The sequence below is a fragment of the Microcebus murinus genome, chromosome 5 (assembly GCF_040939455.1).
Source record: "Microcebus murinus isolate Inina chromosome 5, M.murinus_Inina_mat1.0, whole genome shotgun sequence".
NCBI lineage: Eukaryota > Metazoa > Chordata > Mammalia > Primates > Cheirogaleidae > Microcebus > Microcebus murinus.
The window spans coordinates 34,186,907-34,331,085 of NC_134108.1; the positions used below are offsets into that span (position 1 = coordinate 34,186,907).

A 144,179-nucleotide genomic window follows, 5' to 3' on the forward strand; every position below is an offset into this window, starting at 1 on the left:
ACTGACATGGAAATTTTATTATTTACTGAGCAAATCAATAGAATTCAACATTCTCATTATTAATTTTAAAGGATGAACAGATTATGATATATTCTCTCTCTTAAAAAGTTTCCCAATTGATATAAGCATCTTTAAACTTGTATGGACATTGACTTTTTCATTTTTCTCTCCTGAGGTACAATATATAAATATAAAAAGATTCTGGGCTTAGTTTAAGGAGAGATGTCAGGTTTTTTTTTTGGGGGGGTGACACTTCTGACAGAGAGGGACAATTTCTCTTGAGAGGGACAATTCTGTGAGTGAACTGAGAGGCTTGTGCAATTTATGACAGAACATCTCCAAGTTTACCATTTTCTCTTCCATTCAAGAGAGCACATTGCCTCAGGTAAAGTTTCTCAGAATCATATCAACACTGAAACAAGGATTTGTGTACAAGTGATTTTTAAAGGAAGTACTCATAGGAGATACCAGGAAGAGAATAGGGCCAGCAGGGCAGGATTGCAGAAGAAGTCAAATAAGAGCCCCTGCCTTTTGGGGAATGTTGAATAATATGGAATGTAAAATTTACCACAGTATTTTCCTGATTGGAGGGGAAAATAACTGGACTTTCATATTTTTGCATCAGTAAGTAATTGACCAAGAGCTGGGAAATGGGAAGTACATACACTCTCAGGAACTTTCAGCTCCTTTGTTCTAAGTCTGTGGGCAAAATAGCTTTATCTGGCCTCAGGCAGTTTTCATAAGTTTTAGGTACAGGCTAGAAACTGGCATGCTCAGGAATGATAAAGATAGTCTAACGGGATCTAGGCAGAACACTGAGGGTGTCCTGGCCCTACATATATCAAAATGCAAGGAATGAGAGTAACAATATTTTAAGAACAACATTTGAATCTGTTCAACTTTACTTTTTAAAAACAAGTCACTCACAAGTGCTGGTGCTTTAACGCATAGCAGGTGGCATTCTCCATAACTGGTGGCTCTACCTTCTGTGTCACAACATGGTTATATCCAGATAGCTTAGATACTAGTTCAATTTCTTTTTCTTTTTTTAATAATAATAACATAGCATATATGTGCCTTAATTCAAACTCATTTTTCTTATATTATGATTGCATTTGCAAGTTGGCACAAGTAATAATGATGTAAGAAAGAGAATAGGACTCATTCCAAGGTTAATTGCTATCACAGTTTCATTAACCTTTTCAGGTCAGTAAGACCTTCAAATGGGATGGCAATAGCTACTTCTTCTGACTCTGTTAGGCTATTTGAAGTGACTCAGACCACTGTGAAAAAATCAAGAGAGACATCATTGTTTACTGATTCTCTGATTTCAGAGCTGCCACATGGACCCTCATGCCCAGTCCTAGGTCCTGCAAAGCCTTTTAATGACTGGTTCCTAGAGCACAGAAAAGGCCACTGAGGCCAATGCATGAAGCAGTGAAATACTGAAGTTTGTATTTGGCAGCCACAGTTTCTTTTTGCTGAGTCTCTTTTTACTCCCTCTGGGACTCCTGTGAATCTATTACCTCTGTGCTTCTCTTCTACCAAAAGAGAAGGAAATGAATCCTGAGTTTTAGTCATGTCTACTAGAACTGCTATGGTTCTGTGTGTAAAATGACTATATACACCCCCAACTGCTGTAGTCAGTGTTGACATGAGACATGTCATAGATCACATTCATGTCTTAGTCAATGTAAAAGTTATTACTCCACCTGGAAATAACTTTTGCTAAACTTGTAGAATATAATACCAATGCTCTCTTAAGAACTTTCTTCTCTCCCTCCCTCCTTCCTCTATTCCTCCCTTCCTCCTATCTATCTCCCTTCCTTTTTTCATCCATGAATCCATCCTTCCGCTCATCCATCCACGCATCTGAGAAAGAAACAAAGAAACAGACAAATGGGGTTGGGCGGGGGGCGGGGGAGTGAGAGCACACATGAGCATGTCAAGGTTAAGAAAGAAAGCAGGCTGAGAGGATTTTCTGGAACAAATTAGAGGAGTCAACTCTCTATAGAAATCAACTGATAGTGGAATTTGAGCATTTGTAGATACAAAAATGAAGACTACTCTGAAAATAGTAATGAGGACTTTTAAATAAGAAAGACACAAATCCCAGTGTAGGTGGCCTAATAAAAACTATCCAGGTGCTAGAAGAGAATATAAGAGGATTCCAGATTGGAGCAGTACAGATACTATGTGTCCTCATCCAAACAGGTTAAGAGGCCTTATAAGATCCTTCGTAAAATGTAAGTAATAGTCAATTTTGGAAACCGACTATATTAGTATACCAAAACCCATGTATCCATATTTATTTAGTTATGATATAATATACATGTGTATTTAGTTATGATACATGTACAAATATGTGTATTTAGTTATAATAAAAGATATGAATATGTATGTATATGTGAACTGCAAGAGATTTTTATGAAAAGAGATATGGCTACTCAGGAAATAGCATTTCAAGCACCTTAATTCTATTCTCAACAGGTACTCATACCTACAAATCCAGAAAAATATATGCACAAAAAATAAAATCAAATCTTTATTACTGTCTGGGGTTGGCTCCAAACTCCCACGGAGCTGTGGTGCGCTGGGCTAGTTTTGATAATTCACTGATTTTTTTTGGCTTGGTTAATTGGGCCTAAGAAGTCTAGGACCAAAGTTGAATGGAGGGCCTACTTGCTTTCTTTGCTTCTACTCCAAAGTTTGAATCTAAATTCTGGAAGTCAGCACTGCCTGATTCAAGGAAAGCACACCTCTAACAACAAGCAGTGGAAGAAAGCACAGAAAACCAAGATAGCATTTGGCCCATGGAGTAGGGCAGAGTTGGTTGGATTCCCATCCTCTGTGTTTTTTGGGTGGCTGGGAGGGGAACTCAAGGGAGCTTCCTTGGCTCTTCTTGTGCAGCTGGTGGAATAACTAGTCAGGGTTATATAACACACACTGGATAAAAGCTTAGCTCAGTTACATAAGGTGAGAAATATAAAGTGTCTGAAAATTATTATCTTTCTATAAAACTAGACAAAATAAACCCCTTCTCCTAATCAAGAACATCCTTTGTACCCACAGAGAAATGAAAAATCCCTTAAATAGAATTTATCCTCAAATTATCTCTAAAGAAATATTAAATTCTAAAATAGTACAGCTATCTATTTTCATTTTTCCTCTCCTGCTGTTGGAACTGGTATTCAGGACTTTCAAAGCTTTAATATGTCCACTCCAGATTTAGCAGATCTCTGTTGAACGTATTTGCTCAGTACCTTTCCCCTTTCGTACTGTGTAGCTCTCATTCATTTCTGTTTTCATCCACCTAGTTCAGTTGAGGGTTAAGAATGGTTAATTAGTCCATGGATGAAAATATTCCCCAAACTGGGCAAACCGGAGTCCCTTTCTAGGAATTAAATCTCATTCTATCTCTTCTCTGATCAGGAACTACAGAATGTGACCTTTGATCAGATACTTAAGAGCCATGTCACATAGTCATCATATTGGGAAATTCAAGAGAATAAAGCTGACATTGTCTGGCTCCCCAGAGAAATAGAGATGATAGGATTTAGGGAGAATGTCTTAAGAATATTACTATATTTAGAAGATTCCTTCAGTATCAGGTTTATCCCTGAGGCTAGTTCAATATCTGTTCTCTCAAAGTCTTGCTTATTGAGGAATTTTCTAAGTTCTGAATATTAAGAAAATATCTTTATAGTAACACCTCCCATTTTGCTTAAGCTCATTCAAGGTAGGATTCTGTCGCATATATCTGATAGAGGCCTATTATACCAAGACTTTAATTTTATCCACAGAAACATTGCTACAACAGTTCTAATTGGAGACTCATCTTCAAACCCTATATTGGGAACTCTAGTGGAGGCTGGGCCTCAACTCCTTTTGGGGGACTCCTTTTGTCCAGTGGGTTAGAATGAGTGATGCAGAACAAAACTGTCCAAAAGTTGTGGACTTGGCCAACTCCACTCAAATCCATCTCATGACTTTTACCACATGGCAGAGACTGCTAGTGGTTGACTCTAATTTCCATTCTTCTTTTCTTCCTTGTAATGAAAATGCTGGGACATATGGCCACCTACCAAAAAAAACCCACTCCATTTTCTAATCTTTCTTGCAGCTAGGCATGGCCTCATGACTAAGTTCTGGTTAATGAGATATAAGCATAAGTTTTTAGACTTTTTTTAAAAATAGCCTTGCAAACCCTCCTTAAAGGTCACCTGGCATATGGCTTTTGCTCCCTTTCTTCTTCAAGCCTCTCTCTTTTCAGGTGGTTGTAATGTAGTTCAGCTGGAACTGGACAGTTCTCTTGGATCATGGGGTGGGAATCATGAGCTGAGGTTGATGGAGGAGCTGGGTCTATGACATCATGGAGCCCCATACCAGCCCTGGAATGCATATTTTCAGACTTTTCTTTTTTTAAAAAACATGAGATAGAAATAAACTTCTATCTAGTGTATGTCCTTATAATTTTGTTATATGAAGCCAACTAATCCTAAGTGATGAACCATCCCAGTTGGAGAAAATTCTAGTTTGAGATCACATCCAATGGCAAGAAGGCCCAGGGAATAACGAGAAGTGTTTTCAGTACTAGACTGGTGTAAACACATCTTAATTCCACCTACTAGGATCATGGCCTAATAGTGCTCTGAGTCTTGAAAAAGTCAGATGAGTATTTTTCTTCCTCATTGTGAGTAGAATTTAAGGTAGGATTATAGAAGAGGTTTGAGTTTTTCCTGGAGGACAAGTATGTCCTTATGTTTCTGTGTAGTAAAAACATATGGGATTCTTATTTCATGAGTGGGTTCAGATATTCTCAACAAACATTAATATCTTAATAATGTTCAGTCAATTCTCTACACAAAGTCAGAGTCATCTTCTAAAAATACCATCTGAATAATGTTAACTAACCTAAAAGCTAAAGCCCTTTTAGCTAAAGCTAAAAGCCCTACAATGATAGAAGCTCTGAACATAATTAACAAACATTGTACCTATTTTCTTAGTTGTTTGGAGTTTTTGTTTAGCTTTTTTATTCTTTGTATTAACTCTAAGCTCTGCAAAAGCTGAGACCATAGTCATGCATGACTTAGTTTTGTCATCAGTGACTAGCACTGTGCCTAGCACACAATAGATAGTCAATGCACATTTATTAAATATTAGATGAATGACAAAAAGAACAAATGCAGGAAAAATTCATGAATTTGAGAAATCCTTGAGGGAATATTGTTTTATAATGGTACCTAGACTGAATTGATTATTATAGTTAAGATTTTGGCATGTGGAAAAGATTATACCAAGTGGCACTTCTTATAAAATCTTGTTTCAATTGTTCTCTTTATAGGGCACGGGTGTCATATATGTTTCATACAACAGGCAGAATTCTAAGATGACCCCCAATAACCCCTGACCTTGTATAACTCCCACCGCTTGAGTGTGGGTGAGACTGAATATGATGAGACATCACTCCCATGATTAGGTTACTAATAAATTGACTGATTAATCTCAAAATGAAAGTTGTCCTCAATGAACTTTACCTAATGAGGTAAGCTCTTAAAATAAATAAAAAGCATCAGCAGAAATATTTCTGCTGGCCTGGAAGACAGCCAACAAAATGCTATGAACTGCCTATGGGAGCCACATGGGAAGGAGCTGCAGGTGGTCTTTAGAAACAGAGTGGTCAGGAGCCAGCAGTCAGAAAGGAAATGAAGACTTCAGTCCTACAACTGCAAAGAGCTAACTTCTTCCAACAACCCAAATAAGCTTGGAAGAGAATCCTAAGTTCCAAATGAGAACAGCAGTGTAGCCACCATCTTGGTTTTAGGTTTGTGAGGCCCTGAGCAGAGAATCCAGCCAAGCCGGGCGGGCTGGAACTGCTGAACCATGAGCTATTTTAAGCCTCTAAGTGTGTGCTCGTATTGTAAGGTAGCATACAGAAAATGCATACAAAAACTTTCATGTACATTATGTTATTTATTCTCATAGCAATATATAGATTTATGTTTTGAGCTCAGAGGGGTTAAATATCTTTCCAAAGTTTATGTACCTAGTAAGTACACGGAAGAATAGAGAGACTCTGAGAAAGACCATGTGATGGGTGGAAATACTATACCATGTGTTCAAGGGGTAGAAAAGACCAAGAGCCGAAGCTACAAACAGCTCTACAATGTATTGGGATTGCTTCCATCCAGCTGACAGTGTTGATTGGATCCCTTAATTCTAACTGACAAAATATGATAATTTAGGCTGAAATTTTCAACTTTTAATTGCTTAGAGATCACGTAAATATTTTAAAGCTATTTACTTATAATCTTGGCTTTCTACACCTATTTTTCATTTCTCATTATTTTCTTGGACATATTCTCATTGAAGTCTTTCTCAAATCCTATATGAAGTGAGGTATATTAGGAAGGAAGGAATAAAAGAAGGAAGGAAAAAAGAGGAAATGAGGGGTGGAGGAAGAGAGCAAAGGAGGGAAAGAAAGTAAAGATGAAAGTAAGTAAGGAAAAATAAGATAAACATGAAGAAAAGCAAAGCAAAAACTATGCAGTGATGCCTTACAATGGAGGAAGCTATGACTCAGAGAGGTTAAGTGACTTACCCCAAATCACTCAGTTAGCAAAGTATAAAGCACAGTTACCAAGTCTTCTGACTTCAAAATTTATACAGTTTTTTTAAGCTGACATAAATATTTGATTCTCCTCATCCTAGGACTTTCTATTTTTAAAGCAGTGTATGTATTCTGTTCAGGCAAATCATGAGGCAAGCACCTCCTCCCCCTACTCATAATGAGAGATGCACGCGTGCCCCTCTGTTACCAATTAGGCTTTGTAGTAGATTTGGATGTTTTTGCATTGCTAATAGGAAGAGGATGCTTGAAATAAAACATGATGGATTTGGATGAGCTCTAATCTGCACATGCTCCAGAAATCACACTTTAATTTCAGGATAAAGCTGATGCCTTAAAAATTTAATGGGCCACAGAGCAACCAAGAAAAAATGCAATTTTAGAAAGGAGAAAATAAGAACAAAGCAGAAGGTAATAGAAGAAGGAGGGGCAGGGAGGAAGAGGGAAGGAAGTAGGATCATAAAACAAAACTAAAGAAAAATAGATTTTTCAAATATAAATCTTTAAATCCACTCTGGTATTTATATTGTGTTTTTGCAAGTCTTAAACAGTCCCTGTTTGTGACTCATTTATTATGGATGCAGTTTGGATTGTACTATTCTTTAGACCATATGGAATATCAAAGTATCTAGAACACACTGATCCCATCCAACTTGTCATTACTGTATTTCATTGTACAATTTGAGATGGGATTGCTTTGTTCAGATTATTTTTTTTCTCCAGGGATCAAGATATTTTTCAAAGCTTTTATGTACACTATCAATTTCTGTTCATTGGGGAGAAAGTTTAAGCTTAGAGAGAAAGAATAAACTCTAAGGCCTCATTCAAAGCTTTTCTCTTTTTTCATCATATTAGGAGGGTACAAATGTTTTGGTTACATATATTGCCTTTGCCCTGCCCAAGTCAGAGCTACAAAGCATGTCCATCCCCCAGATGGTGTGCACTGCACCCATTAGGTGTGAATGTATCCATCCTCTCCTCCCCCCTCCCTCCTGCCTGATGAATGTTACCACTATATATGCACTTAAGTGTTGATCAGTTAATACCAGTTTGATGGTGAGTACATGCAGTGCTTGGTTTTCCATTCTTGCGATACTTCACTTAGTAGAATGGGCTCCAGCTCTATCCAGGATAATACAAGAGGGGCTAGATCACCGTCATTTTTTGTGTTGAAGCCTTCTTAGTTACAGTTAATGGACACCCCATTCTTCTAGTTGTTCAGACCAAAAACTATTGGAGCCATTCCTAATTTCTCTGTTTCTTTCACATCCCATTTATAACTTATGAGCAAATCTGGTATCTCTATTTTTGAAATAGTTTCAGAATCTGATCTTCTATCCCAATTCTACTGCTGTTACCGTACTGATGACACCATTTTTTCTCAGCTGCCTCCTTTGTTCTTTGTCCCCTAAAGTCGTAACCTGGAAGCTACAGTGATTCTGTTGAAGTATTAGCCAGATCATGGAACTTCTCAAATCCTCCAATGACTTCTCATTTATCTCAAAGTAAAATCCCAAACTCACTCAAGTGTCACCTCCCTGAAGTCTTCTCTGTCTACTCTATTTAAAATTGCCATGGCATGTTGGGGTCTTGTGACTACAGGCTCTATCTTATTAATGGTCAGCAGTTGTAGGGTGAGGTTTCACAGGGCATGCAAAACAGGCAGTCTTCAAATGGCTTAAAATATGGTTGTGTGGACTATTTAAAAATAATCACATGTATGAAAATTTGAGTTTGGTGCTGGTGGGATTTTGATCTAATGGGTTTCAGCTTGCAGTGATGAAATAAACAACCTAGACACCAAGACACAGAGGCTATCTTTGGCTCAGTTTTATAACAGTCATTATGAGCATTACTTTTTCCAGTTAGAAAGTCTCTTGGTTGGATTCTGGCTTTGCTCCTTCTATTCATTGTTTAATCTTGGTTATCTTAATTATTCTCTTCCCATTTTATTACTATTTCAAGAATTATTTTTAGGATTTACTTAAATGATATATGAAAAGTTACTGATGCATGGTAAGTACTTAATAAATTACAGTTGTTACTAATTTTGTTTAAAGTTTAAAGTAATGGGAAACATTGGAGAAAACTTTTGGTTGGGTGGATACCTGGCAGCAGTGTGGATGATGAGTATGGCTCCAACAAATTTTGGCAGCTATAATAAGGAAACTTTTGTAGAAAACTACACAGAAAGCCAAGCATGCATCAGTAATCATAGAATAATAATAACAACAAAAGAATCGATTTGAGGACTATTAAGAGAAAAAAATAGACAGGACTCAATCAATGGACTGAGTGCAGTCTCTGGCTTTAGAAAACAAATGGCAGGTGGTATAGTTTCCCAAGATAGGAAAGGCAGAAGATGAGCAAATTTAAAGGTAGGCGGGAGATAGTGAGTTCAATTTGGGATGCAATGAGTTTGAAATGTGATAAGACATTCAAGTTAGGAAGTTTTGTTTATTTGTTTTCTTGAATTATCCATTAGTTACAGGATTTGGAGAGGACCACAGTTGGAAATTTAGATGTTGGATAATTCATGTTAAATGATAGCTAAAATCTTGTAAATGAATGAGATTTTTCTATATGAGAGATGAAGGAAATCAAGAGTAAGTGATGCCATAGAGATCATATGAGAAAAGAATTCCAAGAAGACGATAAGCAACATCATGAGTAGTAGCGAGGTCATGTGAGGCAAGGGATGGAAACACGTTTGTTGTTTTTAGCAACTAGGGAGACATTTGCAAGATTAAATTTACTGTGATAGAGGTAGAGACACCCAGAGAGAGTGGTTGAGACAGTCCTAGGAAATGGGGACACGGAGGAAAGTATGTATTGCTCTTTGGAGAAACATGGCTCTAAGTTGAAAGGAAAACTAAGGTGATCATCAGAAGGAGACAGAGAGACAAAGTAGGAGGTGCCAAAAGAAAAAGAGAAGTTGAAATAACAAAAGAGAGGAAATCCACTCAAATTAAGTAAATTTCTCAAAGAAATGGAAAGATGTGATTCAAAGAACAGATGGAAGGATTAACATTTGAAATGTAGGATCATTTAGCTAAAATAGAAAGGGAAGAGGTGAGGCTGGATTTACACTTGTTTTTGTTGTGGGGAGAGACAGGAAGTGGAGAACGTCTTTGCAAGATGATCTGTATTTTCTCTCTAAAGTAGTGTTCATTTGCTGAGAGTGATGGCAAAAATCAGAGTGGTGAAAGTTTGGAAATATTATTGTGGGTAATGAGAAAGGAAGTGGACTAGAAGTTTTACTGTGTAGTGGTAATACCTCAACTGATGTGGGAGACCATGAATTTGTAGTGGCATGGATCCATGCGGTTGTGGCATTTGTTTTCAGCAGTGCTTGGCAGACAGATATGTGACTGGAAAGGGAGTGACCGGTTGATCCAGGGGTCGAGTTTTGCTAATTGAGTTCAGAAGAAGGACAAAGGAAGTAATGGTATTGGCAGGAGAGGGAAGTAACATATCATGAGGTTTACGTGGATGGCTCACACCTGTAATCGTAGCACTCTGGGATGCCGAGGCGGGAGGATCACTTGAGGTCAGGAGTTTCAGACCAACCTGAGCAATAGCGAGACCCTGTCCCTACTAAAAATAGAAAGAAATTAGATGGACAACTAAAAACAGAAAAAAATTTAGCTGGGCATGGTGGTGCATGCCTGTAGACCTAGTTACTCAGCAGGAGAGGCAGGAGAATTACTTGAGCCCAGGAAGTTAGAGGTTGCTGGGAGCTAGGCTGATACCATGGCATTCTAGCCCAGGAAACAGAGTGAGATTCTGCCTCAAAAATAAAAAGCATTGATAATGATCACTTACTGTCTACTATAGCAAAGAGCAGTGCTATGTTTTACATAATTTATCTCTAATACTCACCTGAAATATGTGAGGTGGGTATTACTACTCTTATTTATAAACAAGGGAAATAAAGCTCAGCTGAATAATTTAATAAAGCCAGGCAGAGGATGAGAGATTAAAATAAATTGAAGGACCAATGAGATTAATGAGATTGAAAAAATATTGTTAGTGCATCAAAAATTTGAAGAAGCAGAAAACTGATGATATTGTGAACAGAGAATGTCATAATGCAGAAATTATAAACCGGAAGCTGGATCAATTCCAGATATGATATGGTCTAGGGTGTCCATATAGAGGTATATAGACAGTAAGGTTGGAGTGATGAATATATTGCCTACACAAAAGAGGCAGATGTCCAAGATGAATAAAAAATTGGACTAAAAGGTGACCACGTGATTGATCTGCTCAAGTCTTTGGTGAGTGTGTGGGGAGTGGAGAGAAAGTGAGAAAAATGGCAATGGTGCACAGTGTAAAGAATGATTTTGCTAGATGTCCTGGCCTTCAAGAAGAAGTTCAAGTTTAAAAACAGTAACATGAAATCCATTCTTCTGGCTCTTTTTCCTTCATGTACATCCCTCTCATCCTTCATCACTCCTTAAAAATCTATCCTTTTCTTATTTATTCTGTGCTATTCCAAGTCTGATTCATCCACTTCTCATTTCCATCTCTCTCCCAACCCCATATCTAGAATCCAACATATAACTATTCTAAATTGAGCTATTTCCTTAATTTAGCTGAAATTTGAATAATTCTCCTAAAACAGGGATGAGACTGTGAAAGTCCCACCTCATGTGCTGGAATTCCCTGGCCTCACATTTCCTGATAGAGCTCAGGGGGGAACTTGAGCAGGCTGTGGTAGAGGACATGAATAAATGGTCACTTTTCAAGATTCCAAACTGACTGGTATGAAGATTTTGTTATGGTGCCTCTGAAGAAATTCTAGTCCAGATATGCAGGCAGTCAGCTTAGCTAGTTCCCAGGACCTGACCTTGAAGTAGAAATAGCAGCAGAGCTGGGCATGGCAAGCTGTCCACAGAACCACTGCTTCATTGGCAACTGTGGGCTCCATATCAGCTTCTTTGTGTCTAGTGGTCAAATAAAAGCTGTGGTCAAATAAATCCTCTCAGGGTTGACTTTTTCCATGCCAGCTGCTATTAATTCCCTTGTTCCTGTGTAGTTTGTTATATTAATACTTTAATGTGGGCCTATGCATTCTTTTCTTATTGATTTTATTATTTTGGCCCAAGCCTATCATTTCAGCCTGTTTGCTATTTTACAGTTTTGATTTTCTCCTCCAAAGCATAGGTCATTTCTCTCAGCATTGTCCTGGTTGGGTTTTTTTCTTTTTTTTTTTTTTTTTTTTGTCAAATTTAGGAAAGCATGCTTTCTTTAGCTTCATCTAAGCTATTGAGATGAAGCTAACAAGACAGGATACAGGATAAAGACTTTGGTGTACCATTATAGAAATTGCAGGTTGACACTGATAATTTTATCAGTACTCCTTCCATAGGGTTATTCAATCAGATATGGAGCCATCTAATTGTAGTTGCTTCTGTAAATCTTATTCATAAATATTTCCAGAAAAGCTCTGTCAAATCCTTTGTTAAAGTCAATACACATTCTATGAAATTTCCCTAATTTGTTACTTTAAAAACTCTAGAAAACAACAACAAAACAAACAAACAAACAACAACAACAAAAACAAAACAAAAGGAAGAAAGAAAGAAAAAAACCCCACAACAGGAAAATGAGATTAGTAAGGCAGAGCCTAATATTTGGGAGCTGTGGTGATTCCACATGTCCTGTACAGTTTATCCCAATGGTAAAGTCTGGCCTTCTAACCTCTTATCAATAGTTTAATATTATTTTTAAAAATTTTGCCAGTTACCAACACACAACTTTAGTGTAGTCTTCAAAATCTCTATTTGTTCCTCCAGGAAAGCCCTATTATTTAGGCAAAAGAAAATATGTTTTGAAAATAGTTTTAAAAAATGAACAGCTTTTGAAGGGTGCTTAAACACAATTGATATTATTTTTTCAAAAAATGTACAATAGATGTAAGAAAATTGCTTGATTTTCTGTTTAACTGACTTTCTGATTTAGAATCTAACTTAGAAGCAGGCATTTCTCTTTTATTGACTTAAGAGGAGCTATGAAGATGTGTGGTTTTTACTAGTCTGAGTTTCCACAGGTCAGAACACTGTTATAGAATGCTATGTTTATCATTGGATTCTTACTATAAATATTACATTAGGCTTCTATTTTTAAAGATTAAATAACAAGTTAATGGAGACAGTTTAGCCCTCTTTTTGCTGAATATGCTAGCACAAGATGCTTTATATCAGCAAGTGAATAGATCAATAAAACATCTCATTTTTAATTGAATAGCTGAAACTATATCAGTATGTGAAAGACAGAGTTATAAACTGTTACAGAATGTAACAGGATTGCACATAGTAGACTGCTGCTGTATGTAGTTGAAAAAATGAAAGCAAATATGGAGCAAAAATTTGTATACTTTAATTATATAAAATATAATTAATCTTTTTTTTATTTTTGTTGCTGCTGTGATTGCCTTTGGGGACTTCTTCATAAACTCTTTGCCTAGGCCAATGTCTAGGAGAGTGTTTCCAACATTTTCTTCTAGAATTCTAATAGTTTCATACCTTAGGTTTAAGTCTGTTATCCAGCATGAGTTGATTTTTGTGAGAGGTGAAAGGTGTGGGTCCTGCTTTAGCCTTCTGCAAGTGGCTATCCAGTTTTCCCAGCACCATTTATTGAAAAGGGATTCTTTTCCCTAGTGTATGTTTTTGTCTGCTTTGTCAAAGATTAGATGGCTATATGAGGATGGTTTTATATGATCAAACTAAAAAGCTTCTGCACAGCCAAAGAAATAGTCATGAAAGTAAACAGACAACCTACAGAATGGGAGAAAATTTTTGCATCCTATGCATCTGATAAGGGGCTGATAACTAGAATGTACTTAGAACTCATGAAAATCAGCAAGAAAAAAATCAAATAACCCTATTAAAAAGTGGGCAAAGGTCTTGAACAGAAACTTTTCTAAAGAAGACAGAAGAATGGCCAACAAACATATGAAAAAATGCTCAACATCTCTAATCATCAGGGAAATGCAAATCAAAACCACAATGAAATATAACTTAACTCTAATGAGAATGGCCTTTATCAAAAATTCTCCAAACAATAAATGCTGGCATGGATGCAGAGAGAGAGAAACACTCCTACACTGCTGGTGGGACGGCAAACTAGTTCAACCTCTGTGGAAAGCAATATAGAGATACCTTAAAGTGATACAAGTGAATCTACCATTTGATCCAGCAATCCTATTACTGGGCATCTACCCAAAAGATCCAATGACACTCTACAAAAAAGACACCTGCACTCGAATGTTTATAGCAGCACAATTTATAATTGCAAGGCTGTGGAAACAGCCCAAGTGCCCATCAATCCAAGAATGCATTAATAAAATGTGGTATATGTATACCATGGAGTACTATTCAGCTCTAAGAAACAACAGTGATATAGCACATCTTGTATTTTCCTGGTTAGAGCTGGAACTCATACTACTAAGTGAAGTATCCCAAGAATGGAAAAACAAGCACCACATATACTCACCAGCAAACTGGTATTAACTGAGCAGCACCTAAGTGGACACATAGGTACTACAGTAATAGGGTATTGGGCAGGTGGAAGGGGGAGGGGGGCGGGTATATACATACATAATGAGTGAGATGTGCACCATCTGGGGGATGGTCATGCTGAAAACTCAGACTTGTGGGGGGAAGGGGGAAAGGACATTTATTGAAACCTTAAAATCTGTACCCCCATAATATGCCGAAACAAACAAATATATATATATATATATATATATATATATATATATATATATGTATATATATATATATAATGAACAGGTTTAAATTTTTATTCATAAATTTTTTTCTACCAAGTAGGGATGTCAACTTGAACAGTTTTCTTTTTCTTGTCAATGATGTGTATCCATGATTCCAATACTGGCTTACAAATTGATTTAGGAGGAGATATAGCACCCTTAAATTAATGTCAATAATATAATCATACTTCATATTTTATATCATTTTATATTTTAAAAATATGATTACCCTGATTTTTATTTCATTTGTAATTCATTTACAAAGTAACTATAAAAGTAGAAATTAATGTCATATATACAAGTTTTGGACAAAGAGTATAGTGGGCAACATTGCCTAAAATTGAGAAACTTGACCTAGGTATTAATGAGGCCAGTAACATGGATTTGCTTTAGATAAAAAAAAACAGTTAAGATGAAGTAGCATTACCAAATACATTTATACAGAAAAGAAGACAGACAAATAAAGGAGAAGGGAAAATTGTCTTGCTGAGAATAAGAAGTGATGTGGGCAATCTAGAGAGAAAGCTGGAAAGATGTGTTGAAGGAAACAGGTCAGAATGGAAATACTGTTAAAATTGACATTTGTCCATCATGCTTACTATTTATAGTTGTATTTGTAGTTTTATTACAGGTTAGTATAATTCTGCTGTTTGTTAAGCTATGAAATTTATTCCTTTTTCTTCTTTACTTTAGCAGGTTAACATGCTCTTGTCTAGTTTCTTTCTTCATAAAGTAGACCCAAGTAAATCATACCTTGACTGTATACAGGCCATACCTGAGGTTACTTTCTCATCTACTAATAGAAGAGCTTCTTTATTTAGTTGCCTACATTGCACATCTGCAATTTCCTACCTCCCGTTCTCTCCTCAACACACTGAGACCTGGATTCTGTCCACAACTTTGTGGAAGCAAGTTCCAAAAGATCACCATATTGGCAAATCCAGGGGACACCTGTCAGTCTTTAGATTGATTGATTTGTGATGTTTGATATAATCACACGCCCAATGTTTCTGTATCCTTGCTTTCTTAATTTTTGACCTGTTTACCTTTTGGTCCATCTTTCTCAATTTTTTTTCTTAACTTCCTTTTCCTGTATGCACTATTTAAATATTGCTAATTACGTTCAAACTTTTTTTCTTTTCTTTCACTGTATTCTCCTTAGGCTCACTCACCCAGGCCTTCTGATTTATTTATTAGATGATTACTTCTAAATCAACATCTCCACCTTTTATACAGTTTAATCAATGACAGACCTGTATTTCAGACTCCCTTGAATTCATCTTCATTGAATGTCTCTCACATGTCTCAATATCAACAAAATAAATAAGCAATCTCACTCTTGGCTGTGGTTGATTCTCCAGTTAATGACACTGTTCTCTGGAGACATACCCAGGGAAGACACAGGATCCACTCCTCACCTGCTTCCTTCTATTGGTGGCCATGTTTCATGGCTAGTACCTTCAAATGATCTCTGGTACGTATCCCCTCCCCCCTTCATCTTTCCCTGCATTAATTCAGACTCTATTCATTTTGGGGTTGACTAATATAATTTTATACTCCTATACTTAAAACTGCTACTACTCACCTGAGTCTTCCTTCTTAAAAATCCATCCTTTTATTGCCACCAAAGTCAACTTTGTATGGCAAATAGGATCATTTCATTGTTCTTCATAAAACCCTTAACAGACTCATCACTGTTTTCAGGATAAAGTCCAGATTCTTTCCCATAACATATAAGGCCATTTGTCATCTGTTCCCTACCCACATACCTCCTAATCTCTTTCCAGAAGACACAAAAACTACTTGCAGTTCTCCAGCCTGCATATGCTCTTTTATCAGGCTTTTCTCATGGCCTGTGATGCCCAACCTAGCTTTCTTCTCCTAATCTGTTTCACTGGCAAAGAACTACTCCTACTTGAGGAATTAGCTCAGGTTACTGGGCATCAACTTCTGCCCTTGCATCCAAGGCTGAGTTAGGGGTTCATTCCTCTTGATCTCCAATCACTAGGCATATACTTAGGTAAAAATACATTCATAGCATTTGGGTATCTTATGTGTTTCTTCTACTAAGAATATTCAAAGGTAAGCATTTTGTTTTATAGAGTTGCATCAGCAGTATCAAACATATTGCCTGGCAAATAGTAGGTATACCATAAGTACTCACTGATTAAATTGAATATCTTAGGAAGATTAATTATTGAAGGAAATATATTTGTATATATGTGTATGTGTGGGTATAGATATATATTGTGTGTATATATGTGTATATATATATATATATACCTATATTTAAGAGTGACTTGGAAATTCCATTCTAAACAAAGCACATATAAAATCTAACAAGCAATAATTTACTGAGCAGCTACCACGTGCTTGGCATGCCACACATTTTGTTTCCATTAATCTTCACAACTTTGTAATAATATATTCATTTTATTAATATATATTAATGTTATATTTTATATATTAATATACATTAAGTTACTGAGAATCAAAGAAATTAAGTTATTTTTCCAAGACTGCACAGCCAGCAGTAGAGAGTTTTAAATGCAAGTGTTCCTATTTCCAAAGCTTAAAATAGAGAGATTTTTATTTATTTTTATTTGTTGAATTTTCGTTTTTTTTTTTTTTTTTGAGACAGAGTCTCACTTTGTTGCCTAGGCTAGAGTGAGTGCCGTGGCGTCAGCCTAGCTCACAGCAACCTCAAACTCCTGGGCTCAAGCAATCCTCCTGCCTCAGCCTCCCAAGTAGCTGGGACTACAGGCATGCACCACCATGCCCGGCTAATTTTTTGTATATATATTAGTTGGCCAATTAATTTCCTTCTATTTTATAGTAGAGATGGGGTCTCGCTCTTGCTCAGGCTGGTTTCGAACTCCTGACCTCGAGCAATCCGCCCGCCTCGGCCTCCCAGAGAGCTAGGATTACAGGCGTGAGCCACCGCGCCCGGCTGAATTTTCTTTTGTTGAGAGAGAAGGAATGATTAATCATGGAAACTGAGTATGGTTCTTTTAAATTTATTACAATTTGTAGCTGGAATAAATTGGGCCTTCCAACTTTTGGAAAATCTGATGAAAGAGAGATTGAAATTTAGAATATCCTTTATGCAGCCTGCCTACAACTGGTACTTTAGTTAATCAAAACAAGGAAAAAAAAGTATATTTAGTAAAATGCCTGTTATTTTCATAAGAGAATTTATTTAAAGGAAAATTGGAATCCCTCATTTTGCTGATATAGTGTGAACCGTGTGAGAGACGCAGTAAATGTGTGTCATCAGGAACAGACTACGAGCAGATGAAACTACCTCAGACATAGCTCAGCAGTTTTCTTCTGCCAAACTCTACTCCCTATGAAGAGAGAGATAAGTACACTTTTTGAAAACACTTTTATGAGACTATGTATCCTTATATATTTATTTGACTAAATGGGAAATGTTTACTATTCCACTGATAGTTAACAAGTTTGTTTCATTTTTTTAAAAAACCAAGATTTGTGCACTGGGAACAGAAACAAGAAATAATTATTTGGAATAAATTATTATAAATTAGGCATAATGATTTCTTAAAAGATATTACAATTTACTCACAAGTTACATAAATTTCTAATGCTTTTGTTTCTTTGGCATTGGACTTCAATCCTTACTATGTCGCCTAGAAAAATCCTATCGAAGCATTACTTAAAGCAAATGAAGTGATTCCTAGGGCAAGTATCTACATAATTTTTAAGTTTATTAGGAATGACTCAAGCATTCCAGGTAATTATTTTTCACAGGAAGAGAGCCCAACCAAGTTGCTGTAGACCCACTATAAATGTTAATGGAATGAGATAACTACACACTAGTTGGACTCACGTAGGAAACACATGAAGCATGGTCTTTCTGCTTATCATTGTAATAAGAAATGATGGTTAAACATCATACCCATTATCACATTCTCTTACAATGACAGTGTTGTCTTTTCTTGGTACATTACATTGGAGATTTTGATTTCCCAAGGCAAAAAGAAAAGTTTTCTTGTCTACCGATACAACAATAATTAGACTTAAATATAAACCATTTTCATAGCTAAATGAACTGCTTAGTAACTGAGTGCCAGTTTCAAATAGTAGAATTAGGGTATTAAAATATTACTGAGAAGATTACCCCAACTTCGGAAAACACATTATGTACAGATAGATAGTATTCCATTCTTTGGAATTTTAAGATAAATTAATAAGTCTTTGGTTTGTGTTTGGCTAATAATGGAAACCATTCCCCAAACTAAAAAAGTGAAATTCATACTTCATTAACAGTACTAAGAAAAGTTAGCTCTCACTCTCACCCCATTCCATGCAAAACTTTGCCTCCAGATGCTATTTTGTATTTATTTTGCAATGTTTATTATGGTAGTCCAGGACGTTTATGTCTTAAAGATACATTAGTCAGTTTATTTACAGAGGCAGCTTCTTGAAGTGAAGACAGTTTACTTTGGGTGTAGGTTAAACTACACAGCACTAGGAAGAATGGGTGTGGCTGGTTTCCTCCAGTGTGTTCTCTATTATTCCATTCATTTCCTTTCATTATGAGAACTCCATTTTTTTTTTGTTTTTTTTTTTAATTTTCTTTTTTTAATCCTGTAAGGTTTTACATGGTTTACACTGTGAGAAATAGTTGAGCTTTTGGAGCAGTTACCCTGCACAGGAAATGAAAGAAACACAAAGCAGAATAAGTGATAGGGCCTTGGCACCTTTGCTTACAAATCTGGCTCCTGTCAAAGGTGAAACAGGAATGAATACCTGGAAAATTTCTCAGGGTATCCAGGGTAGAGAACAGTTTGTTGTAATTTGATAGAATCATTGGTGCTTCTTAAACAAGGTTTGGGACTGACTGGCTAGCAGGAGAGAAAAGAGGCAGTAGGTGGTTGTGTTTTTGCAGTAGGGCTGGACCAAGGTTGTTAAAAGATTGTTATCTCTTTATGTGTTGCAAAATAAAACCATATTAAACTATGAAACCAGTATAAGAAAGTTCAGCCAAGTTGTCATTTCCCCCATTATGACTATTTTAATGCCATTTTGGTAATATTGAATAGCATATGTTTCAAAAATTGTTTTGAAAGCAGAAGTTTTCTCCCCCTAAATGTTGTTTTTCCTTATCTCTGCTTTGTTGAGTTCATCAGAGTGTGCTTAGCTTTTCTATTGGGAAATCCAGTGTGTGGGAGTGCAGGGGCAGGACAAAATAGAAGCTGACAGTGTGATATCTAGTAAAGGCTAGGGAAGCACTGAGGACAGTTTTCAGTTAGAATTAGTGTGGCATCTTTAGAACCATGATATAGTATTTTGCAGTAAGATGGAAGCTTCATCTTGCAAATTAGAACAAATAGGGAATTCCACCTTTAATTTTTTTCCTCCGCTTTAGCATTATTTTTTTTCCCATACTTTAAGAGGTGATTTGGGGATGAATTTGTTTTCTGAAGTATTCTTCTCAATTCACTTTTAGCTTAATATTTGAGTCTTGTGTAATATTGCCAGTGACACAAGGAAAAGCAGGACCATCTGCTGCTTTTTCTTTGAGGTTCTGAAATAATCTTATACCTCTTGAAGAGACGCCTTGTAAACACGTTGCATGTGGCTAGCTATTGTAACTGGCTACTTCTCTAGTTGAAATGCTACTCAACGGTTTCACTTATTTAATTTTAGTCATTTGAAGCACTGCTTGAGTAGCAGAGTTAGACCCTAATTTTGCTAGTCAGTTCAGTAGTTCAGTCATGATTGCAGTTGCATATAAAGAAGTTCTCTTTCAAATTGATAATTAATTCACTCTTGATCTCCGGAAAGTTATACTTAGATAACCATCTGTATTTTCACATTTTCTGGGGTTTTCTTGGTATCAAAAACGTGTAAAGTTATACAACCATAAAAGCAATAACATGTTTCATATCATTTTCACAGAAAGGGAAACATCAATACTGATTGTGGATGCTGGGATTAGTATATCAATTATTACAAAATAACACTTTAACCTTCACCTAGAAACCTGACATTTTGGGAGAATGTTACATAGCCTATACATATGAAAATACTCAACTCTAATCTGATAGCTGTATTGGTGCCTCAAAGCACTGTTCCTCATTAGCTGTGTACATTAAGCATGGAAGAATCTACAGATAGATAATTTGTTTATTCAAATGACACCTCATTATTGGATGGGAAGGGCAGTCAACTGACTTGCTTTTATTTCCTGTTCCAAAATGACTACGTTAAACCTGAAACCAGTGATTTATTATATAATAAGTTCTCTTTAAGCTTATTACATTTATATTATTCTTTTTTTGTAAATATAGTCTTAATTTACCTATAATCTAATTGATAGGTTTCTTTGGGGGGTGAAAATGGTGAGGGCCAAGAAACTGACACAGGCCTTCAATTTCAATTGCTTAGGCCTACAGGGCCATCTATGATCAATTTATTTAGATGATTGCGGAAAAGATAATTTTCACAATAAATTTGGAAAATCTAGAGATCCTAGAATAGCATGTTTTAATGATCTCTTCTTTTCTATAAATAAAACCATTTTGGATTTGATTGGATCATCTGGATATTCAAATTGAGCTATATTCTTTTGACCCTTTCACATGTGTATATTAAACAAGCCTTTAAATAGTCCATTGTCAACAAGTGTAAATATTGGTTTACCACAATAATTCATTCTCTCCCCCAACCCAAAAACTTCAACATTTAAAAGGGAGACTGCCAATCAAGAAAGCTAGAAATTATTTGCATGAAACTGACTCACTTTCCTAAATTGACTCTGCATGTCTATGTCTTTTTTGGAATCGTAAATTATTCTCACTGCTGGTTTGGATAAAACTAAAATCTATTTTCCTGTAGCATTTGGTGTGTTCCTAAAGTGAGTCATAACCATTTTTTACTATGGGAGAAAGATCAGTAGAGGCGAATTTAGTGATAAATAGGACCTTCTAAATAGTTACCAAATGAGGAAAATCCGTTGGATGTTAATACCAAGTGTTTTTATTTTTGTTTTTCTGGTTTTTTGTTTTATTAAACTACTGCTTTAAGAAGTGCAAATAATATTCTTTCCTTAGTTCTATATTAGGAATAAAGAAATTCACTAAACCATTTCTTCCCCAGTTTATTCCTAATTAATTTTTAAATCATTAGGTAGAGTTTTTTTCCCTTTTCAAACTAGTCAATCAAACACCATAAGTAAGCAAAGTATAGAACCAAAATAGGAAAAGAGATCACAGGCCAAAATGGATTGACTGCTGCCAGGAACAGCCTGGTGCCCTGGGCATGGCATTCTGGGGACAGGTAGTACATGGTTGCCACTGAGTACCTATAAGGATGAAAGTAAGGATCGCATTCCTTCTTCTGGGATCAGAATGTTTTTCTTTTTTTCCAAACCTTGAGATCATCATGGCCAGATAGTTGACTGAGTTGTTGCAGAATTTCCTGCCTCTGGGGAGATTGGGACCAGCCTGGAGTGTGCTTGGTCTTGGGAGACCACATATGGTACCATTAACTGACTCAGAAATATCTCCAGTTCAAGATTCAACATTCAGTGATAGCTTATTTTATTGTGTTTAAATTTACAAGGTGAAGTAAGTTGTGAGTCTAATACTACCTTGTTATAGCTCCATTGTAAGCAGCTACAGAAAAAAATGCACTAGAAGAAAAGGCTGCATTGCCGCATTCTCAAATATGTGGTTGCCTTAGGTATTGGTACCTCCATTGACTCCTTTTGGGAAGAATATGGATAATTTATTCTAATTCTAAAATCTCCAGTGAGGGCTGCAGTATGAGAAATGGGGAAAGGAAAGTCAATCTGTTGCTGAAGCTAGCAACTTCCTAGCAATAATAATAGTTTATATTTTTATTGTGCTTTATAATTTCAAAGCACTTACAATGCATTGGATTATTTTAGATTTTATTATAAAGGTAGTTGCTTCTTTAAATTTTGTAAGGAGTTGTTAAATTGGTTGAAATAATCTAGCTCTTGCTTGAAATCCATTTTGTGATGGTAATTAGGGAATAGATAAAATAGTAACTGAGTTAATAGTGCAAGAGCTAATACATGAAATTAAACCTCTATCCAGAAAACTTTGGTAAGTAAAGTTATTCAACTTTGTTGAAAAACTTTTCTAATATGTATTTTCAAGTTCTCTGTTTCTAAACATAAAACTTAATCTTTAGCAGGTGATTCAGTATCTTGGATAGTCTCAACATCATTCTGAGCAACGATTTTCATTGCACGCAACTATAGATATCGAAGTGTAAGCTATTTTCCAAACTGCTTTTATGTTTCATTATTTTGCAGTCATGTAATTCTGTCTACTAAAATTATGATGTTGCCAGTTTTCCAGTTAATAAAATATTTCTACTAATTGAAGTTGTGTTACCACTGTATTTTAATGACTATGAATAAAAGTGATTACTGTTTTCTGGTTCTCTCCTTCTCTCTCCCGCCTTTCATAGTTCTCTTCCTCCCTCTGTTTCTCCTCCCTTTCCTTCTTCCTTCCTTTCTTCCCCCTTTATTTATTTATTTATTTTTTTTGTACCTGTTTATGTGATGGACATGCTAGCCTCAGAATTACTTGAGAGACAGGATGGGCGAAAAATAGTGTGTGACAATTAAAATCCTGATAATTAAATATCTGAAAGTAGCTGGGGAGAAAGTGAGACGTCATCTGAAGGAAGTTGTTTGGCAGTTCCAACAATGAAGAAGATCTGTTGATGTTTCTTCCTGGATCATTGCAGCTCTGAGCAAGGATTCCAGGGAGAGATAATAGTGCTGGTAAATACCCTGCTAATTCTAGAAAAGGACTGGATTGACAGCTACTCCACGGTCATAAAGGGCTATAGCAATCCAGGACTTCCCAAGGAGTCAGACCTGCTATCCCCTTTCTGTATGAACTGTGTCTCTTTCTCCCACGGCATGTAATTCTCCTTTCTCCTTTTTATTCTTCTTGCCTCCCAATACACTTGCCTCCCCACATCCACTGCCTCACCAGCCAACCGATAGGCTTCCTACAGCACTCTCTCTCTCTCTGTCTTTCTCTCTCTCTCTGTCTTTCTCTCTCTCTCTCTCACATACACACAGAGTCACATTTTGAGTTCAGATTCTCACTCAAGTCTTATCCTGGGTTGAGGCCTCTATGATTTGACTTCTCCAGCTTCTTCATAAAGTACTATTTCAGATCATGTGAAACACTTCAATATTGCATGACATGAGTAACCTTGGAACTATGATAAATATGTTTTTAAGAGATATGATCAAGAAGGAGAAGGAACATGGACTTTGGAATCAACCAGAGCTGGGTGCGACTTCCAGGCTCACTGGTTGCTGGTTGTGTGACTTTGGGCACTTGTCTGTGCCTCGGTTTCCCCTTTGATAAAAGAAGGATATCAATAACTCCCTCAGACGGCTCTTGGGATAATTATATATCATAGTCAAAGGGTTAAGTGACTAAGTGACTACTATCAAGGAGGTACAGCCATTTGTTTTGCTTTGTTTTTCTTTAAGAAATTTTGAAATAAAACAATAATAATCTCCTAAATTAGTGAGAGAGTCATTGCTTGAATTGGGAAAAGTCTCAATAGATCCAACCACCAGCTTTGTTTAATCTTATTCTTTCAGTGGAGGATGGATTCCAGACAAATTCTCTTTGTGTTACATGAAGTTACACTCTGTTTGTGTAATAGATCAGCCATAAAAAGGAGGCTTTTCTCCATGATTTGCCTAGAAATAGTAGCAGTTGTATTGAGAAAGATTCAGTTAGTTCCTCTGCTATTAAAATACATCCATGGAAATGATGGAGTGTCTTTATTTATGCCTATTTATAAAAGATGTATACTTTTAAGAATAAGTAACTTCTTAATTTTAAGAGGACCCCAGACAAAATTGGTATTTACATTTTAGGTACTAAGTCATGATGATTCATTTCCTTTTCATGATTCTCACATCTAATTTGTTCCGTGATATTATTATGCATGTACACTTATATGGATTCTATCACATTATCATTAATCAAGAAATAAAATTGGTTTATGTGTGTGACTTGTGGAATTAGTCATAATTTTTATTAATATTTATTTATAAACAGAATATACTTATTGTCATGTTGAATTATGAACGGTTTCATCCTAATAACAACCTTGCAAGAGAGGTAATGTTACTTCTATTTTCCAGAGGAAGGATGTAGGCTCTGAGAGATCACACAATTTGCCCAAGGTCACACAAGTTACAACCAGTTAGCAGCAGAATTGGAACATTAACATAAGCTGTCTAACTAGCTCAGTGCACTTCACACTTTCCTTACTTTCTCCTTTTGTGCATGCACATCAGCCTCTATTCTTGGCATTAGCTATATTTATATATTCTTTTTCTTCCCAATGTTATTCATCTCAATATTTTTACTAATGTGAACAACTTTTAATTCAATAACATCAGAGCAGCAGAATTAAATCTTTCTCCTCTGAAAGCCTGTATATTTCCACTTTTGGGAAAAAGGGTTGGGATAATTTTCAAAGGACATTGTCACTAATGAGGACTTGTTAGGAACATAACCCTAAAGTAAAAGAAGTATCAGATATTCCTTTGCTGGGACTACCATGATCATCTCCAGTCTCTCTTCTTCTTGTTGCACATGAGATATGGGGACTCAGATCAGTTAAGTGACTTACCAATGGTTACACACCTGGGATTAGAACTTTAATCTTCTGAGGATAGAAAAGAGACCTCCTCTCAGTTATAAAGCAGAATTTGGAGACCAGGGAAGAAGTGTAGATCAGATTTATGTTGCTGCACTGTCTGGATTCTGCCTTTGTATACAGAATTTACCCTCCATCCACTACCATCAACAATTTACCAGATCTCAGAGATAGAATCAGAGCAAAAAGTTGCAGGAACTTTACCAGAAGTTGACGAAGAGTTTTTGCTCAAAGCTGAGAGGACTGTTTGTTTGAATACTGTATGATTCCATGTACTTAAGGATCTATAGGTGGATAGAGAATTGCAGTTAAAACTGATATTATCTTTGTCTTCATTTATATTTTGGCTGAATGTTAATTTTAATTTCTTTTTCCTTTGTGATAACTATACTTTTATTTAGGTCTTGCATCAAGGATTTAGATACTCTGCCATTGTCTGGAGGACCACAGGGACCTGAAGCCAAAACACATGGGAAGACATGATAGTCATTTATCACCTTGTGTTCTGGTTTATTTAATCTTTTTCTCCCAGCATTACACACGCACATATAGACCTTCTCAGTAAGTGCTTATTGAGAAAATGAAGACAATGATAAAGGTAGAAATATATGCAAAAATAATTTGGCTACTTACACTTGACTGGGTAACACTGAGGACAAAGGTTTTGGTGTTTGGTGTTTGAAATCATCCAAAAGTTCTAAAACATGGGAACATACTTCCACCTACCATAATTCTGTAGGATAAGGTTTGTTTCTCCTTTGTAATGTATTTTTTAGCTGAAAATAGAATTATTTTATACAGTGGGAATAGATCTAGGTAGTTGAAACACTTATCACATGGGGATAAAGAAAGAAACACCAGAGTAAGAAACAGGAATACATCATTTAAAAATCTTTATATCTTGGAAGAGGAAAAGAGACGTGGAAAGTCAATTAAGTCAGGCAGTCCACATGAGCATGACAGTTGGTGGGGAAAAGGTGCCCAGAGACAGGCAGCCAGAAGCCAGACTCATTGCAAATTCTTCAGCAAACAATGATCTTGAGGGGGCTAGGAAGCATGGTGGGCCGTGCAGCCATTGCAACAGGAAGGTTACGTTGTGTCATGAGATTCTGTGCTGCACACTCAGGGATCCTCCTGTACTGGGCTGGCTGTGTCCTCTGTGAAACACTGGTGAGGCCTTCAGCTAGGGTGACTTCAATCCCCCAAAGAGATCCACAGACTGAGAAAATATGGAGAAGAAAAGGCTAAATGTTGAAGATGCAGAAGGAACTGACATACAAGAAAAGATGCTCATTTCTAAGCAATGAAAGAGATGCAGTGAAATCATTCAGGGAAGCCCATGTCTAGAACTTTGTTGTCTAAAATATGAAAGTTGAATAAATATCTCCTAATAGAAGTAAGTCACCATCAGCTCAGATAAAGGAGGATCCAAAAAGCAAACACTGAGAGATGTAATATATTCTAAATTACATAGGCCACAGGTTCTCTGATTTAGCAGAATTCTCTTTCCTAATTCATGAGTCTCTACGAGTGGCAATTTCCCAAGAAAGCACACAACAAAACAAAGTGAACAAAACTTTAAAAACTATTAACAAATATATTTATTGTGGTGGCTTTCTCCCCTACTAGATACACCTTGTTAGAAAGTAGTATCCCTTTTAGTTCCGGGTGGACCATTAAGCAGGTAATAAAATTGTTTTTCCCTCATTGAGAGAGAAAGAAAATGCATGACTTTGCAAACATGTTATATTCTCCTTCCTCTATGTTTTTTTTTCTATGAAATCAGAATTTTCTTCTAATAAGTATGTTTGTTTTTTTTTGGAAGTAAGTTACAGGCACATGTTTACAGACTGGTATAATCCAAGGGGCAGCAGAGGCTGAACCACACAGTGCTGACATAGATTGGAGACCTGTTCCAGGTGATCACAACCCTTCACAGTTTTGTAAAGCACAAAAGTAATCTCCAACTCTATGATTTCTTCCACATTTTGCCTTTCTCCAATCCCATACATATTAGTTAACTCTGGTATGCACTCTCATGTTTCTTGCAAACGTATGGGATGAGGGCAGTGGAACTAATTTTAAAACAGTTGTCTCTGTGATGATAAATCCTACAATTCCAAATGCCAGGCCCTAATTCTGAGCACTCTCTAGATCTCCTGAACAAAACAACACTGTCCTTTGAACGATGTTTCTCTCCTCTGATCTTTAGTGTTTCGAAGGGATATTGCATCTTTGAATTTGCAGAATTATCTTTTGCTTCTCAAAACAACAGCTTGAAAACATATTTGTATAAGGAAAAGATGTTTCTTCTCCAGATGCCATCGTTACGTTGTTACAGCTTTTAGCCTAGTGATAATTATATACAAAATTTCTTGTCTTTTAAAAATGCACAGAAGCACATAGGATAACCATTTGAAAGTATCCCTTCTTTGAACTTTTGGCTCTTTGTTGTTAACTATGCTTGTATGAAGAATATAGCAACTATTTGGAATGTTGTTTAGACAGAGCAGTAATAGATATGTTGTCCATTTGTGGTCCTAATGGCTAGAGCACCTGTCCTGGGCATCTGGTTGAGATAGCAGCATCATGAGTCTACAAAAATCTCATGGGACCCTCTAGTGTACAGTGCTGACTGATACCGATTTCTGTTGTTTGTCTTGGACTTTTCTCTTCTTCTGCTGCTGTTTGTCTTTGTTTTCTTGTTGTTCTGGAGTTTCTCTGCTGGATTCCAGACCTTTGCTGTCAGGTATTGCTTCTTTACTTTCTTCTTTATTAAGTTTTTTTCTTTTCCTCTCCCTTCCTTTTTTTCCTGAAATGAAAGGATACACCTTTAAAATTATATTCAATTATGTTCTATTTGGTTATTCTAAGTTTTAAAAAATGATTTAAATTTTTCTAAGGTTGCATACCATAATAATAGACAACAAATATCTACTATTTAAATCATTCATTCAACTACTCTTTATTAAGTCTGTGATACTGTGTTATATTCTAAACAATGTAAAGATGAAACATATACAATATAATGAAGCAACTAATAAATGATATCTTGAACTCTAGAGAGTTATATTCTTATAAGTTTGGAATTTATTTTATATGATGGTTATACATATTAGCAAATTTTAAATTAGATTTCTTGCCATTTAAAAACTTTATTAATATGTACATTTTATCTGGCTCCTACTTAAGGCACCATTTTAGTATTCAAATATTTCCAAGTAACAAATACATATTTATAATCTATCAAGTTATTTGCATGCCATCTAATAGAAGAAAATTGATTTATATAACAAACATGGAAATAATAGTTCATGAGGAATACTAGGATAACTGTATTTTAACATAAATCTTTCTGTGTTGAAATTAATTTACATCGCAATTTCTCTATATGCATGGCGGTGGTGACTATAACTTATCAATGACCCTATGGTACAAGCTATGAGGGCAGGAATTTTGTGTCTCTGTAAATTAAATAAGTAGATACTTTTTAGATGTATACTGGATTCCATGGAGACCTCTGACCTTGAGCTGGGTTTGAAGCATAGATTTAATTCAGATTCATGCTATGAGCAATTTTTAAAAGTGGAATCAATATGACTTTAAGGGTTTTGATATGGGAAGGCATATTGTAGCCAACATGGAGCCAGGATGGAGAACTGAATTTTACTCTGCTGGCATTGAAAAACTGCTGAGAGTTTTAGAGGAAAAGAGTAATTTGATCAAAGTGGATAGCCTAGAACCAAATTCAATGGGTTATTTTAATTTATTTCTAAACAGTGAATTAATTAGATGTTTTATTATCATGGAAACATTATAAACATACAATCTATAGTTCAAACAATTTCTGAATGCATGGTTTTAGTAACATTCATTAGCACATATATCCCAATGAGAAATTACTTAGATTCAAATCGATATCATAGTAAATGAAAACTAGGAGCCAACTACTCCCTGCCATGGGACAAATTTTGAATGCATATCTTTGCATAGTGAGCCATGTAAAATTTGAAATTAGTATGATTACAATAAGTCACTTTGGGCCAGGCACGGTAGCTCACACCTGAAATCTAACACTCTGGGAGGCTGAAGTGGGAGGATTGCTTGAGGTCCGGAGTTAGAGACTAGCCTGAGCAAGAGTGAGACCCTGGTTCTACTAAAAAATAGAAAAAATTAGCTAGACATTGTGGCGCATGCCTATAGTCCCAGCTACTTGGGAGACTGAGGTAGGAGGATCGCTTGAGCCCAGGAGTTTGAGGTTGTTGTGAGCTAGGCTGATGCCACAGCACTCTAGCCCAGGTAAGAGAGCGAGACTCTGTCTCCAAAGAAAAGAAAAGAAAAGAAAAAAAAAATAAGTCACTTTGGACAAGAGTATTTGGAGAAATTATTTGCATGAGAGAACCAAAATATTTTCATGTCCTGAAACAGGCTGCAAATATTGAATTCCGTGGTTTGGCTTTCATTTTTTTGAGCTCTGGTTACGGAATCCTAGGGAGTGGTATTATTAATACTGCATAGGTATACTAGGCCAATACAGTCTCCTTGGATTAATGATTTTATACCACAACTAGCTTTGTCATGAGACTATATTTACAAAATCTTCCAGTTACTTTATGAAAACTTGCCTTGTTGGGCTCAACGTAACACACCTCCAAATTTTGGACTCTAAACGACAGTTAACAAAAGTGAGAATTCAGTCCGGGGTGAAGCAAGTATCAGTCAAATTGTTTGGAGTATATACAGATGAACAAAAAATATTAGTCAACTATTATGCCTAAGCTGAACACTGATTTGCCAATTCCATTATTCTTTTCACCTAAAAGAATATTGCTGGGTTGATAACATTTTTACAGTAGGAATCCAGGGCCTTCTTTTCATGCTGGATTTAATGACTACACATTTGAAGTGCTGCCTTGAATGCAGTAACTAAACAAGAAAAAGCTGAAGAGTAAATTTACCTTCCATAACATAAATTTTGTAAAACTGCACAAACTGAAAGAGAGAAATACTGGTTTTCCTGGTATGTGCCTGGTTTTCAGAAGGAGATGGCTACAAAGGTTGGATTACATAATATTTCCATATTGAGAAGCATTTTGGAGGTGTTCAAGTTCAACTCCAAAAAAAAAATGTCAGCAAAAATCATTCCAAAGTTCCATAAAAACTACTGACCCCAAACAAAATGTTATTTTTATGGAAATCATCCAGAAGTCCAGTGTTTGACATTGTTCTCTTGATGATGGTCCAACATCTTACAGCTGTGATCCCAACCATAATGTTCTGGACACATAAGAAATATATTGTTTCTTTCTTAGTCATAGATTGATTTATATGTTTTTTAGCCACTTGTGACAACTATTCAACTTGTAGTGCACTTCTGCTTATTAGCAAACTGATATGATTATTTCCTAAGACAGGCAGAAACATTTTTGGAAGTAGCTTGAAACTCAGTACTGTAGCTTCATTATCCAAGGAATAACTAGCCTGGGTGGTGAGTGAAAGGGAAGGCTCTAGCAAAGTAACAGGAACCTAGCACATTGTACATTGTTGCTGCCCAACAGAGGGTTATTGCACAATAGAAAAATGGGAACATTATTTTTTACAGGCCATGTGTTAGTGGTTGGAAACGCTAACTACCCTTTTGCATAAATATATTTTGCTCTTGTCCAAGAAATAAAATAGAAATGCAGAAGAGTGGCTGTAGTCGATTAAAATCATGTGCAATTTGAAATGATTTTGTAAGGTTTTCTTTAAAGGAGACCTCTTTTTTTTCATTCTAGTGACTTTTCATTGATGTGGTTAATACTTATTTTTCAACTTTTTGTTTTTTTGCAATTTGGCAAACTAAGCATTCCAGTTATAACAGTCTAACATATATATGTGTGCTTTGTCATTCACTGAAGGGGTGTGCGTATGTGTGCACGTGCACATGTAAACATGCCTCTGAACTGGGTTGTGGAGCTTTCTAATGATTAAAAGAATGTTCATCTTCCCTCAGTGTCCCACCTATGAGGGTGTTTGGGTAGAAACCATCAAAGAAAAATTGCTATTAGCAGTCAAGTACAATCTGAGACCTTGCAGGAAAGCACAGTGGTGTGACATTTAAGAACACTATTGTTAGGGGCAGAAAAACACTGTGTTCCAATCCTACGTCTGTCACCAACTAGTTGTGTGACCTTTGGCAAGTTGTTGATATTTTTCAGGATTAATTGTCTGATATTTAAAATATGAATAATCACTACTGCTTGCTAAACTTTGTAAGGATTAGATGAGATGCTTGTAGAGCAGTTGGTGCAGTGCCTGTCATATGTCAATCATGAGACGAAGCTAATATTATTAACTCATCACATGAATTAAGCCCCTACTCTGTGCCCAAAGTGTGATAAAACCTGAGATACAAGTGAGATACGGAGATTGGCAATAATTATAGTTAGAGGCTAATGCTAAAATAGAGGTATGCACGAGGTACTGTTGGGAGCACAGTGGGAGAAAGCATTGAAGTCTACAAATAGAGATTGAAAAAGATTCCCCAGATGGGGTGATGCTTGAGCTAAGCCTAAAAGAATGACTGAGAGTTTGCCAGGCTGATGAGGGAAGAAGGGCATGTCAGGCAGTGAACAATATGCTAACGGCATGAAGGCATGCAAGGACGTGGTGAATCTGGGCCACTGAAAGTCGACTTCCTCGGTTTGTTCAGAGTCTATATATAGGATATTACCCAGAGAAGCTGGAAAGATATACAGGACTCAATTACCACGTTGGGAATTTGTCCTGAGGACCAGAAAACTGGAGAAGGGCAAGTATCAGAACCTGAGAGGAGGACAGAGGTTGAGAGTATTTCTGTGACTAGAAAAAAAGCAATAGAATATTCTGAAACATGACCTTATTTCCTATTTCAGAAAATTGCTAAGATATAAAAACCTTAGAGGGAGTGTTGTCAAATAGCTGTTAATTTATTTTTGAGCCCTAATTTTTGAAAAGAGTAAATTTCTGTGTAGTCTAGAAAGCCACATATTATTTATGACTTGGTTGCAAACTAGTATCTTATAATTGAGTAGGTAATTGACATTTTTGAGATTCTGAAATTATTTTCTATTAATACAAACTCATATAGTTTTATATATAAGCACTTCCAAGGGGCTTCTGCAGACCAGGTTCCCAAACATAGATGATTTAAAAATGTACAGATTCCTAGGTCCTATCCCTGGAAATTATGATTCAGTAAATCCCATGAGGGGTCAAAGAATCTGTAGTTAATAACAAGTTCACTCATCCCCAGTTTATTCTGATGTGCAGCCACATTTAAGAACCATAGCTGGCTGGGCGTGGTGGTTCACGCCTATAATCCTAGCACTCTGGGAGGCCAAGGCGGGCGGATTGCTCGAGGTCAGGAGTTTGAAACCAGCCTGAGCAAAACCAGCCTGAGACCCTATCTTACTATAAATAGAAAGAAATTAATTGGCCAACTAATATATATAGAAAAAATCAGCTAGGCATGGTGGCACATGCCTGTAGTCCCAGCTACTCGGAGGCTGAAGCAGTAGGATTGCTTGAGCCTAGGAGTTTGAGGTTGCTGTGAGCTAGGATGCCATGGTACTCACTCTAGCCTGGGCAACAAAGTGAGACTCTGTCTCAAAAAAAAAAAAAAAAAAAAAAGAATCACAGCTGTAGAAGCAATAGAAGACCCAATTTCCTTAAATATATACTCTGAAAATTTATTCAAATCACATAGTTACTAATTTGTTTCTTTAATTTTTCCTAATGGATATCAAATATGTTTTTGTGTTACTATAGCTACTTATTTTTAAGGTAAGTTTTCTAATAAAGCACTTTTGGAATAGATACCAGATATAAAATAAAAATTAGTTTAGGATTGTCTTTCTAAAACTTGTTCAAATACAAATATGAACAAAAAAAAGAATATACATGTAAAAATAACAAAAAGAGAAGAAAATTATCCTGAATTATTTTTCCTAAGTTATATATTGCATATTTATCTTCCAATGAAAATACAAACCATAGAACATGTTCAATATCTTTTAAAAGCAATGATGCCAGGCGCGGTGGCTCACGCCTGTAATCCTAGCTCTCTGGGAGGCTGAGGCGGGCGGATTGCTCAAGGTCAGGAGTTCAAAACCAGCCTGAGCAAGAGTGAGACCCCATCTTACTATAAATAGAAAGAAATTAATTGGCCAACTAATATATGTAGAAAAAAAATTAGCCGGGCATGGTGGTGCATGCCTGTAGTCCCAGCTACTGGGGAGGCTGAGGCAGCAGGATTGCTTGGGCCCAGGAGATTGAGGTTGCAGTGAGCTACGCTGATGCCACGGCACTCACTCTAGCCTGGGCAACAAAGTGAGACTCTGTCTCAAAAAAACAAAAATAAATAAAAAAAAAATAATAAAAAATAATAAAAAAAGCAATAAGGTTATGAACAAAAAGGTTGTTATTCTTAGAATCAAAAATCTAATTTACTTATTGAGAATTACTTAAATTGTATATATCAGCTATTTTCTTGATGTTTAGATAAAATCTGTCCATAGGTTTTCATAAAAACCTACTTCTTTGTGAATTTCTTACAAGGTGCCACTAAGGGGAGCCATTGAGCTTTAAGTAGCTCCACATCCCAAGGCAAACTAGGTTATAATTTTTCCTAAAGAGCTAAAAGTGTATCCCTTATTGTAGACCAAAACTAAATATTACTGATGCTATCACTTAAAGCAGTTGAATAAGTATTCCATTAAACAGATAAAATTTATTGCTAAGTCTTTTTATTTGGTGTGGAATGAAATTCAGTTGGAAGCCTATGGCTTTATATCTTCTAAAAAACATAAATGTGTGAAAAAGGTAAATCTGATGATTTTTGAATATATGGTTGGATCTGATTTTTATGCAGAGACAGTGGAAATTCCAGCTTTTTGTTATTTTTAATTAGGATATTACTGAGGAAAATGTGTAAGGCAGGGGAATTGCTGTAGTACAACTTATTCCCCCCGCCCCTTTAAAATCAATTGTAATGGATTGCATAGATTCTCATTCTCATTCTCATGTCTTTAAACTGTGGGCTACTTCAGCACAGGACAGCTTGACCCAGTGTTGGTGATGAACACAGCTGAAAACCACCAAGACCAAATTTCCTTCTTAGCCATACGATTACCAAGTAGAACTGACATGAGAAATGTATCTAAACCTTTAGTCTTTTGTACTTTAATAAAACATAAAAACTTATTCCACTTGCTAAATTTTAACCTAGGAATTTATAATAAGTAAACCAAAATATCAAAGAATGGATGTCTTTTCCTTTTTGATAAGTAGGCAGACAATTTCTTCAAATTGAAATTTGAAGCTACCTGACTTACCTATTCTGTGGGTTTACACATGAATAAATTCAATTTCTTTTTTATAAACTTCCAAGATATTCTCATTAATTATTCAAAGAAAAATAATTTGACATCTTATTATATACTCTACTAAATGCTGTAATTTGGGATTTAACTTGGAGTCATTTATCTTGCTCTGATCATTATAACATTGAGATTGAAACAGCATTTTACTATCATTTGAAAAGGGCCAATTTAAGAGATGCTATCCATTTGTATCATGTTCTGTGGGGCATTCTGTGCACTGGTGGTAAGGCACTGAATGTAAATTTTATGAGGTGAAAGCAGATACTCTCAAGTTCTTGATATGGCACTAAAGGTTCTTGCCCACTGTGACATGGCCACTGCTTGCCCACCCTCTTTACTGGCTTCATACTTGTCTTTGTAGTCACCTCTGCACTTGTCTCATCATAATATATACTGATCCCATATATTTGATACTTTTACCTAGAATGCAGTTTCTAGCATCCCTTGCCCTAACTCAAGAGTTAACTATTTAATTCTCTGGCCACATTACTCCCTTCTGGGAAACCTTCCTCCATCTTCCAACCTCCTCCTAGGCTAGGTTATTCACATTTCCTCTCTCTGTGTCCTCAGCTCTCAGTAAGGATCCTGCTGCAATAATCAAGGTGAAGATGACCTGGGCAGTCTGTTTTTTAAGATAGTAAGAGTAATGATAACCAAAATTCAACAACACTTCTGTGTAACAGGCAGACTAGGTAAGAGTACCATGTCCTGTAAGCTCTGTTGTAACTCCCATTTTACAGATGAGGACAATGGTGGCTCCTAACTACAGAACACTACTACTTCCAGATTATTTCTCTACAGAGCACAATGTGACCTGCCATCCTTGTTTTATTTCACATTTAAACCACTGAATACGAAAGCTGAGAAAGGAAAGTGCTCAGGTGTGGATTAACTTTTTAAAACAGAGGATTTTTATAAAAATAAAGAGTTGAGATGTGCTTACTTAACCTCTTGAAATTTGAATTTCTTTGGCAGCATCTTGCTTATCAGAAACTAACTCAGAACCTAACAGCATTTGGAAAAGAGGTTTTGTGTTAGCACAATTCAGTTACCTCATTCTCTATTCTCTTCTTTTTTACTGTTACGAGTCTATTTTTTAGTATTTCCACTCTCCTCAACATATAGAGGTATGATATATATGGAATTTGAAAATTATTTATATCTCATTTATATATAACTTAGAAACTTTATTTAACTCTCAAACTATCACCATTACTTTTTTTGAAACCATAGCTAAATTATCAAGTGTTTTTATATTTTATATACTTAACTACTGAGAAAGAGAAAGACAAATGATAACGGATTTAAATTTTAAAAATCCTGCTGAGGCTTTAAAACAGTCCTATTACAAATCATTTCATTATATGGCATCCATCATAAATATCAATCATCACAATATTTTATTTTATTTTTTTTTTTTTTTTGAGACAGAGTCTGGCTTTGTTGTCCAGGCTAGAGTGAGTGCCATGGCGTCAGCCTAGCTCATAGCAACCTCAAACTCCTGGGCTCAAGCGATCCTTCTGCCTCAGCCTCCCGAGTAGCTGGGACTACAGGCATGCACCACCATGCCCGGCTAATTTTTTATATATATATCAGTTGGCCAATTAATTTCTTTCTATTTATAGTAGAGGCGGGGTCTCGCTCTTTCTCAGGCTGGTTTTGAACTCCTGACCTTGAGCAATCCGCCCGCCTCGGCCTCCCAGAGAGCTAGGATTACAGGCGTGAGCCACCACGCCCGGCCAGTCATCACAATATTTTAGAATCTATGTTTTCATAATCTGATTTAAGCATAATGAACTTCCTTTTGTCAAACAAATGCTTTCCTCATAAATTGACTATTGTCAGTAGGTTTTTACATATTTTTTTCTCTGTTGTTTAAATAATTTTGTTATCCACTGAAGATTCAAATTTGAAATTTCTGATTTTGGCTTTATGTACTGACAGAAATTTCCATGACCCTTTCACCTATGATAACTCTATTATACTTCATTGCTTCTGCTGCCTTGAATCCCAGCCTGAAATCCTTGTTTGCATTTAAAAGTGACATTAACTGGAGTTCAAAAGAAAGTGTCAATGATATTGAATATTATAGTCTTCTCAAAGCATTAATGATTACCTCAAAAATGAATTGATGTGTTTATCTTTTTTTGTAACACTCATACACTACCCTGTTTTCTTTCTCACACCCACTCCTGGTGGCGCCCCCTGCTGCTTAGACCAGCAACTTTTATCTCAAGTTAGAGAATACGTGTGAGTCTATGGAATGTTTATATCAAATATTTCTTTCCTATCACCCTTTAAAAAGTTCCCTCAGCAATTTAAATATTAAAAATAACAGTCAAATAGCCTATTTGAAAATTCTTATTTTACATATATTGCCAGACTAAAAGTACATAAATAGTACCACCTATAAGTTTTCTTATAAAATTATTTTAAACCAGAACACATAATTATCATTCAGTCCATCTATCCAGTGACTCCTTTAAGAAGTTTGGGAAAATTACTCAGTACTTGAGTATAATTAATTTTTAAAAACTTTTCACATAATGTAACTTTATTTGATATACCACTAATCAACAGTTAAGTTGAAAGTACTGCCTACAGTACAGATTGCTTTGAAAATATGTCTTCAAAATAATTCTTCTCCCTGTGAATTTTTATTTTCTTGCTCTAGATCTTTCCAAGTTGATTATCATGCTTTTTTTAGCCCCAATAGCACATATTAGAACAATACAATAAGGAACACTTAAATGTCTTGACTTACCTAATTTATTTACCTCCGAAAATTAGAAACCACAGTTGTATGATCAATATTTGATTCTCAAAGTTAATAGATTTTTATTTTTTTCTATGTTTACATAGTCCTCTTATGAAAGACCATAGTGACAGTGAATTTTCACATAGAGTTTAAAATAAAACTTATATTTGAATTTTCCCATTTTTATTTAGTTAGGTGTGTAGGCTCACAGTTCATTCTTTCATGCCTGAAATACATGTTCTGTATCTGGAACCTGTTTATGGTAAATATCTACCAAATGCCTTTTTTTTTTTTGTTAAGGAATCACTAAGCCAAGAGCATTGTTTTCATCTTTGATGAAATATAGCTTTCCAATTAATAGGAAAGTCCTTCATTTCAAAAAGCTGAACAGAATGCTACTTGAAAATTTATTCCAGCTGGTTAAATTAAAGAATTGAAAGAATTCCAAAGAAAGAGTGTTCTCTGGGCATTTATCATTTGATTTTCATTTGGATAAATTTCCATTTGCTCCAAGAATTTGTCTCAGAATTTTATTCTTCTGAGACAGAAAAAGATGTGTTGATAGCTGTGTTTGTGCAGCCCTCCCTCCCTTACCCAGATTGTCTAGTCGGTTGTATTGACAGGAGGTGATGGCCTCGTGCTTGCTGACACGTTTGCAATGATTGATTCTACAAGAAATCTTGATATAATTCTATTCTCTTTCATTATTTTATGTGCTAGTTGACTCTGCTGTCCAATTCTCATTGTACCATAGTCCACCCTTTCTTTTCTTTGAAGTTCTTTACTGGTCTATGGAGAAAAAAATGTAACTCCAATCTGGAATTGCATCACAGATGGAAAAACAACTACTCAACTACCAAGTTTCTTATTTGTGGTACTCTACATATCGTATGTGCTAAGCTATGATATTTTAGGTAAAGATATCACACACTTTTATAGCTATCATTTAATGTTTTCATCTGTTTATTGGCTACCTATGTGAAGTTAATTTTTATGCAATTGTGAATACATTCTGGTTTCACTTTGCTTCAGTATTTTAGTTTTTAATTTTCTTTCTTGCAGACCCTGTCAAACTACTGATTTGTTAACTAGTTTTAAAAATATAGAAAATCTCACTCGACTTCAACAATATTAAAATTCACGAAAAGTTAATTTTATTCATAATGTAAATAAGATCATAAGGGGCATATTGCACCTGCAGCAGATAATGCATATTACTCCAAGTACTTTTCCCCCCATCCTATTTGCTGGAGTAAATATCTGTTCTTAATTAGAAATACTTTCCACAAGCATCTCAACAACTAGCAAGATAGCTCCTTGTAATTACTTCATCAGTGGTGGTTACATATAGAACTTGAGTGGAATACAATTGATTTAATTTCTTTAAACTTTTTTGGCAGTTGTTTACTAATCCAGAAATAGTCACCCTGTAATTAAGCAAGATTGGTTAGATTTTACTGTGTCTTTTTTACAGCTTTTCACTGTACTTCCTCTATCCTTATTAATGCATATTAGGGTGGGGGAGGCTGGAAGAGTAGACAAATGTGCAACAAATGTGTAGATACCTTTGTTTGTATAGATAGATAAAAATATATATGCACATATTTATTTATAGGCCCCTTCCCATGACATATGGAAAAGTTCTATTTTTTGGTAGATTTTAAAATACCAATTCTAAGGCAGCCTATTTTCCAATTTAATTTTTAATAATTCTGAAATGAGATTCATCTTCTTATAAGAGTCCTTCAGAAACTTGAAATTTCAAATTAAGAAGTTATATGACTTTTCATATATGACTTAACTTTTTCTTACCAACCATATTTTCCATATGTTATTAATAAATTAACACTTGTACACTATCTACTTTTTTTTCGTCACAAACTTTCAAAATGTTCTGGGCAAAACAGAATAGGTTCTCTAATAAACATCTGATTCATACAGAAGAAATCAAATAATTAATTTCATTCTTTGGATACCAGCCTCCTGCATGTGGACTTTGTTTCCCAGTATCGATCTTATCAGTAGTAGCCCAATTCCCTTCCTCTTTCTTTGCTACTAGCTAGTGTGTTTCCTTCCATTGTCTGATTGGTCTGTATGTGCATCACAATATAGTGTCTACTGATTTTGATCTATAGTTTTAGGCCCTTTTACAATTTGTCCAGGTGATATTGAACTTCGTTTCTATTTTTCAAATAATATTAGCAAGAAACTATTAATGGTTGTAACAACTGAAAATGTAATAAACTTACTCTTTATAGAAATTCAACTATAATTTTGATTCATCTAATAAAATACTGAAAAAGAAATAAAATTCATAGAACAGAACAGTTTACTTTGGGGTAGGATGGGGTGCATAGCATTGCGAGCTTCTCGTAGTGGGTTCCTTATCCATTTGCCTAATTTTGTGCATTAGGAGAGGCACGTGAAGACCACATATGTGGTACGCTGGTAAGTACTGCAACCATTACCCCCCAAATACCACCTTTCTCTTTGGCAAAAGTCTGCACATGGTGGCTACTTTATAGATATTTGCTGAATGAATTAAATGAAAAAGATGAATAATGCTCCCTCTCTTGATTTCATGGCTATCACTCTATTTGAGGAAGAGTTGGGGAAGGACAGGCATAGACAGGAATGTTTTTGGTGTTACTTTCTCAAATGTGAGCATGTTGTGATTATCCAGTGTCCCAAACAATTTGTCTTAATAAGTCCTATTTATCATTATTGGAGTCCTCAGCCAGTTAGAAGACACTTTTGTTCCAATATCAGCTTCAAGAGAGCTGCATCATGGTCTCAGGGAAATCATTTTGACTTGAAATGTTCTGGTAGATCATCTTTGAAATCAAGTCAATGATGAATAACTAGACTATACCTAAGGCTGTTTCAAGAAGAGGCCTTAGAAAGTCCAGGTTTCAATGGAAAGATTACAGTGGATTCCACTCTTTTCTCCTATTTTGAGAAAGAATTTAAGTTCTAGATGAGTTGTAGGGACTTGAAGGCTCTAAAGTTTCCCTGAGGTTGGAGGTGTGGGCCAGAGTCCATTTCCCAGCCCCAAATTGGAAAATAGTGGCCTACCAAAAAGTTTCTGAGATTGTTTGGATAAAGAGAGGTGGTCAGGAAAAGGAACAGAAAGGGGACATGGAGGAGGAGAGGAAAGGACTGAGGATGACTGTCAAAAGTTGAAAGATGTCAAAGCAACCTTTTCTTCCTTAAATTATTGTGTATAGCAAGCATAAATGATGCGTTATTTGGTGGAGTTGGGAATGTAGTCTTCTTTTAAAGTCATAAAATATGACCCTGGCCCATCTTGCCCCAATGTTAGGGCTTTTGTAAGCTCTTTTGAAGTGGCACAACACAGTCTCAGAAGCATGTCTTCCCCTTGAGTTTTGAATGACTGTGGCTTTTGTTGTAATCCACTGAATTCTGCTTTCAGTGGAATGTCACTAAAATGAAGGACCATTGGGTAGTATGATGAAACTTTCAATTTAAGAGTGCGTAGCAAGGACAGCAGTTGTTATGTGTGATGGAACTAATGGGAAGAGAAAATCTTAGGAAAGACAGGCAAATGAGCTGAAAATTAAAGGAAATGTGACAATTCCTGAAGGAATGAACCCTGTCTTACTCAATCTCCAGGAAAACGAATATTTGCTGTTTAATTGAAGTATTTACGACCAAATAAAATGATCCTAGAAATAAGAAGGGAAAATGAAATAGAAAAAAAATTTTAAAGGGATAAAGAGCTTTTGATAACCCATGTGTGTGGTTTTTATTTTCTGAGCAAACTAAACAATCTTTCTGTGTGTCTTAAGACCATGTTAAGGTAGAAAGGGAGGTATGTGGTCAATGATTGTATATAAGCCCTTTCCTTATCTCCAGAGAATTTTTAGAAGAAAGGGTAGTAGGCAGGGGGGTAGTAAAAATTATCAGGGAGTAAAAATATTGAAGAAGAGCAGAAGTCAGATTGGCATTCCTCAGCTATGCCTGGGTTTGGGGGAAAGGAGGGAGAATACTTTCTTCTCCATTACATCTTGGCCACTCTTAATCAAGCACAGTTTTTGGGCCCCGTGACCTCTGCTGGAACTTTATAAGTTGGCAGAGGACTTGAGGAATCAAGCACAAAATGTCTCCTGAGCAGTCTTCCCTGAGTTTGAACAGGTCTGGGTGTGGGTGTGTGAATCTGCCCTAACAAACAGCAAACAATACCAAGCGATTTCTAAAAGTCTGCAAATATTTCAGACATCACTGAATGATCTCACGGATGATCATTTCAGTATAAATTATTTATCGTAAACAGTAGTGCTTACCATACCTGGTAAACATTTGTATTCTTTATGTATGTTAATATATTGAACACTTTTTATTTATACATGAATTACTATATTTACCTATTTTACTTCACTAGTTGTTAAGCATTTTGAAAATCACTCCTTGCCTACCTACATCCTTCAAGATACATTTCAAAGGCTGCTTCCCCATGAAATCTTCCCTGATCATTCTCCAGCAGGTAAGGAAGGATGCAGTTAAGTAGAGCTGCTATGACCTTGGACTTTGAAGTCAGAAAGATCTGAGTTTGATTTTCTGCCAAGCCATTTAATCATTGTCTATTTTGGGAGGATATCATTTAAACTCTCAAGACCTCACCTTTTAAAATGTGTGCTTAAAGAAAAGTGTTGCATTAAATTTTAAAAATCTGAAATAGGTATCAGGAAATGTGCAATTTAAACTTGGCTGTATTACTTTTCAGCAATGTGTCCTTAAGTAAAGCACTTTCTGTACTTCAGTTGCCTCATTTAAATAGAACCAATAATTTTTATTATTCTCACTATTTGGGGTAGGTGTGAGAAATAAGAGATACATAAGTAGTAAAAACTGGAAACAAATATAAAATTATCTTTTTGTACATTAGGTTTAATCTGGCATGGGTAAAATCTCAGGAGCACTTAATTCCTTTAAGATGTTTGGTGAAAGGCCTTAACCCACTCAAGTCCATCTGTGTTAATAAAATTATAAAACATTTTACTTCTTGAATATCTCTTAAATGTGTCATTTCCTCTTTGTCCTCATTTAGTTCAAGCCTCTATCACCTCTAGAATGCATTTTTGCAAAACCCAGGTCATTATATTTTTTGCTTTCAGGTATTTTCTACCTTGCTGTCATGTTTCTTACAGTGTAAATGGCTGGTCTCTTGTTTTTAGATCTCCCTAGTGCCTGTACTCCCAAAGTTCTTAGCATGGCTTGGAAGGCTCTGCAGAATCTGACTCTAGCTTGTTTTATGGAGCCTTATCCCTTCTCTAATTTGCCTTTGTTTCAGCAACACTACGTATCTCACTATTATCTGGTCACATCATACTCTTTCTTGTTTTTGTGCTTTTGTCAATGATCCTTCTCAATGGAAAGTTCCTCTTTCCCTCATTAGCTGGAAAAATTCTACTTAGCCTTCAAGAGCCAATAACAATTTACTCCCTCTGTTTCCAGAAGACACATTTGTCCATTTGGTATTTGTTTATAACTAACCCTCCCATGAAATTACGAACTTCCAAATGAGTTTCATACATATTTGTATATCTTCCTTGTTATTTTCACTGCTAGCATCTAGCACAGTTCCTGGTATATAGTAGTTACATAGAAATACATAGTTACACAGTTACATAGAAATACATGAAATAATGAATAGATGGAATGTTCAATAGAAGAATCCTGTAAAGTGAGATGAGTGGTGATCCTGCAGGGTTTAAATAATGCTACAATTTAATGACAATTCTATTCATAAAAACATATTTTCTAGTATTACAGGTCATTTTATCAGGCATAATTTTTTTTTATAATGATTATGCTGTTCTTAGTAAAGGAATCTTTGCTTCTGGTATTGATGTGATTCAGTCAATAACATTGTTCCACGTGAGCGTGGTGTCATTACATTACCGCAGCTAGGAGCAGTGAAGACACAAGGCTTACTCACAATACCAACCCATTTAAGATCTAGGCTTCAGTTTCTCCTCTGATAAATGTGCTCAACACAATCATGCATGAGTTAGGGATAAAAGATTTTTTCACATTATTCTACACTATGCTAATGAGAAGGATTAAATTTCCTTTTAAAATCAGTAAAAAATAGAGGGGGAAACACAAAGACAGTAAGGAAAGAACTGGGCAGACTTAGCGGAGTTTGTTAACAATTTCTCATGGAGGAAATCATCACCATGAGTGTCCACTTCACAAAAATGCCAGTCAATGTTTGTCCTTGGCTTGGCGACCATTCACCTAAGGTCCATTAAGAGAGTGTGATGGAAATTGAGGTCCCTTCAAATTTCTAAGAAGCACGATCTATTCTTCTGGAACAGTCCTATGGTAGGCAGAAATAGCCTCCAAAAGATATCCACGTCCTATAACCTGAAACTTGTGAATAGGTTATTTATATGACAAAATGAATTAAGGTTGCTAATCGGCTGATTTTGAGATGGGGAGATTACTTGGGATTATCCAGGTGGGTTCATTTAATTCCATGAATCCTTAAAAGTGGAAGAAGAGGCAGAAGAGAACATCAGAGACATGCCATGTGGAAAGGACTTAACCTTCCATTGTAGGCCTTGAAGGTGGAGGAAGACGCCATGAGCCAATAAATGTGGGCAGCCTATAATCTGGAAAAGGCAGGTAAATGGATTCTCCCCTACAGCCTCCAAAAAAGAACACGGCCCTGCTGATATCTTGACTTTAGCCTGCTAAAAAGCCTATGTTGGACTTCTGACCTACAGAACTGTAAAATAATAAATTTGTGTTGTTTAGGACACTAAGTTTTGGTAATCTATTACAGTCAATGGAAAACTAATACAAGTCCAAATTTGTAATGGTTTTCTCATATTTCAGTTCATATATGTCAGAAACAGTTTTAAAGACCACTATCCCCCTACTCAAATGCCCTAGTGTAAACTGAATGAGATCATCTTGGTCATGAACAGTACCTAACTTGTCTACACAGACTATCAGAACATAAGAGTCTTAATTTTCTTTCTGGAAACTTTGCTTCAGCAAATTTGAAGAAATTGATTTTATTGATGATAAGATGCAAAATGATAAATCAAAGGCAGGTGAGCATCAGAAAGAAGCTGGATCTTAATATTTTATTATAAGTTCATGCCTCTACTCTCAATCCAATTCTTATGAGAAGCAAAAATTTGCTTTTCCTAAAAATGATCTGATTAATATTAGCTGAATTATGAACAAGGTATTGTAGTACACTTGGGTACTCTCCACCCTATTTTTACATACATGGTGGGTATATTTTTTGTGTCAATTTGTGAACAAGAATTCCTATTAAGCAAAAATTCATCTGGACTATATCATCTGCAAGATCAGCTTTAAGAAGAATGAAAGAATGTGAAAACAGGGAGATTCTTGAAGAATGAAATTATGCCTTCCTCCATGCGCCCACACCAATGTGGTTACAGAACTTTGGGGAATTAATTTCAATGTTTTCTCTACTCTCAGTGTTCACTGCTTTAGCTCTTCCTATCAGAACCTCCTGAGGTCAGAAAGTTTTGCCCTTTTCAGAGTCTTTTTTTCAGCTTGTGAAATCTTCTGAGCTAACCAGAAATCAAAATGGGATGCTGCATTATGTCAGAACTGCATGTTTAGTCTGCTTTCCTAGAAATAATCAAGAAAAGTTATATGTGAAAAGACACAGATGCTCCTTTCTCAGCAATATTTTCATACTTTTGAAGTATAATTGAAAAAATCTAGTTGAGATCTAGAACAATATGTATTTCATATATACACATATTTTACTGATTTCATTTATTAAAGTTCACAAAAACACATATACAAAATGTATGCGTGTGTATATATATGAAATGTAATACAAGGCAATAAATGTTATATCATGTTTACTCTTAGCCTAGCATGTTTTCCTGTGAAAATTCACAGGAAATTTGTATCCTATTATTTATTCTGACTTATTACTGAGTATATTTATAGCATGGAGAATTTTTTATTTGTTAGATTCCCAGTAACTCCAGGAAAATCTTTGAAGAGATACTTAAAACTATTTTGTACCAAATTTAATATTTTTTTCCTGTCTTTTGTTTTTATGATTATATGAAAAAATAGGATTCATGTTAAAGCCACTTTAAAATATATATCTTTTTATGAGTTTAGTAATTAAGAAGCTTATTTGTAGAACTTAGAGAATCTCAAGGAGTTGTCTATGATATTAGTTGTTGTCCAGCCCAAATAATGCAAAATGTTTCCCCTTGTCAACTATAAAAATATAATCTACTATTTAAAAATCTACACAGTGAAATACAATTAGTCAACATTTCAACATTTGGATTTAAGATAAGTAGTAAAGGGTCTCATAGAATACCTGCCTATCTGTTGATATTCAATGAATATCAGGTTCATTTCATACCCGTTTCTATTTCTGACTCAAAAAAGGACTGTGCACCACAGATTATGAGACTAAAGCTAATGTAATAAAAGTTATTTCACCATTCTCTTTTTGCAAAAACAACAACAAAACTTTAATAACAAAAAGAAAACTTTAAGACCACTGTTTGGCTCCCTCCCACTCCCTTCCCTGAATAGTATTTACAGTTGACTTTTGAGAAAAAATAAACACATTTGTAAAAAAATGTTTGACTTCTTCTCAGTCCTTTTCTACTTTGTCTTTCAACGCTTTTACTCAAGCTATAAAAAGGGAGAAAGTAGACACAACTTTTTTCAATTTATATTTTTTAAAACTTCAATTCTTGTTTTACCATTTTAGTTTTTCACTCTGCTTTTATTACTCATTTCTACAATTTATGGCACAGTATGCTCACACCTTATCACTAATTCTAATAGAATACAGAGTTAGCTTCTTATGATTAGTGCTTATTACTGGCATGGAACATCTGGTGCCAACCTCAGATCCAGTCCAGGTTACATTTGCATCTATGTTGTCTTCCCGGCAGGGCACTACCCTCTGGGGCTGCATGTTTGACCTTGTCTCAGGGTCAAACATGCAGCTCCTGCCTGCTTGTATGACCAGCTGGGTTCAAGAAGGAGGTGGAACCTCACAGTTGACAGCTACCAGATGAATGTGCCCCTTCTGTACAGCTGAAATATAGAATTGTCATTGGTGAGTGTTTGGTACAGTTTAGTAGCTTGAAAGGCTGGGAATTCACATTTGTGATATTTAAGCAGATTGTAGTCTCATTGGCTTATTCCCAAGAATTGGGTAACATGTTATAGTTTTTGATGATTTGTTGGTTATTTGTTATTCTTTTAAATTCCCAAGGAATGAGCAAAATATCCAGTGGGAACATTGACGTGAGCAATAGACTTAGCAGTCACTTTCATGGGCGATCAGCCATGGCATATCACATTAAAACCCCAAAGGCAGGCCAATCTTGGGTCAGAATTCACCCCTGTTAGCAGAAAGCCCTATTGGTTAAGGAAAGACCAAGTTCAAAATAATTCTTGGCTTAAAATGTAAGATTTGAGAATCTCTGGTGGGGGGTGGTGGACACAGGTAATGTTCATTGAAAATAAAAATTTGCTGCCATGGGGGATCCTAGGGATTATCAAGGGTGTGATAATTCAGCTACAAGGGATGGTGGTCAAATGTTTTGCTCTGTATTTTGCAAACAGGTGTCACCTGAGCTAAAGTGAACTTTGACTTTTATTTGAAATTAAATAAATATACAAACCCTGGAGTAGAATATTTCTTCTTTAAAGTTTATCTTGAGCTTTTTCATTGTCCAAACCCTGGATTATCATAAATTTATCCTAAATTACTTTCTGGTAACACCTAAGAAGAAGTGTCTTTTTTTTTTTTTTCTTCTTAGATGTTAAAATTCACTGTGCTCTTTTAAAAGCTTATTCTTTTTATCTCTTTGACCATATCAAAAAAAAAATAGACATGAGAAGTAGCTAACATAACCAAGTGGGATTTTAGAACTCAAAGATGCCAATAGTAAGAAGTGAGTGTTTTAAGGTCTATTTACAAAAAAGGAAATAACAAGTTTCTTGATGTTGGAGCTCCAACTCCTTTCGCTACAAGCTTGTACTTCGGCTTCCTTTTCTGCTTAGTCATTGCTTTAACTCCCACTCTGAGATTAATTGCATGACCCCTGGAGATGAATGATCTTCTACTTAATCTTAGCCAATGCAATCTGGACAACCTCAGGTTTGGTGAGGCTCCTCTTGGGTGGTTTTCATTTGTTTTAAGAACATTAAAGTATCTCATAAATCTATATTTATTATATTGTGAGTAATCTACTGTAATTAAATATGAAATGCTGAAGACAATGTTAAGGTAACACTGGGGTCACAAACCTCTTTTTATGGTGGTTTCACAACTACAAAAATACTCTGGAATTTGCTTTTGTCTTTAGGTCTGGATCTGTTTAACATCACAGAGCATCCAACAGCATATCATTTTCAGATGGGTACTCTGTGTTTTAAAATAATAGTGATATATTTTTGATGAAAAATACACAATGCTTATGAGAAAAAAAATTTAGGATGAATCTTAGAATTTGATTAATAATACCCTTATTCAATATAATGTGTCCACACTTACCAGTATTAGAAAATTTGGTGAACCAGTTGTAAAGAATACAGTCTTTAAGAATAACCAGGTTTGATATTAGATTTATTCTTACTAGTTTTTAGGCTGAGACCAATCTGGAGATGTAAAATGAGTCCAGCTAATAAAACAATCAGGTTAAGTTCCTGAATTTGGAATTTATGATTTAGAAAGGACTGTCACAACTGTGCTAACATTGACCTTTGCAATATTGTCAGGGAGAAAAAGGATCTTAAACAAATTAATATTTAAACAATCAGGTGTTTGTAGAGATACTTAAATATCTCTAAAATATTTTAGTAAAAACGTATAACATTTTTCAGCATTTTATACTCATTTATGAACAAAATCAATGTTATCAGGTAGTCATTTTTGACAACTGAAGCAGTCAAGTACCCAATTTCCACTTGTGGCTATGTGCAATTGAAGAATGTAACATAACTGCATGTCTTTTAAACATATTTTGTAATTCAGACTAGCAAAGTTCTTATTTCTTTGGATTTTCTGGGTTTTGAATATTCCATAAGATGCATACTCTCCTCTCCCAAACACAAATTAAATAATGTACTTTGGGACTTTATCTTCAATAAAAGAACTCTATTGTCTAAGTTAGACAAATGAGCACAACAAAACAAGTGGGCAAACTGAAGATAAGACAGACAATAGGGCAAATACAGGGAAAATCATAGAAAGCCATAAATAATTCTTATTTTTGGAGAAAGTATACATTAGCGGACAAATGAATTATCAAATGTAAAGAGAATAAGAACTGAATGCTTTTGATAAACTGGGAAAAATCACTTCTCTTCACATCAAAATGCACTAGAAAATCTATTCATGGGAAGTCTTAAAATCAAATAACTTTTCATGCATCTGTACTTAAAGTCAGGGATAAAAATGAAAGACGTTTAAGAGTTTCTCACTCGTGTGATTCTGTGGCTAGTTTAAAATTTAAGATAAAGTTGTCCAAAGGTAGAAAGCTTCTTCATCAACCTAAAGACTATTTCTGTCAGGCATCTCTTCAAACAGACCCAGGAAAATTTTACTGGGTACTTCAAATGAAAATCTATTGTATCACTAAGAAGTACAAACAGACCATAAAATAATATTTGGTAAAAAAATGTGTGGGTGACTGCTCCCAGTTCTATGACTCCATACATATTACTTCTACTTATTTTATTTTAAATTAATAAATGATTGTGTAGCACACACACAAACTTTGGAGAAAATGGAGTAAGACTAGTTCCATTCTAATGGCTCTAAAGAATATGGTAGCAATTAGGTCAACCTGAAAAGCACAGTCTTCATCTTCCCACAGGATGACAGCAACAAAATGAAATCCAGCATAGAAGTAGTTTCTTAATGTATTATTATTACCCTGATTTCTTAACATCCCCAGTTTCTATTTCTCTCTTCACACTTCTCGTTCTTCTTCTGATGAGAGCATATCCACCGTTTCAAAACTATGCTAAATGAGGTGTTTATAAAAATACGCAGACAATGCCAAAATGCAACCACAAATTTGTTCCTATTTCTATTAGGCCAACCTTGAATTTGCAAATCTCTAATTAGGTTTCAAGAGATTTAGAAGGCTTAATAGGCCACTAGTAAGTTGTACCACATTTTAATTCTGAAAATCTGTATAAAATATAAAGAAAGCATATCCATGTGTTTCTGACTAATTTGTCATTAAGCTTATTTTGTGAGCTCAATTTCATGCCTAAAAAAATATTTAAAAGCCCCTTTAAATTTTTAAGCTTTTGCCAAGAGCAAGGTATCACAAACATGCACGCAATTAGACATGGACTCATATTTGACAATCCAAAGTAAAGGGTGTAAGTAGATATCAAACACAACCACTACAGGAAGTAAGTGCTCTATCATTTTGCAAATATATAGCTTAATGCCCTCTGTTTGCCTACACGAATGAACTTGATGTATAATTATCATGTTAGAATGAAACTCTTACTCTTGTTAACAGCCAGTTTCTTTTGTTTTCAAAGTTAAACTGTGATATTCTAAGAGAAATTTTGCACCATTTTCCTAGTCTCAATCTCACGTGCCTTCAGCAGATGTCTACAGCAATTGAGAGCAGCATGTGATTTTTCCATATAGTCGTGTGTTCCCAAAGAACAAACCAAAAGTCATGCTGCATCTGCTTTATTCACACATGCACATTGTGTTCTCTCTTGGAACTCTACCCACTTGCATCTTGCTTTAGGCTGGGAAGCCTCCTGGGGTGGGAACTTTGCTTCATGTCTGGCATGTCCACTGATTCACACAACATTTAGGAGACCATATATGCATCACAAATTGGGTAGAAAATCCCAACCTTCGAAATATATTTTTTAAATAAATTTTACTTATGTATTCAATGCTATTTTATAGAACTAGGATTAGGTATTTATTTTTATAACCTTTTAAAAAGCCAAATGAGGTTCTTTATTAAGACTCATATTTAAACATAACCCTGTGAAAATTGCACAAACCACTTACAGCCCGTAGGTCACTGACTCTATTGACTGACAGCATCTTTGTTTGGACAGCATGATACGCTAACATAACCATTTACTGCATTTGAATATGATGTTGACAATTTGTGAAAACGATTTGGCTTTAAAACATCACTGTGATTTGAAGCAAAAGGAGAATCATTGGCCAATTTGCTTACTAAGTTCAAGTTTGTTCTGTGAACAACAAGAATGGTTATAAAACAGAAAGAAAGACTAAGCAGATTTGGTGGTAGAAATAGAACGTTTTCAATTTCATCGGCAATGACAACAATGACAATAACAAGAAATAATGATTAACATTAGCCTTCATGTGTGGAGAGTATAATTAGAAAAGGGCAGACAAGTGGAAATAAATGGTCATCTTGAACATGTGGCAAGTGTTGAGGAAGACAAAAATAGGAAGAAGATTAGATTAAGAGTCAAAAGATCCAGGTTCTAGTCCTAACTTAATTATTAACTGACGCTGTTACGGTAAGCTATATGCTCTTTTCAGCTTCAGCTACTGGAAATATCATTGGACCTGGAGTCAGGGCGGGTGTGAGTCCTGGTCTGCATTTACTTTGTGGCATTTGAAGTCAGCTACTTGCATTGAAAGCCTCAATTTCCTCATCATGAAAATGGAGTTTTTAACAGTAATGCCCACATGCCTGGAATATTTAAAGGACTAAATAAGATAATTATGTAAAACTGCCGAGATTTAAATAAATACTATTTTAAATCATAGCCCAATTGGAAACAATCTACGTGAATGGATATGGTTACGGTAATGGATGTGGCTGAATGAGGACATACAACCCAAGCAAATTATTTTCCTGTCTTTTGGCTTTTGTAAGATAAGTTTGAGTGTACATGTAATTCCCCTGGAAAGCCGTTTTGCTTCCCATGCAATAACTGGAGTTCTCATTTCTATTTTAATCATCTTAGCACATTCCCAGAATTATATAACCAGGTAACTAAACTACTGTGCCCTAACTCCTTAGTGACCAGAGGTAAATAAATCCCTGCCAGTTATATTATTTGGTGAGACTCTACAGAACAAAAGGATTTAAACCAACTCAGCATTTGAATATTATTTTTTTAAATTTCTGATTGTAAAAATGGTATATGTTAAACAATTTAGTTTTAGATTGTGGATAAAGAGTTAAGAGTGTGTGTGTGTGTGTGTGAGTATATACATATATATGCGTATAAAATGATTCAAAGCCTATTTTTGAAAGAAATGTAGGCTTGTGACACAAACATTTTAGTTTAAAAAAGTAGAGTTTCATGGCAATCCAATGTTTAGTATGATAAATTAAAAATACTTCTATATTTCCTATGGAACTTTAGGTGCTTGCATTTAGAGAATTCTGAATCACATGTTGGCAGTTTTATTCTTTTCATTATTCCAATTTATATATTCAAGTCCTTTGGGTCTTTAACTTTTTAAAATTTAGTGTTGCACACACATTTTTAGTTAAGCAATAAACATCTGTCATCTGTCATTTATTAATATTAATTATAAATGATCAGTGGCTCATAGGATCCAAGTCCAGCAGCTGAGGTTTTTCTAAATTTGACCTCCTTCGAGTTTACATAAAAAGTTTTCAGAGTAGTTCTTCTAAGCTCCTTGCCAATTTAAGGCCAGTTTGCAACCTAATGTTTTAGATTATGTATTTAGCAATCAAAAAAGGAGGGCTACATGACAAAAATCCTGAAAAAAAGCATTATGTTAGGGGATTAGATGGGACAAATCATAGGAAGAGATGTTCAAAATGCTATGGTGCCATACATTAAACATTACTACAAATTAAAATTTATGTGTATAGTATATGTGTTAGAAATGTTACAAAATTTCATCTGTTTTCCATAGTTTTACTATAGTTGCAGATGACAAATGTGGAAAGGCCGTTTCCATAAATCAGTATAAGTGAATACAAACCTGAGGAGAAAACTTAGAAAAAACAAATATTATACAAAGCCCAATATGTTAGTATATCGTGAGAGAGCTACTTTTCACAACTACGTATTTCTTGCCACTCTACAACATCCTACAGCTACAGCATAATGGACTCCAAGACTTCTGACGTAGCCTCTGCACAATGCCCTGGGGAGCACGCTGACATGTTTTTCCCTTCTGAGATTCAAGCAATTTTCCTACAAAAATATAGTATGCTTTTCTGTATAGGAATGTCAAATTCAGATTTTTAGCATGACTATAACTGAAAAATATAGGGTTTTAGGAATGATTTTGTTCAATAGTTTTCAAATACAGTACTTCAGTACAGGGCTGTTGGTTGGTTAGACCTCACTTCAAAACAAGCACACTTTATTTTTTTTTTTTTTTCAATTGGGGTAAAATACACATAACCATCTTAAGCATTTTTAAATGTACAGTTCAGTGGCACCAAATACCTTCATATTGTATAGCCGTCACCACCATCCGTCTTTAGAATTCTTTTCATCTTGCAAAATTGAAAAGTCTGTGCCCATTAAACAATTACTCCCCATTCTACCCCCCTCCTGCCTAGCTGCTAGAAACCACCATTCTAATTTCTGTTTCTATGAATTTGCTACTTTAGGTACCTCATATAAGTGGAATCAAATACTATTTGCCCTTTTGTGACTGGCTTATTTAACTTAGTGTAACTTCTTCAAGGTTTATCCATGTTGTAACATGTGTCAATATATCCTTCCTTTATAAGACAATAATATTTAATCCATGTTGTAACATGTGTCAATATATCCTTCCTTTATAAGACAATAATATTTCATTGTATGTATATACCACATTTTATTTATCCATTCATTAGATAATGGACACTTATGTTGCTCCCAAGTCAACTTTTGGATATTGTGAAGAATCTTGCTATGAACATGGGTGTGCAAATATATCTTCGAGACCTGATTTTCAATTCTTTTGGGTATATCCTCAGAAATGGAATTGCTGGATCATATGGTATTTCTATTTTTAATTTTTTGTGGAACTGCCATGCTGATTTCCATGGCTGCTGTACCATTTTTACATTCCCACCAACAGTGCACAATTCAATTTCTCCCTCCCCATCCTTGCCAATAACAAGAAACTGATTTTTTTTTAACCTATTTTATGTATTGGGCTCTGCAAATAGGATTTCAATAGCGCGGAGGGTTCTGTTACTAAACTCCATTTTGAAACCAATTTTCTCATCCAATTTTCTCATCTTGTAAGCATCTGTAGATAAACAAGCAATCTATTATCAGGAGCAAAACAAGTCCCAGTAAAATGTCCATTAAAAGGCTCTTCTTACTACTCCTACTTGCCTTTTCATTATTATTTTTTTTGTCCTACTTTTTTTTTTGTTACTCCTTCTCAGAACCTCATTTCAAGGAAAACTCTCTTAGCTTAATGCTTAAATCTGCTTTCTAGAACACCTGGTCCCAAGCCACCATAGACAGTGATAACAAACTGCTAGAAGACCCATTTCATTGCAGGGAGACTGTTTTCCATTGCAACAGGGAAGATTATTAAAGTAGCTCAAACAGCTCCCTTTGCTGTTTAAAAATAGGGCTTGTGATTTTGAAAGGAAAGCAGGTAGAGTTATAACAGTATGGACAGTATGGTGATACATTTTATGTGGATAGCTCCACAAATTGAATTAATAATATCAACATAGTTCATAGAAAATAATAAAACACACTACACAAAATGCTGTGTCCATAAAGCAGCATGATATAATGGAAACTGTAATGCACTAACATTCTTATTCCTCTTCTGTCATTACCAGCCTTGTGATAAGGTCACTTGGGCAAAGTCACTTAAACTCTCTGGTGTCATTTATTAACAACAAAAAAAAAGACTGATTAATTATGCATCTCTAAGGCACCTTTTGACCTATTCTGATGTTTCATATTTTGTTATTCCCATGCAAGAGGATGAAATCTAAAATACAATTAGCTCAAACATAAGTCCTCTTAATTTTATCAGTAGAGGCAGAAGTGAGTTTATGCAGAATATACGGCAACATAGATTATATATATATGGATCATCACTTATATACACAAATAAATTTAAACTAGTGTGCCTAGAACTATGCTAGCATACAATCCCCAAATTTGCACTTCATAAATGTTTGTTGCATATCCATACCTGTAAGATTATGGTATCTATTAATAACAAGTTTTCTTTTAGAAATCAGCATTCCAGAAGGAAAAGTTGTAATTATTTAAAGACAGGCAAACACCACTGTAGTCAAATAAATAATAGAATAAGAAAATATCTGCCACACATATGACAAAAAGGTTAATATCCCTACTATACAAAAAGTTCCTACAACTGATGTTTCACTCAACAGAAAAATTAGAAAAATGGCCAAACCATATAAATAGACATCTTATGGAAATTCAAATAGCCAGTAACCATGGGATTAGCCTTATTAATACTCAGAAAAATGCCAATAACAAAACAATAGGATTCCATTTGTTAATCTATTAGATTGGCAAGAGTTTAAAGGACTGAGAATATCTAGTTTGGATAAGGATGTAAGGAAACCAGAATTTCTGATATATTGCAAGTGTGAACTATTAAAGCCTCTTTGAAAAATAATCAGGCAGAATATATTAATATTTCAAATGTTCACATCCTTTGATTTATCCATCCAATGTTTGGGATTCCATTTTATATTAGATTTCACAATTACTGAGTGCTTACTATGTGCTGGCACAAGTGGGAGAGTTTTATACACATTCATAACTCCTCGCTACAATTTTGTTGAGGTAGTTACTGTTATCATCCTCATTGTACAGATGAGAAAAACTGGATCTACAAAGGCTAAATAATCGACGTAAAGCAAGTAGTTAAAAGCACCTTTGAAATTTGGAAAAAGATAGTTTCCAAGCCTGTGTTCTAAATACTATGATGCATCACCTCCTTTACCTTTCATAGAAAATGAATGTATCAGTTCATTAACATTATAGAGATTTTTGTTGTAATAGTAAAAGCAAAAACTGGGAAATAATTTTATTGTCCATTCATAGCACAGTGTTGGAGTAAATCATGTGATATTCACAGAATATAACAATTTGCAGCGATTAAAAAGGATGACTTGGAAAGAGGTCTATGACATGTAAATTAAAAAGTGACGCAAATAGATACATACACACACACACAAAATTGAGCTACCAGGGTGTACAGTTCTCTCTTTCTCTGTAGACACAGATAGACTAGGCCAATTGTTTTAAAAAAGAAAATAATATATTAATTCTCTATGGGAATATGTTTTATATAGGTATATACTTATAAGCAGAAGAATAATACGAAAGGATATACAACAGACTTTAACATTGCTTTTCTCGGGGCTTAGGACTGGACTGAGGGACGGTGGGATTATTAATTTTTTATCTGTGTATCTTTTAAGTTTTTGAGTTTTAACAAAAGCATGTATACCTTTATTGATATTAAAAAATAAAGCTTTTGCAAAAACAAAACGAATGACAAACCCCTAGTTGAACCGAGATGGTTTTGACTTTTTTAGTTCACTAGGCTGACATTCACATATTAAACATTAGTTTTGGAAGATTATAAACATGAGAAGAAACAGTGATTCTATGGGCAGGTAATTCTTATTCAAAATCGAAGAAACCTGCAGGGAAGGGAGGACAGGATAATAAGGTTGGGGTATATAACATGGTAGAAAGCAAAGGCACTGAAGGAGAGAAATGAAATATAAAATCTCCCTTCTCTTACACATTTCAAAACAAACCTTGAAAAACTGGATAAGGGTAAATCCACTACAGGTATGTCCATGAAATACTTTAGTAACTGCATCTCAGCTATTGAGATAAACCAAATTTGAACTAAAACAAGATCCCTTTATGATTTTGGTGTTGGCTAGAAAGGAGATAAGCAGCATAGCAGATGTTTATAATATTTACTTATTATTCTGAGAGATATTTCACTATCATATGTCCATATTCCATAAAAATAATCGACTGTCTAATTAGCATTCTACTATCACATTTTTAAAAACTTAGTTATTATTTCTGTTAATAGGACCATAATTTTTGTTCATGAGTTACAGTTAATTAGATACTGATTACTGATCCTAAGGATGCACATATATTCTATATCTTTTATTTCTGGAATTAGCCATTATTCATATTTCTCAAGTATGTCTAGTATGTTGGTATTTCCTGGTGTAAAATATCATATTATTCAAAAAACTAAAAAGTAAGTGGGATTGTGATTCCAGATATTATATTTCATGTAATAAAAAGTGAACAGAATATGTCATTTTAAAATGTACATGTTTTGCATTAGGATGTAAAAAGTAATTAGACTTTGTTCAGAAATCCTTCCTGAAATCTGATTCTTTGCAAAAATAGGCAAAGCAAGCTTTTCCAGCAGAAACAACAAATAAACAAAACAAAGCAATCCTTTACAAGGCATATTTCTCAATTATGGCAGTCTGGATTCACAGAGGCTAGAGTTATGACCCAGTGGTGTATACACAATATAAACACAAGACTTCAGTAATCAGTTTGAGTTAATTTTAAAGTTTCAGTGGCCTGGTGCATAATCAAGCAAAAGGTCATTACCCACACTCTGTATACATTTCACACAGAATGCTCAGCAGCTAGAAATGGAAATGGACATGTCTGTACTTAAGCCTGCACCAATCACTGCCAGAATATTATTAGCATTATGCTGGTCCTGCGTGTCCAGTCTGAATTAGATGGAAAAAAAACCTTGGTTACTCTTCCTCACTTAAATTCTTTTCATAAGTAAGATTGAATGGGGAGTATCTTGTAGAAGAATATAAATTTCTAGATTTAGCAAATTTTGCTTCTTTTTTCAGAAGGGGGTTATTTACATGTGTTGTTCTTGCCAGCTTAGCACATTTATTTCCAAGGAGAATGAGAACTGCCACTAAAAATGTCCCATTTGTCCATGGCTTCAACTGCAGGCATGTGACTTAGAGCAATCACAGTACCCACAAGTCCCCTGCCGCAGTGACTGGTTCAGGGTGGACATGTGACCTAAGCAGGGTCAGTCTGAATTCATTCACGAGATTAGATGAATGGACACTGACAGGGTGCTACCCTTTTAGATTTAGAACACTATGAATATAGACTTGCCTGGAGCCCGCTCTCCTCCCAAATGGAGAAAGACTCTACATCAGAGGAGAACAAGGCCAATAAACAACGAGGAATGCAGGCAGGGTGAGTTGAAACGGTGAGAAAGAGAGAGAGCAGGAGATGGACCCAGCAGTACTGTTTGAGCACTAAAGCAATTTTGTGCTTTAAGCCAATAGCTTTTGCTTAAGATAATTTTAGATTTATCACCTTCAACCAAAATGTCCTGAGGAGGAGGTAACAGCAGAGGCAACAGTGAGCTTGGTGGAAAGAAGCTATCAATGAGGGATAAGTACGGATTTATTGTTTTGCTATTAAAGTACTTATATCACATAAATGATTTTTTTAGAGAAACTGAAAAACAGAAAAATTATAGAGAGGTATTTCCAATTTGGACATGAGAAATGGGATGTTTTAAACAAAAGATAAAAGGGACTGGATTGAAAATCGAAAGAGAAGTATGTGTAGAAGATTGTGAGAATATGGTGTATTAAGAGATTTTAAAGAATTTTCCATTTATATCTATTTTGTCATGCTAATAACAATAACCTACTGGTACAAGATACCATGCTAGAAACTTTATTCTTATCTTTATGCTTAGATTTGTCCATCAGTAAAAAAATATACCTTATACCTTGTTCTATTTGAAGTCTGGTTTGACAGCAATGCACAATGATCAAAACATTTGAATGGTGCATTCTCATTCGTGAGGTCAAAAGGATATGGTTATAATGTAAACACAATTGAGAATGTTTCTGTTTCAATGATGTCACAGAGTTTAATTGTAACCTGGTTGTATGTGCTTGGTTACACCTCTTGAGAGGCCTAAGGACAAGGTATCTAGTCCTTTCTGCAGGCTGTAACATCTACAAAGTTAGTCTGTAATGCTTCAATAAAGAAGTTGCTGGAGTAGATAAAAAGAGAACAAGATAATGATCTATGGAAAGAATAATTCTTTTGTGCCTTCAAATGCTGGGTGTCTCCCCGTGCCAAGGAGGTTTCAGCCACACCAGCAGTTTCAAGGAATGACTGTATTAGGGAGGTGGGAAGGAGACAGGAGCATGAAAGGAGGGAGTGTCTTTTTGCTGGAGAAATGTTTACTTTGTAATTAGTAAAGGACAAGAAGCCTCGTTTGGAAACTATATTTGGGGGTCCAGAATTTAAATTTATGCTGATGCTCTCTGAGGCCCTCTCTAGGGAGCCCTCCTAATTGGCAAGGATCTTGGTTGGCTAGAACAATCTGCAAAGGAAGCCAAGGTCTCGGGGTCATTTCTCCAAAGGGCCCGTTAACTCAGCACTGTTCCACAGCCACAAGCTGTGCCGTTAACCCTACTTAGCCATTTTACAAACACATATTAGCAAATGAACATGGTGGTCGCAGGAAAAATACCTATATTTGCCTTGAGACTAAAACAAAATATAAGCAGAGAGATTTTATTTATGCCAGCATAAACAGATGCCTTTGTAATATGTTGACAAACTCCAATGGACACTGCAGCTACTGGTGGTACAAATCACAAAGATGAAAATTGTTGACATAGGTACGTGCTTACAAGTGAGCTGATCACTGATGGTTATTGCCATGTGGATTGAACGAGCCAGGATACTGACATTTGGAACACAAAATCCACAAAGAAAGGGACTTTTGTCTTTTTAATTTTTTGCTCTGCCATATCCTCAGCACCTTAGAGTGCCTAGCACGTAGCTGGTGCTTTAATAAATGTTTGTTGAGTGTATAAAGTTATCTTGGCTTGGAATTTTATTTATTCTTTCCATTCTGGCCTTTACAAATTGGAAGGTACAATAGAAATAATACCCTATGCACATATCCTGTATCAACATTTGACTGTGTTTTTATAAAGGAAGAGACAGTATTTCAGACAGTAGGAGATTGTTGAATGAATGAGCAATCACATTCGTCCAACTACAAACAAGAGGAAGACCTCTGTATGCTTACCTTGCAAAGTAAGTTTGCAGCTTTTCCTGCCAAGAGAGAAGCTATTTCTCTCTTGGCAGGAATCTATTTCTTCAACTCTTGAATCGGGACTGGGCTCGTGACTGGTATAGACTAACAGAATATAGTGAAAATAAAACTGTGCCAGTTTCTATGTCTAGTCTCAAAAGGAGCCACTTTTCCTCTTCCTCTTGGAAGCCTGTAGAACTTTCTTCCATCTTGATGATGATAGATATAAGGTGGTTTTCTCAATCCTCGCCACCCAACCATGTGAGGGGATTCAGCCAACAAGATTGCCCAGTAGATCTCGGCCTAAATTGCCTGGCTACAGATAGTTAAATAAGTGGTTGTTTTAACCCCCTGTGTTTTGAGGTTATTTGCTATTCAGTAAAAGCTAATTGAAACAACCCTCGTGCATGGGATCTAAACAATGTCAAGATCATTGTTTGCTCAGGGGCTGAAGGATGGTTTGTATAGTACAGCTACTACTCTACTAACTAATCTGACCAGTGTGTGGTATGCCACATGCACTAGATATTTAAAAACGTCACCCAAAAAATCTCAGAGAATATAGGCATTTGAAAAGACCATTTACTATAAAGTTCATTTTAGAATGACGATGCTGAGATACATACCCATACAGCAGAGAAGGCTTCAAATCATTTTTCTACCACCCCATGAAGAAACATGGGTAATAGTAATATTTAACATGGATAATAACATGGATAATAGTAATATTTAAGCACTTTCCACCTTGGAGAATGTCTACCATAAATTTTGACCATCATTAATAATGTCCCCAAAATCTTAGGGAGCCTACAAAAATGGAATGATACAAACTTAGTCTTAATTATAAAGAGGCAATAACTCCTGGTCGAGTTGTAAAAAAATGATATCACACCCGGGATTGTGAGGCATGACATAAAAAGCTTCTTATTTTCTGCAGCTTATTTCTCTTTTCTTCTTTAATTTTGAGAAGTTTAAGAATATACAATAGAGGCCGGGCGCGGTGGCTCACACCTGTAATCCTAGCACTCTGGGAGGCCAAGGCGGGCGGATTGCTCAAGGTCAGGAGTTCAAAACCAGCCTGAGCGAGACCCCGTCTCTACCATAAAAATAGAAAGAAATTAATTGGCCAACTAATATATATATATATATATAAAAATCAGCTGGGCATGGTGGCTTGTGCCTGTAGTCCCAGCTACTCGGGAGGCTGAGGCAGGAGGATCGCTTGAGCCCAGGAGTTTGAGGTTGCTGTGAGCTAGGCTGACACCACGGCACTTACTCTAGCCTAGCCAAGAAAGCGAGACTCTGTCTCAAAAAAAAAAAAAAAAAAAAAAAAAAAAAAAAAAAAAAAAGAATATACAATAGGATGGCAAAATGTGTTAGAGGCAAGAAACTTAGTAACTGTCATTTCACTTTTTCTACATCTATCCAGGTGCTGGCTGTGATCCTATTGCTTATTATGGCAGGGGAGGGGAAGGGAGGGAAGGGGAGTTAAATCATGAATATAAAGGATCTTGGTTTGGTTTTCAACCCACAAACCTGGGCAACACAGAATCCCCACAAAGATCCTTCCATTGCCATGTCAATGTCAGAGGAAACGATAAGTGGTGGTGCCTGTCACTGAGGCTATAAAATGTTTTTATCTATACCATAAAAAATTTAGACACATATCCACTGGATTTGCAAGCTGACTTGATGTTTCAATGATACTGGAATTGGTGGGAAAGAAAAAAAAAGGAGTAAGATGAATAATATAGCTGAGGAGAAAAATGATAATCAAATAAAAATAGGGAATAGGGCATATATGAACATGACAGAGAGGATCTGAAGATGAAACATGCTTTATGAGGGTCTTTAGAGATTAGTGGTGCCTACATTCTTTGAAAGACAATTGTATACCCGTACTGTTATTAAAAGCCTAATATTTAAAATAGGTTGTAGCATATACAAATTATAATCTTTCAGTTCTTCACAACCACACTCTTGGTCTGGTTCTAGCATTTGAAAAATTTAGAGATAAACAATTCTAAAGTTTTAGTTTGAACCATATGAAACTGCTACTATTTGACCCTACATGACCTACGAAAAAGGCAGTGGCAAACAGTTCAACCTGATAGATAGGAGAGTCTTACAAAATAAGAGATGATTTCAGCTATATAATTAATTTTGGTGAAGAGAAAGCTAAATAATAATTCAGCAACTGGTAGGCCTGTCCACTGAGGACATTAAATAAAAAAAAATTGACTTAGCCTTTAAGAGGGAATACAGGCCGGGCGCTGTGGCTCACGCCTGTAATCCTAGCTCTTGGGAGGCCGAGGTGGGCGGATTGCTCAAGGTCAGGAGTTCAAAACCAGCCTGAGCAAGAGCGAGACCCCGTCTCTACTATAAATAGAAAGAAATTAATTGGCCAACTGATATATATATAAAAAATTAGCCGGGCATGGTGGCGCATGCCTGTAGTCCCAGCTACCCGGGAGGCTGAGGCAGAAGGATCACTCGAGCCCAGGAGTTTGAGGTTGCTGTGAGCTAGGCTGACGCCACGGCACTCACTCTAGCCTGGGCAACAAAGCGAGACTCTGTCTCAAAAAAAAAAAAAAAAAAAAAAAGAGGGAATACATACATTTGCATTAAGGAATATCTCTTTGAGCAAGAAGATTGTTATTTACTGCAATGGGCTACCTTTCTTGGAGGTTTTAAATATAGTTGAATATTTTTATGTGGTAATGGAATATTTTACATTAAAATAATATTAATTTTTAGTAAAATTGATTGTTACCTATATATTGGGGAGCAAAATTTCCCTCTCTGTTCTACCATTTTGCTCTTGTTATCAAGGCTTCCTACCATGCATGAATTTTCACTGGTGGCAACAGGTCCTCTCCAGAATCTGAACAAGCAACCCATCTGGGCAGAGAATGATTAGGCCACAAGAAGGATTACAGAGAGATTGTTGAGTTTACACCAAGGTTTCTCATCCTTGGTACTATTATCAGATAATAATGTCTCTGAGAAGCAAAGTTGCCCTAGTTGAGAACCACAGTCTCCAGTGCCATTATTATCTCATCTCACACTTTGCTGATTTTTTTTCTCTGACCTATGTCAAGGGGCCAGTCTACTAATGGGGGGTGTAGGGAAAGAGCAGAAAGCTTCTACCCTTCAGTGCTTACACAGGATGAGTGAGTGTCTTTAGGTCAGCTACTCTTCATGGGGTGAAAGTGGGCAGATGACATAATCTCAAAAGCCAGTTGGCAGTTACAATTTTGAGCTACTCAAAGCCAGTTGGCATCTACAATTTTGAGTTAATGAATCCATCCATTTGAATTTTGATGAACTGTTCTGGGAATCCTGGCTAAATTTCTGGTCTTGAATTTGAATTAATATTTAATATAAATCCTTCATGTAGAACTCAAATATATGGCACTGGAGTCATTATAAAGATTTTAAGAAGTAAACTAAAGGATAGAGGAACAAACCGAGGAACAAAGCAGATTCACTATCATTTTTGGTTAGATTTTTAAAAACTGATCTTGCTGTAATTTTAAATGTAATATTCATAATAGATGTGATGCACACTTATACTGATATTAAAGAGCAAGACTAATAACAATTTATAAGTTAACATGTAAGGCTTTTCCTTTACATAATGCCTAGTAGGTTTTTACTCTACTTAATATAGAGAAGGCGCATAAGGCAACATATAATATATTCAAATAGTACAATGATGTAATGATTCTCACTCTTGTTTTGTCCCTGGTATGTCCCTGGACATTTGATGTGTTTCTATTTTAAAGGATTTCTTTTTCATTTCTCTGGCAAAATGAATGCTAGCTCATCTTTGTACCAAGAAGGTGGACCTCCCTCATTTCTTCCATGACTCTGCTCTTTTCTCTCCATTCTGTCCCAAGATCATGCACGACTTGTAATAAATGAGAATCTTCTTCATGAAATTAACCAAAGAACAAAATTTCTTTCATTCTTTGTAAACTGCCTTAAAAACTATCTATTAGAATTTCTCTTCAGTTAATGACAGGAAAGTACAAACGAATGAGAGATGTGTTTGTTCACTCTCCTACCACCACACACACACACACACACACACACACACACACACACACAAACCCTTTTGCATTAGATGCAGGTGCACAGACATTTCACTTCTTCTTATCTGAGATGGTTACAGCCACCATATCAAAAGAATCAATAAATATAAATTAACAACCACTGAAAGTACATTTTCTCCTTGTTTACTTCTATTTCAATTATGTTGTTTTAATCCACATGTTAAACTAGTCTAAAATTTAGCTTGTATAATCTCTTAAAATATATATTTTTGACATTTGAATATAATTCAATTGAGATAAGTTCAAGATAGAAATAATTGTGATGGTAATAACCTCTTATTAAAGCTAGTAAATGATGGAGAAGTTAAGGCTGATTAAAAGGTAGCATGACAGGTATAGGGAAATAGTCCTAAATGGCATAAACAAATAATGTATCAGGTAAAAATTTAGATTTGGGGCTGCAATTACATTTATCTCCTCAGATTCATTTGTTCTGCACTAAGCCTGAGAATAACAATAATAAAGAAAAATGTGTGTGTAGAAGATTTTGCAACCTATTTTTCTAACACATACATGTTAAAAATATCTCATGATTAGAATAATCCATTTTGTTACTAAAAACTATTTCCTTTTATTCAACTTCTTCTTTGTGTACATTTTGGAAAGTCATTTCTGGATCTTATCATTCTTCCCTGGAGACTTTGCCTTTGGCAATTACAACAGCAGAAAAAATCCTGAACACATGCTCCATACCTTTTCCAAATATGAGTTATCTACCTCTGTCTATTGTTAACCTCCTAGGCAGGGATCATAAATGTAAGCTTCAGTTCAAAATGTTCTGGCAAAATTTTATAAGAAAAATCTCATCTTTTAGTTTACTCATCTAGAAATTCTCAATGAACCTAAAATAATCTTTTTATTTTATGAATCTATAAGCATTTAGGAGCAACTCAAATAATAGCTATCTTAAGTGGCAGGAGAAATCATGTCTTTACATGTGTTTATCTTTAAAGTTGCTTAAATGTTTCTAATGTTTTGCCTACTTAAAATAAGAAATACTAACTCTGATAGAAAAATATAAAAAGAAATGAAAGTCTCCTGCTTTATTTGGTTTGATAGCATGCTTCATTCTATATACATTTGTGGTTCTTACCACTTAGATTATACATTCAAGACAATGAGTAAATTTTCAATATACATAAAATATATTTTATTATATATTATTGTATTACATACATATATATCAAAGCCTTAATGAGGACTCTGGGTATTGTTATTATTTTGATGTGATGTTCGACATAGTGGATATAATAGGATTCCCTAGGTCATAATTACTTTTCTATTTGGTTTCCTTGTGTTCAAATAGGATATTTGGTAAGTAAACTCTAAGATAAGTTGAGACAACTATTAGCTTAGAGAAATCAAAAAATGAAGGGAGAATTGGTTTTCTTCCTGCCTTAAGTTTCTAGGTTACTTGAGAAAATTTTTTGATGAACACACTGGAAGATAAATGAAGAGGAAGTAAAAGTAGAACTAACTGGAATTTAATTATAAATGTGATACCTGTTTCCTACTTGTTGGTCTATGCTTTACCAAATTTGGAAAAGAATAAAACATCTAGAATTTTTTAGTTGTATAAAGTTCTCTTTGTAAATGTAAAATGCCACTGTATCTTCAGAGGGGAGAGAAAATGATGAGACAGAAACATTTATTTATGTCACCATTTCAAACTTTTCGTGGCATTATTTATCTTATCAGTTTCCAGTTTTAAGAACTGACATTTCCAATGTTAATGTTAAGTCCAGTGTTAGAGAAATATACTGTATTAGAAGGCCACATTCTCAAATAAAAATAATAAAGTGTAATTAGTTTTTGTAATTTTTCTATTGGATAAGTTTTTCTTCACTTATATTTTAAAAGCTAAGTAAAGTGAATATTGATTAGTAATGGAGAATCTTTGTGGAAAGAATGATAGTAACAAAGACCACCTGTAAGTCATTAAATGTTAAGAAAATTTAGTAAACATAAGTAAATGTACGGCTATGGGAGCATACCAACAAGTAGAGTGATGAAATCTTTGACTTCTAAATCCAACTTTTAAAATCTAAGATGTTTTAAATTAATTGGTAACAAATGCCAGAAAGACCTTTTTCACTAGCCAATTTTCTTTCCTTAAAATAAATTTTAAACAAAACCTCTTACAAATTTATAACGGTTTGAAGTTCTCTTTAAAATAATCCATGTCTTTCAGAATTTTATCACATTAACTACTTGATTATAATGCCGACAACAGTATTTATACATTTTTATGATACCCAATTTTTCTGGTATAGTGAAAGATACTTTGCAAAGTACAAGTGACTAAATTATTTTCTGTATGAGTAATGTTCAAGTTTGCACAGTGTCTTCCTCTGTGCTCCGACTGAATGTAGCTCACACTTCTATTATATACCTTACTATATTCTGTGGTTGGATGTTTGATCCCTCCAAACCTCATGTTAAAATTTGGTCCCCAGTGTTGAAGGTGGGGCTTAATGGAAGGTGTTTGTATAATGGGGGTAGATTCTTCCTCAATGGCTTGGGGCCATCCTCAAGGTAGTGAGTGAGTCCCCACTCTATTAGGTCCCACTAACATTAGCTAGTTGTTAAAAAGAGCTCAGCACTTCCTTGCTCTCTCTGTCACCATGTGATCTCTGCACACCCAGCCTCCCCTTTACCTTCCATCATGATTGGACACAGTCTGAGGCTTTCCCCAGATGCCCAGTTTTCCAGCCAGTAGAATCGTCAACCAAATAAACCATTTTTTTATATAAATTACCCAGCCTCAGGTCCTTTATGGCAATACAAGTGGACTAAGACACTATATGATGGTGTGATTATCTGTTTACACATCTCAACCCTCCACTAAACTGAGGGTATCTTCACGTTTGAGATGGTACCCTATTCAGTTGTGAATCCCTAGGGGTTAACACAGTGTATGGCCATAAAGTAAGACTGTAATAATAAATGAATGAAATAAGCTAAGGAGTTCAAATGCAGAGACCACCAAACTTCTTTCAAGCTGCAATTAATGGAAAGAATAATTTATGGGCTCACCAGATAACTAGCAATAGCTGTATAAAATTATACAACATATTTGTAGGCAGTGGTGCTGAGAACATAAGTGAGAAAGATGAAAAAATGATATTTTAAAAGTCAACGGTGGTGCTTCTAAATGGAAGTTCATTTACCTTCAAGCATCATATTAAATGGTGACTTTCTCCTTGGCATTCAAAAGATTTCAGAACAAGTACTGACACAGTTAATATTGATCTAATAGGTTCTATAATCTGGTCTATAAAGTTACTATAATATGAAAAATGTCTGGGGACAGAGTGTCATTGGTGGTTGTGCTACACGCATCAAAGGTGGCCTTGGTCATTTAATTCAAATGTAAAATCGGTATTAAAAATATATGTTTAGCTACAAAAGTTTACAACCTAATTGCACTACTTTGGTTTGTAGACGATGAGGAAAGGAGTAAAGTTGATGGAGGTATCTTGTACTTGTACCAAATGGCATTAGATTTTGGATACCTGGGAATTCCCAAAAGGTTTCTAGGCACCAGGAAGGTGGATTATATTGAAGACAATGGCCCAAATACTTATAATGCAGCCTCACTCATGAGAATTCAATTAGCACACTTCTGTAGCAGTTTAAAGTTCTGACATCAGGCTCCACATTTTAGAATTACTATATCTATGTTCTATAATTTACAGCCATCATATGTGTTTGGTACACATTGTAGGGTTTTAGAAATGAGAAGTAATACCAAATGTTCCCCTAAGAAATAAAACAAAATAGCCATCAAGTTATTTGGATTGGAGGATTCACACAAGCACATTTTGTTATTATGATTGTACCTCGTTCTCCTTTCTGACACTTCTTTCTTTGCACTGTACACTTTCTTGTCTCAGTTGTGGGGGGACACAGGTTACCCTTTGCTGAAGGATGCTGTATTATTTCTCGGACCCGTGTTTCAGCCCCTCTTTTGAAGCCACATGTTTTTCCTTTCTTCATGCATGGACTCCAAGGACTCCATTCACTGGCCTCACAGTGCACTGAAACGGAACACAGCAATAGCTTCAGTTGGCTCACACTCACTTTCACCATTGTTAGGGTGGGAAAAAAAAGCTTTGCTTTCATCAGTGCTTGCCCAAATTCTGAGCAGAAATTTTACGGATCAAAGTTGGGGAAGATGACTTAAATATAAAGCAAAGAGAATGGGAAGGGTAGGAATGAAATGTTTTCAGTTTTTCAGTACTTGTATTATCAGGTAAACACATTTTTTACATTAGATTTACTTTTCCCTGTAGATTTGATTAATCCAGGCACTAATATAATTACTAAATATTTTTATAATTTGTAGAGTACTGCTGCAATTATTGATTGATCTTGACCAGAACTTGATAGGATAGTTACTATTTACGTACTGGAGAATTGATTCTCAAACTTTAGCATGCATCACCTGGAGGGCTTGCTGAAATAAAGAATGCTGGGATCTCGCTCCCAGAGTTCCCAGTCACTGCTTTTTCTACTTCATGTGCTATTAGGCACTTAAATATTGTCATTTAATACTGGGTATGGTTCAGGCATAGCAGCATCCATTTAAAGTGATGTTCGGGTCCATTTCAGCTGATAAATTGATTCTAAAATTAACTTGACTGATTCCGAAATGAACTATTGATTCTAAAATTAACTTGACTGATTCCGAAATGAACTAATGTACTTTTTCTCAAACTTCTTTTGTAAATTTGTTTCCTTCTTCTGGATGTGTTAGTCCCTTCTTTTCAATTACAGAGTTCTCTGGTCTTATAACAGATTTTTGCACTTCTAATGAAAAGTAACATCTGAAAGGTGCTATTCTTATATTTATGTCCATAAAACTTAACATAGAATGGAAACAGCTTGCAACAGTAGCTCTTTCAGATGATATAAGAATCTCTTTCCACAAAAATGAGTTTCCAGTAGTCTTTCTTGCTGCTTTTCGATTTAATGAACCCTTATTTTAGAGCAGCATATTTTCATCACAACCTCAAGAAAGATACACTAAATGTTTTGGAAATTTAAATCCATTTGTCACCCATTTTTCACAGACTTTTTCAGTCACTTTCAAGTACCTGAATGCAACACAGAGTTAAATGGTAGCAACTGGATAAGTGAATTTCAGTATCTGTGAAATTAAATGAGCTTTATCGAACCACTTTCAAAATAGTTTTCATGCTCAGTTATATTAGACCCTTATAATTTTGGTTAAAGAATAGAGCAACTAAGTCACTTGATAATACTATAATCTCTTCCCAGTTATATACTTTATTTCCCAGCATCCCATGCTGATATTAACCATTAAAAAGTATTGGAATTTTAGCACATACAAATAAAAACACTTTCAAGAAAGCAAATCAGAAAGGACAAAGTTTGTGATCTGTCACTTTGTTCGGTATTTATTTAATGCCAGAATTAAGAGGGCTAAATTAGAAAAAATTATCTTATGTGGAAATGACCAGAACTTTGGTGCTCTTTCATAATAGCAAAAGGCTAGGCGAATGTATACTTAGACTTCAGAAAAATAGATTTTAAAAATTACAGCATAGGCAATGATTAGTCTAGAGTTAGAGGATAAATTGTTCTAAAAATGAAATTCCAAGGACAATCTTAGATAATTCCACTGGAGGCGAGAAAATATTCAAAACTATTGAGTTTAGGTCACAAAAAACTCCAGTGAGACCAGATAGTTGAAAAGCCATGAGAGGCAGTGAATTGTTCTTAGAGAAATACTCTAGAATGAACATAAAATGTTAACATTCAGATAATATTTCCAGAAAAAATGGAAACTTTGGAAAAAATGGTAAAGATAACATATAGGATGTATTCAGGTCATTTAATGAACGATGTAGAACTGGGGCACTACTTGGTTAAGAGGTGGTTAAGAGGTAGATAAGAAAAAACAGAACTACTCAACTTCTGTGTTCTTTCTATCATCTGTATTAAGAAAAATCTTAACACCGGAATTTTTTAGCTATTCACTAAAGAAGCATATGTCTCAGAAAGGGTAATAAGTGCCCTGTCCCTGGGAATGGTCATGCTGTAGTTGATCATCAGGCTGAGATGTTTTAAAAAGGATTCCTGGCCGGGCGCGGTGGCTCACGCCTGTAATCCTAGCACTATGGGAGGCCGAGGCGGGCGGATTGCTCAAGGTCAGGAGTTCAAAACCAGCCTGAGCAAGACCCCATCTCTACCATAAAAATAGAAAGAAATTAATTGGCCAACTAATATATATAATATAAAATCAGCCGGGCATGGTGGCTCGTGCCTGTAGTCCCAGCTACTCGGGAGGCTGAGGCAGGAGGATTGCTTGAGCCCAGGAGTCTGAGGTTGCTGTGAGCGAGGCTGACGCCACGGCACTCACTCTAGCCTGGGCAAGAAAGCGAGACTCTGTCTCAAAAAAAAAAAAAAAAAAAAAAAAAAAAGGATTCCTGAATTGGGAGCAAAGTTGAATTGGATGTCCTACCAGTACTGACCTTTCAACATCATTACTCTTTTGCTTTAATTGCCGGTGACTGACTACATAGAGCACATAGCAAGGGCACGTCCCTTGCTGATCCTGTTTGGAGTGTGCCATACTCCCTCTGTTACTACTTGAACAAGTTTGCTCATCCAGAGAGAAACAACAAAGATGACAGTGCAGAAAAGGAGCAAATTTCTCTAGCACAAAGTGGAAAGAATATGTTCTCTTACAAAATGGGGTTCAGTGGATGTTTCTGTTTAATTTGACCTGCAAACCAAGGGGAGTCATCATGTTGTGATGTAAATCTTTTACTCCAGCTCTATATCAGGGTAGCATATGTTTATGATCCTTCCTCTTAGTATAAAATGTAGTTAGTAAAGAGAAAGACACATTCTTTAACCTGTTGGGTGAGCACTGGGGAACTAAAGTCAAGCTACTGATTACAACACTGACAGTAACTTACAATGTTCCTTTGGGGCTCATCATTTCAGCTCTCTGGATCCTAGTTTTCATATTTGTTAAGGGAATGGGCTTTAACATCCCTCTGTGACAAGGAAGCAAGTCATCATTTTCTCCAAAATTCTGAGACAAGCCTATAAGCATGGCAAGTATAGTGCCTGTAGGCCAGGCATCACATGATGAGAGACATCACTTAAGGAGCAAGCAGTAAGAGCTGGCCCTGAACAAAAGTTGTTGATTTGCACTACCACTGTGTCCTAGGTCATATGTATCTGTTAAATGAGCCAGATTCAGTAAACGGCCTTTAGATTGCCCACCCCTATTCTAAAAAATATAAATTGCCAGTAAGCTTTAAAGGCTAATCCAATGGTGCCAAGTATGAAATGCTCTCCCACAGAAAAGCACTGATAAATTCAAGCTAAATAGCTTCCCAAAGACTGAATGCTACACCTTCAACAACTAAAAATATCTAAATATATGTCCTTTTACCTCTATAGAGAAATCCTACAAACTTTCTGCAACTCATCCTGAATTTCTATCCTTGACTAGCCCACAGAAGCGTTTCCTATTTTTCCCACTGTTTGGAACTTATTACCTCTAATCATCAGCCCTCAGGACCTATAAAGAGAGGAACTTCAAGTGCTTTCTCATGTACCTTTTACCCTATTCCTAAGTTGTTTTTTTCTGTGTTTTTATTACTAGTGAAGAAAAAATTTAACCAAAATGAGCCATGAACTGTTTCAGGATTGTTGTTTTCCAGATGCTTCTGAAAATATCTTAAATATCATCTATTTATTTCATCCTATCAAAAATTTTGTTTAGAAATAAAACTTCTGCGGTAAACCTGAAGTGGTTAAACCACCACTTTAGAGTTATTACTCCAGCACTTTAGATTCTAATGGATCTGTACTGTGGGGACCCCAGGGGAGTCCTGGAGACTATCTTGTACTGAATCAGGAGGGCATTTGTGTGCATATGCCAACATCGCTGCAGCATCAAAGGTTCTTGTAGTTCTTGCCCAGGGGAGTTTGGGATTTTGAAAGCTGTTTTCCCATTTGGCTTAGCATCTGCTTCCCAAGTGTTCATCACACTCGTAGCTGTAGTAGCTGCACAACATTTAAAAGAGGGAAAATATGGCCTGACAGTGATCTGTTATTTAGACAAACAACTTGTCTGAGGGACCTCCCCCTGCCCCAGGAAACTCAGCCTGCAATTAATCAGACCCTGGGACTGTCTCAGTCTGTCAGTTTGAGTAAATCCACAATCCTCTCTTTCTTATTTCTGAATACCTGTGGAAGCAGAACATTTCAGAAAAGCAGTGTGAGAGAAAAAAGTGAGATTTTTAACTATAACAATACCAGTTGTCTAAGTCTTCGATCCGTCAATTGAGCATTAATGGGTTGTATCAAAAGAATATATTTTCCCCCTTTGGAAAATAATTTGGGGCACTGGTTGAGATTAGACCTAGGTTTTTTATGAAACTCTTGCCCTAATGTGAAAATTTAGTTTAAGACACTATATATATATATATATATATATGTATATATATATGAAATATACACACACACACATGCACATACACATATATAAACATACACACATATATACATATATAGTGTATATATCACATATATACATATATAATATCTATACTCTACTGTAAGATTTCATTAAATAATAATACAAAATGAATCTATAATGATCAGAATTGAAAAAATTATCAACAGTCCCTAAGAAATAATGGAGAACCCACTGGGTGTCAAATTGTACTGTGGTACATGATGGGTATGGCTATGGGAATACCCTTAAGATTGTATCTTTGTAAAGTAGGATGGAGAGAGCCTCTAAAAGACAGTCCTTCAGGTTCTTTTGAAATAGGTCTCTGAGAAGCATCTCTATGGAGACTGACATTATCATCTGAGGTTTAATCCATTGAAATTATTAGAAGTTCTCCTTACCAATACTGACACACTCCATGGTATGGTTGTTGGCTTCCAACCCTTCTGGGCAATTGTCAAGGCACTTTCCAAGGTGTAAATAAAATCCATTTTTACACTTTGTGCAGAAATTTTTGTTGAAACAGGTATCACAGTCAGCTTTGCATTCTGAAGGAGAAAAGAGATATGAAAAGAGATATGAAATATGATTTATTATCTTCTGTTACCTACCAGTTTTGCATGCGCCTAACACAGGCACATGCAACTTTTGTGTCAAACAAACACAGAGGGTTCAAAATTATTTTGTCAAACTGAATTGATTCCTTCACAGTCATTTAGTTGATGTACATTGGTTAATGATTTCAGAATCATTGTATGATTGCGTTATAGAAATTTTTGGCAATATACATGCAGCCAACAATGTTTGTAAGACCAACTATCTATTTATATTAAATAATAGTGAAAATGTTTCATCAGAACTTCAATATAATATACTGGAACATTGCCTTTGTGCTGTGCTTGAGGGCTATTCACTCATTCAACAACTATTTGATTGTCCACTATATGCCAGGCATTAGTCTAGGTATTGGTTGATAGCAGCTCACAAGAGAAATAAGACCCAGAAATAAGACCCAGACTTCACAAAGTTTACATTCTAGGAGGGGAGACACAATAAACGACAATAATAGTTGACCCTTAGATGGTGAATTACTGTAAGCCAGGAGTGCTACAAGTGTTTTACAATAAATTACAATATTAAATCATTTAAACTTTACAGTTCAATGAGATAGCTACTGTTATGATTTCCATTTTACAGATAAGGAAACTGAGGCTCAAAATGGTTATGTAACTAGTCCAAAGCTACAGAGCACACTGGTTTTTGAAACCAGGCAGTCTGGTTTGACAATGATAAGTGCTCTGGAAAATAAAACAAAGCAAAACTAAAAGACAGCAAAAGGTGGGTGAAAATAACAATAGGAAAAGGTGGGAAAAAGAGATGGAGAACGACTAATATGGGAAACAGGCTAATTATTTTGGATACAATGGTCATGGAGTGCCTCTCTGAGAAGATGACATATGAGCAAAATCTTCAATGAAATGAGGGAGCCGATCTTGCAAAGGTGTGGGCAAAAAGCGTTCCAAACTGCTGGAATAGCCAGGGTAGAACAATAATTGCAAGGCTTGAGGTAGGAAGATCTTGTAAGAGGGCCAGTGAGGGTGGTGCAAAATGGTTGAGGGGGAGTCTTAGGAGGTAAGTGTGGAGAGACTAGGCAGAGCTACATGTGATATTTGTATAGAGGAGTGATATTTCCTAATTTACAGTTTTAAAAGGTCACTTGGTCTGCAGTCTGGAGAGTATACTTTCAGGGTTTGGATGAGAGTGCTTCCAACATTTATTTCCAATTGATAAATAAATGTTTCAGTTCCTATACTAGAATCCTTGAAGCCAAAATGAATCTCCAGGTTATTAAATAGCTGGATTTTGTGATGGTAACAGGAACTAGGATGGAGTTGAGGATTAAAGTAATCCACTATAAATTCAATGAGTAATGGTCATGTTCTCAGTCTTTGCTTTTACAAATTAAAAAAATAAAACAAAACTTAAGTGATTTTTTTTCTAAGTTAGTGGTGAAAATTTTCCTGCCCTAAGTGCTAAGTCCAAATATAGTTTAGCCTAATTATCAGATAAACATTATTATTTACATAATATCAAATATCAAAAATATATGAGAGGCCATATCAACCTGGAGAAGTCCCCAAGGATGAGATAAAAATACAATTTTGTGTAGGCACTTACTTGTACACTTATTTATATCTGGATATCGAGTTCCATAATATCCACTTGGACATGAAGAGAGACACACTCCAATCTGCTTCATGCCAATTCTTTCCAGAACAAAAAATAGTCTGGGCTTACATGACAAACATCCATTGTAATCTGAACACGTTGCACAGCCTCCTTGGCAGCCTTGACTGACGTTAGGATGCACTGGGGAGACAAATGCAGAAAGACACAAACAAAGGTCAAATCAGAGATATAGAAGTTAAATGACATTTTCTGGGCAGGGCATACATTTTCTGTCATTAGCTTTCAATTCGGTAGTAATGAGTAAATGAGGTAAGAGGATTTTTTCTTATCTTTTTGTGATCTTGTATTTCCCTTTAGCACATTTATTGCTGTTGATTTCAAAGTTCTTAAAAGTTGACCTTTTGGAAAGCAAGAATATATTGCCTCAAAGGGTTTATAGAACATATATGTAAAAATATGATATCCTCACTGACTTAGCACCCTGTGAGATCCAGGACTGGTAATTTTGTGCTTATTTACATATTGAAATTAATACACATCAGTTTTGCTTTTCATTTGTATATCAGATGATATAAGCACATGTCTTTCATTTCTTCAGCAAGTAGAACAACATACGCTGGGACTTAACTTGAGTAAGGACACTACATTCTGTAATATCTTTTTCCACCTATGGTCTACTAGAGAACACAATTTTACATTTTGATCCAATGCACATGTATTATGAGACTCTATTAGCTATTCAGCAACACCCTTAATGCTTTCCTGAAATATTTCTTCTCAGAAGAGTTTTATAATTAATAGTTCAAACTGATATAATAGTGAAAGTGTGATATTTATTTTACCAGTATTTCCAAATGGATCATATGTAACTATCTATGGTAATTTATGTACAGTATTTTTATCTTTGGGGAGAGAAGACATAATTTCTGTACTCTCATTTTTCATTTACTCTAATGAAAGGTATGTCAGGTGAGCATGGACCATCTATCTACCTTAAGGATCACTGCTATACATATTCCAAGGTTTCCAAGAGTTACCAATGTGTGAGGTAAGAGTGTTCAGTAACAAGTTTGAGCCAATTTAAATGAACATTTGGGAGACTTATGCTTAACTGAGATCTTTACAACTTTAAAACTTATGACTATTAACTAGTCATCATCACCTATGTGTGAGCTGGTAGAAACTGCTGACTACTGGGGTCACCCACGTAGCTGGTATTTGGGATGATTTCCTCTCTTAATGTATTCTCTATTCAAATATAATGCTAATAGATTTATCATCCTTGCAGGATGCCAGAAGGGAGAAATAATCCTTTCTAATAATAAAAAGGCAACCCAGCATATTTCTGACTTCTTTCGTTGATAGTGGAAAAGATAAACTCCGATGGACCTTGTCATTATTAAAGTCTGTCTTTACAGTGATGTTTGGTTATTACTAAGTTCTTACCACAAAAACAAACCCCTCCAGGATTAGTTAGAAGGAGGATGTGTAAGACCTAATAGCCACAGGGGTGCACGGGTTAGCTACACAGAGGTCATTCGGTTGACCAGCATCCTCTGCCTGTAGGAAACCATCCCTGGATCAGCCACAGGAACCACAAGCAGCTCATTCTCATTCCAAGACGTTTTGTAAATAAACTGAGGAAATGTGTGGGGGAAGGGAAGTCTGCTTTTCCTGTACATGCTCCTCTGTGGGGTGGGGCAGTCCTATAGAGTGGCACAGGAGGTTTAGACATTATAGGGCCTGGGGGACTTGTAAGTGAAAACTGCTTTCCAAGTAACAGGGTCATTTTTCATGCCAGTAACTTAGCATTGGAGACTTACAGAAAATGTGTACATATTTTAAGGTTGGAAACATCCTTAAAAGGAAAAGGGGCAAGAGAGCGCCATGTGTTCAGAATCTATTAGATCCATTTCAAGAAGCAAGAAATGTAGGAAAAAACCTATAAAACTTTTCATAAAGAATTGAAAAATACAGAAAAGAATTGTCTGTGGAATTCCACTTGTCTGGGGAAAAGTAGACCTTAACTTGAAAGAAAATCACTCCAAGCTCAGGGCACTAAGTGACTCTGGGTTTAATGAAGATGGGTCAGATTGGTGCATGCCAATCTACCCCATCTCTGAAATGTGTCTATGGAAAGGAAACACACAATTGTAATTTTACACACCCCGAAATTTTTGTCAATTATGATATAACTTTATATAGATCAGTTATTAACATAGACATGTTTACATATTTAGAGCCTCAAGAACTGGTATTTCTTAAGATAAATTTTGTTTAAAAATTAGGTTTTGATATTTGGAAACTTCTCCAAGAGAGAGCTCTGCATGAGACTCACGATTGGTAACAGTTTCCACTAAAATTATGAGATGTGCCAAAATACCTTGCTCAATTCTCTTCTTTCTCTAAAACTTTTACTGATGAAATTCAACACAGTCAACATTGTACTACAATAGTTCCTTTTTAAATATTTTGGCTTTTTTGACAAAGGTTTTTGAAAAATAGATTTTTTTAGAAAAACCAAGAAAGACCTAGTTCCCATTTACAGGGTACATTTTCTGTTTGTTTTCAAAATTTTAAAAATGCTGACCATCACTAATCATCAGAGAAATGCAAATTAAAACTACAATGAGAAACCATCTTACTCCATTCAGAAGGGCCATTAATAAAAAGTCAGAAAACAATAGATGGTGATGCAGATGTGGTGAAAAGGGAACACTTGTATACTGTTGATGGGAATGTAAACTAGTACAACCTCTATGAAAAACAGTATGGAGATTCCTTAAAGAAAAAAAGTAGATTTACCAGCAATCCCATTATGGAGTATCTACCCAAAGGAAAATAAGTCATTTTATAAAAAAGACACTGGTACCTGAATGTTTATTATAGCATGGTTCACAATTGTAAAGATATGGAAGCAACCTAAGTGTCCAGAAACTGATGAGTGGATAAAGAAAATGTGCTGTGTGTGTATACACACACACACACCCCACGGAGTACCAATTAGCCATAAAAAAGAATGAAATAATGTCTTTTGCACAACTTGGATGGAATTGGAGACCATTATCCTAAATGAAGTATCTCAGGAATGGAACAACAAATATCACATGTTTTCATATATAAGTGGAGCTAATGAAGGATATATATGGTCATAAAGAGCAGTAATGGATATTGGAAACTAAGAAGGAGGGAGGTGGGGGGTGAGGGATAAAAATCTACCCATTGGGTACAATGTACATTATTCTGGTGATAGGTACATGGTACACTGAAAGCCCTGGCTTCAGTATTATACATTATCAATGTAACAAAAACAGTTTTTCTACTTGTTTGTAAACAGTAAATTTTCAATACTGGCAATGGATTTTGAATATTAAATGATGGCAAACTTTTATTTCTTCATGGAGGTTGAGATGCTGGCTGTGGGAAGAAAGAGAAATTGAGACTGTAAAGCTCAGATTCTATGCTTCTAGTTTTTTTCTTTTTATGGTTGAGTAGTGGAGTAACTGCTTTCTTGAATGCTGTATAAAGATCACTCAAATTATTCAGTCAGTATTACACAACTAGATACAAATTTCCCAAACTTCATCTTAAGGCAAGAGCTTTTACTTTTTATATGGAAACCACAGAAAACTTTGGTCTAGATTGACTGTAACAACCCTTTTAGCCATAAAATCTTGTGATTCTAAGACAGGATTTTACTTTCTCATGCTTCTTTCTTTTTTCTCCATTCTAATACTAACTTCACTTCTGAATCACTTTTTTCCAAGCAATAATTCCTGCTATTATTTTATATGAGCAATGGAGATGGTAGTGGTGGAGAGGTAGAGCGGTTTCATAGACTATCTAGCGTTTGAACTTAAGTCTTAAAAAATGTTTTGGAGTTTTTTAGTGGCCTTGTGGGGCAAGAGGAAACACATTTACCCAAATTGAGAAGAAGACTGGCAGAGTTTGATGCAACTGGGTGCGTAAGTAGTGGGAAATGTAGGTATGAGGAGTATCAGGAAGATTGGAAGCATAGGATAGATCTAGATTGTAAAATTCTTTGTGGGATAGGCCAAGGAAATTATTCTGCAGACATGCGAGATTTCAATCCAGTGAGTGATATAATTTCCCTGGCAGCGTGGCAAGCATGGAAACTAGAAGACTAATGTAACGGACAAGGTAAACGGTTGCTAATAACTTACAATATAGCAGAGGTACTATAATGTGGTAAGGAAGGGATGTGTGTTCCAGGATATTTAGGAAGTGGAATCAACCAAATGTGGTGACTACCTAAATGTGGACTGAGCAAGAAAGGATTTGAGAATGTGTGTTTCTAGTTTCAGCCAGTAAGTACAGAGAGGAAGAGCTACCAGGGGAGTAAAAGTCTGAAGTTGGAGGGTGGGGCAAGGTGCATAAAATAAAGTGGACTACAAATATAAATATGGCTTGGAATCATGAATTTTGCAGATTTTATAAAATATCAAGGAAGCGATGCTTAATAGACGGAGCTTACTTAGAAGGGGCTGTTGGAGATGTACATGTGAGTCTCTGGTGGTAGCTGCTTAATTAGAAAAAGCATCTGGAAAGGCCGAGGTGATGAAAATGACAGAAAAAGGAAACATAATCCAAAATAAAGAACATTTAGTAAGAGAAAAAAATGTATTATCAGCAGACTTTTATAATATTTTGAATTTCTATACTACTTTAGCTTTCAAAGAATGTACCTCATAAAAAGGTTTTTATCTTTGGTAATTGTTCTATGATTAAGTAAATAAAGAGAAGCTATCAAAATCATTGATTTTGAAACTCTGAACTAGGACTCAAAGAAATGTTGTAAATTACTGGACGAATAGTGAGTTTAGAGTAACATTTAGAACTTACATCTTAGATATCTTATACCTATCTCTTTCCATATAAATAAACTTTAGATGCGTAACAGGGGACAGATGAGAGAGAGTGGGAAGATGGACAGAATGCATGGGAACTTTAAATTGGGGCCTTTTCATCACAAATGTGTTGTATACACAGTAAAATTAATATGTCTTTCCTTAAAATTAAGAAAGATGTGTCTTTTTTAAACTTGTTTATGACGGTTAAGTGTACTAAGAGGGTATATGCTTGTTCATAACTTAAATCTATTTGCAGTGTCTGAACTGACAATGTCCCCTGAATAAGGACTTCAATTTCTCTAGCTATTAAACAAGCCTTCCTCCTCTGTCTCTCTTATTTGATAACCTTCAACTTGTGACATATAACTGATGTAACAGTTCCTAAGGGACTTGCTATTGTCATGAGTGTTAATTGAACTTTGATAAAACATCCAGAGTTTTAATGGAATCAGAGCATTTGGTAAATATGCAACCTTTGGCTTCTTATTTTCAGTGTTTATAATGCATCAAACCAAATACAGTACTGGAAACTAAATCTGTTTCCATCACAATTTAAGTGCAGGCTTCAAGGATTTGCCTTACTTTAATCTCCTTCTATAAAGCTCAGTTACAAATGTACTAACATCAATTGTAAATTGCTATATGAAAGAAATTCATTATCACATGCTGCCAGTGTTCTCTAATTGTCATTTATTTGAGGTTGAAGAATTTCCAAAAATACAAAATGTAATAATAGACTTTAGATTAATTAAATAAAATAGGTTTGACTGGTATCAAAGATGTGACCAAATACATGAAAGTAACTTATTTATTTTATAATTTAATTAAAAGATTTTATTAATCTATTAATTTAATTAATAGATCCAAATTTGATAAAAGTTATTTTTAACTAAAAAACATGATACAGAATCCCCCTAAAGCATTTTTGTATTCACAGCATTCACTGCTTGCTCTTCTATACGCAGTGGCCATAAGAGACAGTATATAGAGAAGAAACCAAAGAAATTCCATAATCAAAGTTATTTTTACATCTGTTCTTTCCTTCATGCCTTCTCTTCTTACAAGATGTTCATATTGATTGTATGCTTTTTGAGGGAAGGGGTATAGTTGGTTTGATAATTTCTTGATAATTTTCTTGATAACTCTCAGCTTCTACACAGGGTGGCTATTTATTGAATAGATTCTCAATAAATTGTTCTTTATTACTGAATGAATAAAGAAGGCAATAAATATAAAAGATAAGCTATTTATCTGTGTTTTTGAAAATAACAAAGATGTTAAAGCAGTAAATATTTAACATAAAGTATCTATAATAATTGATTTTAAGTGGGCTATGCCTATGAATATTTGGTAAAAGAGTCAAGTTCCAAGTTATATACATTCTGAATGCTTAATTACACAATAAACCATTCGAAATAAAATAATAAAAGCTATCAAAGATTTCATTTACTTCAATAGTCTGTTCAACTAGAAAAAATGTAGCATATTTTTTTCTTGCCTAAGTTAGGACAACACATTTCTACCATATCTTGGGACTTGATTGTTACAGAGTCATATTTATGTTTAGAATAATATTATAGTCAGTGAAAATTAAGAGATGATTTGTAGTTCCTCTGGAATACTTGGCAATGTTCACTTTAAGAAAAATATAATGTTAAAAATTTGAATTACTTGGCAATCTCTTTCAAACTCTGTTGGGTTGATCCAAGAAAATGTTGCAAGTCTATGTTTCTTAGTTGTTCATTAGTTAAAGCTTTCAAAGTAGAACTAACAATGGCTGGGTCTCCACAACCATTCAGGCAATCTGAGAGAGTTAGGTATAGATAGCAAAATATGTACAAAGGTTTTTTTTTTTTTTTTTTTGCCCTACTGAGCCTATTCTTCTGCTGTATGGGCAAAAGCTTTTCTGAATAAATATAATTGCTTATTGGAATATAACACTTTTTTATATTCTCAAACGATGGTATCTGGATGAACAGAGATCTACTCATAGTCCTCCATTATTATTTTTAGTTAATAATTTGTTCTAAGAGGCACATGTTTGTATGTTTGAATATATACACATATAGATCTTGCTATTTTTGAAATACTGTTTATTACTTGATATTTTCATATACCAATGTTTTAGTTAATAAATGAATTAAAATTCACTTATGGTATTTAAATATACATATGTATATGTGCGTTCCATATGTATGTATACATGTATGTATATGCATATATAGACACATTCATGCATGCATGCATGTATGCACACACATCCCTCCACAATTATTCTATTTGGTCTTTTACCAAAGGCATAAGCACAGACATTGATTGAACTCTAACAGCTAGTATAACAGTCTGTTGTACCTTTTGTCCCACTGAATCAACCTCTAATCAGAAAGCTTGTGCTTACACCAATGGGTTCACAGAATTCCTAAGAGTCTCAGAGAGGAATGTATTCACCAGTTGTTGAATACAGCCCAGTTGGTGCTCCACCATTATTATTATGTGGGGAAACATGCTGTTTTTAATGGAAATGGTTTCTTTGAGAACTTGGAAAGTCTTTCTTTTTCTCTTACTGAATAATAATTTCCTGCAGGGAGTCTAATATTTATATTCTATAAATACTTTAAAATAAAACCACAGCAATAGGACAAACCTAACATTAAACAGAAATTAGCTAGACTTTCCACTAAAATCAAGTCAGCTCAATATATTAAGAAAATGGCTAGCAAATGATGGCAGCTGTAGAATTCCTGAAATCTAAGATATGATGAATATTTGGTAGCTAGATGCCAATTTAGTGGCCCAGCGCTATGCTGTGTCTGACCACATGCTACAAAATCAGGACTAGAAATGAAAAATAGATGAAAGTGGGCTACATTCTACATGGCTTCAGTCCCCAACTCCCGGCCTCAGACTGGTACCGGTCTGTGGCCTCATAGGAACCGGGAGCACAGCAGGAGGTGAGTGGCAGGTGAGCCAGCAAAGCTACATCTGTATTGACAGCTTCTCCCCATCCTCGCATTATTGCATAAGCTCCGCCTCCTGTCAAATCAGCGGTGGCATTAGATGCTCATAGGAGCCTGAACCCTACCATAAACTGCGCATGCAAGGGATCTAGGTTGCACGGTTCTTATGAGAATCTAATGCCTGATGATCTGAGGGGGAGCTGAGGCGGTGATGCTAGTGCTGAGGAGCAGCTGCCAATACAGGTTATCATTAGCAGAGAGGTTTGACTGCACAATAAATGTAATACGCTTGAACCATCCCCAAACCTCCTCACTACTGGTTCGTAGAAAAACTGTCTTCCATGAAATCAGTCCCTGGTGCCAAAAAGGTTGGAGACTGCTGGTATTTGGACACAATGTGAAGACTATGAGTAAGGTTTTCAACAAAACTTTCTGAGAGCTCACAATGTGCCCAACACTACATATGATGCCGAAAATGCAGGGTTGAACAAGACATCCAGTTCCTGATGTCATGATATTAATCAGTTAATAAGCAGGTAGACAGAGACTTAAGTGATTAAAGATGGTGATGAAGTGTTGTGGAGGAAATAAACAGGTGGATAAGGCAGAGAATAACTCTGAGGAGATCCTTTAAATACAGTCATCAGGAGAGACCCTTTAAGGTTACTCTTTAGCTGAGACCTGGAGAATGAGGCAGAGTCAGCCATGAAAACCCAAGGAAGAGTATTTTAGGGGAGATGAAGGCCGTGGGGAAGAGCTAGGCAGGAGGAGCAGCACAACAGGAACCAATGAGGCTACAGAGCTGAGAGTGACAGGAAATGATTAGAAAAGGGGGTTGGAACTAGATGTTTGTGGGCTGAAGTAAAGAGCCTAAGTACATTTAGAGTCTGTATTTTTTAATATCAGAAGGAAAGGAAAGAACACATTTCGCCTGATAGTTATTCACTTTAATTTTTGTTAATTTTATGGGCCTTGGAGCAGAACCAGCATCTTTTATTCCATGAAAATATGTTTTCTTATTAACTTTTATACTAGAGAAGAATGTTCTAACTAGCAACAAACTTAGGAATTTACATCGAGATTCCTCTCTTTGAAGGAACTGTGCATCAATCTATGTGTTCTTTGCTCTTGGGAACATTTCATTTCTCCTCTGTTCCTCCCCATCTCCCTCTAGCAGTAATTTTAGTTTCTTTCCAGGTTTTAAGTTTTCATTCTCTTTTACTGGAATGTGTGTGTGTGTGTGTGTGTGTGTGTGTGTAGGGCATGAGGGGGAAGAAATAGGAAAGTTATGATATATATATATATGTAAAAGGTCATAAGAACAAAGAAAGAATAAAAATAAAACAAAATAGCGTTACATATAATTTTTTATTGTATTTTTCTAAATTCCTGCCATTAGCAATGCATATTGCAACAGTCTAAATAATTTAGAAGGAAAGCATTGTCGTTTTCACTTTTAAAATGAGCTTTCTTTTAGAATCTCAGTGTTATGTTCTTTTATTCATTAAACAAATTAATAATCTATGGGCTAATTTCCAAGTTGATTCTTCAAAAGTAGTGAAAACCATATTCATGTTCCTGTGACCAAACAGCTAGTTATAGTTGATACTGCTGCTGAAACTGTAACAAAAACATTTGTAGAACCAAAATAGTTTTTTCCCCCTAATCACAAGTTAGAAAATCTATCATAAAGCTAACGCACTCTGCTATGGGTGTAACGTAAGGTACTGAATCAGCATCTCCAGCTGTCGCTAAGTGAGGGAAAGCTTCCCTTTCTCCAAGTGGCGGTGTTCCCAAGTGGAGGTGAATAGAGGACAGGAGGGGGTGGATAGGGGTAACTGAGACCCAGGTTCTGTAGAAAGCCAGGACCTGTTGATGAGTTAGTGGGTGGTAATAACAGAGTTTTTCATGAGACAGATCCAACTGTGTTCATCCAACAGTGGGAATCATTATGTGCTCTGGTTCTGGCTGAGAGAGGCATTCCTTTTTTTTTTTTTAAGGGGAGAAATAATTAGAAATCAACATAAACAGAAAATGTGATAGTTTAATGGTAATGAATCTGCATGGGTGTGAGTCCATAACTACTAACTTCACATTCTTGAATGAAACAAACTTCAGTCTGTGCTAAAAACAAACTCTACTTTGTTATATTATGAATAAACTTGGATCTTCTTGCCACAGAGCATGCTAAAGTAGCGTATCTGATGGCTGAAGCCTTAGCATAAGCAAACAGCAGGCGAGGGACTTGTGGTATTTTAACAGGCACTGGAAGGTGTGCAAATAGTGGGTATACCATTAAAAAAAATCCAGCTTTATGTGTCATATCTAAAGTCCTCAGCAAAAATAATAAATGAACTTCTCTTCTAAATTTACAAAATTGCTGACAGGAGAGGAGCATACGTGCACCTTTGTGAATATGATGCATTTTTGTACTTGGTGCGTGGCTCCCTGGATTGCCACCTCATTTGGAAATGGGCCCTGCACACTTGCCAGAGGAGCACAGGGACAGGGTGATGAAGTACTGGCTCTGGACTCATACAGAGTCTGGTTTTGAATCTCAGTCCTGACATTTTCTAGATGAATTACCAACATATATCTTCTTTTTCTCAGCTATTTTTAAAAATGAAATTATTCAACATCCAGAGACTGTACTAGTTAGTGATCACATAAAGAAGAATAAAACCAACTATCTGTATACAGGAGTTCACACACAGTCTGATTATTTCTTTTTTTTATTATTATTTTATTTTATTTTAGCCTATTATGGGGGTACAAGTGTTAAGGCTACTTATATTGCCCATGCCCCTCTGATTATTTCTTTAGACAAAGGTTGCTTAATCTCTTTGAGCCTAGGCTTCTCTGTCTGTAAATTGGGAATATCTGCTTGATATATTACACTGAGAAGATGAAGTAAGATACTATTTAAAGTACCTAGCACTGTTATAGACAATCATAAAAAAAAATCAATGGGTATAAGACAGTTTGTTTTACTCAAGAGACATTAACTCCATTCTGTGTAGTCTCCATCTGGATTTGAGGCAGCCGGCAGATGTATGCAAAAATAACTCTCAAAAACTTCTAAGCAAGGAGGCAAAAAGAGGGCATATGTGGATGTTTCTTCCTAACACAGGAAATGTGAGACTCCTGTATTAGAAGCCACGGACTCACTAACAGTCACAGAGAGTGGTTACTTTTTAAGGACTACAGACACAGACTTTAATGGGTATTGTTGGTAGTCTCACACAACATTTTGGGCAAGAAGGTCTCTGGGGCTCTAGCAACTCACTGAAGACAAGCACTTACTTAAACAGATTGAAAAAGGTAAGACATGCCATAGAAATGATATCAGTATGGTGCAGAGAACCCAAAGGTCTATATACCTGTGGTACCAAAACTCTACCATGTGTAAAAATAATCCTGGATTATTTGTTTAAGATGCAGATGTGAGGTTCCAATCCCAAATATTTGATTTGGGAGTGAAGATGGTGGACTTAGGTAATTGCATTATAAGAAGCACCCAAGGTAAATCTAACACAGGGGATATAAATCGTATACTTTCAGTATCACACCATTACAACTTCACAAATAAGTATTTATTCAGTGATTACTGGAAGCAGTCTTCTAAGTAGTGACCGTACTGAGAGACAAAACATGGTCTCTGACTCAAGAAGCCTACCATACAATTAATAAAATGATCTTTTTATATTCCAAAGCCCATAAATATATATACTAGGAATTTAATGCAACAAGTTGAAAGGCAGGAACAACTAATGATGGTTGAGACATTTGAAGACTAGAATAGTTAAAAATAGTAATGGGGGTTGAAGGAAAAGAATAACTTAGATAAATGGAAAGGGAAAAAGAGAAGAATATTATGAACAGAATTCTTTATATAAGAATACATAACAAATATTTGAAAGGATGGTGAATATAACTGTGGAATTTAAAAGGATCTTAAAGCTCTTCCAACTTCAAATTGTCAGATGAGAATACTGAGATCCACACAGTTAATTAGCTCCCAGCTGATAGAATCATAAACCTTTGGAAATTTGGGGGATCCAGTTCAAAGAGCTTCCCTGGAACAGACTACTTGATCATGTCTAGTGAAACAAATATCATGATATTTGGTGGCAACCCATACAATTATTTTATAGCAATATTTATTAATAAACATCCTCTCATCTCAAGCTTCAACCTGTCTCTCAGGAAGTTCTACTACCATAGAGAACACTCAGTAAGTTTTCTTCTTTTTCCTTAAGACAGTTTGTCAGGTAAAATATGCTTGGTGCTCTTGCCTCAGGTAACTCCTTCTCCCATGATGAGCTCACACATGGGTATTCAAATGGGACAGAACCTTAACGATCTGCCAACTCACTCTGTCAGCCACTAAGAGTCTCATTTATAGCAAAGATTTCTGCTAATCTACATGCCTTTATTGTCAAAACTAAAGAAATCTATACTAATAGTGAAAACCTCACGGTAGATATATGGGGATTGTGTCAGTGAAGGAAAGGCCATGGACTTGTAGAAAAACAGAAATATCCCCCTACAAAATGCTGAAGCTAAGTTCTGCCACTTACTAGCCTTGTGATACTACACAAATCACTTAACATCTTTGAGCTTTATCTGTAAAATGAGTATGGTAAATCCTACTGGGTCCATTTCCAAAGGCTATTGAAACAAATCAGATAAGATAATGATGAGAAAGTGTCTACATGCTGTACAATTATATTGATATGTTATTGCTTAAAATGAACAAAATGATACTTTTCCAGCTCAGAGCTAGAATTGAACCTCCCCCCTCCTTTTCCCAGGAATAGAATAAGAATATTTTCTGTGAGGAAACTGATAACTGTATTTGGTGAGAGAACATTATATATTAATTTAATTAGTTTGTTTTTAAAAATTATGCCCTCATCATGAGTCTTCTTAGTTTAGGATAACAGGTTATTGTAAATTTTTAAGGGATGACATTTCTTGGAGTAAGGAAATAAGGAGATTGTGAAATAAATCCTCAGCCAATGAACAGATAATTCTCCCTGAGAAGACCATTATTAAACAAATAAGAGATCAGATTGCCAGAATATCCACAGAGCACTTCTCTGGAATGTCAGTCCTTAGAACCAGCTTCTGTGTAGCATTTTGGTGTTATTGAATGGCCACAGGAGTCATTTCCACTCTTGGCTCTACTGCAAAGTGACTTCAATCACGTCACTTCTCTGGCCTCTGTTTATTTTCTTCAGTAACACAAGGGGGCTATGCTGCTTACAGCATCTCCCAAAATCTTTCTAGCTATTAAAACATACTGCACACTGAGTAGACATGTGCTGTTTCTCTAGTATTCTCTATCTCAGTAAATGGCACTATCCAGTTAGTTGCTAAGGCCAGGAATCTAGAAACCCTTCTCATCTCCATCTCCAATCACCCTTTCCTGTGGATTCTACCTCCTCAATTAATAGAGTTCACATCTTTCCATTTTTTACCACCATTGATGCTACCATTTAGCCATCAGAGGGATCTTTTAGGAGCAATAGTTGTGAACTTATCGGGCCCCTGCTTTAAAAGCTTCTTGTTGCCCTTCCCAAGTAACCACTCTGTCAACTAGGCCTGTTTAATCTCTTTCATCCTTACTTCTGTTCTAATGAGATATTATTGATTTTATTTTATTTTAGAGACTAGGTCTCACTCTGTAACTCAGTCTGGAGAGTGCAGTGGTACAATCATAGCTCACTGTAGCCTTGAACTTCTGGCCTCAAAGGATCCTTCCACCTTAGCCTCCCAAAGTGCTAAGATTACAGGCATGAGCCACCATGCTGGGCCCTCTAATGAAGTGTTCCTAGTTCCATCTCAGCTGCAGAAAGTGAGCTCTCCCTCATTTAAACTGCCTCTGGCATTCTCCCTTAACAGGCTTAATGAAAAGCAGAGAGTAATGGAGAAAGCTGATCATGGGGTCAGAAGATCTGGGTGTACATTTTAGGTGTACCATTTCTATGTCATTTTGATCTGTTTCTTAATTGTTTTGAGCCTCAGTTTCTTCATTTATAGAATGGACAGCAATATATTACAAAATTGTCGTGAGGGTCACATGACAGACAAAACGCATGCGAAAGTAGCTGATAGTTTCCTTTGTTTATTCAAAAACCCTTCACAAGTTAGTGATAACCTACAGCATAGAATTGAATCAAGTTATTTTCAAGACTCTAAATTTTGGCAGCTGATATCTTTAAAGCTACCAACTGATGTTAGGAAAGGTCATCAACAGTCCTCAACAGACTTACATAAGAAATCCAAATAACTTGTTGACATGTGTTTGCCAAACTGGTGCTTTAAGTAGATTAGATTGTATGTTCCATGTCGTGGTCAAGAGGTTACCATAAAAGGTTTGAAAAATGCCTCAGAGAGATGGACAAAAATGCACTATTTTTAAACATACAATATTTTAGTGTTTGTTTGGTAAAAGTAATTCCAGTTAATGAACTAGTGTGAAAGTTCAGCTATAGAAATTAGTCAATGTGCCGAAAATGGAAATTCCCTCTGCCAAACTATGCCACTTCATTACAAGCTTTACCTAACAATGCCAACTGCGTTTACAGTGTGCATAGCAAACTTCCGATGATTGTCACAAACGTTATGCTACATGATGACTCCCCTTCATTGGTCATAAATTTTAAGACAAGAAAATGCTGGGAGGCCTAATAAATCCCAGTGTTTTCAGTTGATCTTCCTTCCACCTTCCTGCTTCATTCCCATGTACTGTCTAGAACAGCTGTATCCCTGTTTTCCAGAGATAAATCTGGGTATGTAATAGGTTCATTGTAAACTAACTAATTAATTTCTAATTCTATTTAAACAGACTAACAAAATATTATACAGCTTGGAAATGATATCTAGGTATTCTAAATTAATATTGTTTTTTAATTTTGACTTCATATTTTCTTTCCTTAACCACTGTGAATGCTACAAGGGCAGGTTTCAGATGAGTTTTGCTCACTTTTGTAATCCCAGTACATAATAAATGTTTATTAAATGGCTGTTAAATGAATAAGTGAATATAAGATATCTTAGCTAGGGCTAAGTTTGATTTCAATTTTTTTTCATATATTTTTCCCTCAACAAGATTTCTTTTTTGTTTGGCAACTTTTGAAAAATATGATCTAAAAATTCCAACAAAGTACAAAGAGAAACCTATACTTTTGAATTAAAGCCCTAACTTCACATTCTTGAATTTGTGACAGACAACTACGGTTAGGGCATGCTACAAGAATGGAAAGGGAAAGCTCATTGATCTTACTGTTAGTGGGGCTTCAAGATCAGTTTTCTGCTTTCAGATAAATGAAAGATTATGAGTACCATTTTATAGTGGATACAACTGAATCACAGACAAAATGATTTGTCTAAATTATCCAGCAGTGTATAAATGAAAATCCCCCCTGCCTCCTACTGTAGGATTTTTCTCATTATAGTTCAAACCCAAGAAAGCCTAGTTTGTAAGAAGGTCATTAGAAAGACATGATTCTTCTCCAATGAAGTTTCCATTTCATATTCCATAGATCCCTTTTTATTATTTTCTTTGCTAAATCATAATAAATACAATATTCAAGTGGGATTCAGTTGGAAACTCAGCAATGAATGACTGCCAGTATATGTCTGAAGCAAAACAAGGAGGAATAAAATTCCATTGTAGATGTTTTAATATTATTTATGTAGAACTTATTTCTAAAGTGCTTTTTCACAGGAAAAAAATCTTAATATAAAGTTAAAAAAATGCTACTTCTGTAAAGGAGAAAAAATTCTGGGCATCAATGAGAAATCTTAGATTGAGATTTATCAACAAAGAAATTAAATTAAAATTCATAGCTTTTTATATTTCAATGTAGGCCTTACAACATCAAGGGAAGGAGGAAACAATAATTTATTTAAAAGATGTATACCTTTTCTAGTCATGTATCACAGGAAGCATTGATACTGTAGAATTAATTTGAATTTGAGTCAATGAAGACTCTAATGCTTTAAATGGCTTAGCTGTGTAATCCTCTAATATATAATAAACATTTGAAAATGCTATGCAAACAGGAAAAGGGAACACTGGTGTGCTTTCACCCTTGGAGGGCTGGGGTATCACCCTGTTTTAATAAATGATATTCAATACAAGCCTAAGAGCTCAGTCATTATCCCTTTTAATAGTTCTTGAATAATAATATAAAAACCAGAGCTTACATCAGATCAGATCTCATACACATTACTTCATTTTCGGGAGAATATGGAGAAATAGCCAAGAACTGCATTTGAACTTGCATGGTGATTAGAAGATTTGTAATTGCCCCTGCCTTTTTTAAACTATTAAACTACCAGCGGCCAATTTTTACTATATTCAATTACAATGGACTCATTGTAATTGAATATAGTAAAATTTCCACATTTTGTGCATATGAAAGAAGTCACCTCTTTAATGATAACTTAATATATTTTACAGATCAAATTACACACAACTCATTCTAATTCATCTCTTTCTTGATTCTTTTTCTTTTAGTCTTTTCTCTAGCGGACAGTATCAAAATCTATGCATCAGATAGCATCAGACCTGCTGTTGTAAACATTAATAAGATCTATCATTCAGGAACAGTTACTTACACTTTGTTTAATCTTTAATGGAAAGGATTTCTCTAAATATTTACACCAGAACAGTTGTCAGAATGAATCCTGCAAAATTGCTGGCATACTCCCAGGAACAAGGGGGCTGCTGTGTGGAGGAGGGGAGATTCCTGGTCATACAATTTTAAGCAGCCCTAGAATTCCAGGGAGCTGCCTGCTAGAATATGAAGGGTTCGTATTAACAAAAAGGTACTCAGTTCAAGTAAAGTATTTGAACAGCCACTTTAGTTTATTGCTCTTGTAAAAATGACTCTCCATTTGCTTCAGGTTTAAAGTAAAGGGATTATTTAGGTCTCCGAGATCCAGTAAATAAATTGTCTATGAGGAAAAAAATTTGTACAAGTAGTGTGAAGAAACACCACATGTATTCTATGCAATGGTCCTCAAGGTGGTGAATACATAGAAAAAACTTGTTCCTTCCCTGAGTGGCTAAGTAGAGCCAGCACACAAGACTTAGTGGAAGTGACAACTGAAATCTGCCCAGATAAATGCCAAGATAAATGCAGCAGTGTTTTATAAATTAACTCGGCTGTCTGCGTGTTTATTTTTTCTTTGGAATATTCTAAAATTAATAGTGTTCAACTCATCTTAGCAACTGTTTTAGAATTTGGGGAGTGTATGAGGAAGTGAGTTTCAGCTAGGAAGGTTGAAGAAAATATGCTACACTAAAAAATCTTGCCAATTTTCATTTGAAAAGTGCTCTTACCTGACCAACAATAGCATTTCTGCCCAACAGCCTGTGAATTAAATAGTTTGGCTAAAAACTATTACATAAACGTTTTCTGAGATTGTAAGCTCTCTTATTATAGCATGAGCAACCTATTAAGTTCAGAGGTAAACCATTTGAAACAAATTTCTGGAATGTCAGTGGGATGTCCACATAGATGCTGAAAATGGTAGTGATATCCTGAAATGGTTTGGGGCTCCTCTTCTTACTGGAAATCTCATTTATGCTATCAGAAATTAACCTTTGGGATATGGTCACATAATGCTCACAGGTCTCAAAATGCACATGAGTCAGGAGCTGGTCCTTGAGGCTTGATGCTGGGTGTAATAGCAAGTGCCATTGCTTATACTAGGGCCAAGGATGCATCTATGTGATCTTGCAAACCTAATTGGCCTCCAAGGGAATCCTGCTGATCTATGTTAAAAGCTTGGATCCCCATCAAGCTCTGAGCAGAAGTGGAAAGTTGGCTGGATGTTTGAGAAATGTGCTATATGAAAGAGAGACTGGCCCCTTTGTGAAGGGGACTAAGAGTTACCATCTTGAGGATAGCATGGAATGCGTATGTAAATTCAAGACAGAGGGGCTAAGTATACCGTGTTTGGGCTTTATTTCTTGTTACCCAACAAGTAATTAGAGTCCTTTTGGACTCTAGATCAAAAAACTCATCATAAATTTTAAAATAAAACTAAGTTCTCTAAGAAACAAATATTTAGCTGCTCAGCATATCTTCAGTTTATTGCCAAGCAGCATTTGTCCTTATATTTTGTGTTTCATGGCAGAAACTACATACTAAGTGGTACAAGGAAACACAGGTCAAAGTTTTGGTGCTAAGTTTCCAAAAATTAGGATTTTTCTATCCTTTGGTTATCTTGTCAAATTCAAGAATAAATAAAACCACATATATTGTTCCACTACACTGGTCATAGTGACAGGCAGGTCACTATAACTCTTAGGTGTGCCTAAAGTGCATAAGGACAGGGTTTATTTGCTAAATGACATCTGGAGATTGCCAGCTGCCAGAAAAAGCAGGCCAGAAAGAGAATCTGAACTTCTTGCCTGTGGATTTAAAATAAGCAATGTCACCCATCCACACATTTAAACAGAGAACTAGTAGTCTAAACTCAAAGGAATACTGAAATATACTGAAGTCATTCTGAAACATAAAGGAATTTGAAATTTAACCACTATAAGGACTGTGACCAATGGTAGTTCCTTGTCTTTGTTCAATTAAAGATTCATCACATGAAGTGGTGGAATATCCTTTCTAAGTATTCCGGCCAGTAGTTTCAAGGACAAAATTTCACTTCAGTTATTAAACACAGACACATTTGCACTACTTGGATATTTTTCTATGGAAAGGTTTAACAGTGTTTTAATTTCTCAAATATTAAAAGTTTAAAGTTACAGCACCACTTATTTGCTGATAATTTCTACTTAGCTACTTATAACACAGTGTTTCTAAAAATGTATTGTTTTAAATATAAGGAATCATGAGTTTGCTCTTGACCTTTCTATCTCTGGAGATTTTACAGCTCCTGTCCTGATGTAACGTACTGCCATTTTCTTGTTAGAAAATGTTGCTTCAATAATATTGTATCTAAGTTGACCTAAAGATGTTTACAAGAATTCCTTCCCTTCCCTTTCCATCCTGGTCAGACACCTCTTTTATGAAGACTTAGACTAAGTTCCTCGGGTTCTTTTTATCTACTCAGGAAGGGAGGAGGAGAACTTGCAGTGATGACAGCAGGAGTTTTCTATGCGGGCACGTGAGCTCACGCAGGCAGACGAGGTGGTTTATAAGAGGATGCTGACATGAACTATGCACGTCCTGACGGCATGTTTCCATCTCTCACGTGCTTAGGCTGAATAACCTACTGAGGAAAAAAAATGGGTGGAAAAGCATTGTTTTCTGATGGATTTCCTGCTCTCTGCAACTCATGATTGCTCCCAATCCTTAGGGAGGAGTAACTAGGTCTGACCGCGGAGCAATGGCTAAAGCCTGCTGTGATGACCTTCCTTCCAAGGAGCCTGGCTTTCCTCAGTCTAATTACTTTTGGCAATTGTGGTTATTGGGATTTGGCCTAGTGACTCATTGGAACCCAAATTTTCCCAAAGAGCCCCCTTAACGAGCAGAATTAAGTCTGACAGGAAGCCCAGACTTCCACCTCCCTTTTACATAGAGCTCTCCCGGTTTATGGCAAGATTTGAAAATCCTTCATGGACTAGAAAAGACTAATAAACAAGATTTAATGAAGATAACTACTCAAAGAAGAGCACATTAGGAGTGAAGTACAAACATTAAGTTCATGACCAAACCACCTACCGCAAAACTTAACCCATTAAGATAGAGTTAAAACTATGCTATTTATAGTAGTTTTACTGATCATCAGTAGTCAATCGAAAGTGAGTAGGGAATTGTAGAAACTATAAAAGAAAGGGACATTTATTTCTTGTTAGGCAGTTTCCTCGCCATTAAGTGTTTCCTAAAAACAAGGAGGACTCTAGGGCACATTACCAATCATCTGGTAAGACATAAAAAAACAGTTGTTTATTATTAAGTAGCTTTCAACAAAAATTCGAGTATGTCTGAGAGCCCATCTTCTACGATCTTCTTATTTACTCATCCCCCACCCACAGCACAGTTCAGTAGTAAGGCCACTCACCCATGGTTTGCACCTGTCCTAGCAGCAGTGTTCTTATTCTATGAAGCCAACCTTTGTTGTAAATTCACTATCAAGTCCTACTGTGCGCGCTTTGCTCTTTTTTCTTGGACTCTTCAACTGATGTGATTCTCTATCACTGCGGTCCCCAACCCCCAGGCTGAGGACTGGTGTCAGTCCATGCCCTGTTAGGGACCAGGCGCAAAGCTCCATTGTCCCCACCCCTCCCTAGAAAAACTGTCTTCCATGAAACTTAGGAACCTAGGAAGAGGGGTTGGGGATACACAACAGGAGGTGAGTGGCAGGCAAGCCAGCAAAAAGCTTCATCTGTATTTACAGCTGCTCCCCATATCAGATAATCTTTTCTGCGCCAGTAAGTGCTACAAGTTTACAATACTCTATTGATAAACAATACAGGGCTATCAGGTTACTTTATATGCTAAACTACTATTTATTCAAATGACAGATGTTAATATCTCATGTCTTATCACACTCAACACAAGTTTATTGTGTCTGTCTAACCCTCATAAAACTGGCATTGTTTTTTGACAGTTGCTCAGCTGCAATGGTTATTCTTGAATTAAAGGCCTGACAATATTTCTCAGTCTTGCCTGTACACCAGGACTACTTTTAGAAATATGAATATCCAGGCCTCATCCCTAGAAATTGTTTCAGTTTGTCTAGGGTGGGGTCTGGGCATTAGTATTTTCTTTTAAAAGATCCCTGGGTGATACTAACATGAACTCAGGGTTGAGAATCTCTGTACCAAGTCCCATAAAGCAAGAATTCAGAGTGGAGGTTACTGTTAATGCTCATGGTAAAAGTAATATAAATAACAGATTTTATGAAGCACTATAAAGATGAATTTTCTGGATAACAAACACTAGCCAGTGAAATATCTGTTGTGGTTGTAAATTACACGGAAGGATTTTGATTTTTAACTGCAAAATTATAGATGTTGTTCACATCCTCATGCCTATGTTAATCTTCGCTTGGATGTGCACACCATAGATAGAAAGAATAATCTTAGAGTATTTCATATAAAATGTGAAATCCTATTGTTTCTAATTTTAAAAAAACAGCAACTTTTTATGCTTAAAAACCATCAGTAAGGCAGGTTTAAGGAGAGAGGACAATGGGTAGAAAAAAGAAGGAGATGAGGGGCAGTGTTCTTGAATACTAGAAGCAACCTCTACAGTAAGTGTTTGAAAAAAACTTGTGGTTTGTTAAAAGAGGAAGGAGGAAAGAAAAGAGAGTAAGAAAAGGAAAAGATAAGGTGGAGTTTCAGAAGAGGCCCCCATGATTGCCTCAAGTATCAATCCCAATAGTTAAGGTGGAGGGAAGAACTCAAGCAAGGATCTGGGCTTTGGAATCAAGCCGAGACTGGAATTCCAGGTCCATCACATCTTCCCTGAATGAGAGACTACTGGCACATTCCTTACAGGGTAGGTGTGAGTGTAAAGATTCAATGAGGTAATTTTTGTAAAACCATCAAGTGTAGAGTCTGGCACTCACAGGTGATTAATACACAGAAGCTATTTAAGTAAATTATTATGATCGTAACATTCAATTTAACAAATATATATGCATATTAAGATAAAAATATATAAAAATAAGACAGTGACCCTAGAGTTACAAAGCTATAGTGTGCCATGATGAGATATTTACACATACTTTGGCATATTATTTTACCTCTTTCTTATTAGTAAAATGTGACAGGTATTTCCTCTACTTACATGACAAACTTTGTCAGGTTGACTCTGCTCATACTCAGGAGATCCCTTTGTATAATAGAACATAACAATGAGAAACTACTGTTCTTTTTCTTACCAACTTATTGAGCATATGTTAAGAAAACAGTGTTCTAAAATAAGCAGCTCACAAATTCTGTTATTTTATATTGTGCGGTAGTGGTTTGTATAATGTGGTTATAAAATGGGGGCTGCTTTACCACTTACTCTCAGGAATGTGCTTTGTATTGGGGTATAATTATAAATATGCTTACCAGCTAGTTTTCCGAGGACAATTTTTGGGAGTGAATATAGTACACTGTGTTATTGTGTATTTGTTTTAGAAAGGTGTTTTAAGGGAACAAAATCTAATCCCATGCCAATGCCAACTGCTCAGAAGAGGATTAGGAGGAGAATAAACTGCTTCTGATACAGCAGCTCCAAAATGGGTTGAGAGGAAAAAGAGAGAGAGAAAGAGAGAGAGAGCTTGGAGCCTGCCTGTTACTGAGGCTGGAAAAATTATTCAGTGGGTATGTTGTAGAGGGAATCCCCATGCTGTGTAGATGGACTGGAGTTTAGCCCATCCTAAGATTCTCTTGTTTAAAGAGGACACACTCTGTAGAGAAAGTAGAATGCTATTGTTATGAATAGATACTAGATCCAAATTGAATGGTTCAAAAATTCATTTTTACACCTTATAGAAACTTGTCTTTCATTGCCATAAAGTATTTCAAGTCTCCTTATGATCTGTGGCAAGGTAACAGTTCTACAGGCAATGAGACTTCTAAGTATAAATCTTCAGCTACAGGATTTGGCAACTAACATCTACAGCTCATACCAGTGACCATTCCCTTGTGTAATACAGAGAGTACTATGAAAATAAGAAACCACAGTTGAGAATGATATATTAAACTATTGCAAATAGACAAAGAATTGTAATGTAATTAATTTTATTTTTACACCACCAAGAAGAGTGAGTCTTAATGTTGGCACTGTGAACACTTTTGATAATAATGAACATCCCTTTTATGTGAGTGACTCTGAAGTATTAATTTTTAGCCCTTGATACTCTCTGAAATTAGTTCTGCATTCCTACACATTCTTCTGACTCCTCAAAGTAAAGATAGTTCAAAATAAAAACAGATTTCCTACAAAACCTGCTTCTCCTACTTTTCTTTTTGTTTGTCTCCATTATTTTTCCATTCACCCAGAACTGAGTCCTTTTACTATAAAGTTTAGTGCCAAATATGACCTTCCTTTCCTTTCCCTTTCATATCCAATTCATTTCCTAGAAATATTGATTTGATCAAAAGAACTCATCTGCTATATATACTCTTTTGCTCAATCATTCACTGCTGTAGCATAGGGCCTCATTCCCTTAAAGCTAGACTAATATAATCACCCTTTTCCATCAGCACAGGCCACCTCTGAAACCTGCCATAGTAGGGAAGCTCTGAAGCATCCTCCTTGTTCGTATTTCAAACCAGGTCCCTGTGACCCTAAGCCCAAGGACAAGGGGGACCTGTTACAGACTGAGTGTGCTGACTGATGATGTGGCCACTGTTGTAGACACTAAAAATTGCGAAGGATGGGGCATATCATAATTCATTCATTCTCACATTGCTAAGTCACTCATTAATCTCTATGTGATGAATTTACTTATAATAAATGAACACATATTTGTTTGTACTCTTAATTTTTATCTGCTAAACTGAGTTGAATAAGGCAAGTAAGTCACTGTTCTCATACCAAAAGATTACAATTTGAAGAGACTATAGGAGTCACTTAGATATAAACTCTTTTATCAACCTCCTCGCGTTTTTCAGATGAAGAACTATCAGCCTAGTGTGGTTAGGGGCTTGCCTGGGTTAATGCCTTGGCTATCCCGACATTGGTAGCAGCACTGGATCTAGAATCCAGGTCTTCAATTTCTCAGGCTGCCTTTACCCAACAAACACTGTCTCAGTCTCTACCACAAATTTATGATACTTGCTATTGATGAAATTCTTTAAGGTCAGATAGAACACTAATAAGGTGATGTTTTAAAGACTAGATCATCTTCAATTCTACTGAAGTTTCTTAAAAAAAAAAAAAAAAAAAAAGACTAGATCAGATTTTTACATAAAATATAAAAACAGTTAAAAGCTATTCAATATATGTAATTGGGCAATCATATCCTTTAGTACCACTGAATTTTCCCTAAAATACTTCCAGAAGAATTTTAGCTACAGCAGATGGTAACTAGGTCCTTTGCCGAGATTATAAATAAGGCAGACAGGCTCTTATTGGATAAGAGGCACCTGCAACCACATTTTTAAAAATGAATTTTTAAAATTATTCAAACTGTTCACATGTGAAAATAATTAAGCTATTTTGCTTAAAAGTTTCACGTTGTTGAAACCTTTGGAGCAAAAAATGGGATTTTTTAACACTCATGACACTTAGATATTTATTATTCTCAGCACCCCCACAATTTCTGAGAATGGAACATTCCATTCTTTTCAGTATTACTTGATGACTACTTTAATCAGAATGCTAGTAATATTCCTTAATGGAAAGATCTGATGGCCAGAATTAAAGAAACAGAAAAAATCAGCAGCATCTCTTACAGATGTATATTTTACACTTCAGGTATTTTGTTAAAGTATAATTGCAAAGCATTTCGCATGTATTAGGTTGTCCAACAGATGATACATTTTAAGATAATTCAAGCATATTAAACCCTGAGAAAATCCAAAATCAAGAAAGGAATCTGCATCTCTCAAAATCAAATGGAAGGCAAAAAAATCTTTATAGTTTATGATGGGACATTTTCTCAAATTATCATTCTAAAAAGAATGCCAGCATACAATGCATTGTTAGTAAAAGAAATAGTCCTAACCAAGTCAAACATATAATTTCAACACACTGTCTTGCATGATCCTTACCATGCTCTCAAAACTGAATGATGTTTTCCTAATGGTAACCAAAGTTGATTCTTACATTTCATGAAACACAATATCCACTCTGATGGCATTTCAAGAATTCACTACTTGGAAAAGAATTTTTTGGGGGTGGGGATAGGTTGTGTGTATGAATAGTGAGGGATAGAGAGGTTATGGCAATGTCCAGAATGAAACATTTGGGTAGAGATAAAGGGGAAAATATGATCTAGTAAATCACTGTATCTAGAAAGGTTTTATTTTTTGATAGTTCATTTTTATAATTGCAGGCGGATCTTTAGGTCTTAACTCTACATAGGCTTCTGACAACTCTACGGAATATTCTATCAACATTACATAAAATTCAAAAGAACTATTTCATCTAAAAATAGATTTACCATTTAACTAGGAAATACTTTAGACATTTAGTAGCAATCTAGAGATCTCTTTCCAGATTCAAATCATCTAAATGGATCAGACGACAACTAAATTCAGTTTGTAGTAGTGTAGCAAGGTTTACCTCATAAAAATTTGAAAATCAAATTTTACTATACATTGTAATTTCCATTCATTACTTTCTGGGGACCTAATTTGTAGAATATTAAATGCCAGGGAAATATTTAATGGAGCAATAATTTAGCAAAGCTTACCTACTTACAGGTTGAAATACTGCTCATATTTCATACTTAGGGAAATATTAAAATAATGACATTAAATCAATTTCACATTCATTCCTATATTCTCAATTACTTAGTAACTTGGTATTCAAAAGATGATTTTAAAATGATCATTTCTAATGATCTTGATAGAATCCTTGTTTTGAAGTAATAAACAAAGAATTAAAATAGTATAAAGCCAAGAATATTTTAAGAAACAATCCTGATAGTATAATGATGATTAAATTAGAATTACAAAGAGTTTTTGCTTATTAGATGTTGCCACTAATAACTATGAGTTTGAAGTTGTCTTTGATTTATACAGATATTCACATGACATGTAATAGAATATACTTTCTCTAGCAAATTTTGTTCATGTCTCTATCTGTAAAACAATGTCTCTCTCAAAAACAAGATAGACTGGTGACAAATGTAGACAGGTGAGAAAAATGTACTGTAGCCAATATCCAAACCCAACTTTCATCCAAAATTAGTATTACAGAATGCAATAGTAGAATTAAAGACTTTTTATATTTATCAATTAACTTATTTTCCAGGATTAGCAATATAATCACCAAGAGAGTATCATAATTTCAAAGAATGACTCAACCTCTGAGAAAATGTCATGAGCAATGACCAGTAAATTCCAGCAAGTCTGTTTTTATTTCATTACCATTAATATTATTTCCTTTGTATTCTTGCTTTTTCCAGACTTCTTTATGAAAGCATTTTAAAAGTTTTATAGATTACACAATGGGCACTTTTCAATTATGATACACAAATGGCTTTTCAAAACTTGTATTTATCTAGAATCTGAACAATTAAAACCCAAATAATAGATGGCATCAAGTAAAAAGGATACTAAATGGCACCTGATATTTCTAACAATAACCTTTTGGCACAATACGATCCTACAATATCTTCTAGATAATCGAATAATATATTCTATTTAGCAAATTTTATGATTATTATTAGATATTTAATTCTTTCACATTGGTCACCAATACATATAAATATCAGTTAAAAAATTTCCAGGCAAGGAGAACAGCTATTCTCTAAAGATATTGGCTTAAATGATAGGCTGGAGAGAATCAAATTTATTACTTCATAAGCCTGATATCTTTTCTATGACATGGATCAGCATACAAAATAAATGTATAAATAACTTTCAGATTCATGGCAGGAGATAAGTTTCACTTACTGGCTGTATGGCTTTGTGTAGGTTATTTAACTCCTGTTTCTCAGGCCCTTTCTTCAGAAAATGGGAAGATGAATACCTGCCTCTACACTTCAAGTGGCTACTTCAGGGCCCAAATGAAAAATACAAGTGAAAACATGATGCACTAGGAAGTTATTATAGTTATTATTACGGCACAGATGCTTTTAAATTTTATCAGCACACAACCTGGAATTCAGAGATTGACTTTACCAAGCTGCAAAGGCTGAGCTGGAAATAAAACAAAAACTGAGTTCGAGGTTCTTGATTTGGTATGCTGTACTTAAAGCTAAGGCATGCCTCTAAAAGCACTGCTGGCTGGGGATTTTTAAGTAAAAATTATATTTAATTTTTTACCTTGAATAAATTCAATTTTTGCCATCCCTAGGAGCTGTATATTAATTCAAATAGATAAAAAGTTATTGTGTATTTATTCACCCATAACTTTGTAGATTTTAAAAATCACAATACTCCTGTCTTAAATTGTTGTTTCTTTTATGTGAGGAAACACTAGTTTGTAGCAACTAGGATCACTGGTTTGTAACCAAGTAGAGACAAATGGAATAAGGGTTGTTTTAGGGAAACAGGACAATACTGACGCTGCTTTATTTGCTTTCTAAGGACAAGCCATGGTTATTTAGACCTGACAATATATAACACTGAAAATGAATATATGCCTTAGTTTGTAAAAATCTTTTCCACTAAAACAATCAAGAGATATTTTTTCTTAAAAAAAAATACTTGAAAAACAGTTCTTACACCTTAATTTTCTACATCTCATATCTTTATTGGTGGTTTTAAATGTTCAGTAAAGTGAAGCTATTTATCTACAAGCCAGAAGGGATATTCTTAAATATTCACTTTGGTTGTTTCTTGAAGAATAAACAGAGAAATCGGCCTCTTTTTAAAATACGTTTCACCGATATCTTATTTATTTTTTCATTTTAAAAACTTTTTCTAGTCCCTATTGGATAAAAAAAAGTTTATATCATTTTTAAGAGGTTTCCAAACAAACCGTATACACGAGTTTGTGTATACGCAGATTGACCTTGAGTTTCTGGGAGTTTAAGCTGTCTACCCTCCACCACCCCTTCCTTATTCTCCAAAAAGTCATCTTGCACCTGCCAATACAGTTTCGTCTGTCTCCTCGGAGGACGCAAGGGGTCGCCCCTCTCCCAGGATTGCAACAGCAAATCAAGCCGCCAAAGGAAGCTCAAGTGCGAAGGAGCATCGCCTGCAGGCGTTCTCTCTCCAGACCCACTCCCACAGAATAATTGGAATTTCAGCCTAATTCCACCCATTCCCTCTTTCATCCCCTCAACACAACCAGAGGGCGCCTTTGATTTGGCCATGACGCGGTTACGACAGCTCGAAAAGCAGTCTCCCTTTTGACTCCAAGACTCCTCTCCAGTCCCAGCCTCGAGGTGCAGCATCCCGCTGCGCCCCAACGACCTGGGCAGCGTCACGCGGCAGCTTCCTGGACCTTGGTGCTCGCTGGGGGAGGTGGCAACAAATGGACAGCAAGCTTTCTTCCCGGACTCTCCCTTCAGAAACAGGGCCCCCAAAGCTGCAAACAGAGATGCCTCTGACACTCTGACACTCAGTACCCTGCCCCGCCCCGGCAAGTGTGAGACTCCCGGCTGGGGGTCCTCCTTGCAGTGAAGGACGTCGTGGGCTGTGGGTGTCCAACGAGCACAGGCTGGAAGAGCACATAGAAAGCCCCGGGCAAGGCTTCTGCCCGTGTCCCGCCCCCCCCCCTCCCTCCCTCCCCAGCTACCCCAGACGCAACTCCCCAGGTCGGACCCTGCGAGGAGAGGAGACGGGGACCGCCAGGCGCGAGGGCACCGCTGAGCCCCAGGCCGCTCCTTCCGCGAGGGGGCCTCATGGCCTGAATGAAAGCGTGGGTGGGGGAGTTACAAAGAATACACACCATTCAGAGGCCAAGAATAATAAATCGGATGCCCTGACATATTTAGTTTAGGCTCTCCTGCTCCCTGCTACGCGATCTGGGGGCGGCGAGGCCGGACCGGAGGCCCTGGCGCTCGGGCCGGGCGGGCCACGTTTCTCAGAGGCAATTTTCAGGTGAATCAAACCTTGTCTGGCCCCGGCGAGCGGTACAAAGGGAGCTTTCAGGGGACCCTCATGCCCAGGAGCAGGGCTGGGACAAACAGCGGCCGAGAAGCGATTACTAAATTACCGGCTTACACAAGCCCGTGTTGTGTCCTCCGCGCTGCCCCTGCCCCTGCCCCGAGGGACTTCCCTGGCGGGGCGCGCGGAGGGCTCCGCGCCGGGGACCAGGCGCGGCCACTGGTCCTGCGCTGCCCCGGCGTGGAGGTCCGAGGGGCCGAGGCAGCAACATCGCTCTCTGCGTCCCCAGAGCTCTAGAAGAGGTTCATTCCTCCCTCTCTCAAACAGCGTCCCCACCGACGGAGCCAAGGTCGCCCCCCGGCGGCTCTGGGGACTCCCCACGCGAGCACACACACCACGGCCGCGAGCGCAGCGGACTGCCCCAAAGCAGGGTGAGGTGCCACCCTCGCTTTTGTCCTCTTATCTCGGGAAGATGCCACCTTTCACACACACGAAACCTGTTGAGGGTGCCCGTTTAATCGCAGCTAGGGCACTTCTTAAGAAGCCTGCACAAGCCAGCCTTCCGAGCAACAGGATAAGGGACGGGGAGGAGGCGAGCGTGAGCGTCTAGGGGGAACCCCACCCTCGGTATATGTGAGTCTCAGGGGACACACTTGAAAGGGCCTGAGATGGTAAAAGCGCTCACACGTGACAGGCAACAGAGTAACTGGAAACCGGCACCTCCGACTCCCGGCGGCTGAGGTTCGGCTGCTCTCAGAGCCCCGAGCGTGGGACGTCGGGCGGCTCACGAACGCGCAGACACGCGAGCCCCCCGCGCCTCTCGCGCCTTCTGCTCCACTCGTGCGTGTCGCGGATGCGGCCGCGCAGGCGCTGGCTCGCTCGCTGGCTGTCCCCGCGCAGCTCGAGGCCCCAGCAGAGGTGTCCCCCCGCGAGACGGTGACCCGAGGCGAGCTGCTGCCTCGGCCGCGCCTCCTGGCACTCGAGGTCCCCATCCAATCTTCAAAAGGAAAGCACAGACCCCTAGAGCGAGTCTAACCACCGACAGAACTTTACGCGAACCTGAGTTACGAGGGGGCAGGAGCCACAGGAGTGCCGGGTCTGCCCGACCAGGATGCCCGGGCAGAGAGGTGGCCGAGAGGCAGGCGTGAAAGTCGCCGTCAGTCTCCCTAGAGCCCCAGCTGCCATCTCCTCGCGGAGGCGCGGGGTGCAGGGCGGGAGGACCGCTGCCTCCGGAGCCACTCAGGACAGGCAAAGCGACCCGACAGGTGAACGCGGCGGGAGGGAGCAAATGCGTAAAAACCCTGCACTTACTTCTTCGCTGGCGCCTTCCCCGGGAGGCGTTTTGGCTGCCGATGTATTCCATAAAGTTCAAAATGATAAAAAACCAAGGAATCAGTCGCAAGTGCATAGTAACCCAGTAATGTTTCCCTTCCTTTTCTCCTTTATAGTTTTGATAATTATATTTAATGTTTTAAAAATATATGTAGGTGTTAGGCGTATATAGAGAGAACCCGAGCAGCGGGACTTCACTCAGATCCGATAGGCGTGCTGTGATGGCCAGCGAAGCGGGGCGGATGGACAGGACAACCAACTATTGTGTTTTCAAATTGTCCAAGCACAGAACTGCGGCGGCTTCTTTGGGGTGGCTGTCATCCCCGCGAAGGAGCGTTCCGGGAGCCGCCGGGGCGGCCGCAGGTAGCATGGTGGGCGGCGGCGGCCGCAGGCGGGATCCGGGCGGGCGGCGGCGGCGGCCCCTTGGGCTCAGAAGCGGCGGCGGCAGCGGCGGGGGCCCCGGGAGCGCAGGGGAACGGCCGCCGTGGGCACCGCGGCCATGGCCAAGGGGCGGCGGAGAGACCCCGAACTGCTTCTGGCGTTCGCGAGCGGGAGCTGCACCAGTGTTGGGCTGGGCTCCCGGGAGCACCCCATAGGGGAGGAGGAGGGGAGGGAGGGGGCGAGAAGGGGGAGATGGCTGCGGGGGGCGGGGGGAGCTCGGGGGCGGGGAAGGAAACTGCTGGAGCAACAACCCTGAGCGACCTCAATAACTTTCAATTTCAAGAGGGAAAGAAGGAGCTGGAAAAGTACAGGCGTTGCGATTTGGCAGAGGGGACGAGAAGAGGCGCCTAAGGGGGCCCGGGTCTGCGGCGGAGCATCTCCGGACCCCGCAAAGACTGCGGGCGAGCGCGAGCTGCAGAGTGGGCGAGGAGTCCCCGGAGGGCAGCTCCGGCGGGGAGAGTGGGGCGCGCCGGGGCTGGGAGCGTTGAGGCCGAAGGTCCAGCGGGCGGGAGTCCTCCCCTCGACCCCCGTCCGGCTCCTCTCCGCCGCCTCAGGCTGGGCACCAGGAGCTCTCGGTGGTGGGGCACCCTCGCTCCCCCGCACCCCACCCCCACCTCTAACGCGGGGACGCAAGGTCGGGCCCCTGGGCAACTCGCTGCTCGCCCCCGGGGCAGATCGCTGGAGGGTTTCTGGCTGCAGACTCCTTCTCAGCTTTCCTGACCCTCTCCTCTCTTGCCTTTCTTCCTTTCAATAAAAGTAGCTGCAGTTGGTCACTGGGCTGGTCGTCCCGAGGAAACTCAATGGGCGCTGCGGGTCAGCTCCACCGCGGTTTACCTGCTCTGAGCGGGTACGACCCAGAGGTGTGTGCGCTCAGGATCCTTCGGTTGGAAATGCAATTGTGCTAGGGCTTTCTTCCAAACCAAGCCTTTGCTGTGGCTCTGGAAGATTCCTCCTCCCCTTAGGCAGTTCCCTCCGTAGTCAGCTCGCCATCGCTTGGCGCGCTCTCTTTCACCCTCTCGGTCTCCTAACGTTCTTGAGAGGATCTCTTGTGCATTTTGATTTTTCATCCAGGGGACAGGGAATAATATTTTGAAAGATTTTTCCAGTCTTGAGGAAGAAGGGGAAGGTCCATGATTTTCTTCTATTCCTAGCGCAACTGGGGACTTATGGCAGCAGAGAATAGGATTCCCTGGCCCACCCAGGGGTTGGAGAATAGAAGGCCAGCACCTCTGAGCGGTGTACACCCTGGCTGTTAGTCAATGGTGAGCTTCCCTCCTCTTTTCTCCAGTAGCACAAGCCGTTGAGCTTTCAGTAGTTACTGAAAGAAGTATTTAGTTGAAAGTCACAAGCTCACAAAGTGATTTTTATATAAACCCGTCCTATGTGTTGTATTTAACAAAATATCTGAAGGACTACACTCTATAGCGCTACAACTTTACACAGCAACAAACTTCTGGGAAGCCAGTTTGAAAAAATCCCCTTCATAGACACCTTGCTAATTCTTATGCGTAAATAACTTTGGTTTAGGAAATCACTAAAGCCTTGTGGGAAAACAAGTAACAATTGTATTTCTCTTTCCAGCCTCCATTTGTAATCCTTATTACTGGATTGCCTTCAATTTATGTGTTGATAAGTTAGAGGAGAAAAAGAAGTTATTGTCCCTATTCATACCATCTTGGAAGCTTGCTATTCTACAAATTGTTGCATGTCTCTAGAGTCCTTCTTTGGTGTATTTGTTATATATCCCAAAAGTAGAATTGAGGAGATACAATGGCCTGGATGCAAGGGAACTTGAAATACGCATTCTTTTCAAGGTGCTAAAAATTAGAATATGAGAAACTGGACTTTCAATGCTAATTTATTAAATATCATTTATTATTTTGCATATATGTGTTGGAATGTTGAAAGTAGGCATAGTTTTCTTTAGGTTTTATATTATGATGAAGGCAATAACCTCATTAAGATTATGAGTTTTGCCTTATTTTTAAGAGTTCTCATTTACAACATTTTTCTTTCTGTAGTGGAACTGTCTTTTTCTGTACATTGTAGGTGCATGCCCACGCACGCACGCATGCACACACACACACACACACACACACACACACAGAGCCTCTCTGCCCTTTATCTATTGCATAATGTTCTAGTTGTAAATGACTGAGTTTATCACTCTGAACCAGAAAAGTTCCAGATAACAGGACAATTCCAATAATGATTATCCAAAAAAGAAGCCACCCTATTTTTCTGTGCCTGTCCCCATCAGCTTTGCTTTCCTTCTTGCTTAATACCACAGATCCTGAATATCTACACCATAAAACATGGGGGATTTAAAGGCTATGGGAGGCTCCCTTTGAAAAGGACTCCAGAGACAGCCCTTCTAATCTGGGATACTTGAGCCGGATGGGATGAGATTGCAAAAGGGATGTAAAAAAGCAATTTGGTGAACAACTTCAGGGAAATAAACATGAAGAAAGACATTTACTTTTTACCGTGTGTTGTGCAGACACATGTTAGTTTGGATGAGAACAGGACTGGCAGTGTAAATAAATAAACAAACTCAGTGAGAAGCTACAGTTCTTGAGCCATCCCAGAAAAGAAGTGCTAGCTGCAGTGGGAAGGAAAAGCTTGTCAAGGAATAAGCTCTGCTTGAAGGAAGCATAAGGAAAACATTACATAAACGGGGAGAGTATTCTTTCTCTCTTGACGCTATGCTTTAGAATAACTTTTTCCTGATCCATGTTACTGTACTATTAAATGTGTGTTTACTTGCCTGGCTGAGTCTTATATTCCCTCAACTGTCCTAGAAGCTTATGGAAAACATGCCATGGCATATTTTGTGCAACATACTACCCTCTCCTCCAATTTTTTTTTTTTTTCAATCAAAAACACAACACTCACAGAAGCCTGTGGCTGCCTGTGGCTTGCAGAGCTCAAGTCTAAAGCAAGTTAAAAACCATAGGCTTAGCATAGGAGGTCACCATTTGCTTGTTATTTTTCCCCAAAAAGCATTAGTCTCAGGGAGTTTGGATAACCAAGAGTTTAGGAGACTCAGGCCAGGAGAATAGAATAGTTTTGGACAAAGATAGGAGATTAAACATATCTAGACTAGTTACTACAATGTCTCATCTCTCCTTTACCATTTCTCCCAACCAGGCAGTGACAACAGTAAAAAGTTATTTTTATCCATTGCAGCAGTGGCACTTTTAAGGAATGAAAATGATTGTCATATTGTTGAATCCATACTGCAAATATGTGGAAGGGGTGTGCTCCAGAAAGGGAGAGCAAGCCCAATAGTTTGGAAAGGGATATAACTAGTAGTGATGAGAGATGTTTGGCAAAGTCAGGGCTGACATCAGTCATTATACCACAGAGCTAATATGCAGATTCTGAAAATGCTCGACTCTCCAGTTGCTCAGATCTGGAGGCATCTGAGTCAATAAGTCAAACAGGGTACTGTTGGCGGGGTCTGTGTAACTGATGCAGCTAGAAGTCATCCCTGAAATATAGAGCAGACAGCAGTATTTGAAAGCCAGTGAAATTAGTAGGTGAAGGACAACTACTATTTTTAGAGAAAGAAAGGAGACAGAATCATTGTAACAATTTAACACATTGACTGCCACACACAAAAACCCTCCAGAAACTTTTCCTTGGGTCCACAGTGTTTTATTACGAAAGTAGAATTAAAACTTCAAGTGTAATTTAAAGGTAAACGTAAATAGAAAAATGAAATTTACTGACTTCTATTTATTTAATCCACATTTTTACAATTAATTTGTCAATATTAATTGTAACAATAAACAAAGAAAATTTTATATATTCTTCACATGGCCCTGGGGGCAAAACTAGAGTGAGTTAAATACAACTCTCATGGCAGTTAATATGTTATAAAGTGATTAAATGACTATATAGCATTAAGAAAATAAGAAAATTGAGACCTGTGATCGATTATTTGCTGTCAAAAAGAAAGAATGTTCTTCCTCCCAGATGAAGTTATGGGACATTTATAAAACTGTGGTGAGCACCAGACGGTTCTGGTATGGCTATGTTTAAAACTACTTTCTTTCACAAATCAGTTGATTGTGATTCACATTAAAATGTGAATATCTAATAATACTCAACATAAACAATTTAACGCCTTGGGAAATTTTGTGCGATTATAGAGCTTTAATGTAAAAAGGTTATGCGTTGCCATAAGAAAGCACTAGATTAAGAACCTGAGGGCCAAGGTGAGTCCTTGTTTTGTATTTATGCTGTTGTGTTCTAGGTTTCTTCATCTGAAAAATGAGGAAATTCAACTAAGTGATTTCCAAAGTCCCTTGTAGCTCTGAAAATAATGGTAATATCTCCAAAAAAGAAAGACAGACTTGTAATTGCAAATGTCAAAGCTATTTCTAGTCGTGTGACATCACAGCTTTCACTTACGGAATTGTGTTTAATTGAATAGGTCCAGATTTAGAAACCTGCTTTCAAGCTCGTTTATTTTCTGGAAATGCCTAACCCATTACAAGAATCCTAGATGACTCTGGCCCAGCAAAGATAAACCTAGGACTAGTTTAATCTGTCTAGATGTCTGTAGACTTTGGAACAACAAGGAAGACCAAATTTTAAACCCCGGATTCCGAGCAGACTCCTAGAGAGAGCGAGGATAGAGTTTTGCGTCTCTTGGAGATGCCACTCATTTTGGTTTCTTTACAGGCATGATAGGTGAGGGAGACACGTATATTAAATATTCCACTGAGTAGGGGCCATTCTATTTATTTCATGCTGTTACTTCTTTTTGGAATAAAATGTGGGAAATAAAAGTCACTTTTTATTTTTCATTTTTATCTCTTTGGATAAGGATTTCTATCCATGTCTCTTTTATCCCAGGATCCTCTTCAGAAGAGCAACAGTGAAGTTTGAGTGGCTGTGGTTATGGCTTTAGGTTGTGAGATTTCTATCAAAGACAAAAATATTGTAAGATCTGAAGTACTAGATGAGGGGACACAGTAATGAGCAAATTTTTTGCAATTGCTTTTGCATCTATCTCAAAATAGCCTCAAAACACATTGTTTCATAGATGAGGCAACTGAAGCCAGGAAGGTAGTCACTCACCTAGGCTTACATAGAAAGTATTCTGGATATTTTGTATTACCTCAAGGTTTATTTTCTCTACCCTCCCTGTCTGCCAGGAGGTTGACTTGCATGGATTGGATTCGATCACCAGAGCTCCCTTCCTCTGACTTCTGGTTGAATTCAGCCAAAGGCCCCCATCTGCAGAGGATCAGAGCATAGGAGGAAAGAGTGATGCCACCTCTCTCTGCTTTGGCATTGTTCTGGAAGCAGTTATATTCCTTGGGAGCCTACAGCTCCACCAGGCAGCCTCTTTTTCATGGCTCCAGCTCTCAACTAGGTGTTAATACCACCATTTACTCCCCCTGATCTATGGGCCTAGGAGTAGAAATGGCTTCCCACTTTTCCTAGCTCCTGGGTGCCTCAATATCTCCTGCTGGCTTCTTTAACCCTGTCTGCACTATTAAAAATAGTCCTTTTATACAACTGTCTATCTTCCGAAAACTCATCTGGGTCCCTCAGTGTCAGAGCTGGGACTTGAAACCAGGGAATCTGATTTAAAACTAGTGCTTTTCCTACCATGTCATCCTGTCTTTCTAGAGGAATGCACTCTGATTAAAACTGAGTTGGATGAAGGGGGGCAGATCAGGGAAGGCGGGAGGAAGCTAAGGTCAATCTGCCATCCGTTCATCCCACAAATATTTATCGATGGTGCCTACTGTGTATGGCTTGACACTGGACACTGAAGCAGAGTTTTATGCGTGGCCTTTAAGGCAAGAATATTGAAGGGATGGCTTTATGGGTTGTATTGTGCTCTGACTGAAAGCAATGCTATACTCTATGACAGAAACAAAGTGGCATATAAAGGCATATAAGAGCATGCTCAAAGCAAACTTTAGGAAACATCTTTTCAAAGTAGCTGTATTTATAGATGAAACAGAACAAAACCTGTCTCAATTATATATTTACCTATCATTTATGGTTTACATTGGTTACTGCTGATGCATTTGGGTAGCTACTTTTGGTCAGCTGGCTACTTTGATTTCAACATTCACTGAATTTGTGGCAAGCACCACACTAGGCCCTAGAGACATAAAGCTGTGAGGACTAGAGACCTGCCCTTAGGTGAACACATGCAGTAAGGGAGGCAGACACATAAACCATCACAGTCTCCATGTGATAAGGGCCGTGTGGTATGTTGTGGGAAGGGGAAAGAGAAACAATGCTCAAGGGCTAGTGAGGAAAAAGCTAAACTCTGTGTCTCGGATGTACAGCATTTAAAGGACTTATGGTGAATCTTAACACAGATAAGGAGGCATTCCTTCCTTTGCTTCAAATTGGCCCTGATTTCGAGATGGAGGGGTGAGCTCTTCTTCTGTCCTGTTGTGTGGTGGTCGGTAGTCACGGTTGGCTACCTGCTTGCTAGGGAGGCAGCCACACTCAAGAGTGGTATCAGGCCTCCTCATCCTCCTCCAGCACTCACTGTGGCTCAGTGTTGACTGTGTGGGAGTGTTGTTATTGGCGATACCTGTGTGGGGGTCTGTGTAGGTTAATGATTTGTCCAGTTTGCTGTAGGGACGACGTGGGCAGATTCCTCTCATGTGAGAAAAATGCCATTCCATTTCTCCTATTTCCTACAAGTGTTTGAGTACACTTAGAGCAGCCACCAAAGAAATGAGGGTGACTTTCCTAGGAGTCTGGCTGCTCTCATCCTCTTGCCCCACTGCCCTGCCCCAGGACGCCATGCATTCTGCTATTCCTTGGAACATGCTCTCCCCAGACAATGCTCTGCGCACCAGGCCTTATCAGAAGTCTTATCCACTCAGCTTTCCAGCTCTCCCCACCCTATAAGTTCCCTACTCCTTATCCTAACCCTTGCTCACATGTTAGTGATAAAGGGCTAGTTTAGCTCTTGTCCTTCTCTCCTTCTCTTCCCCCATATAATCCTTTCTTTCCAGAAACATATTTTGATTTCACTTGGCCTGTGGCATTTGCTCCAGATATGGGGGATTTCAAGCCATTATGAAGAATTGAAAAAGCTCCACCTAGCTGGTGGCCTTGACATGTCTCTGCCAGCCTGCTTACCACTCCCAAATCTGGCAGGTGGTGTTCTATGTTTATAGGTGAGATTGCCTCAGTGAGAAGAATTCTGCAAGAAGACAAAGGGAAACAAAGGACTCTCTTCCTAGAGATTCTGTATTGCTGTTATGTATTATGTGTTATGGATTGCTGTATCACAAGCCACTACTAATCTTCGTGGCTTAAAATATCAACTATACATGCCTTCTTACCACTTTGTTGGTTGACAGATTCTCCTGCTCATCTCCCCCAGGTCAGATGCTACATGCAGCAGTCAGTTCAGCTGAGATGGCAGAGATAGCAAGCCACTCTTCCCAGGTGGTTTTTCATCCTCAGAGCACAGAACTCTCTGGGTTCCAGAAGCATGAAAGGGGAAGCTGCAGATCTCCTTGGAAGTCCTCCAGTGTCACTTCTACTGCACTTTATTGGTCAAAACAAGCCACAGAGCCAGCCTAGATTCCAGGATTTACCCAACCAGACCCCACTGTTTGATATGAGGAATTGCAAAGATTTGTTGGCTATCTTTAATCTGTCACAAAACTAATGAGCAGGTGATTGACCCATGTATAAAGTCAAACTTTTGAACCCTTTGGACAGTCAGAAAACTGACTCTGAATTGAAACAAGAAAGCAAAACTGAGGTTTATCATATGCCTTTTGTGACCACCTGTGGAGAGTGTCTGGTTCTAGATTAGTTCTTTCTCTGAAATGAACTTCAATCCTAGACTTGAAGCTTCTGATTATCAAAGCAGTACAAATTACAGGCTATTTCTGGGACAAATTTTCAGTTTTAGATCCATAAAGAAAAAGCAATTATGGTTTGGAACTCACAGAGAAAAATCTCTGTGGTACTATCATTTTGGGGGCAGTCACAAGGGTTTTCCCTGTGCAGACAAAACTTCAATCTTTTATTTCCTTCCTTTTCTCTTTTCTAAAGAGAAGGAGCAAGTATAGCATTACTTAAGATTTGAGAAGACAACACAGAAGCCTCCTCATTCTAAAAAGAACCCCTAAGTGAATGCTTCCTTGCTGGGGGGCCTTCCTTTTTATCTACTAACACTGGCAGCAGGACTTATCATTTTAGTGTGCAGAAACATGAAGCACTATCTCATAAAATTCCATAAATCTGCAATTTAATGAATTGAGGTACAATCATTTTTATCTACAAAATAATTTTTCATTCAAGATTTAGGAAAGAAGACAAGTAAATGAATGGATTTACTTCCTCAGTGTAACTTGATTCTCTAATTTACTTAAGAATGATACATTGAATTTTCCTGACTTTAGGGTGAACTTTCATTATTAGTAGTCATAAGAATCAACACTTATTTTAAGGAATATTGTAAATTAATACAATATTGTGTCTTTTATGTTTTTATAAAGATACATGATGCTGTGGTCTGAATGTGTCTCCCCAAAAGTTAAAACTTAATCCCTAGTGCGATTGTATTCAGGAGTGGGGTCTTTGAGAAACTGGTTAAATCATGAAGGCTCCACCCTCATCAATCAGGATAAGTGCTATTATAAAAGTGGCTTAGGTACCTCCCTTGCCCTTTGCCCCATGTGAGGGTGAAGCAAGAAGCTACCATCCTTAAAATGGAAAGCAAGCCATCGCCAGACAATGGCTCTGCTAGTGCTTTGTCTTGGACATCACAGCTTCAAGAACTGCAAGCAAAAATTTACACTGTTTTATAAATTACTCAATTGGTCTAAGGTATCTTGTTGTAGCAGCTCAAATGAACTAAGACACATAGTATAATAGTTAGAAATTTAGGGCAGGCCTGCTTTCTAATAGGTAAGTAATACTTTGGTGATTTTTCCCCAGATAATTATATTATGTGTATAGCTTGTTTATCCTCTGTATGTGGGTATGCATGTGTATTTACATTTTTCCTCTTTTTGTTCTGATCGATACAATCATTCACATCACTATTCATACTACTTGAAATCATCACATTTAGAAATTTATTTTAAATGAAAACATTCCCAAGGAAGTTAAGAATGAATGAATTATTTTAATTAGATTTTTTTCTTCTTAAAAAATCTTTGACATTTGGCAAGGGGAGAAGGTCTGATCTGTGCAGGGCATTACGAAAAGTGAGTATGGGGGAGAACTGTGTCTAATAAGGATACTGAGTAACTATGGAAGGTGGAGAAGTAAGGGCAGAAAAAAAAGCTGCAAGAAAAAAAGCAGCAGCAACAGGGGAAGTGTGAGTGTTCCAAGGATGAATTTTATTTTTTTTAGAGATGGCCCTATGGAGCATTAATATAAATTCAAATTTGACACCTATTGCAACCTCCTAAATGTAGGGGGAGATTGTGTAAAAGATTACACAAATTCGCTGACATAGATTTACCTGAGATTTGGCATAAATAAGAAAGAAAAAAATTATCCAGAACTTGCAATGAAGATTGAAAATGAGTGCATATATGCTATTGAACACAAAGAAGTCATGCAAAACATGTATACCATTTTTACTTTTCACTGATTTTCTTTTTAAAATAAATTGTTATCAAAATTGCTGCTATTATTGATACCTGTTAGTAAGAATTGTTTGAAAGGATTTCCTCTGCATGATCAACTTTTAAATGCTTTTTTGGAGGAAACTTCAGTGGCAACATAGATATGTTTGATTGGATACAAGTACCTGTGTTACATTCTATTATAAAGACCACCCCAACTAATGAAAAATATTTTGTTTAATTTATAGCCCTGAAGTTTAATATTTTATATTGTTTAATTTGAAGGAATTTAGTTTTGAAAATGTTAAACAGATGTATTTTTCATTCTGCAAAAATTATGTTGTTCTACTATTACTACTCCCTGCTACTCTACACATTGAATCAGGGGCATTTATTGTTTGGGGTAAAGGAAAATAACCCCTAAAGAACAATTTTATTATTCTGCATTGAGTTTCAGAGCTGCCCTCCATGAGACCCTAGTCATAATAGTCTTGCCACGAATCTGCTGAGAGAAAGGGATTTCTAAACTCCAAATTTCCTTTATATATACAAGCAAAGTTTTGAGTCCAAGTTCACAGTTTCACTGGAAGCCATGGTTTAGCAAGGAATCTGGATTTAAAAATATCTTTTAAAATATCAGAGGGAAGAAAAATGGAGAACTGTTCTGGAACTGGAGGGAAGAGAGTGGGAGTGTAAAATGAAGAAGTCAGACTCTAGTCTCCTCTTGACTGTTAATCACTTATGCCCTTTTTATACAGAAGGGGTAGAATTATGGACATTTAGGGCCTTGTGTAAATGTTCATTATAAACTTATAATCAAAGATCAGAAGATAACCTAAAAGTCATCCCTGTGCTTGTAGGAACTAATATAATTGTTCAATGGCAGATCTGCTTGGGGGCCAGAGACATCTTATACAATACTCAAATATGGGTGAAAAGTGACCAAAGGAATTTTCCTTGTAATGCTTGCCCTGGCATGGCCTCGTGTGGTCACCATGGGGCGATTCAGCAACTAGTTCTGTCTCTCTCCTCACTCTGCTTTCTGGACACGTGCAGGGATTGCATTTCCCTGCCTCTCCCTACCCCCTTTTAAAGTTAAGCATGGGGCATATAAGTTGAAAGAAATGAGATCAGAAGTGACATTAATCACTTCAGAACAAAAGTTTGAAGAGCCAGGGTTGAATTTAACACCTCTGTTTTCTAGTGCTGTTGTGTTCGTGGAAGCACGTGACAGAATGAAGCTCTCATCACACCAGTTTTCTGAGCAGCCTCCTTCCTCTGTAGCCCCTGCTGTACACATATCATGAGCGAGAAACACAACTGAGGTTGCCCTTAAGTCAAATTCCACATCTTTCAGTTAGAATCGGTCCTCACATATATAAATCAAAATATGTGTGCAGAAGAGGAATAAATAAGAGAATAAAGGTAGATGGTTTCCATCAAAATACCAAAGCAATTTCTGTCAAAATACCAAAGCAGGAAGTAATGGATAATCTGCAGAATAAATTCAGTAGGTACTTATTGATAGTGGGTGAAAATGACTGAAAATGGAGCTGCAGCTGAGTCCACTGGAATAAGATATTGTCTCTGAATTAATATTTATTTAAAAGTTAAATATAAGAATGAATTCTTTTATGTCCATTGTTAAAGAAGGATTACCCTCAATACTGAGTTGAGAAATCTATATTTTAGAGAACTTGAAGGGTCCTTGACAGAGCAGTTAGTCTGATCTTTCTCACTGGGCAAATATTTCAGTCTGATGCCATACCACCTTCCTTCTGAAGCGCACATGATTGATGTGATCTTGGCCCTCTGGGCCACCAAGGCCTAAGGGGTTTCAGAATCCTTTATGCAAAGCTCTCTATGCAGTCACTGCTAATGGTTGGGAGCTGCAATACAATATGGAAACCTTTTTGCCACCTGAACCTGAGACAGAAGAGCATTTAAAGCATCCTTGAGGACTAAGATGTATACTGTTTTTAAAGACTTTTAATGGAAGGAATTTCCCATCTTCTTTAGAAGCTTTTATACATACAGAACAAATTTCACTCTCCTCTAATAGCAAGTTATGCCGGCATAAGTTGTCTGTACTGAACTGACATTTCAAAGGCAAACTAGAACTGGCAAAACTTCTGATTCTTAAGGACAGTTCTAGTTTAGTTTGGCTTACAAAATTTATAGTCTTCTAGAATTGGAAGTACTCTCAGAGATCACCTAGTATATATTATTGTATTTTGACTGATACCTGAAAGAGTAAATGTCTTGCCTAAGGTCCTACTGGCAACACTGAGACTAACTAGGGTTCTGAATGCTGTTTCATTCAGTATGCAGTGTTTAATCCCTCATTCTAATTTAGAAATCCATATCCTAGTTTCATATCAATGGAGTCTGAGAATAGCTCATTCATTCACTAATTCACTCATCCTTTCATTTACTCACATTTATTTAACATTCCTCTAATACCTACCTTCTTGGGGCATTGTCCTTGATCCTCATTCTAATTTCAAACTAAGCACCCTTCAGCAAGTTTAAAACAATTATGAATTTATCTACTTCTTGGGTTAAACATTTTAATTCTTCTTTTTTTAATAATTCTTCATTGACTTTCATGTACTTCTTATTTGCAAAGTCTAAGGTCAGAGAGTTATGAATATAATAGAAAGAAGCTCTAATATTTCTGCATTTACTTTGATAGCTTTTTTTTTTACATTTTTTTTTACATTTTTTTTTTATTTCGGCATATTATGGGGGTACAGATTTTAAGGTTTCAATAAATGCCCATTTTCCCCCCTCCCCCCAAAAGTCTGAGTCTCCATCATGACCATCCCCCAGATGGTGCATATCTCACTCATTATGTATGTATATACCCGCCCCCCTCCCCACTCCCACCTGCCCAATACCCTATTACTGTAGTACCTATGTGTCCACTTAGGTGCTACTCAGTTAATACCAGTTTGCTGGAGAATATATCTGGTGCTTGTTTTTCCATTCTTGGGATACTTCACTTAGTAGTATGGGTTCCAGCTCTAACCAGGAAAATATAAGATGTGCTATATCACCATTGTTTCTTAGAGCTGAATAGGACTCCATGGTATACATATACCACATTTTATTAATCCATTCTTGGATTGATGGGCACTTGGGCTGTTTCCACAGCCTTGCAATTATGAATTGTGCTGCTATAAACATTCGAGTGCAGGTGTCTTTTTTGTAGAGTGTCATTGGATCATTTGGGTAGATGCCCAGCAATGGGATTGCTGGATCAAATGGTAGATTCACTTGTATCGCTTTAAGGTATCTCCATATTGCTTTCTACAGAGGTAAATCTATAAATGCAATTCACCACATAAACAGAAGCAAAAACAAAGACCACATGATTATTTCAATAGATGCAGAAAAAGCTTTTGACAAAATTCAACACCCTTTCATGAACACTGAAGAAAATAGTCATAGAAGGGACATACCTAAAAATGATACAAGCCATATATGACAGACCCATAGCCAACATCATACTTAATGGGGAAAAATTGAAATCATTCCCACTTAGAACTAGAACCAGACAAGGCTGCCCACTATCTCCACTTCTGTTCAACATAGTGCTGGAAGTCTTGGCTACAGCAATCAGACAGGAAAATGGAATCAAAGGTATCCAAATAGGGGTAGAAGAGATCAAACTTTCACTGTTTGCTGATGATATGATATTGTATCTAGAAAACCCCAAAGATTCAACCAAGAAACTCCTGGAACTGATCAATGAATTTAGTAAAGTCTCAGGATACAAAATCAATACACAGAAATCAGAGGCATTCATATATGCCAACAACAATCTAATTGAGAGCCAAATCAAAGACTCAATTCCCTTCACAATAGCAACAAAGAAATTAAAGTACCTAGAAATATACTTAACCAAGGAGGTAAAAGACCTCTACAGGGAGAACTATGAAACACTGAGGAAGGAAATAGCAGAGGATGTAAACAGATGGAAATATTTGCTTTTATAACTAAGGAAATCGATATGAATTTGCTGCACAAACTGACCCTGGTTTCTTTTTTTTTTAGTCACACTTAAGGAATAAAATCACCTTTCTCAAATAAGGTAATGCATTTATGTATTATCCTATATTTGCATGATAAAACTTATTCATTTATTCATTATTTTCATGATAAAACTTAAATTGCTCTGCTGTCTAAAAATCACTTAGATTCTACTTTCACACTGTCAATGAGCATGCTACGTATCTATTCTGTGGATAATAACCATAAATTTATTAAATGTAGTGAGAATAACACCAAAGAAATGAAGGGCACAGGTCTCCAGAAGCTCATAACTAAGTCATGAAGAAGACCTAAAGAAATATATCAATAATAAAAATGTCATTATATAATACTTTTGTCACTAGAAAAAAGTCGCTCTTAGACTACAGAGAAAAGAGCAGAACTAGGTTGGTTCAGTTAAAGTGCAGCCTTTGAAGACTTGAGTGGTAAGCCTGGATTTGAAGCAAGTTAAGTCTAAATCTGATGGAGATACAGCAAAAGGGTGAGTTAGGTGTTGAAGGTATAACTGTTAGAGGAAAGGTGCAGGTAGGACGGCCATTTAATTTGGTGTCTCCTTTTTGTGACCAATTAAATGACCCACTCTCTGCATATGCCCTTCAGAATGTTCAGTCTCCCATTTAGCAGCAATTCCTGAGAGTGCATGTTCCAGGCCTTGTGCAAGGCACTATGGCTTGTTGTCACATCTGTGCACCTACGAGTTCTTTCATCTAGGTAGGTTGGCGGTTTATTCTCAACCTTCTCTTCCATGCTGCATATCTTATTCACCACTCAGATCTAAAGTGTATACATAATGTGCGTTATGGGGAGTGGAGTTGGGGAGTGTGAGCAAGTACTGGCTTCAGCTCTGGCTTCATTCCCAAAGATATTGAATTTAATAGGCCCTGCTGCTGATAGGTGGTCCTCAGAGCAGCAGCACTGAGATCATCTGGATACTTGTTAGAAATGTAGAATCTCAGACTCCACCCAAGACCTGCTAAATCACAATCTACTCAATCATTTTAACTATTTTCCTAAGTGATTATTATGTACATTAATGTTTGAGAAGCTGCTTCAAGATAGAATCATCTGAGGGAGTGTTTAAAAGGACAGTTGAATGGGCTCTATTTCAACACAATTAAATCAGAATCTCTGGTGATTGGGGTATCTGTGTGATTTAAACACTCTCCAGGAGATGATAGTGTGCTCTCAGGGTTGAGACACACTTCTCTGCTCTTTCCCCAAAGGACCTAAAGATAAGAATCACCTAAAGCCCTTGTTAACAAAGGAGATTCCAGATACTAGATTCTACAGAATCAGAAATTAGAATTTCCAGGGGAGAAAGCTGTCCATCTGTATATTTAACAAGCAGCTCAGGTTTCATCCCTTTCATCCGGTGACCTTGTGGGAGCTCATTTTTGTCTCAGTGTTGTTACATCCTTCACCAGATGACAAGAGGCAGTAGACACCCGAAACAGGGAGACAAACACGGAAAGGAGAGAATGTGGGATGAAACATAGGTTCTAAAATATCTGATAGGATGGGGGCAGAGGTGGAGGCAGCACTCAAATAAGCCCAAATCCCTTTGTCATTATCAAGAGCATTTAAATCAGTGAATGATTCTCAACAACTCTAAATCTCTTTGTTTGGGAAAGGACTGGTGTTGAAAGGGTACATTTCAGAGAAGATAACCATGGTTTTGAGGGAAGAGAGAAAGCAAATTGGAATGGTTAACTTGACTGAGAGTCATATGGTTCAATAAGAAGTGAATGAGTAGGTATTTTTCAGGACTGTGGGAAGCCATCCTTTGGATTCCTTTTATTTGTATGTGATCCTCAGATTGAAGAATGCTGATTTTAAGAATATGTAGTCTCTTTATTGATGAATGTGACACAAAGAGCAACAGCACATTTCTAAGATTGGTATTGATTATACTCATTGCATCTATTCAATTTATCTTCTGTCTTGACATAGAATACCAGGTTGCTTTGACACATTAATTTTGTATAAAATTATGCTGGTTTTCTTGATTTATGAAATTATTTATAATTTTATTTGTAATTTGTAGTGGGGGAAATACCATATATTTTAAGCATCTACATGCAAAACTAAGTGGAACATCCTGCTAGGTGCTACAGATAGAAAATATTAGGGGATACAGCTCATGCTTCTGAAGCGCTTAGAATTAATTTTGGGGTGGGTATGTCAGGACTTCTCTGCACAAAAGTTAAATAACAGCGGAGCACAGATATATTGATAGCTAATGAGAGATTCAGACAGTAAGTGCCATATGAGTTGAGGGTGCTGTTCTGCCTATAACGATTGTGCTCTGTGCTCCCCCTCTAAAATTGCCTGTGGGAATTAGATTATTTTTTATTTCATCACCAATTTTCACTGTAAAACTTTAATGATTATTTAACTTCTCTGAATATTGGTTAGCAGAATGCAAATGCTATAGAAAAAAATTGCTTCCTGGATTTCCTCTGGTGCTAAACTTAAAGGAAGTTTAGAGACACAATGGGTTATCTTATCTAATTGAATACCTAGCAAAATTACAAGACCCTAAGATAATTAGCCTTTGTAATATGCACTCAAAGTGGACATTTGGCTGATAACTATTGTCCGGTCTTCTCATTCTAGCAAGGGCTTGTGATTTCCCAACAAAAGCAAGGGAGTTGCAAAACAGCAGGACTTTGCTAGAGTTAGTAATTAATGAGGTGCTAAAAGTGCCAGAGCAGAGAGGATCCCAGACATAGTGTGTGACTCAAAGGGATAAGAAGCACCCAGCATTTCAAACAAGTGTCACTTAAATAAACAAAAAGTCAAGTGAGTCCAGTCTGTGGAATGGGAAATGGTCTATTGACATCAAGAGACACCACACAACTGTGTAATACAATATTATAAGGATTAGTCACTATATTTTGCAACTTGTGAAAAACTGGAGTTCTTTTCTCAATCCTGCAGAAGGTGAGCAATTATCTCTCATTCAGAATTCACAGAAGTCAAAATGAACCCTTAATGCACCATAGTGTTCAAATAAATAGCCAATCCCTCATAGATTCCCACCAGCATGACTTTCCTTTACCCCTTTAATGTATATTAATCAGACAAGTTAATTATTAATATTAGCAGACAAGCCAAAATACTTTATTAATCAACTTGTAGCTGGGGACCCCAGACCAAACAAGAGCTTTCTTTATTGGGAGGAGCATTACTGAGAGAGAATAATATAGGGGGTCATTTTGCCTAAAATGAAATGTGTTTTCTACAGAGAAGAATTCCTGCATAAATACAGCTGAGGGTTAAAGTGTTATTCAAATTAAGATTTTTGGTTTCTTTTTCAATATTATTCCAAAGTTTCTTTATGTAACTCTTTAAATTTGGGGTGGTAGCTACTAAAATAACACTGCAATAGGATCTATCAGTGTAACATAAGATAGCAAAAGCCCATGAAACAAAGCTCACTAAAATCCACAAATAAATAATATATTGTAGATAAACATCATATATGTGTGTTTATGTGTGTGTGTTTATATAGTTTATGTAGGTTCCACACTGGAATGGAAATGGACAAAGAAGATCTGATGTAACTTGATTGTCTTAAAATGAGTATTATTCCTATGGGGGATTTCATAAACACTTCTATTATAATGTATGCATGATCCATAATGCTTTGGTGACATTAAGAAAATTTTTATTATGTTGAATAAGTCTACCTGAGATTGTAAACGTAAAACACATGAAACAACTATCTCAAATGTTTTCAAGTGTTAACATTTTAGGAGAATTAGGCAAGTTCTTGATTTTGTATTCTTTTCTTTTTTTGCAATGTGGAACTAATACATGTGTATTCTGCCATAAAGGAACATGTAGCATTTGCACATTTACACATGAATACATTTTCATCAGGGATATGAGGAGCTGAATTTCATTGAGTTCAGTTAGTGAACTTTAAATTGTAGAAATAAAGGCTCTATGATAGATTTGTTTGATTTGATAATGTTTATTAAATGGTAGTTCATTAAAAAAAACAAAGACTATCTGACTCATACAAAAGCTATTACTATAAATTTGGAATTTCAATACTTTAAATCACAGGGCCAGTATTTAATGACTTGACTTTAGAGATCTCTAGTCTTGGCACCGGTAGGTGAATGAGTTAGAGATATAAATCAGTGGTTTACTCAACACAAACATTTTAATTTTTATCCATTAAAAAAAGTTGAATTGTTTTTTCTTTTTAGGAAAACTTGTAGACTTTGGAGAGGAGAGATAGTTTTGTAGCATGAACCTTCCATGTTTTAAAATATGTATTGAAAAATAATTTACTGGATCAGGTCTTTTCCTTCAACATACTCTAGAGGGAGTCAAATCTTAGAAAGTTATGTTTAATGCATTTCAAGTGCTGTTGGTTCTTTTTATGTATTTCTTTTTTTGGTGACAATCTGTTTTGACTCTATTAGCTAATAAGGACCCAGTCTGGGAATTAGTTAAAACCTGGAGCTAATGAGGCCAAGGTAGAGACTGACTCCCTGTGTGAACCAATTAGCATATTACAGAGAAAATACCCTCTCTCTTGGTCACAGACTGCTTGAGTCAGCATGTGAACCATTGCACACTTTGGCACAAATGGGAAGACAGTGAGAAGAAGGTATGGCGTAAGAGAGTAGTTATGGGCCAGGAAAAACCTTCTTCCTAGACTGGAATAATAAACTCAACTCTAATATGGACCTCGATGATGCCATTAATGAACTGTGTGAACTTGGAAACACCACTTAACCTCTTTGAAATTCAACTTTTCAATTCTGCTAAAACAAGATTGAACTAGAAGGTACAGTTCTAAGTTTTATGATATTTCTATAAAAGATAGCTTATGGTTTGCATGAAAGCATGTCTTGAAATTTTGGGTATGAGCCAGTCGCTCCTGGAGAAATACTGGAAGTTTAGCATTTTGTTCTTAACATACTTGTATCATCACTGAACATGCACAAATGGACTACATATACTTTCGCCAAATACCTCCCAAGCTTTTTCAACGTTTGTTCCTTTTATTGTATTCTTTCTTTCTTTTGGGATTTCTTTAACTTCTAGCTACAACTGTGGAAATCCTATATGTTCTTCAAGGCCCAATCCTTGTCCCTTTTCAACACACTATAGAAATGATTCCTCCTTTTTAGAGAAACTGCACTTGAATTTTGCTTTTATTTTTATTTTTCTATCACGTTCTGCCTTGCATTACAGTTGTTTTGTGGACAAGTCTTACTTTTCAACAAATCTTCCTCCCTCCCTCCTTCCTTCCCTCCCTTCCTTCCTTCTTCTCTTTTTTCCTTTCTCTCTTCCTCTCTTCCTACTTCTCCTTGCTTTCTCCCTTCCTCTTTTCTTTCTTCCTTCTTTTTTTCCTTTAAATACCTGATGTTGGTGTGTGTGTGTGTGTATGTGTGTGTGTGTACTGAACTCAAATCTTTTTTGGAGCTACTAAAATAGATGACTGATAATGCTAGTGCTTAAGTATCCTGAAATAAAGAGATATAAATGTCATAAAATTATTTTCTGAATCCAGAACTAAACACATTATAGCTGTTGTGCTCATCTACAAAGACACATAAAGCCAATGCCAAGACCATTCCTTGGGGAAAAAAATAGTGCCATACAGTAGTATGACACAATAGTGCCATAATAACACTTTATTATCCATAATAAAGTGTTAGCTACTTATAACCATGAAAAAGTTTCTGGTTGTCTTTGCTGCATTTTTCCTGAATGTATAGTTTTTGTTTCTTATATTTTATATGCTTCTAGGTGCAGTTCATATCAAGGATAAAAATAAAGGAACAGAAAAAATTAAATAACTATTTTTCATTTTAACTGCAAAATTTTCTAAAAATAAATGGGATGGACTTTGAAGGCAGATGTATATTCCTAAAGTGCAATAATTATTTAAAACATTTAGATATTGACTTTGAAAATTTTTCTAAAGATCCTTGAACTAGAGAGAACAAAAATTAGGTTTTATTTGCAGCAATGCAAAAAATATTAAAAAGTGGTTTGAAGGAAAAAAAGCTGTGTTGGTGCAGAGGCACAGAAATAAGAACATTAATTATAGCATATTCTCTTAAAAGTCTTATTCAAATTGTTATTGGTGAATTTCTCTTGCTGCTTTTATATTTCTGTCCAGTCCTGTGCCAAAATTTTAAAAAATCAAAAACAAAACAAAAATAAAAAAAGTAAAGCTTCCAAAGAATCTTCTCCATAAGCAGTAGGATTCACATTCTTCCTTCACCTTTCCTCTCTCAACCTCACAAAAATATCCCAATGCCACTATGGTTTCTGTGATTTGGAAAATGATACTTTTTGTTTCTCCACACTGGAAACCAAGGAAGTGGACTCGTATTTCTACTGCTATGGTTAACTTGGGTGTCATTACAAATAATTTAAGCATTTAGATTCAGGTTTCTAAATTGCTCAGCTCTGGCCATCAGATTTTCTGAACACATTCTAAAAATTTTCATTTATATTCATCTATGCCTTCTTGGGTTCTCTTTCTATTGACAGCTAGAGACACTTTGCATTAGATGAAAGTAATATCTTAGTTTGTACACTGAGAGGGATAAGAACTGATGAAGAGTATTTTGCCAATGAATACTTGGATATTGGTTTGTTTGTTTGCTTTAATACTACCTATGTCTCCTTGTCTCCTGATGGGGTGTTAACCATTTAGCATAATTGAAATGTCTGATCTTTCTTCTTGGTACTTTGTTTTATGCTTCTTGATTTTTTGTGCTTCCTGGCAGCCCTCTTTTACTTCCATTATGAACTATATTTTAGTTTTTACTTGTCTAGGCACTTGGAAAGGAGGTATCCTATTTTTAATTCTACTAGTAAAAAACTCATTTTTTTCCAAAAACTTTTTAGTTTCCTTGTTTCTTTTATTATTGAAGGTAAAAATATATTAGCAACTTTTGTTTATTTCGTTTTAATTCTAAAAATTGTATATTTTCATAATTTAATAAACACATCGTAGAATGAAACATACATGCACCTTCCTGGATCCACTTGACTCCACCTGCTTCTCCGGGTATTGGCAATATGCTCAAGGGAGATCCTTGGGTGTCTCACTGTGGGGTCACCTCACTTCAAATATCACTTGCTGTATCCATATCCCCTGGCAAGAAGTTGGGGTTTATTGCAACTGATGAAGGGAGGACCTACAGCAGTATCTAAACTCGGCTCAACTCAACTAAATGCCTGACAATTCTGTTTCTTCCCACTGGTTCTGCATTCAAATCACTGAGCATTGGGCCTGAGATTTGCCTTTTGCAATGACTATATAAGAATTATTTAAAAAAAATTCCCCTCCTCTCCTTTCTCCATTTTCCCCATATTTTAATAGATATTTTATAAATATTTGATAGATAATGTATCCTTTTTGCTTTATGGGATTTTTTTTTTATAGATGAAATAATCTTGTGTGCATTTTCCTACAATTTTATTTCTTCATAAAACAGTGGTTCTTAGGGATGGTTCTATATCCGTGCATTGTGTTCTTGTTCTTGTAAACACAGCATTCCATAGTGTGAAATACCAGGATTGTACCATCATGATGTACCACACTGATTTATTCTATTCCCTTTTGAACTCACATTTACGTGTTTCCAATTTTTTGCTGTTACAAATAATGCTGCGATAAATATTTTTGTAAATGCTTCTATGTTCCCGTGTTCAAATATTTCTTTCGGATAGAGGAATACTATGAGTGAGAAAGCTGGAGTTGAATGTTACGCACATTATAAATTATACTAGATACTTCCAAGTCCTACATCTTTCACCATCTCTACAAATTTTGATTGTGATCATTTATTTTTACCTATACTCTTAACAGTGCTGTATATTATAAATCTTTATGTCAAACTCATATGGAAAAGATAACATTACTTTGTTGTTTTAATTTTTATTTCCTTAATGAAGGATGACAAATAGCTTTCCATGTTTACTGGCCACTAAAATTTCTTCTTCTAAAAGTGCCTGTTTTTATTCTTTTCTCATGGTATCATTTGGGTTCATGTATATGATGAATATTTTACTCTCTTTAGCTCTTTGTGCTACTGAGGTTCTAATTTTTTTTAAATTAGATTTTATACTAAATTATTATTAGCACATAATTATTTTCATTGTGTTTTCTCATTTAGTTTTATTATCGAGTGAGAATTTCAACTTTTTTTTATGCTTAATACATTTCAGCATTTATCATCATTTTTAATCTTATGATTGTCCATTAAGTTCCTAATTTTGATTCATTTCTTAGTTACCAAAAACAAAACAAAACAAAACCCCACAGCCCCCCTGCAAATAAACAAAAACAAAACTTTTCATATATATTAACAGTTTGGTATACAATTTTTTGATGTTTTTAATTCATATATTTGTAAAGATAGATTTTTTTTAAATGGCTTAACTAATGACTATTATTTTACTTTATATTTTTAAAATTTTTGATTGACAAATAATAATTATACATATTTATAGGGTACAATGTTATGTATTAATATTTATTGTTTATAATTTACTTTTCCCACCTAGCTGTATGATGCAAACTTTTTTTGAGTATGTAATTATGTTTTTTCAAAAATGTTACAAGAATGGTATACGTTAGAACCTTTGAGTATCTAAGAATGTTCTTCAGTTGTTTTCACAGATGAATAATAACTTGGCTGAATATTAAATTATTGGCTCAAAAAGTTTTCTCTCAACAGCTTTTGCCAATTATTATTGCAGAAAAAGCTATGTAAGCTGTTTTTCTTTATTTTCATCATATAAAATTATCGTCTAGTTTTTATTTATTTTTATGGATTAATTCTGACATTTGTTATAACTTTTTAAGTCCTTTATCAGTTATATTCTTCTTTTTCTTTGGCTTTTTTCCCTCTAGATGTTCTTTTCGAGGGAAATTATAGCATAGTGACTAACAACAAACTTTGATGTCAAATGGGTTGTAATCTTTTCTCTCTTCCTACTAGCTTTGTTGACCTTGGGTAGTCATTTTACCTTTTTCTACTCAATTTCTGTATCTAAAAATATGGGGATGAGTTGTTTGAGGAAATTAAATGTTTTAAATGTATCTAAAGTGCTTTGAAAGATGCTTTGTGTTAAGTATTATTACTTATTTAGATCTTTGTTACTTCTTCTAAATATCTGTCATTTAGGGTTTTTTTTTTTTATTTTTCTACAGTATTTTGGGAGAATATTTTAAACATTCTCAGTGCATTCCAATTTGAATTCCCACAGTATTAATAGTGTCATTTACACCTACTACTGTGGATTTTAACTCTGTTATTCCATTTCAGCTTAAGAAAGCAATCATTCCTTATTTCATCTACATCTCTTTTCTGTGATTCTCCTGGGTTTTCATCTTACTGTTATGGCTTTCTCTTCTGTTTTATAAATGTTGTAAATCCTTGTTATTTGTTCTTGTTATTGTTCTTGTTATTGCTGTAAATTCTTGTTATTATATTTGTATACTTCTTGCTAATTATACCAAATGTATACATTTTAAATTTATTTTTTTCAAAATTCTGCTTCTTCCATTCTAACTTCGATTTAATGTAACCTTACCCAGGTTGTCATTTTAAATTGTTTTTTAGAAGTTTCGCCTTTCTCTTTATTATTTCTATTATTTTTCTGTTTATTTATGTTTGGTGTTTGCCAGCACACTGAATGTGTGCATTTCCTTTTGGCTTCAGAGTCTGTTTACTTTGGTGATTGCTACATCCACTTCTTAGACCTGTGCATGGCTGGTTGGTGCATGGAGTTATTTCCCAGTTGTTACTATCATTGTTTATCTAGTGTCATTTATCTAAGATGTAATCTACTTTTACATTCCACTAACTACTATATGTCATTTTGAAAAAAAACATATATATTAAAAACTATAATCTTCAATATATCCTTCTTCCACAAACCTTGTCTCTACTTATGTCTGTAATGACTCACTTGTAAGAAGTATATCTTCTAGAAATAAATGTTCCATTACTATCATGTCCATCTGCTATTTCCTTCCCAGGTTCCTAAAGTTGAAATATTAGACCAGAAGTGGACAATGGGGTGGGGTTCCTAATGGTGGGATTAGGAGGTAGAAGTGAGAAGAAATCCTCTATCTGCCTCCCAAATCTATACTTACTACTAAGGATATAGTGTAGTCCCCTCTGGATAGTACATTTCTGATCCATTGAGTTGTGATGAATTAGTTTCCTATCTAAAGTACCTGCTAGATTACTTGACATGCAGTAGGTACTCAACAAGTATATATTCCTTTCTCCTTTCTGGTGGGCAGGCTTCCCCAGATTTTGGTAGTGCCATTGACTTTGCATTAGTGAGGATTACTTATGAACGCTTCCTAAATTCTGGTGTTAGTTTACTATCCATCTTAATGACAAGTGTTATGTCATCTTTTCATTTTTGTAGAAATATAAATAATGAGAAGCTTTATCAGAGATGTCCAGCCTTTTAATACTGAATTCTTTGCGTATGTTTTAGAAATATTGCTCTGGTGTTGCTAGGAAAGATGCATGGATGGAGATTGAGGACAAGGAAGCAAGAATTGTTGGTGGGCTATGTTCATGATCCTAACCGAAAATGACAAAGACTTGAACTCCAGTGAGAGATCACAGAGAAAAGGATGAAATATGCAAGAGATATTTGGCAAGTACAATAACAATGCTTAGTAATTACACTTGATGTTTGGGGGAGGTTTGTGAATAAGAGGAAGCAACCCATGATGACTAACAGATTCTAATTTGCACTATTGATTCAAAAACTTAGTGCAGGGGAGAAGTAAGTTTCAGGGCAGGAAATTAAAAGTTCAGTTTTTGTCATATTAGGCATGTGAAATCTGCAGAGCGTTCATTTGGAGATCTTCAGGAAGTGGTTGTAACTATGGACCTGTATTTTAGGAGATCAGTCAGGATAGGAGATACGGCTTTGGGAATTGACAGCATGTGGAACTAGAATTAGAGGGAATGGATATGCTACACATGAAGGGGCAGATGCCAGGGAAAGACAAGGCTGTAGGCAGGGAGATCAGTTAGACAATTGCAATAATCCTGGAAAGAAATGATTATTGACTCCTTCCAAACAGTAACAAAGCAATGGGAGGACAGGATTACATTTCAGGAAGCTTACAGTGAAATGTTCAGTCAAGAACATGGTAGGGAGGTAATTAGGAGGAAATCAGCTGCTGGGGCAGTGACAAGTGGGACAGAGCATTAAACCTAAGAAAAGCTGGAAAATTTGCTCATGGCTAACATGAGCAAGCAGGAGGGAGGGCAAAGACAAGGGTCAGGTGAAACATTTTAGGCACAGTGGAGGCCAGAAACCACAAACTTGCAGGGAAACAATTTTCGCAGTAAGTGATTTTCTCCTTCTTTCCTGAGGGTAAGAAGCAAAAAGGTTGATTTCTTGGGTTGAAACAAATTTGGAGGTTTTCTAAATGGGCACTGCAATAGGACCAGGGTCTGTGAACTGGCAAAAAAAAAAAAAAAAAAAGTGTTGGGCTATAGGGGTATTGACTATGTAAAGAAACAGCTGGAACAATGCATATGAGGTGGAATAGTTAATATTCTAGGAGAGAAAAGATGGGTAAAGGGACCAGGAACCTTGATTTGGTTGAAGATTGGGTACCTTGGCTTTTGTAAAATAAGTTTGGAGAAGATAAGATTTGCAATAAGTAGTGAAAATTAGATGATTGTATTTAGATTTCATTTATTAATACTTATTCTCTTCCCATCTCAGGCTGCTCCGCATATTAAGTACAGATCATATATGAATGAACATAAAGTGGCTTTATTGTCTGAAGCTAAGGGCAATACATTTTAGAATATGGTCTTTCTGTTTTTGTCCATGTGCTTTAAGATCACCTCTTTACATCTGAAGCCGATTTCTTAGTTATAGTTTGTCTATGGCCTGATATCTCAATGTGATAATTATCCTGTTAGTGATAACAGAGGGGGCTGTTATTAGGATGAACCCTACCAATAAATAAATTAGATGACTATCAGATGTTTTTGGAGATGATAGGTTGAATCGGTCAACATCTATCTTATTTTTTACTGGGGTCATGCTGTCTGAAGCTTTCCTTGGATTCACTTATTAAGAAAACACAAAATGTTTGTACCCCCATAATTTCCTGAAATAAAAAAAAAATACTAACCTTATGATGGCAGTGAATTCACAATATAATGAGATTGACTTAGTAGCTCCTTTACATAGACAGAACAGAATGACCAAGTCAAGGTACTGGATGCATGACTGAAGAATGAGGATGATAGTGGTCATAGAAAAACCACAAGTGATTTTCATTATTAATTTTTAATCCAGTCTAATTTTTATATTTCTAATACCTCATAATTTAATAATAATGAATGAAAGGAATGAGCCTGGTCACTGGTAACTTTGCTTCACTTTCAAAAGTATAGTAAAATTATATATATTATACATATATATATTTATATTTATAAAATATCTTTCATTCTGGTAGGTGAAATTGCTTAATAAATGTGGCAAGTTGAACTAACTAACAACCTAAATATTTTTGTTGGAGTGGCAATATGTGTTTGTTTCTGTGATGGTCTGTTTCCAAAGATAACTGCCTACTTTACATTCCTTTAGGGCAGGGATTTTGTTTTATTCATCTCTTTGTATCCATTCTGAGCACAGTGTTTTAGTGGATGATCAATGAGTTTTATTGCATAAATAGCAGAGAGTGAAAAACTTAAACAAAAATGAAAATTATAGTTTAAAATGTCATAAACTCTAGGGAAATAATTCCATTGATAGAAATAAGAAATGCTTACACAGAGCCCTATCCTGAAGTCCTGAAAAACACCAAAACCATGAATTCCAACGTGTAGTTATTGAAATAAACAGTTCCTCTTTTGTGTGACACTAAGTTGTGTAAGCACATGAATCTGGTCTTGGCCAATTTGATGTGACCAGAAAGACAGCATAGATTAGTTTGGGTGGGTGCACTATTTTCCATTGTCCCTGAAACCTCTCAGTCCTTTTGTCCCCTCTTGAACAGCCTTTTTCATGGTAAAGCCTCTGCTTTTGAGTAGGAGGACTTGTTAGACCACAAACTTCCAGACTCAATTTTTATATATCCTGATGAAAATTCTCAAATTTCTCTCTCTACTGAATGTAAACATCTGTGTGATGTATTTAAACTGAAACTGAGTGTTTGTGAAGATTTGTTGAAGTGGGGCATTTGTATTGATGGAGTTGTTCAGAACATTAAAATTATAAAACAGAACAATCCAAGCATGGTGTGTACTAGCATGTCTGCCTCAGGTCTCCACCTACACTGTTACCTCTGCCGCTTTGGTCTCCTCCCATCATGGACTTCTCTGGAATTTATTGACCTCTTTTTCCTCTTTGTCTGATGTTTTACTTCAGTTCCTACATTTTGTTTCTTCTCTAATATTTATTTACATATTGTGATTCTATATCATCTCAAGCTATATTCCAGCTTGTGACTACCCTGATCTAGATATAATGCAGATTAAAAATTCTTTAAGAAAGGATTTTTGTTTTTAATTCTAAGAAACCCCGATAAAGAGTACCATATAGACATGGTTCATGTTCTCTAGAGTTTTTAATAAAAGGTTTACAGTGTTGCCCTGGAAAAATAAATTAAATGTTGTAGATGTGATAACCAAAAACAATATGCCAATATAATACATTTATAAATTATTAGTGCCATTTGAGATTTGCAACAGTACTGAAAATCCTGAGGACATAAATAAAAACTAAGTGTAAATTGAAGGAGAGATCAAGGATAACTGAGGTAAAACTCAGAGTCAAAGTCATAGGATTTCTTAACCCAAGTTCTATCAACAAAGAAGAAATTTGATTTAGGTTAGAGATAATGCACTCAATGTATCTTTAGGTATAAATGGGTTTATTTTTAATAGGTATGATAGATTTTTGAAAGTGAAGTTATATAAAACAAATATTTTGGTATCTAAAATATAATAGACAAACACAATATGAAGCACATACATTAGTTAGTCCACTCTTTTAAATTTTCCCAAGCCTATGATAAATCTAAGTATCTCTTATCTTAAGAAGGCAATTAACAGAGATGAATCTGTTAACATAGTTCTCTTACATGCAAACTATTTTTAATGATTTTTTAAAAAGATCCTGTATGAGATTTTACACTGCTTGAATGCTAACAAGTTAGTCTGCCACATTTCATGGATGCTAGCAAAAGATATAAGACTCCTGTTTCAGAAACAAAGGATGTTAGTATTAGCAATAGCAATAGCTAGAGTATCAGTTTTTACCTTGATGCTAATTTGCCATGCCCCAGTTTCTATAAAACAGTGCAGATAAGATTTAGGTAATGCCTGAAAATGGTTATACTAAAGGAGAAGTGTCCTGAGATTAAAGAGCAAAAATCTTTTATAATAGGCAGTAACCATTCCTGCCATTTGTTCTGAAGACAGACATAATTTTTATTATACTGGACAGTAAGCAAACCTGCCCTTTCCCTTGGTGGGAAATACTGTCTCTATGTACCAAGGCTCTTTGTGTTACAAGTATCCTCAAAAAGATAATATAGAAAAAGGACAGAAAGTGGTTCTGCTCACAGAGGTGGAAAAATGGAAGAGACTCATGGAGAATTGTCTCCTAATAATTTCCACTTTCTTTTCTATGCCACTTTGGTATCTACCGAAGTTTCCAATGACCAGGCAACTCAATAAGCCACTCTAATATGTCCAACAGGAGCTAGGGCTAAATCTGATCAATTTGTCTAATAAAGCATCTAATTAAGTTCACTATCAACAAGACTCCAGGCAGCAGAATGAAGTGAAAGGTTGAGTATGGCTGAGTTTGCCATTTCTACTCAGCTAGGAAAGTTATTACCATCCCTTTACTGTGTGTTTTTGAAAAATTTTTGACATCTCTTCTCTCTGGCTTTGATTTCTCTTCATTTCTTTTTTTTTTTTTTTTGCTTTTATTTCTTTATTTTGCGTGTGTGTGTGCGTGTGTGTATGTGTGTGTGTATTTGTGATATTTTAGAAAGGAGGAAAGGTAAACTCAGGTAATCTATTCACCGTACATATCTGGAAGCCACATTTCTTCTATATCTGGATCTGTATTTATGGATTAAAAGACAATAAGTAAATTACTTTTCAGTAGTGTTTTACTGACAATGTGTAACAAATGTGCCACCACAAAAAACTGAACTGATGAAATGAAACATAAAACAACCCAAAAAAACTGAAATATATATATATATATATATAAAAACCCCTTATTCCAAAAATTAAAAGCCATGATTTTTAGCATTTGCCAATTTTTATAGTGTAAATACCCTTAACATAGCCAATATCAAGCTACTAACGTGGTATCATTGACTGCGAAGTTGGGAAAAGATGCACACAATGGATTGTCATGAGACAGTGGGAGCTGGCGCTAGCACGCTATTGATTTCATGAATTTAATATGAGAAAAAAGTTAAAATAACACCTACAGAAAATTCCTTTCCTTTAGCTATCCTACACTTAAGTTATCCAGTGGTCTGAGAAGGCTATTACATATTCTGCCAAAGCAATGGTGCTAAGGTGGCCTCAAGAGGGCCAGGACATTGTAAGAGGACTTGACATTTTTCTCTTAGTGCAAAGTTCTACCTAGATGCCTTCTCAACTCGATATCTCTGGTGGGAAATATCTAGCTTAATATGCCTTTAACCTGACTGATCTACCTGCCATTCAAAAGAAAAAGCAAAAAGCTCTGACTGCCTTACTTTATTTATTCACAGCCAATATAGCACTATCATGAACCTTTCACTACATGTCACTTCCTTCTCTGATATCTGACTCCTTCATGACCTTTGGCCTCATTTCTTGTCTATGTCTTTATGTCTGTTTCTTATATCTTCTGCTCAATAATATTCCTCTGATAGTCACCAGTAATTCCTGTGATTATAATAGTGCTTGTTCCTTGGCTTACATTTGCTCCGCCGTGCTCTGCAAAACAAATCTGATCCAACCAGACTCCTGGATTCTGTCTTATGCCTGAGAACTGGTCTGCGGGGTTGAAGTCCACACTCAGTTTTCTCTAGCCTTATGAAAAGAAGCAAGACTCTACCCACAGCATGAATGTCCTCTTTAAGATCCCCACCAGATGAACATCAAGCTTTTACTTGATTTCTATCTTCTGGGTTGTCAGTACAGTAACAGGAATCAAATAGTAATAAACACTTGGGAGGTATATTTTGAAAACTATTTCAATAAAGATCCAGACCTTGGATTTGAAATCTATTTCAGTATGAATCAGATATATGCATTAAAAAGTATGAGGAATATATTATTTTCATAAGATATATAGAATTGCCCAATCCCAATGATTCAAATATTATCTAGGCCTCAGCAAATCAAAAGGTGTGTGACAGATGTGGCCTTTTCTGGATGAGATAGCTATTTTGTAAGAAAAGACCACAAATGTTTAAAATATATGACCTTTCAAATAATAATTTTGCTACCCCACACAACAGTTCGTGAAATTTAAGCACGTGAAAAACATGGTCGAAGAACTGACATGAAGTCCAATGTTCATAACTACTTAAGATCTTTCAACCTACATAATATCTTTATTCTATCTTTCCTTACATTATTAATATTTGATTCTACTCACAAGTTTCCTATTTTAATTTTTTGATATTTTTATTTTCCACATTATTTTATATATTTTTATAAGATGTGAATTAAAGGAAGGCATGAACATATATATGAAATCTTCACTGATTTTATTTCTGGTTATTTAATTCTTGGAAAACTTTAGAATAAAACATGGCTTTAGCTATATTCCATGAAGATGCTAGATTTTTTTCACTCTCTTATCAGAGTGCTAGGGGAGTGTGCTGTTCTCAGAAATACTACCTCAGTGTTTGGCAGCATGGGAATTCCTGTGGATTGTTTGGAAGTCAGAAATTTGTAAAACTTTAGGATGTATGAAGGCCTTAGAAATTAAAAATAATATTATTTTGAACAAAGGAGAAAACTGAGCTCCTGGGAGGTGAAAATAACATGATCAATGACATACAATTAGTTAATGGCAAAACCTGGACCTCAATTCAAATCTCCATATATCGAATTCAACATTTTTTTTCACTATGAGCTGCTGTTATTATTTTAGCTTGATATTCAAAAATGAATTAGAATTGCACAATTCAAAAATGAAAACTAATGCTACTTAAAAGACAAGATAATACTCTTAGGGACTGTGAAGCTAATTTATACTGAATTACTTGAGGAAATGGAACTCACAACCAGTATGTAGCGACAGGTCATCAGGTTAAAAAATCAGCCAGAGATCTTAAAAACTTAGGGTATTTTGTGACCAACAGCATTTGAAGTTATACAAATCAGATAAAGATAATCAAATCTCATACCACAGCACATAAATTGATTGCCCTAGGGATCCAGCGCCTCCTTCTCTTTCTCCCTCCCTTTCCCTTATGAAGTAATTTCTTGGCCCTTACAACTGTTTTCACGATTTATTCGAAGTGTTGCTGCCAGAGTCCCATTCCATTTGGCACAAAGAAGGGAACAAAGCCCCCAACAACTCCACTGCTTTCTACAAGGGACTTGACTCCCACTGTCTCTATTTCTTGGCTTTGGGTAATGACAGATTGCAGAATCAGATGTTGCACAGAAGTCTTGATAACAACTTAGAACGATGATCATTGCTTTCTTACTCTGTCAGATTTCCTTTTTTTTTTTTTTAACTAGAAAGTTTACTTCTAGTATACTGCTAGGACCTAAAGAGATTCTTATCTCTGTCTTCACAGTTACATAATTCTCTGTGGCAGGAGTGCAACTACTGACCCTCTAGAAGATCAGACTGATTATTTTTGTAGGTCTATTAACTTATTTCACAGGCTGCTAGTGCATTTTAATCACTCTAGAATTCATTTAGCAACTCTTTCATACTTGAACCTGATCTGAAAATAAAAATCACTTTTTGACTATCTTGTAAATAATTATTATATATTTAAGAAATCAAGCTCAGGGGAGTGTGATTTCCATAGTTAGGAAGAGCATGTATGTACTTGGAATCAGAAATTTGGGGTTTGAGTGTAGGCTCAGCTACTTACCAGCCTGGTCACCCTGAACAAGTCACTTCTTTGCTTCAGTGTCCTCACCTATAAAATCAGGATAATAATACCTACTCTGTCTACTGCATAGAAATGTGTGAGAATTGAATGGAAATATTTAAGTGAAGACTTTTGTATAAACCATAGTGCTAGGCAAATGGGGGTTATCATCATTACTATCTGAAGAATGTGGGAGGATTAAAGAATAGTTGCACTGCAAACAGCTAGACTGATGAAAAATATCAACTTCAATTTGCCTCCAAATGATGGTGTATTTAATTGTTTCAGCTCTGTAATATTGCTATCTGTGATAAAGAGTTATAATTGCTTTTTATGAGGGCATTCATCCTGATCAACTATGCTAAGGATTGGGTTGTGAAAAGTACCTACATGGTAGTGTTTACTGAAACAATATCCAATGTTGAAAAAGGTCCCCAAGAAGAGGGCACTTTTCAAACTTTGGTCCTGTTTGTCCTTAACTTGAAATTCCATGACATGAAACTAATGTGAAAGAATACGGAGACAGGACTCATGTGGCCTGGGTTCCAGTGTTTTCTCTGACTATCCCTGAATAACAATGATGAGCATGATAACTATATGGATAATATTGACAATGATGAAGATAATAGCAGTAATAACAATAACTTTTATTGAGCAATTATTCTGGGTCAAGTACTGTGCCAATTGCTTTATGTACATTAAGTTATTGAATCCTCCCAACAACTCCCTGGTATAAATACCCCCATTTTACAGATGAAGTAATTGAAAATCAGACCTAGAAATCATTGCTATTAAGAGTCAAAATATAATCCTGCAAATCTCATTCCCAAATCCATGTGTTAACTGATTCTCTATTACCTTGATGCTTTGGAGCCTTGGCCATTTCATCAGTAAAATGAAACAACCTGTAAAATGGGAGAAAATATATGCAAATTATTCATCTGACAAGGAACTAATATCTAGAATATACAAGGCAGTCAAACAACTCTGTAACTAAAACATAAGTAATCTCATTAAAAAATGAGAAAATTCTGAATAGGTATTTCCCCAAAGGAGACATACAAATGGCTAACAAGTATAAAAAAATGCTCAACCTTACTAATCATCCAGGAAATGCAAATCAAAATGACAGTGATATTTCATCTTACACAGTTAGAATGGCTATTATCACAAATACAAAAATAACAAATGCTGGTGAGGATGTAAAGAAAAGGGGACTCTTATTCACTCTTGGTAGGAAGGTAAATTAGTATAGCCATTAGGAAAAACAGTATGGAAGTTCTGTGAAAATTTAAATAGAACTACCATGCAATCCAGCAGTCCCACTACAGGGTATTTATTCAAAGGAAAGGAAACCAGTATATCAAAGAGATACTTGCAACCCCATGTTCATTGCAGCATGATTCACAACAGCCGAGATATGGAATGAACCTAAGTGTCCATCAATGGACAAATGGATAAAGAAAATGTGGTATAAACACATAGTGGAATAATATTCAACCATAAAAAGAATAAAATCCTGTTATTTGCAGCAACATAGATGAAATTGGAGGATATTATGTTAAGTGAAATAAGCCAGACACAGAAATTATGTTAAGTGAAATAAGCCAGACACAGAAAGACAAATGTGGGAGCTAATAGAGTTGATCTAATGGAGGTAAAGCATAGAATAATAGTTACCTGAGGACAGCAAGGATGGGGTGATGACATGAGATTGGTTAATGGGTACAAACATATAGTTAGATAGATGGAATAAGTTCTAGTTTTCAATAGAACAGTAAAAGAACTATAGTTAACAACTTATTGTATATTTCAAAATAACTAGAAGAGAAGATTTGAAATATTCCCAACATAAAGAAATGATCAGTGTTTGAAAGTATGCTAAATACTCTGATTTTATCATTACACACTGTATATATGTATCAAAATATCACATCTATGCCATAAATCTGTATAATTATTATATATGAATAAAAATTTTAAAAAGTAAAAAAAAATTACATTTACTAAAACATCTAACTGAAAGAGTAGTTGTTGTAAAAATTACTCATTTTCTCATTCTTCATTTATTTCTTAAGCATTCTCACCCTGGCATATGCTATGGCTCTCTTTCTCATACCAATAAGTCAGTTTCTTACATTTCCATATCAACTCTACACACATGACTTCAATATTTCTATTTTATAGAAACTTTATGTTCTTTTTTTCCAGGTAGCTCAAAATGATAAAACAAACCTTACCATGTTGCCAGTTCTCCTTGTTCCCTATCTTTTAGGCTTTCCAGTGTCTCTAACATTTAAAATAATTGTATTTTCTATATTCCATTTATATTCACGTGCATAAAAACAATATGAAATCTTGGGTATACTCTTGGAATATATTTATTTATTGATTGATACATAATAGTTGTACATATTTGTGAAGTACATGTGATATTTTGAAAAACGCATACAATGTGCAATGATCAAATCAGGTAATGGGTATATCCATCACCTCAAACATTTATAATTTTTTTTGTGTTGCAAACATTCTAAATCTCTCTTCTTGCTATTTTGAACTATATAATAAATTATTGTTAACTACAGCCACTCTATTGTGCTATCGAACACTAGAACGTATTCCTTCTGTTGAAATGTATTTTTGTACCCATTAGCCGATCCCTTTTTATTCTCAAAAAGCCAAAAATAGAACTACTAGATGATCTAGTAATCCCAGAGCTGAATACAGATTCAAAAGAAATGAAACCAGTGTATTCAAGAGATATCTGAACTCTCATGTTTATTGCAGCACTACTCACAATAGTCAAGCTATGGAATCAACCTAAGTAAGTGTCTGTCGGTGGATAAATGGATAAAGAAGCTGTGGTATAGATACACAATGGAATACTAGCCAGCCCTAAAAAGAATAAAATCCTGTCATTTTTAGCAATGTGTATGGAAATGGAGGAATGTCTGTCTTTAGCAACAGGCCACCTACTCTGCCAGATTAATCCTGTCTTCACAAAGCCTTTCAGACCTACCCCTTCCTTTTCATTGTTTAGACAATATTGTAGCATAGATTGTTATCAAATCATTTCTGAAACTAGTGTTTGATCTATTTTTCCACTTTTGCTTCATCTGCATAGTTTCAGCAGAACAATATTGCGCTTTGTCCTGCCCCCTTCTCTCCAACTGCAATAGCTTAGAGTGCATTTATGTTGCCTACTAACGGAACTCTGAACATCTTTTCAAGATTGAAAACAAATCATTTGACCCTAATTAAATCTATCGAACTCTACTTCACATGACTTCCAATAAGTTTTCCACTCCAACGTGGTGCTTCTTACTGTCCATACTCCGACTTCTATGCACCGGGCTCATGGGGGCCTCTGAGACTTGACTCACATCATTTCCCTGACTAGAAGCACCTGGAGCATATCTGTGGCTCTTTGCAGTTTCCGAAGCATTTATACAGGCTTACTTCATTTGATCTTCTCTATCATCATAAGAGATAGGTGAGAGTATTTTTCTCCATATTTCTCACATAAAACCTCAGGTTCAGAAAGTATAACTGGCTTGTGGAGATCCCATGACTCTCAATGAACCCACAGTCTTGTAGTCTTGTGATTGTAAAAAAAACTGTATTTACCAGATCAGAACATTTATTAGAATACTTCCCCATGCCTCACTATCTTTCTATTTGTTATTCCAGCCCAATTAAATTATTTTCTCGTCCTTAAATTTTTAATGGCTATAAAAGCCCACAGAACACATATCAGATATCTACACAATAGATGTTTAATAAATATATTCATTTTTATCTCTTAATATCCCTGCCTTCCCTGTTAAATCATGAATCCAAAGGACTAGCGTGACATTTTTTTTTTTCTGGGGGAGGGCGGTTTTAAGTGACTACTATGGTATTTTGATACTCAAATTAATTTTGTTGAATGAGTGAATTCTGTTCTGTCTTTATAGGTCAGAGTTTCGTATGACTACCACATTCAAAACAAAGATTCACTCTTGTCTTTTATTATTATTATTATTAAAAATATTTAGATTTAAAAATATTGTCAGAATTTAACACAGTCATATTTAAAAGGACAGCTTTTATTTTCTCCATAGCAATTTAGTGGTAGAATTAGTATAAGAACTTAAATAAAGTGACTCAACAATGTCCAGTGTTTTGCCTCTTATCTAATGCTTTTAATTTTATTATGAAAAATATTACTTGACATTTCAATCTCACTTCAGTTCTCAGTTATTAAATCTTTTCTGAGAACAAGGTGTGGTTGCTTAGTTTTATCTAAAAATTGAAGAGATGCGGATTAGCTAAGTAAAATCAGTGTTATTCCATTGTGATTAACCCCAAGATTGACAAACAACAATTCCAATTGGCCATCTTATGTGACCTTAAATAATCTTTCTTAGCTGTCATGCTACTTTTACATTGCTAAATTATCTCTGCTTGGCTTGGGCCTATTCATATGACACAATTATTCATGACAAGCCAAGAACAACCAATATCAAATACATACTAACTCACATTTCCTAATCTTTTTGTATTCAACAATCTTAGAGAAAACACTAGATTGGAAATTATTTTTCATATGCCCAAACTGTATTATATATATGATATGAATATATTTTAAATAACATAGATACACATTAAATTATATATATTTTTAAATACTTACCTATAATTATCACTGATCTACAGATTTGTTAAATTATACTGCTTGAATCATGTTTCCTAAATGCGTATTCAAATAAAATGATCATAAACACTCAGAATTATGGGTCTCTCACTGTGGATGGAGTATAGAGATCTTATTTACTGGTAAGCAATGGAACCAGTTCTCAGCCATGTCTTCTACAAGAGGAGTTTCTAAAAGGTCTCATTTGAGATTCTAAATTATTCAGATGATTGGTTCTGCATCCAGAGATTCTAATTAGTGTATATGGGATGGGGTTTAGGTATTTCTCTTTATATATATATTTTACAATATTTTCAAGATGATTCTTATGATTGCCCAAGGTTTGAATTTCAATTTTAGAGAATTGCCACCACTTTTACTCTGGATTATTGTTCTCTTGCAAGATTTTTGCAGATTGTTTGTCTCTTGCTTAGGCATGTCTTGCTTTGAATGTGTTAGGTGTAGGAAATTTTGACCTAAAAAGACAGAAAAGAATTTATTCAGCGAAATTATTTGAATATCAAAGCATTGTGGTAGGTACTCAGAATTCAAAAACAGTTGCTACTTTAGCCCTTTGCCCAACTCTATATGCTTTACTAGACCTAGCAGTCTGTTAAAATTCAAAACATCTTAAAGAAGAATGTCAAACTTGGAGAAGTTGTAATTCTTCAATTTAACAATAATTTTTGAGCGTCTCTCGTCTACTTAGTATAAGGGCTATATTAGATTCATCAAATAATGGCACCATGGGTAAAAAGACTCCTTTGCCATCTAAAGGCTTGCTATAGGGATAACAACACACATCTCTATGAGATATCGGAGGACAAGATGAGTGCAAAGGAATTTAAGAAAAAATATAATAAGTATGGCAGAAAATCTTGAAAGGAGAGTTCACAGTCAAATTAGATCATCAAGAGAGGCTGCATGGAAACTAGAACAGTGGTTACTAGAGATGGGAAAGTGGGGAAGGGAGGATAGGGAGAAGTTGGTCAACAAAGCTGCAATGAGATGAAAGTATTGCACAGCAGGGTGATGATGGTTAACTGTAAGGTACTGTGTATTACAAAATAGCTAGAAGAGAGGCTTTTGAATGTTCTCATCACAAAGAAATGACAAGTGCCTGAAGTGATGGCCACACTAAAACACCCTGATTTGATCATTATACAAACACATATCTATCGAAATATTAACTATCAAATTATACTCCATAAATGTGTACGATTATATATCAATTAAAAATAAATTTTAAAAAGCTGCTTGAAGAAAATTACATTTATGCAGGAAAGGTATGATGTGTAGAAATTTGGTAGATAGAGATGAAAAAAGGGAGTGTTCTAGAATAGAAAAACTGCTTAAGCAAATATTTTGAGGCTGTAAAACACAGGGCCTATTTGAGAAACATAGTTCAGCTTGCTTTAAGGGTATGGCATGGGAACAACATAGAATGAATGGAGGCCAATGAACCAAGTAGACAGGTGTCAGATGGGTATTGATATCACCAACCATAGTAGGGCTAGTGGTAGAGAGAATGATGCTCTCCAGATAATAATAAAATACTCGGTGATCAAGAGGGAGGATGATCTACATCTGCAACAGGGTGGGGTTACCATATATTTAAGTCTGATAGCATGTGCTTAAAAACAGCTGGGTTTTTTGAGGGGAAGACAGAAGTGGCAATAAAGAGCATAACGAATATCTACCCTGTTCCTGAGTGTGGAAGAAAAAAATGTAAACTGAGGTGCATGCGAGTTATGTTGGATCTGATATGGTGATGGGACCAGTAGAGAAGAGGCTGGAAATTTGGAGGTTTTGAGAGGACAAACCATGAGTCCCAGAGAGGACAATACAAGAGTTGAGAGTGTTGACAAGGCATGGAAGCTTGAGTTAGACCAGGGGATATGCAGATCCAAATTGGGATACAAGTTCAATTGATTGCTAGAGAGTCACTGGGTGATAACAGGGCAGGTCAGAGAGGGCCTATTAGGTCACTGTATGGATTTGGGATACTAATCTAGGTGAGATGGAGCAATCAGAGAGTTTTAAAAAGAAAATCTTACTCTGGCTACTGTTGAGAAAGGACTATAAGGGAACAAATGTGGCATAGATAAACTATTTAGGACGTTTGTACAATAATCCAAGCAGGAGACAATGTGGATTTAGGACAAGATGGTAGAGGTAGAAATGATAATAACTGGTCAGATTCTGGAAATATGTAAAAAGTAAAGCCAACAAGATTTTTTTTGAAGGATTGGATGTGAGCTATAAGGAAAAGAGAAGTGTTAAACATGACTCTAAACTTTTTATCTTGAGGAACTAGAAGGATAAATTTGTTATTAACATAGACGGTAAAGACTATTGGAGAAGTAGGGATGGGGGAGCATATCAGGAATGTACTTTGGATATTTATGTTTAGGAATTAGACATGAGAATAGAAATGCTGAGTAGGCAGTTAGATAAACAAATGAATCTTTACATAAGAATTTTAAAGAAGAGATATGGCAGGAGTATAAATCGATGACCTGTCTGTATATAGATAGCAAAATATGAGGAAACGATGGACATCATTTTCTCGGTTTTTGATGCTCTTCACCACAAACAAAACTTTCTAAAATAAAAACGTATGTTCTACCAAATTCTACTGATCAAGACCTGATTTCAGACTGAGTGAGATCTGATGGCAAGATAGGATTCAGTTGCTCTCCCCAGTTCCTCAATATTGTGATAAGTTCCACAAAAATAGCTTAAGTTCCATTGAAAGGCAGGGTATACATTCTAAATGAGGAAGAAACATGTGCTATTGTTATTAAGATAGACTTGGTGGTGGCACTTAGAAACTTTTCCCATCAGTAGTCAGAAGCCCAGTGACATATCCACCCATTGATTCATCGATTGAGTCATTTATTTATTAACAAAAAACCCCACTTATTTAGCATCTTCCATGTAGAGTAGAGTAGAATGTACACAGTTTGGTATAGGACAATGTAAGATGTGAGAGAGAAGGAAGATTTTTGTCAAGCCCTCTGAGGTGTTTAGCTTGGGTAGTATCACACCTTTTGACCAAGACAGAAAGAGCAGTGAGATGTATCAGGGCAACTAGGGTTGTGTGAGAAATTAGAGAGTTCCATTTTATTCCTCTTAAAAATCAAGAAAATTATAGACCACTCAAATGGACTGTCTAGTACGGTTCAGAGATATTAAGATGTGAGGGGTCCCATGCCCAAAACCTTGGAACAATTTTCTCCCAGATCCTTGCTACACTG

General features: G+C 36.3%; 1 protein-coding gene across 1 annotated transcript; it reads right to left on the reverse strand.

Annotated features, from left to right (window-relative positions):
* Positions 1 to 26,686: 26,686 nt before the first annotated feature.
* Positions 26,687 to 104,105, reverse strand: RSPO3 (R-spondin 3). Its single transcript, XM_012777482.2, has 5 exons — positions 104,007 to 104,105; positions 74,206 to 74,397; positions 72,429 to 72,575; positions 67,367 to 67,564; positions 26,687 to 27,921 (listed from the first exon to the last, which is right to left on the reverse strand). The coding sequence occupies exons 1-5, from the start codon at positions 104,101 to 104,103 to the stop codon at positions 27,728 to 27,730; spliced, it is 828 nt and encodes a 275-aa protein (XP_012632936.1). The 5' UTR covers positions 104,104 to 104,105; the 3' UTR covers positions 26,687 to 27,727.
* Positions 104,106 to 144,179: the final 40,074 nt, after the last annotated feature.

Coding starts and splice junctions, on each gene's coding strand:
- RSPO3 (XM_012777482.2), bottom strand. CDS start 104,103: ATGCACTTGCGACTGATTCCTTGGTTTTTTATCATTTTGAACTTTATG. Junction 67,565..72,428: donor CATGGAGTGTGTCAGTATTG/GTAAGGAGAACT, acceptor GTTCCGTTTCAG/TGCACTGTGAGGCCAGTGAA. Junction 27,922..67,366: donor GTGTCAGAAAGGAGAACGAG/GTACAATCATAA, acceptor CTTTCATTTCAG/GAAAAAAAGGAAGGGAGAGG.